The 144179-nt window shown below is 39.5% G+C and overlaps 1 protein-coding gene across 1 annotated transcript; it reads right to left on the minus strand.

The window, feature by feature from the left end:
- Nucleotides 1-19646: 19646 nt before the first annotated feature.
- Nucleotides 19647-105035, minus strand: DEUP1 (deuterosome assembly protein 1). The gene is made up of 16 exons (XM_047071966.1): nt 104993-105035; nt 95014-95146; nt 82288-82459; nt 80553-80648; nt 73176-73310; nt 69824-69937; nt 67595-67837; nt 61374-61519; nt 57989-58094; nt 55140-55190; nt 53375-53629; nt 50295-50381; nt 39628-39651; nt 35988-36184; nt 29749-29863; nt 19647-19823 (listed from the first exon to the last, which is right to left on the minus strand). Exons 1-16 carry the CDS (start codon nt 105033-105035, stop codon nt 19647-19649), a joined length of 2094 nt encoding a protein of 697 aa, XP_046927922.1.
- Nucleotides 105036-144179: the final 39144 nt, after the last annotated feature.

Genomic DNA, 144179 nt, shown 5'->3' on the forward strand with positions numbered 1-144179 from the left:
CTAGCTTACCGCTGACATGTATGTTTGCTACATGGAACTCAGAGAGCACATTTTCACCAAGTTCGAAACGTGCATATTTCTAGAAAGGTCTGCAGAGGTTACTGGTTCAATCTCCTATCTCTTCCTGCAGCACCCTCATAGATTCTGACTAAGTACCTAAGATTAGGAGAGCCTGCAACTGGAGAAGATGGGCCCCAAGTGTGGGTATTAATAAAACAAAACAAAAAGCAGGAGAAAAAGGATTTTGAAGCATATTCCACGTACAATTAAGGATATCTTACTCTTTCAAGTTAGGCTTGAGATTTTACCCCTTGCCTTCTAGTCTAACCACCTGCTCTAATGGGAAGCACTCATCTCAGCTATATCCAGCATGATAATTGGAGCCCATGTACACGAAGTAACCACGGGTTGGGGCATATGCCCACATCCCAGCTCTTGACTGTCTTAGAGTGATGACAGGCCCAGATGTCATGCTAACCCCACTTACTGCCACACAAGTCCCTGATGCATTGGCTCAGACTATGATTATTGGAATAAAGACCTCTGGTTGATGATGGTGAGCTGAGCACCTGCTCCCTCCTGATGGTAAAACGGTAAAAGAAAACAGAATTCCCAGGATGAACAGAAAGTGAGCTAAGAGCAGCAACATCTGGGAAGATGGAGAGCAAATGGACACGTGTAACTGGCTTAGCAGAACTGAGAAGGCTGAATTATAAGCTAGCAGTGGGAACACCTAAGAATCAACCCAGCTCGCACTGCAGGTCCCCCAAAAGCTCAGGAATTGATGTAACTAGGCTCTTCTGGAAGTAATTGTGAAAGTGGAGCTAGAAAGGACACTGGTTGAAAGTGAGTCTAAACTCATTAGGACCCCAGGTTCCTTCCCCAGCCCTGGTGGAAGGCAGGTGATTCTTAGAAGGCAAAACACATGATGTCTGGGCTGCACGCACCAGGTATAGCTGAAGGTCTTGTGCTACAAATATGGGGCTTAAGTGAGATACATGTCAAATGCTGAGATCCCAGCCTTTTTTCCACAACTGCAGAATGCAGCAAGGAGGATTATTAACCTTCAGGCAGAAAGGTAAAGCATGTCCTCCAGGAAATCTATTAGGCCCAGGAAAAAATACCTGGGCCCTAACAGTGTGGACTACCCAAAGAAATGATCTGTTTGGATTAGGCTCTGCAAAGTCTGGGATTAGTAAACTCCACCAAGCCTCAGAGCTTCTTAGTGCCCCACCCTTAAAGTCAGACAGCTAAGGATCACCATATATTTTATTATAACAGGCCAAACAAAGAAACAGTTAAAAAGCAATGCAAGGGAAACAAATCATACCGAATGATCAAATAATGACATTTGCATTGGATCAAAGTAGATTTCCTAATATGAATGTGAATACGGGTATTTTAAATATGGTTTAAAATTTTTCTGTGGGCTGCACAGCAGACAAGACTGTGACTGTAAATGGAAATACCGAGAAAGTTAAACCGAGCTCCCGTGATATAGTGAAAACCAGGATGTGGGGAAATCGGAGCAGTGTATAAGGAGATGAGGAGCTCGTGATGCTGATATGAAAGCAAGAACAGAGGCTTTTGAAGATTCCACATCCAGAGGAGGCCATGGACTCACTGCTTGTAACCCTTTCACATTAGGACTGGGAACAGACACGTCCCTCTAGAAAACCGCTACAGTAGTTATAAGAACTGATGCTTGAAAATGCATTTTAAGACCTCTGATTGTCCTTGGAGCTCTATACATTTTAGCATGTAAAACACCATTAAATGAACATATAGCATTTCCTGGTGTTTGCATTCAACTCCATAAACTACTACAGCCTGTGGGTCAAATCCAGCCTGCCATCTGTTTTTGAACAGATGGAGAGCTAAGAATAGCTACTTTTTTTTTTAAATTAAACTTTCTATTATAATTGTAGATTCAAATGCAGTTGTGAGAAATAGTACAGAGAGTTCTTTATGTACACTTTAGCGTTGCCCCAATATTACTGTAGTGCAATATCTTAGTACACCAGGATATTGACATTGGCGCAGTGAAGATACAGATCATCATGAGGATGCTCACGTTCTTTTATAGCCACACCCACTTCCCTTTTACCCGTGCTCCCTCCTTGTCCCAGGGCAGCCACTGATCTGGTCTCCACTTCTATCATTTTCTCATTTCAAGAATGTTTTGCTGTCTAACAAAATACAACCATTTTGGATTGACTTTTTTTTCACTCTGCATAATTCTCGAGAGGCCTCTAGGGTTTTTTATGCATCAGTTGGGTTTTTTTTTTTATTGCTGAGTGCTATTCTGTGGCTTGGATATACCACTATTTTCTTAGAGCTGTTTTTTAAAAAAAAAATTTTAACGTTTATTTATTTTTGAGAGAGACAGACAGAGCGTGAGTGGGGGAGGAGCAGAGCGAGAGGGAGACACAGAATCCAAAGCAGGGTCCAGGTTCTGAGCTGTCAGCACACAGCCCGACAAGGGGCTCGAACCCACGAACTGTGAGATCATGACCTGAGCCAAAGTTGGATGCTTAGCCAACTGAGCGACCCAGGTGCCCCTTCTTAGAGCTGTTTTTAATAGCATTTACTCACATTATTCATAGTGGCCCAGGTTTGTAGAAGATGTTTAAGACTGGCTAACAACTTAGTCTTATCTTGGATTTTCTTTTAAAATTGAGAATAGAACTAGTCATGAGTTAAAGAATATTTCAGGATGACATGTTGGGTATACACTCAAAAGCTACACTGATACCAATTCTATAAACAGCAAATGTGAGTGTAACTTTTTTAAGCTTATTAGTTCACATTTTGAAAAAGCACCCTCATTTGTTTTCGAGTACTGTAAATGGTTCTTGAGCGTCCACTGTGGGCATGATACACTCAGTCCAACTAGCTGGGGGCTTGGGAGTGAGCTGATGTGACCATCCAATGCGGAGTCTCATTTAGAGTTAAAAATCAAACTGCGTGACCCAAAAGTGACAGTCCCGGGCAGCATCCTTGGTTCCTCAGATAACACAATTCCCAAAGCTCTCATCATCCTGGTTATCCTCCTGGTTGGCTTTCACTTGCAACGGACCATTCTTTCAAGGAAGTTCACCAAAATTCTGAAAGTCACAGTTGGTACAGCACTGAGTGACAGTAGCTTTGGCGTTTGGTATTACAAAGTCACTTTCAGGAAAATATGTTCTCCATTCTGGGTCAAGGGGAGGTAAAATGGGAAGACTAAGACTCCCCAACGGTGTCTTGAGTTATGAGGTATCCAGATAAAGGTGCGTGTGCATGCTGCCTTTAGTTGGGCTCCAGGGTGCCCGGCTCAGCGCTGTCCCGGAAGTCCTTATGAAGAGCCGGTCTCGGGGGTGTGACGCCAGCTCCGGGATGATTTGCTGAAGATGGGCCCTGCATTAGTCATTTTCTTTTCTCTTCGTCCAGTTCTGCCAAGACTCGCTGGTAATTTTCTTCTCTCTCTGTCCAGGTCTGCCAAGATTCCAACTCTATTTTTGCTTTGAAAATCTTTTCCAGCTTCCAGAAGCTGCCTGCGTTCCTCGGCTTGTGGTCCCCTGTTCCGCCTTCCCAGCCAGCATCGTTGCATCTCTCTGATCCTTCTTCTGTGGTCATTTCTCTCACTGACCTTTGTTTTGTACCTATTTTTTTTTAATCATTCACCGGCGGAAGGACATCTGTGTTGTTTCCAGTTTGGGGCTATTATGAATAAAGCTGCTATGAACAGTCACGGAGAGGTTTGTGTGTGTGTGAACAGAAGTCGTCACTTCTCTGGGATCAATGCCAAGGAGTGCAATTGCTACATCGTATGGTAGCTGCCAAACTGTTTTCCAAAGTAGCAATACCACTTTACATTCCCACCAGCAGTGCGATCCGATTTCTCTGTGTTCTTGCCAGCGTTTCACGTCACTAGTTTTTAACTTTTAGCTATTCTGATAGAGGTGTAGTGATATCGTATTGTGGTTTTAATCTGAATTCCCTTAATGGCCAATAATGTTGAACATCGTTTTATGTGCTTTTTTTTTTTTGCAATCTGTGTATTCCCTTCGATGAAAGGTGTCTTCATGTCTTTTACCCATATTCTAATTGGATTGTTTTTTGCTGGTGAGTTTGGAGAAACTTTCAGACATTCTAGATGCTGGTTCCTTTTTATTTTTTTATTTTTATTTATTTTTTTTTCAATGTTTGTTTATTTTTGGGACAGAGAGAGACAGAGCATGAACGGGGGAGGGGCAGAGAGACAGGGAGACACAGAATCGGAAACAGGCTCCAGGCTCTGAGCCATCAGCCCAGAGCCCGACACGGGGCTCGAACTCCCGGACCGCGAGATCGTGACCTGGCTGAAGTCGGACGCTTAACCGACCGCGCCACCCAGGAGCCCCATCTGGTTCCTTTTTAGATATGTGGTTTGCAAATATTTTCTCCCAGTAGCTTTTTTTTTTTCATTCTCTTAACAGAGCCTTTAGCAGAGCAAATGTTTTTAATTTTGATGACTTCCAATTTATCAATTTTTCCTCTTATGGACTGTGCTTTTCCTTCATGTGTAACAACTCGGTAGCTCCCATAGTGTAGAAACTATGTTTTTGTCCTAAAAATTTTATAGATTTACATTCAAGTCCGTCATCTATTTTTGTATAATTTTATAATTTTCTAATTACTACAAAAAGTTAATTTTTGTACAAATTATGAGACTTACCTATCTCATGTCTTGCTTGCTTTCCCTATACATTAAGTCTTCAGATTGGGTAGACTGAATCTTCTTTATTCTTTTTCAAGATTACTTTAGTTATTCTAGTTCCTTTGCCTTTCCATATAAATTTTAGAATAATCCTGTCTATGTCTACCAAAAAAATCTTGCTGAAATTTTTATAGAGACTGGGTTAGGGGTGCCTGGGCGGCTCAGTCAGTTAAATATCTGCCTCTTGATTTTGGCTCCAGGGTCATGATCTCACAGTTCATGGGATTGAGCCCTGTGTCGAGCTCTGTGCTGAACATGGAGGCTGCGTGGGATTCTCTCTCTCCCTCTTTCTCTCTCCTCCTCTCCCCAGCTCTCTCTCACTCTGTCTCTCAAAATAAACAAATAAACTAAAAAAAAAAAAAAAAAAAAGGAATTAGGTTAAACCTGCGTATTGATTTTGGGAAAACTGAGATCCTTCCTATGAGTCTTCCGATCCATCATTATAAATCATTTATTTAAGTCTTTTTTCATTTTTTTTTCTCAGTGTTCCAACATACAAGTCCCGCATGAGTTTTGCTAGATTTACACCTACTTATTTCATTAATTAGAATGATTGTGAATGGTATTATATTTTTAACTTCAGTGTCCATGTGTTCGCTGCTGGTATATAGAAATATAATTGATTTCTGGATGTTTATATTGTCTCCTGCAAGCTTACTGACCTCACCTCTTATCATACGACTTCTTTTGTAGATTTCTTGGGACTTTCTACTAGACAGTCATGTCATCTGCAAATAGGGAAAGTTTTATTCTTCGTTTCTGATCTGGGTTCCTTTCTTTTTTGTTTTTTTTTCTTTTCCTTCACTTATCACACTGGCTAGAACTTAGAGCACTGTATTTGTAAAGTGGTGAGAATGGACATACTTCCCGTGTTTTGTTTTTTTTTTAATTTTTTTTTTAACGTTTATTTATTTTTGAGACAGAGAGAGACAGAGCATGAACGGGGGAGGGGCAGAGAGAGAGGGAGACACAGAATCGGAAGCAGGCTCCAGGCTCTGAGCCATTAGCCCAGAGCCCGACACGGGGCTCGAACTCACGGACTTCGAGATCGTGACCTGAGCTGAAATCGGATACTTAACCGACTGAGCCACCCAGGCGCCCCACGTGGTTCTTTTTTTTTTTTTTAAACGATTATTTATTTTTGAGACAGAGAGAGACAGAGCATGAACGGGCGAAGGTCAGAGAGAGAGGGAGACACAGAATCTGAAACAGGCTCCAGGCTCTGAGCTGTCAGCACAGAGCCCCACACAGGGCTCGAACTCACGGACCGCGAGATCATGACCTGAGCCGAAGTCGGCCGCTTAACCGACTGAGCCACCCAGGCGCCCCACTTCCTGTGGTTCTAATGTTAGGGAGAAAGAAAGCATTTTCACCTTCAAGTAAAATATCCATAGGTTTTTTGGTAAGTGTTCCTTATCAAGTTGAGGATGTTTCCTTCTGAGAGTTTTTTAATCATGGCAGGGTGTTTAATTTTCTCAAATTTTTCTTCATTAATTGATATGAACATGTGATTTTTCTTCTTTTAGTCTTCATCTGTCTTTAGGTAGATTACATTGATTCGTTTTTGAATATTGAAACAGCCTCGAATCCCTGAATAAATCTCACTTAATCATGGTGTATAATTCCTTTTATATATTACTGAATTTTCTTTGCTAATACTTTGTTAAGGATTTTTACATCCATCTTCATGAGAGATATTGGTCTGCATTGTTTTTGGTCTTTGTCAAGTTTTGGGATCATGGTAATATTGGCCTATGAAAAAAATTGGGAAGTCTTCTATTTTCTGGTAAAGATTGTGTAGAATTTGTGTTACTTCTTAATCAAACTTTTATTAGAGTTTTCTAGTGAAAACATGTGGGCCTGGTGATTTCTTTTTTGATAGTTTTAAAATTATGAATTCACTTTCATCAGTAGTTTTAGAATTATTCAAGTGATTAATTTGATAGTGGGTGGGTTGTGGTAATTTATGTTTTTCAAGGACTTAGTCCGTTTCAACTATGTTGTAAAATAAATATTTGCGTTCATAGCATTTATAACAGTGTCGTTCATAGCATTCCCTTATTATCCTTTTGATTTCTGCAGAGTCTGCAGTAATATCCCCTGTTTCATTCCTGATATTGGTAATTTGTGTCTTCTTACTTTTTTTTCCCTTTGTCAGCCTTGCTAGAGATTTGTGAATTTTATTGATTTTTTTTAAAAAAGAATCAGCTCTTTGTTTCACTGATTATTGTTTATTCTGCTTCCAATTTTATTGATTTATGCTGTTACATTTTTACTTCCTTCCTTCTGCCTATTTTGTGTTTATTTTGTTCTTTTTGTTCTAGACGCTCGAGAGAGGAGCTTAGATGACTGATTTGAGACTTTTTATCTCTTTTAATGTGTTCATTTAGTCTATACTATTCCCTCTTGTCATTGCTTTAGCTGTTTCCTACAAATTTTATGTTACACTTTGTTTCTACTCAGTTCAGTATATTTTTAAATTTCCCTGGAGACTTCCCCTTTGACCCACTGATTATTTAGAATGTTGTTTAGTTTTCAACTGTTTGGAGATTTTCCTGTTATTGATTTTTAGTTCTTTCTTTTCCTATTTTTGATTTTCTACTTTATTTCTGTTATTAACATCTAGTTTGGTTCCATTGTGGTGGTAGAATTTACTGTCTATTATTTTGTTTCTTTTAAATATGTTGAAGTTTATTTGATGACTCACAGTGTGGTATATACCTTGGCATATGTTCTGAGGGCAGTTTAAAAGAATGTGTATTCCACTGGTGCTGTGTGGAGAAATCTATATGTGTTAACTAAATTTTGCTGATTGGTGATATTATTGATTTTTTCTGTATTCCTGTTGATTTTCTGCCTAGTAGTTCAATCAATTGAATTTTCCAACTATAATTATGAATTTGTTTATTTCAACTTTTGTTCTGTCAGTTTTTGCTTTTATGTATTCTGCAGTTCTGTGGTTTGGTACACACACATTTAGGATCGCTTTCTCTTCTTGGTAGACTGACCTTTTAGAATAATATAATGTCCTCCTCTTTTCTGGTAATTTGCTTTGCTCTGAGGTCTATATTATGTGAGACTGATATAGCCACTCCTGCTTTCTTTTCACCAATGTTTGTATGATATATCTTTTCTGTCCTTTTACTTTCAACCTGCCTATGTCACTTATTTGAAATGCGTTTCTTATAAACAGCATATAGTTGGGTCATGCTTTTAATCTACTCTGCCATTTCCTGTTTTTTAATTGGTGCATTTAGAGCATTTATATTTAATGTAGTTATTGATGTGTCAGGGCCTAAGTCAAATATTTTATTTTTAATTTTGTTCTCTGTTTTTAATTTTTCTGTTTACTTTTTCCTGCCTTCCTCTGGGTTACTTGAATATTTCTAAGGAATTCTATTTTGATTTATCAAAGTGTTTTTGACTGTATCTTCTTGTATAGCTTTTTTTATTGGTTGTTCTAGGTTATATGATATATAAATAACTTATCACAATCTTCTAGTGTTATCATTTTACCAGTTCCAGTGATATGTAGTAATCTTATCTCCTTTATTTCCCTTTACCCTGCCCTATGTATGGAATAATTATCATAAATATATCTTCTACATACATTTAGAATTACATCATAAAGTGTAATAAATTTTCTTTAACCATCAAACATAATTTAGAAAACTTAAGAGGAGGACACTCTACTGTATTTAACCATATTTTATTCTCTCTCACGTTTTTTTTTCTTTCCTATTATTCCAAGATTCATCCCCCATCCATCCATCTATCCATCCATCCATCTATCCCTCCCTCCCTCCCTCCATCCATCCATCCAGTTAGTTGGTTAGTTAGTTAATAGAAATTCCTTAATTCTTCTAGGGTAGATCTAATGGTGACAAATTCTCTTAGTTTTCCTTCATTTGAGAATGTCTTGATTTTCTCTTCATTCCTGAAGGATATTTTCACTGGGTATAATATTCTGGGTTTATGGTTCTTTTGTTTCAGCATTTGAAAATAATATGTCATTTACTTCTTGTCTTCACATTTCTAATTAAATATCTGGTTTGATCAAAATTGTTTTCTCTTTATAGATAAGATGTTGTTTCTTTCTGCTTCCAATTTTCTTTGTTTTTAGTTTTTGGAAATTTCACTATATTGTGTTATAATGTGGATTTCCTTGGGTTTATACTGTTTGGAGTTTGCTCAGCTTTGGAGGGAATTTTGGGGCATTATTTCTAGGACTACTTTTTCAGCCCTGCCCTTTCTTCTCCTTTCGAGACTGCAGTAGTACATCTGGGTGGCCCAGTGGTTTAAGCATCTGACTCTTGATTTTGGCTCAGGATATTATCTCACAGTTGTGAGATTGAGCCTGATGTTAGGTTTTGTGCTGAGCATGGAGCCTGCTTGAGATTCTCTCTCTCCCTTTCTCTGTGCCCCTCCCCCTGTGTCTCTCTCAAAATAAATAAATACACATTTAAAAAAAGACCTCAGTGACACAAATGTGAGATCTTTTGTTACAGTTTTACACATTTCTGAGATTTTTTTTCTGGTGATTTTTTTTTCCATTCTATTTTCTTTCCGTTGTTCAGATTGGGTGATTTCTATTGTTCATTGATTGTTTCCTCTGTCTCTTCCATTCTATTTTCGACCCCATCCACCGAGTTTTTGTGTGATATTGTATTTTTCAGTTCTAAGATTTCGATTTGGTTTAACTTTAGATCTTCTGTTTCTTTGCTGAGACTTCCTATATTTTTATTTTTCCAAGCATGTTTCTAATTGCTTGCTGAGTCATTTTATGATGGCTACTTTAAATCTTTTCCAGGTAACTCTAAAATCTGTGTCAACTTGGTGTCCTCTATTGATTGTCTTTTTTTTTTTTTTTTTAATTTTTTTCAACGTTTATTTATTTTTGGGACAGAGAGAGACAGAGCATGAACGGGGGAGGGGCAGAGAGAGAGGGAGACACAGAATCGGAAACAGGCTCCAGGCTCCGAGCCATCAGCCCAGAGCCCGACGCGGGGCTCGAACTCACGGACCGCGAGATCGTGACCTGGCTGAAGTCGGACGCCTAACCGACTGCGCCACCCAGGTGCCCCTGATTGTCTTTTCTCATTCAGGTTGCGATCTTCCTGCTTCTTGATATGACAAGTGAGTTTTGAGTTAAACTTGTATATTGGGGCACTATATTATAAGACTCTGGATTTTATTTAAATTTTGTATCTTGGTAGGCCTGTTCTAATGACTTTTGAGCAGGGAAATGGGGTAAAGTATCATTATTGTCAGATGGTAGTGGAAATCCAGGTGTTGACTCGACCTCTGTTAATAACTGGGGAGAGGGCTTCCTCTTTACTGCTGAGTGGGTGAGGGTTCTGGCTCCCCAGTAGTCTTTTCTCACCCCCAGTAGTCTTTTGCTGATACTACCCTGGCTGGGAGGGGCAAGGGAGCCTCATTACTGCTGTTTACATGGACTCCAGTGACACTGTAGGGGAAGAGTGGCCTCATAACCACTGAGCCATGGTGAGTAAACTGACTCTCCATATTCTGCATTGATATCACTTACCAGAGAGGGATAGTATGGTTGCCTTGTTACTGCCTCTTGGGGGCTCTCCACATAGTCTCCACCTCCCTACTCAGCCTTCTCGGACACTCTGGAAGGGGGTTTGGGACAAGGCTGGAAATCTAGGCTGTTTACATTTGCTTGTGTGGGTGAGGGTGGGCCACAGTTTTTTCTGGGGTGTTTGGCTAAATGAGAGTTATTATTGTGTAGAAATTTTCTGCTTTGCTATGTTGCCCCTTTTCTTTTATTTAGAGCAGGCTTTGCTGGGGTTCTTTTTATCTGCATCCGTTGCCATTTCAAGATTGTCAGCTTTCTCAGCTCCAAGTTTGGGATATATGAGTGTATTAGTTTGCTAGGATATATATAACAACGTACTACAAACTGGGTGGCTTAAACAACATACCCCAAATTTGGGGCGCCTTATCCATCAAGCATAGTATCTTCAATGAAATAAATGCACGTTCTCCAAAATGAAGCAATTGTGCCTGGCCATTAAATCCTATATTTTCTTCAGTACTTATATTTTTCATATTCAAAATAGTGACATAACTATGTGTGTGTTTTCCAAGCTCTGAGATATTCTTGATTCATGTTTGTTTTTTTAAACAACTGTGTTAAGATATGGTTGACATACAGAGCGCTGTACATATTTAATGTATATAATTTGACAAATGTGGAGAAAGTATGCGTCCAGGAAACCATCACCACAATCTGTCATGAACATATTCTTTGTCGTCAAAGGATTCCTCCCACGTTATTTTTGTTGGTGATTATTTTCAGAGCTTCATGTGTGTGTATATGTGTATACACTGTATACATACACATATACATCCACCCACGTACATGTAGATACTCCCAAAATTCTTGGGTTCAACTCTTATTCATATAAAAACCTTTGGTTATAGATTAAACTTTGTATGTAGCAAACTTTGTATTTGAAGCCAAAGAGCTGTTTTAGTTCGGTTACTCATAATTTTATCCATCAACATCATTTGAGAATGACTCATCAAATAATTGATCTCCGTTAAGAGATATGTCTAGAACCGTAAATAGTTTGAGCTCAAACAGTACTGACTTTTGGAAGATTTTCCTCAAGCTGATGAAAATGAGGAATTTCAAAGCTGTAATGTTCTTGTTTTCAGAAATAAACAAACCCCAAACAAATCATACCCAAATGGGGAGAATGTTAGGATGGGCTCTTTTGGCTTTATCTTGTAGAATAATCTTAAAGCAGTTCACCATAAAACACATATTGACAAGATAAATGAAAAGCTTAACTCTTTATTTTGTGTGAAACACATGGAGCCAAATACATTTTGTCTCTGATGGGTTCTTCCACCTCATTTCTGTGTGAGGGTCCGGGGTTTAGGAAGTCACACAGAAGGTTCTTGTGACCTTGCAGAGGTCTTGGTTATCAGTTGTCAGCTGTCAGTGTCAAAACAAGTGTGGTTTCTTCTAATCACTTAGGTCCTTGGGCATTTTGTTTTTCCCTCCTTGGCAGGCAAGGGAGGAAAACGTTCTGTTTAAATTGTTCAGTGCTGCTTCTATCACTGGGTGCCTTCCCACCGGGAAACCCCTGTGAGCATCATGCTGGGACTCGTAAAGCAGTGATTCTCAGTGGGGCTTTAAAAGGAGGAGAACCGGGGCGCCTGGGTGGCGCAGTCGGTTAAGCGTCCGACTTCAGCCAGGTCACGATCTCGCGGTCCGTGAGTTCGAGCCCCGCGTCAGGCTCTGGGCTGACAGCTCGGAGCCTGGAGCCTGTTTCCGATTCTGTGTCTCCCTCTCTCTCTGCCCCTCCCCTGTTCATGCTCTGTCTCTCTCTGTCCCAAAAATAAATAAAAACGTTGAAAAAAAATTAAAAAAAAAATAAATAAAAGGAGGAGAACCATGGTCTGTGGGCAGCATCCATGTTGCCAGCAACTCGGACTCCAGGGAGGCACAGGGTTTTGAGAAAAGAAAGAGAGGGATTAGGGCATTCCCAAAAGAGGGCTGTTTTTAGTGGCATCTGTTGAGGTGGGGCTCACTTTAAGAAGGTCATGTCTGACTAGAGGCAGTGTGGCCTGGCAGAAGCAGTGTGGGCTTTGGAACCCCACAGACTGGCCATTTTCCAGATATCCGACCTTGAGATAAATCATTTGATCTTTTAAGTCTCCAAATAAAATGGGCCTGATTCTTACTTTGAGGGGTTCTTATAAAAATGAAATTGAATTTAAAAGTCACAGATCACCCACACTGACTCAAGAAGAAATAGAAAACCTGAATAGACCTATAGCAAGGAAAGGCACTGAATTGATAATTAAAATTTTCCCACAAAGAAAAGCCCAGGTTGGGATAGCTTCATTGCCGAATTCCACCAGACATTTGAAGAAATAATGCTAATCCTTTATGAGCTCTTCCGGAAAATGGAGTAGGGGAAAGTTCCCCGTTCAATCAAGGAGGCAATAATTTCTGTGTTACCAAGGCCAGACATAGATGTGACAAGAAAACTACAGAACATTATCCTTCATGCATATAGACACAAAAATCCTCAATAAAATATTAGGGAATTGAATCCAGCAACATATACAAAGGATTATAGTAGGATTTTTCTCAAGAATGCAATATCAGTTTATCCCAGAATATAAATTAATGTATTATACTATAGTAATAAAGGACAGAAACTACATGATCATTTCAATAGGGGCAGAAAAAGCATTTGACAAAATCTAACACCCAGTCATAAAAGCTCTCAACTAACTAGGAATAGGTGGGAACATCCTTAGTCTGATAACAAAGCATCTACAAAAACCCTATAGCTGACATCATACTTAATGGTGAAAGACTGAAAGCTTTCCCTTAAGATCAGGAACAAGGCAAAAATGATTGCTTTCGCTATTTCAATTTAACATTGTATTAGAGTTTCTAGCTAGCTCAATCAGGTAAGAAGAAGAAATAAACTGCACCCAGAGTGGAAAGGAAGAAGTAAAAACTATCTTTATCTAAAGATAATATGATCTTGTATGTAGACATCTTTAAGAAATTAAAAAAATTCTTATATGGAGAATAAATGAGCTCAGCAAGTTCACAGAATAAAAGTTGATCTTATTTCTGTAATTAGTTATGAACACTATATAGTGAAATTAAGAAAACAACCTCAATCATAATAGTATCAAATAAAATAAAATAGGAATAGATTTAGCAAAAACCTATAAGACTTCTACATTGACAAATCTACCACATTTCTAAGAGAAATTTTAAAATATCCAAATAAATGGGGAGATAGTTCATTTTTACTGATTGACTGGAAGACTCAGTATTATGAAGATGGTAATTCTCACCAAATTGAGATTCCGTATCCATCAGTTTGGAGAGAGTTGCCATCTTAATCCATATCAAAATCCCAGCAGCCCTCTTTTGGCAATTGAGAAGCTGACAAGCTAATCCTTAAACTTACTCGAAAGTACAAAGGGCCCAAAATAGCCAAAGCAATCTTGTAAGTTGGAGGATTTACACTTTTCGATGTCAAAACTTACTACAAAGCCACAATAATTAAGACTATATAGTACTGGCCTAAGGACAGACACACACAGATCAATGGACCAGGATTAAGAGTCCATAAATAAACCTTTATCTTTATCCACCATCTTTATCGTCAGTTGAGTTTTCAACAAAAGTACCAAGACAATTTGATGGGGGGAAGAATAATTTTTTCAACAAATGATGCTGGGACAATGGCATATCCACACGTGAAAAGATGAATCTAGACCCTTGCATCAGACAAAAACATTAACTCAGGGGTGCCTGGCTGGCTCAGTAGGAGGGGTGTATGAGTCTTGTCTCGGGGTCGTGGGTTCGAGCCCCATGATGAAGGTAGAGATTAAAACTTAAAAAAAAAAAACTCAAAATGGATCATAAACCTGATGTAAAACTTAAAATTAAAAAACTTTCAGAAGAAAATGTAGGAGAAAATATTTGTTATCTTGGGTTGGGCAAATGTTTCTCAGATATGAAGACGAGAACACAATCCATAAAAGAAAAAATCGATGAATTGTACTACCTCAAAATAAAAAAACATATGTGCTTTAAAAGATACCATGAAGAAAATGAAAAGATAAGCCACAGAGGGGGGGAAATATATCCAAATCACGTATCTGATAAAGAACTTTTGGCTAAACCATATTTTATATATATAAAAAATTTTGCATAATTATAAAATGGACAAAAGGTTTGAATAGACATTTCACCAAAAGACATGGTCAACAAGCACACAAAGAGATGACTCGACATGATCGTCATTAGGGAAATAAAACTGAAAACTAGCATGAAATAGCACTTCACACACTGGAAGAACTGTAATGAAAGAGACAGATAAGAACATGTATGGGAGGGGATATGGAGAACTAGAATCCTTACACATTGCCAGTGGAAATGGAAAATGGTACAGCTACAGAAGAAAACCTTTTCACAGTTTCTTTTGAAAGTTAAAAATGAATATACCATATGACTCAGAAATTCTACTCCCGGGAATCTACTCAACAGAAATGAAAACATGTCCACACACAGACTTGTATGTGAATGTTCATAACAGCTTTATTTAGAATAGCCCCAAACTGGAAACAACAAATGTCCATCAATGGGTGAAATGGATAAACAAAATATGGTTTATCCATACAACCAAATACTAGGCAGCAATAAAAAAAGAACAAAATACTGGTGCCTGCTAAAACATGAACCACAAAAACATACTAACTGAAAGAAGCCAGGTGCAAAAAACCCCCCATGTTATATGAATCCATTTACGTGCAACGTTCAGGTAAATGTCAGAGTGACTGCAAATGGGCATGGGAATCTTTTTGGGGTGATGGAAATTTTCTGAAATTGGGTCGTGGTAGTGATTGCACAACTTTATAAACCCAGTAAAATATCACTGAATTATACTCTTGGAAATGAGTTTTACGGTATGTAAATTATTGCTTAGTAAAACTGCTAACGATTAAATAAGTTTAATTTACATTGTAGCGCCCAGCACATGGTCCTCGATAAATGCTCAGATTGTGCTTTTGGAGGCTGTATTTTGTCTTCCGAGCTCACACCTGATGCCTCAGAGGGCGAGGATGGCAACAAGTGCTAACAGCTAGTGTTTCCGGAGTCCTTGCTATGTTCCAGACTCTAACGGTTTTCTATATATGGTCTCCTTCAGCTCTCACAACAATCCTTGGACACGGTAGTATTACGACTATTCACAGGGAAACGGAAGCTTTGCTGAGGTCACGGGGCCAAGGCGTGAAGAGTCATCTGTCTCCAATAGATCTAAGCTGTCCTGATGTATTGAGAACCTTTAAGACTTAAGAATTTCTAGTCCGGTTATGGGGCCAGCTTGGTGGCTCTGAGCACCTCCTTCATTCTAAGCCTTCCCTGTTTGAAACCTTGCTATTCTAGATGACCTGGCAGTTCTGCGATGTGAGGAGATTGTCGGCCACCATAACACTAATTGCCTGCCTGCCTCTGACTCATGTTTATCTTTGTTATAAGATTGTTGACCCCTACTGGGGTGCGTGGGGTGCTCCGTCTGTTAAGCGTCCGACTTCGGCTCAGGTCATGATCTCACAGTCCGTGAGTTCGAGCCCCACGTGGGGCTCTGTGCTAGCAGCTCAGAGCCTGGAGCCTGCTTCGGATTCTGTGTCTCTTTTCCTCTCTCTCTCTCTCTCTCTTTCTCCCCCTCCCCCACTCACGCTCTGTCTCTGTCTCTCAAAAATGAATAAACATTAAAAAAATTTTAAGACTGTGACCGCTCCTGACCCACGTTGGAGGATGGTGGCGAAGGGCAGTTTCTGAACACTGCCTGATTGACTTCTCTGACTCGTGTTGATATTTTGGCTCACCTCTGCCCCCAGAGTTCCCTGGAGGTCATGAAAACTTTTCCCCAGGCTTTTCCCTCAGTAGGCCCATGGCCCATTCATTGTCATCCCTGGGCCACAGTATATAGCCTCACTTTAGGAGGGAAGAACCTCCTATCAGTTTGGAATATTTTATCCTTTAGAATTTAGCACCTGGTGGTGCTCTAGGCTACAGGGTTGGAAGGGTTGGGCAGAGTTTCAGTTCAGTGGCTAATTGTGCTTTAAATCCTTGGGCCTTCTCACACTTTCTACCATATTGCTCACGTCCTAGGATTCTTAGGGTTTCGTTGGCTCTGACTATTAAGCACCACGGCTAATGTTCTATATTGGATTCCTATTAGATATTAGTTGAAACACAAAAGGTGTAGATACTCCGATGGTCCTATGTGAGGTTAAGTAGGAGTGAAAATCCCCCTCACATCCACCAGTGTTCAAACTTACAGTCTACGTACTCTTCCGCAGCCGACAATTTGATACCCCTAGTGATTTGTCATCGTTCCATAAACTGCCTCAAATTTGCTCTACTCATTGCCTTTGCTACATGTAGCCACCATGTCTGGATTCAACCGCCTTGATAGGCTTACCCACCATATCATATCACTGCTTACCCAATCTCTCCCATGATCAGGACCTGTGCTAGGAGCACAAGGGAGGCTAGGAAGCCTAATACTAATCCTCTCTTTTGGGATCTTTTAGAATCTTCTAGGGCCAATTGGAGATGGGAGGCACGTATACAAAGGGAAAAATTGATATGCACTGAGATAATGGGATGGGGAAGAGATAACCGCGTATCACTGTTGAAACTACAGTTGCTTCTAGATTGCTTGGGTCAGATTGACCATAGTTGAGGCATAGCAGGGACCTACCTAGAGAAACTCACCTCCAGGGAAGGCCTCTCTAATTAGGTGGTCTGAGACGCGTGGCTTTGGTTGCGCTCCCAGAGTGGGAGGAGAGAGTCAAGGCCTAGGTGGGGCTGCACCTCAGGATGCCGGTATTGGGGTGACCGCAAGCTCCACTCCAACAGAGGTGCTCCCCTGACAGATAATCAAGAGTTGTCCATCTTCTTAACTGAAAATTTGGGGTTATCTCCGACTTTCCAGCAGCCCGCCCTCCCTACCCCAGATTTGCTTCATTCGCAGACCATTTAATATGCTCCTGAATAACAGAAATAGGAGTATATATTTAAGCTGTTATGAAGCAAAAGTTAACTCAAGTCACACTCCTCTTTGAGCCAGCTTCCTGTGTTGGATGGCACCATCGGTCTTTCACCTGTTTCTTTCCTTCTCCTTCCATCCTATTTTAGCTGAATCATGGGCCAAAATGGCTCCTGTCGTAGGGAGGAGGCTATAATCCATAACATGGTTTCTGTGGGAAAATGTATTGTGTGCTAATACAGAGCATACCTGCCTCTCCTCCAATCCCTCCCATCCTGCCTGGGACAACTGCTCCATGAAATCCCTTTGGTCCCTGGAGGGTGGGAGAGACTGAGGAGGGAGGGTGAGCAGCAGGGAGCCGCACTCCTTCCCTCCTCTCAGCATGCAAACTGAGCGGCTTGCTTGCTTTTTATCTTGATTATATATATGTTGGGCTTTAGTGTTTGATTCCTTTTGAACAATGAATCCTGCTGTTAAGCAAAAAATACTGAAAACCACTGATTTAAGAAAGCTGGTATTAAGTGCAATGCTGAACTAGTGATTTAAAGGAAGTTTGCTTAGGGACTTGAAATTATAATCCAGAAGAACAAATTCACTGTTAGTCCTGGACATACTCCAAGTTCATGCTCTCTTGACTCTGCTAAGTTCTAAGAACACTGTAGCCTAGATCTTTATTTTCAGCCTGCAATTTGTAATCATGTCTCAACCCTGAAGGGAATGAAGTGGCATTCAGATTTGAGGGATTATAAAGATATGTGTGTTTAAGCTTTTGCGCCGTTTGCATTTGCATTACAGATACAAAGGTTTTAGAATTGTTTATGGAAGGCCCTTTTCCTGAACATACTTTTTCTTCCCATCTTCTAAAGAGAATACTGAAAAATATTCTATTTTCTTTGTGTCCAGGCTAGAAATTACTAAATAATGTTAAATCATCATAACTTTTATTTTCCTCATGTGGGTCTTTTTGGGTACACTAAAAGCTTTGCACCCCTCTGATGGTTTGTCATGAAACATGGCGTCTGTGGATACAGCATTGTTCGCTGTTTGCTTACGAAAGGTGACACTGGGAAGTAGGAAGAGTTGGAGCCAGTCATTGGAAGCTGGGTATTTCTGATTTTCTTGATTACCCTGATTCTAGTAAGTTTCTTAACAGCTCAAGTCCCAGGAACAAGGATACTAGCTTTGCTGATTTCACAGGCATGTTTTGAGTTGAAATGAACATTGCTACGTGAAGGCTTTGGCAAATATCAAGAGCTCTCCAAAACTACATGGTCCCGTCCCCTCAAGTGAATGGGGCTCTGCATTTTTTCACATGACACCTGTCATGACACCTGTCATCTAAAGACAACTTGACTTCCTCTTCGGGTACGCTGAGATTCAGTCTCTTAGAAGAGGAAACGAAAACTATAAAAGTTGTAGGACTTACCTTGCGTAACTTTATTGGGATTTCTCATAATCTTTATGTAAATGTCATTTTTTCAAGAAAGAAGAATGGATTATCATGCGTATGTATTTGTAACTTGAATTTTATTGCCCACTACCATGTTATCACTGTTGCATCGAAATTAGGCATTTAAGTTTTCATTCACAGAATTTCATATCGCTTTATTATATTAAAAACAGAGGTATTACAAGGAAGATTGTAACAGCAGCAATGTTTTAGATCTTCTTTGTCTTGTTCATTTCCGTGAAGTAAGTAGTACTAACAGGAAAGCATTAATCTCTGGCTGGTACATACATTTCAAATGTGTAAACAGCACGTTCCATGTCTTAATTGTGTTAAAACAGAGAGACATTACAAGGATGATTGTAGAACCGGTAAAGCTATTTCTACAAGAAATTTCGAACAGAAATTTAGGATGTTTATAGAGCTCAAAATAAGGTTTTTTCATTTGGAAAAATTCTTGAGTTTTCAAACCCAGTACAACTGAGCTGCCCTGGATATTTGAAATGCAGCATTTTCCCTTTCCCTCGTTTTGTGTTGTTACAGAGGAAATGGGTTTTCGGTATACATGATTCAAGTGGGGGAAAAAACTCCATATTTAATTCCAAAATATTCTTTAGACTGGAAAAAAAAAATCTCTTTTGGAGTAGTCATTTTTTTTAATAGTAACTCTATAGCCAAAGAATTTATTATGTTAATGCAGAAATACAAACAGCTTTCTCGAACAAAATACCTACTATTTTCTAGCTGCCTAACAGAAATGATTTACTCAAGAAAACAGAACAAAATTTCTCAGTTTCATTATCCAGCTTTGTAAATATTTTGCCAGAGCTTTTTTTTTTTTTTCCCCTTGGGGTGGGGGAAGCAAATAAAAGAGTTTAAAAGCTCAAATGTGTCTATTTTGTTTTAGCTTGGTGTATTTATTAAGAGTGAATTCTGTATGTTTTTGCAGTTCATCAATATGTGTATTGAGAAGTTTTTCAAATTCTTTTGCTCGCTTCTCTTCCTCCAGAAGGAAATGCTGTGCAGCCAAAGAGGCTGGGAAGACTATATCTGGGGGAGACTAAAGAGAGAAAGAAACGTTAGGTGAGGAACACAAAGCCTTTTAAACCTTCCTGTTTCCAGGCATGCCTCATCCCCGGCACGCTGTCAGACGGTACAGCTCTTAATGAAACAATCCAGGCTGAACCGTCCCTACTGGTATAACGCAGTGACTGCTCGTGCAATCCTCCACAAATGACAACATCACAGCACCCTTATATTCAAAAGCTCCAGAAATGAATATTACCGTGCCCAGCTGCAAATGCAGGGCCCACAAAATTCCCATGGAACTTGCCTCAAACACACTCAACTAATTTGTAAAGCCAAGGGTTTTCATCTGAAAACAAGCAACTCCAAAAAGCTAATGTTAAGATTACAGTAGGACGGGGGCAAAGAAAGCTTATATAGGGGGAAAAATTAAGGACTGGCTGAAAATGGGAGCTAATCGCTGTTTGGAGTTGGCCGGGTGAGGAGGACTGGCAGCACGATGCATCCTGGGTAAGAGTGGCTTCCTCCTGGGGAACGCCATGACGCGGGAAAGTATTTCGTTTGTCCACTGAGAAAGCGTCATGGTAAGCGCCCAGTTCCACACTTCACGGCAATATGGAAGTGCTCATTTAACTGCCTGTGACCTAAGTTCTTACTAATGCACGCGTGTGCACATGCACACACACACACACGTGTGTGCGTGCTTCATTCAAACTACTGTTTTAGGTTAATTTAAAAAATAAGTTGAGGACATCTGTACTTTAATTTTCTAGTTCTGGGGTCCCTGAACTCTTCTTCAACTTTTGTTTTATTGGAAGAATGGAGCTTTATATGGTGTTTCAAGAGTTGACGATCTGGATGCCGGTGAACCCTGCTCTAGGGGAATTGAGTTCGTAAGTCTGGCCTCTGACAAAGTGTATGGATCATGGCGGATGATAATGGAGTGCCGTAGAAACTCATCCAAGTAGTAGCGCCAGCTGTGTCTGTGGTGCCGAATAGAGTATCTCTACTTAGACTTAGGTACACGATATGCTGCTGTTGACTTGACAAATGCACTCTTTTAATACCCAATGAGGAGGAGGATCAGAAGTAGCTGGTGTCCACGTGGGACAGACAACAGTACACATTCATGTTCTTGCCCCAGTGTTATGTGTTATGTAAGGATGCTGTCACAATAAATTCTGAAGAAGCCTGGGCCGTCTGGACATTCCAAGGGCTATAAATTATAGGGCATAATGTAGTAACATTAACATCACGCTAAGATCTGATGAGCAGGAAGTGGCAAGTATGTCGAAGGCTTGGAAGGACACACTCCATCCAGAGAGTGAAAGATAAACCCCATAAATGGTTCATAGGCTTGACACTTAAAAAAAAATTTTTTTTAATATCCATTTATTGTTTTGAGAGCAAGAGAGAGCGGGAGAGGGGCAGAGAGAGGGAGACACAGAATCTGAAGCAGGCTCCAGGTTCTGAGCTGTCAGCACAGAGCCCAACATGGAGCTCGAACCCACACACTGTGAGGTCATGACCTGAGCCAAAATTGGATGCTTAACCGACTGAGCCACCCAGGAGCCCTGGGCTTGACACGTTTTTAGGTGTCCAGTTATATGGAGCATGGTAGGATATCTCTTAAGCACAAATTAATGCACCTTGCATTTCTTATCACTAAAGAAGCACAAAGCTTGGTAGGTCTCTTCAGGTTTTGGAAGCAGCATCTTCCACTCTTGGGTGGAATAATCTGACTCATTTACTGGGTGACACAGAAGGCTGTTTCTGTTTCATTTTGTGTTTGCGGTAGAGCCCAGAGCAAGAAAGGACACTGCAGTAGGTTGGGAATGGGGTACGAGCAGTCCTACCACCTGGGCAAAATGACTTGGAAGATCTCATACTAGAAGAATCTCTGATACAGAAAAAAAATTGCTTTGTGCAGCCTCTGCAAAGTTTCACGAGTCAAGTTGCATTGAAGACCCTTAAGATTTTGAAGCCAAGGCCATGCCATCTGGGGCAGAAAACCGTCTACTGTTGACAAAACAGTTCCTCTAATGCTACTGAGTTGAGACAGAGCATCTAAGAAGCGGGTATGATGACTTGATCTAGCCTCTGTCCTTGGCCACTCTGGTGGAAATTATGGACGGGCCCAACAGCATGGTCTCCCTTTCACCAAGGTTAATTTAGTGAACTGTTGCTTGTTGAATGTCTGATCTGCTTGCAATAGAGACTAGAGCTGAGTTCCTGACATGGCACCATCCCTCAAAGAGACCAACCAGCCTCTTGTTGGCAATTTGTTTACACCAGGTCCCTGACACCTTGGAAAGGGCAATGTTTCATCCTTACCAGCAGCACTGACATATACTGTATGGGTTTGCCTTTCCTGCCTGAAGGGCCTTGGCCTTGACCACTACCTGAAAGCTCGCAGAGAGACTGATTTACTGACGTGGGATCCTGATTAGTAGTAAAGGAACCTACCTTACAGCAGAGGAGTACGGCAGTGGGGGCATGACCATGGTATTCATTGGTCTTACCACATATAGCACCATCTAGAGGATGCTAGCCTGATAGGCTTCTTGAAGGCAGAACTGAGGCATCAGCTTGCAAATTTTAACTTGTGAGGATGGGGTACTATTCTTCAGGATATGGTATAGACTTTAAACCAATGGCCCTTATATGCTACTGTATTTCCAACAGGTAGAATACACGAATCTGGGAATGAAACGGAGGATGTAGGAATGGCTCCACTCTATCATTTCTGTTGACCCACTTGGAGAATTAGTACCTTCTGTCTTTGTATCTTTAGGCTCTGTTGATCTACAGGTCCCGGTCTCAGAGGGAGAAATGCCTCTACCAAGAGACCTGTAAGAGTCTCACTACACTTAAAGCACTAGCTGGCACCTAGCCACTTTGGGCTCCTCATGCTGGCAGTTCAGAGGCACAGAAAAGAGGTGCTATACTGGCAGGGGTACCTGGCCCTAATCATTACAAAGGCTACTACTGTATAATGGGGGCAGTGAAGAATATATTTTATGTTTAGGCGAGCCACTGAGGTTTCTTTGAATACTCTCATGCCCAGCTTTAACTGTAAATGGCAAACCACATCCGGATAAAGCCATGGGAACCAGGGGCTCACCCCACAAGGCAAGCTACCTGGCCAGCTGAGAGGGAGGGGAATCTAGAATGGGTGAGGGGATGGTGTCTATCAAGTCCTTGAGACCGGTTGTAGCATCAAGTTGTAGCAACCCTCCTCTTATAGGTTTTCCCAGAAATTATGACCAGTCAGAATCTTGGAGAAGACAGGTCTGAGTGGAATGAACAACAGGAGTTGAACACGGATCTGAGTGGTTCAAGAGGTGGACTATAGTGGATGCTGTTGGTGCCCTACTGGAATTTCCTTCACCAGGCTGGTGCATCTGTCCTCCAGCTGCTTTGGTTGTTGGTTCTCTGGAGACCTGCCCTCAGCTGAACCGGAGCCTTCTGCCTCATCTGGGAAGTTGTAATACCCCCCTCAGCCCATTCCCTTCTCCTCTAAGAGGCAATGACTGACTGACAGGGGGTACAAAATGCCAGACTTCTTGTCTCTGGGGGAACCAACTCTGTTGTGCAATTTGTGCCCCAAGTTCCTGGTGAGACCACGCCAATCTCCTCTCTAGCTGAGATCTTATCCTTGTTTAGCTTTTCTCCCTTCCCCTAGACTGCTTCCCTGACTCTCCTCCTGCCAAGAATAGTACCCTCAATAAATCACTTTCATAGGAATCTTCATCTCAGATTCTAGGAAACCTGATCTCAGATGACTTCCCAACTTCTGGCTTGAGTGATGATTGTGTGACATCAACGCCATTTATTGACAAACGAAAAACAGTAGAAGGAGCCCATTAAGGGTAAGGTCTTATTTATTTTGGATTCTCCAGATTCTAGCAGTTTCTAGCACAGAGTATATTTCAAACAAAATTTTGAATTAATATATGAATGAAGAAAATGCATTTGATCTTAAATAATGCTGAGTTAGAGGTGACTTGGGGCTCAGATTGTCATGCAGACAATGAGACATATCAATCCAGATCCCAAAAGGTTGGTTTGGATTAGAGATATTTCAAAGTTATAGATAATTAAAGCTGTGAGTCTGACTGAAATCATCCAAAACATGCAAATAAAAACAGCAGTTCAAAAATGGAATCTTGGGGGCGCCTGGGTGGCGCAGTCGGTTGAGCGTCCGACTTCGGCTCAGGTCATGATCTTACAGTTTGTGGGTTCGAGCCCTGCATCAGGCTCTGTGCTGACCGCTTGCTCAGAGCCTGGAGCCTGCTTCAGATTCTGTCTCCTTCTCTCTCTGCCCCTCCCCCGCTCACGCTTTGTCTCACTCTGTTTCTCAAAAAAAAAAAAAAAAAAAGGAATCTAGGAGAGTGCTTCATTTCAGGCACCCACTCCCATGGCTGTGTTCTTGACACTGTCATCAATGATAACTTCATTATTTACTAATCAAGATTTTCAGCAACCCACCCATTACCCTTCCACCTTATTTCGTCTCATATTCCTACTTTCTCACAGCATCCATTCCCTTCTGACTCTGCTTATATTCCAGATCCATCGTTGTAACCATTCCTCTGTTCTAGGTACTTGGTAAAACCCAAGCCTAAATAAAGTGCTGACGCATGCCTGCACCTGAGCAGCTGAATGCTGGGGTGGGTGGATGGAGGAGGAATTCTATTACTGCAGGGACTGCTTTTACTTACAGTTGAGGACCTCATGTGTCAAAGGTTAGTTAACACCATCTGCCCATTCTACTAGTATATTCATTTTCTCACTCATTACCGGGTGTCCTCGCCTCTTTCTCGGGAGGGAGCCCCTTCCTCTCTACACCCATTTGCACCATAGCCATATTTCAGGCCATACTCTGTTTCAGGGACTCTTACTCCTATCTGTACTGTGGATTCTATTCCTTCTTGTCTTCTCAGTGGCTGCTTCTGCAGATGAATCTCGTCACTCATGGGTCCCCCCTCTTCACCATCAAACTTTGCTCCTCTCCTTGAAGATCCCCACCAGACCACTAAGTATTGTGGTCTAAGGCCTGGTCTTGGGAGTTTCCCTATTTATACTCATCCAGTCCTATAGATTGAAATACCAGCCCTATGCTGATGATCCCCATATTTTACTTCTAGCGTTTCCTGGATCCGCTGTGTTATTCTGTGTCCACGCTGCCAAGCCAGCATCATCATCTCTTGCCCGGACTACTGAAAAGAGCCCGGAGATGGTTCTCCCCGCTTCTCCGTTTGGCCCTCTAGAATTTATTGCTTATTTGGCACTCAAAGGGTCTTTTCAAAGGTATTTTTGAAACGAAAGTCAAATTCCTTCCTATGGCCTACAGTCTCTCCACATATGGTCTTCCTCTGACTGCTTCTCTGGCCCCCCTTTCATTCCATTCTCTCTCTCCCCTTCTAGGCTCCAGACCCCACCCACGCCCCTTTTGGTTCTCAAACTTTACTACTCTTGTTTCTGCCTTGCAGATTTGCACTAGTGGTTCTCTCGGCCGGAAGCCCTCTTCCTCCAGGTCTTTAGATCTTTTTCTGTTAATTTAGGTCCCCCCTCAGCGTCCCCTCCTCATTCTCCTGGCCACTCAACTGACAGTAATTCCCCACACTGCCATCACTTCCTATCATATCACTGGCTTTTCTTTCCTCGTAGAATTTACCATTCTTTGATATTTTCTTACATATTCATTTGTTTCTAGTCATTAGTTGTCCCTTCCCTTTTTTGAGGTACAGGGCACATAAAATAAGACCATTTAAAAATGAACAATTTGGTTCATTTGGTTCTGACTTAGTACATTCGCAATGTTGTGCAACCACCATCTCTCTCTAGTTACAAAATATTTTCATCATCCTGAAAGGAACCTGAACCCATCAAGCCACTGATCCTCATTCCCTGCTCCCTGCACTGCTCGTGGAACCATCAGTCTGCACCCTGTTTCTATGATTTACCTGTTCTGAGCACTTCTCATAGGTGGAATAATACAATATATGACCTCTTGTGGCTAATTGCTTTCACTTAGCATAATATTTTGGAGGTTCACCTGCCGCAATATAGCATATATCAATACTTCACTCCTTTTTATGGCTACATAGTATTCCATCGTGTGTGTCTATAACACTATTTGTTTATTCATTCATCCATCGATGGGGTTCCTCTCTTTTTTTTCACTAGACTGTAGACTTGTCTGTCTCATCAAAGATGTGTTTAAAACAGAACCTTCCATATCCTGGGTGCTTGTAATACATGTTGATTTTACGAACGAACGATGACATCTAAGGACAGGCATAGGAGAGAGAAACTTGGAAGCAGACTGGGAAAAAGGAAACAGGCAGCAGGAAAAATCAGTGGAAAATAGTGTCATTGGCTTCAGATAGAAGCCAGAGGATATGAGTTTCAAGAAAAAATGATGAAGGAAGATGAGTTCTTAAAAGCATATTTAATTAACAACTAGAAGGTCGCTGGTGCTCTCGGTAGGGACACTACTGACATAGAAGTTAAAATGCAGAAGTTGACAGAAACCACTGGACTCAGAACAGTGGACTGGGCTATGTCTTTCAGACTCTGGGGCCCTGTCACAGATTAAATTCCCCACGCCCAGACCTAAAACAGTAGAGAATTTTCTTTCCTAGTGACTCTGGGGCTCATGAACATCCTCAAAGGAGTAATGTGGAATTTTAGAGACAGAAGGAAGGCCAGTGTCTATTAAGTTAATACAACAGATACTCTTGTATGCTTTTTACGTGCCTACGAGTACCACACACTATTTTAGGTGCTGGGGTTACAATGGTAAAACAAAGACAGAAAAAAAAAATCTCTGCTTTCATGGAGCTTAAATTCTAGGGGAGGGAGGCAAACAAACAAGCAGACATAAAATGTCTTACGGTGAAGTGCTATGAAAACAAACAAACAAACACAGGACAAGGGATCGAAGAGGGAGGGGCCGCCACAGGTTGGCTGCTCAGACATCTCGGATGAGGCGATATCTGAGCAGAGACTAACGATCCTAAAATGCTAAAATCATCTGATATTAGAACCATGGGGCATTTAGCAATTCATCATGTTTTGTTTTCCTTTTGCCTCACTGGAGTACATGCTTGCTTTGGAGTCCTTCAAGATCAAAAATTTGCGATACAGAATTGGCTAAGTCCCCTTAGTTCCTACAGCTAAAATGAGGAAGTTGATTTCGTTTACTTTGTTGGCATAGAATTTTATTCTTTTCAGATAACTTTGGCATTTTATGTTGAGATGAACACAAAAGAGCATTTCAAGGCTTTAGAGGTCTCTGACACTTCAAAAGTTAATGGTTTGAAGTCATCTCCTTCCGAAATAGCTTGACTCTGACTTCCAGTCTCTCCCAAAAGAAGGTGATGGATTCCAGAAAAGCAGTAAAGTACTCATGGGACACCCCATCCAGTTTAGACATTTTCTGTTGTCATTGTTTATAATTTGTATCCATTAGCATATCAGGGAGAGGCAGTGAAAATTACACAAATGTACTTTGAATACAAGTGAAAGTAATTGCCACCAGTACGACTTACTTTCGGAGGCAAATAGCTACTTTAAAAAACCCTGTGATTATTATGTTCAAGAAATTAAATCATAAAGTAGAAAATTTCAGCACAGAACTAGACACTAAGAGGATCAAATGAAAAGTCAAGAACCAAAAAATGTAAATCCTAAATTAACCTGCACGAGGCCACTCTCTCAAGACAGGGAGAGCTGGCTCTTTCACCTTCTGCATAGAAACCAACACAGATTGCCAAGGAAAATGAGGAAACAGAGGAATATGAGATGAAGAACGCTTTCCCTGTCTTATGAGGTCAGCGGCATCTGATATCAGCGCTTGACAAGGACAGCAAAGGAACACTACAGGCTAATTATTCTAGTGAACACAAAGCAAAAATTCTAAGCCAACGTGAGCAAACCAAATCCAGCTATCGAGTGGAGTTTATTCCGAGAATTCAGAGGTGGGTTAACAACCAAAAATCGAGAAATACATCACATTAGGCAAGCAAAAGAGAAAACTCACATGGTCATTTCTTTTTTTTTTTTCTTTTTTCTTTTTGGTAATGTCAAAAGAGGCAGAAAAAGTATTTGATAAAATTCCATATCAATTCATGGACAGAGTTAGCAATCTAGAAATAAGAGGGAATTTCCTTAATCTTTAAAAGAAATCTACAAAACATCTCTAGCAAATATCGTAAAGCTTTCCCTCTGCAGTAACTGAGGAGAGAAAGATGCGGGCTCTACCATGGCCACTACTCAACATTTCCTGGAGGTCTTAGTACAATAGATCAAGAAAACTAAACAAAAAAATAGAATCTACAGGACTGAAAGACATGTGCAAGTTCAACCGGCTATTTCCACGGGGGAAGGGATTGAGAATATTACCTTGCACCATAGGTAAAAGGTAATTCCAGGCGTAGATGTAAACACAAAAGGTAAAGAGCCAAAGGTTCTAGGAGGTAACATAGAATAATATTTTTATAACTTGGGACGAGAAAAGTTTTAAATAGCATACCAAAAAATGTTAACCATAAAGGAAAAGATTAATAAGTTTGGATGTATTAATATTAGGAACTTCTGGTTACCAAAAGATACCCTTAAGTGAAGAGTCAAGTTAAGAACAGGAGAAGATATCTGCGATATATATAATCAACAAAGGACTTAACTTCAGAACATGTAAAGAATTCATACAAATCGATGAGAATAAAGACAATCCAACAGAAAATTAGGCAAGGAAACTGAACAGGCACTTCACGAAGGAGAATATCAAAATGGCCAATAAATACATGAAAAAGTCCTCAACTCCATTAGTCACCAGACAAATAATTAAAACCACAATAGGAAGTTACTACACACTGACCAGGAAAGCTAAAATGAAAAAGACCAAATAATGCCAAGTGTTGGAAAGAATATGTAACAAGGACACTCATAGACTACTTATTGGGGCATTAACTGGCTCCAGCAGTTAGGAAAACTGCTCGGCACTACCTCCAAAAGCTGACCTTCTGCAGCTTATCCTATGACCTAGCAGCTCCACTCTTAGGAGTAAACGCAATAGAAACGTGTACCCATGTGTACCCAGAGACATATGCAAGAATGCTTTTAGCAGAGCTATTTCCAAGCAGGACATAACTCAAACATCTGTTGACAGTAGAATGGGTAGATTGTGGTGTCATTCTACGTAGCATTTATATACAATGGAATACTATAGAGAAACAAAAATGGATCAAGTACAGCCATATAAAACAATATGGGTGACGAATCTCAGAAATAATGCTGAGCAAAAGAAGCCAGACACAAAGGACACAGGTAATAGGATTCTACTTACGTAAAATCGACAAATGGCCACAACAAATATATGACGTTAGAAGTCAGGACAGTGGTTACCTTGGGGGCAAGTCGAAGGAGTGACTGGAAGGGGATGTGAGGGGTGCCTCTGGAGTGCTACCAATGTTCTGTTCTACCTGGGTAGTAGTTGCACTGATGTGCCCTTTGTGCTAATTCATCAAGCTGTCCAATTCTGATTTGTGCAAGCTTCTGTATGTATGTCAGAGTCAATAGAAAAGATTTTTTTAAACAGGCATAAAAGATCACTTGTAGCTCTTTAAAATATTCAGATCGTGGAGGGCTCGTGGGATGTTTAGGGATAAGTCCCAAGCACTCAAGATTTTCAAAAGCATCCCCCATAATTCTGGCCTGCACTAGAGGTGAGTAACCAGAGATTGAAATACTTCATGAAACATTACGGATCTCTTTTCCTTCTATAGAAAGGCAAGGCCAAAATGATGCACAGGCCCACCTTGGAGTCCTAGTCAAGAAGCAACAATTTTTTTTTTTCCCCAACAACTGAGTGTATATATACCAGTATATAGGTATCACTGTAAAAGTCATCAGTCCTTCAAGGAAAAAAATAACCACAACCAGCAACTCACCAGTGGGAACACTTCGTCATCGCTAACCAGGGGACTTGTCACTTCTCTGGTTTGAAATGGCAAAGGCGGCAGAGGAGGTGTCACACTTCTGTTGGGTTCCCGGTCTTGGCTAAGTCTAAAAGAGGAAGATGGTCGTCATCACCACCACCAAGGATACTGCTGGTTCATGTAGCTAAGCACTTACATTTCTCTGATGTCTCACAGAGGGGAGAGCATCACAAAAGTGTTGGGCTTATCTCAGGGTCTCTTTGAAAATAATTTTCCTGGTAAGTCATTTCTAATGGTTAATAATGGACAGAAAACTTTGTAATTGTTAAAAATATTCTTCTATCCTTATTGCCTCTGTTGCATCCTTTTCTATGTTACTTTCAAATCTCTTTGCCATTTAATTAAAAAACATGATACCCGTTTCAGAAAAATCTCAGAACAGCTAACAATGCTGCCCTCGAGAAGTCTAAATAATCCTCTTTTTGTATTCTGTAGTTCACTTAACCTTGCTGGCTTTCTTAACAGAATTATACTTCTTTTGTTTTGTTTTGTTTGATGTCAGAATAAGTCCTTGTACAATAATTCTAATTCCTATAGGGCTTAATAATTTGTAACGTATTTTTCAATTAATATCTTCTCCTTAGCTCTTCCACACTTAGTTGTATGACCTTGACCTTAAGCAGGTAACTAGATCTTTCTGTGACTTTAGTTTTTTCAATGATAAAAAATGAGTTGTTAGGAGACTTGCACTCCACAATTTGGGTGGAAGGTACAGTACAGAATTGGTTGTTTGTGCTAACATATAAAGTAGAAGATGAAACTGAATAAAAGACCAGTGAGATTTAAAATTTTCGTATGCTGACTAAACAAATGAATAATAAAACAAAAAACCAAACGAACTTGCCTTAAAATTTTACATAAAAAGATCCTATGGTATGAGCTGTTCAGAACTGAATAAATATCTTTCTGCACATTAATTCATGAAATTGGGGTTGAAATTTAATCAAAATCATCAAAGCCCAGGAAACATAAGAATCCCTTCACCTTAAACTTATTTATTCATTTTTACTGATTATTCAAATTCTCCATAGGTAATGATTTACCATTTTCAAAGCCTTCACATTTGAATTTTGCACGGTTCAAACAAATTTACATCATTGCTCTCTGTTCTTATCCAAAGACTATCTGTCTCCACAGACTGGTTTCTTATTATGTAAACATTTCAAAGCGATGCATACAAATAGCAATAAAAGTTAAGTGAGACATCTGTAAATTAGGACATAAAAAACAAACACAACGTGCTTTCCGTTTTTACTTATCTTGAAATATATCTTTTTTAAAATCCATTCTCCCAAACCATAATTACCATGGAAACAGAACAGCAAATTAAACTGAAATAACATGGTTTATGATGTGCACGTTAAGATGAAACATCCGCAATTCAGATAGAATTATAACAATTGCATAGTACATCTAGATGCATAGAATCTTCAGCTGAACCTTTTAATTTGAGGGAGGCTCCCATCTATACTTTAAAGCACAGTGGGACAAAAGAAGATAATTATGGAAGTGACTCAAGAAAGATATATCTCGTTGTAATCTCAATTATACAAAGATTTCAGGGAAAGTGTTATTTGTCCTAAATTATCTAAAGAATTCTCTCAATTATCCACTTGGCTTTGGACGTATCGATACAGTTTTATAGTGTTAATTACTAAAACTTACATACGAACATTCTTTTATTGTACGATCAATAAAATGCAGAGATTGAAAGGAAAGACTACATTAGGGAGTAAAGTACTTTTGCTTTAAATCATCTTTATAGCTGAAAAGTTCTTCTTCTAGAATGCAGCGATTCAAATACTTCCTAAACCACCTTGCAAGAAATGCTCAGTATATCATTTTAAAAGCTCCTCAGAATTATTTCGGATGGCTTTAAAAATTTTTTTTTTAACGTTTATTTATTTTTGGGACAGAGAGAGACAGAGCATGAACGGGGGAGGGGCAGAGAGAGAGGGAGACACAGAATCGGAAGCAGGCTCCAGGCTCCGAGCCATCAGCCCAGAGCCTGACGCGGGGCTCGAACTCACGGACCGCGAGATCGTGACCTGAGCTGAAGTCGGAGGCTTAACCGACTGAGCCACCCAGGCGCCCCTCGGATGGCTTTTAGTAGCCTCTCACGAGTTGGTCTGTCCAGTCAGCTTTCCCACAGGCCCTAGTCCAAGGCCTCTGCCTACTTCTGCCAGGAAAGCAGGCCTCAGTTGTTGTTGGGAACAGAACTCTGCCCACTTGAGACCTGGGTCCACTGTCTGCAATGTTCAGACGTGTCTAACTGTCCATCCCTTCCTGGCCTTCAGTTAGTTTTCCCCGGGCTATGGGATAACGTCCTCAGCATGGAATAGGATCCCTTCACAAACCGCTAATTTGCCTGCTTCCGCCTCACCTCCTAACGCTCCACATGATGCTCCCGGTTCTTTGAACAACTCATTATTTCCCGGCCCACAACTGCTCAGCCTGCTATGTTTTGTTTCTTCTTGAGTAACACCTTGGCGCAAAATTTTCTCAACTTGCTTTTTTGCTTCTAGATGACTGTTCGTTCTTTGACAAGGGATCCTGTGAGAGTGGTTATGACAAACCTACCGACTTTGTGATTTTCTTAGTATTAGAAACGTTTTATTTATGAACTGCCTTTGAAGCAATTTTAATGATTAATGTGAGGACTACTAAACTCTTTCCTGTACATGATGTAACCTTTAAGTATGTATCATATATAGAGAAGAAACTCCATTTATTACAAAATTGAGTTGTCATTAAAATTAGTCACATATTAATTGCTCTGGGTACCACTATTTCAAATTAGCTTTCATCCTTAAGCTACAAAACTCTGACTTTTAAAAACTTTTAAAATATTCAATACAGGGGCACCTGAGTGGCTCATTTGGCTAAGCATCCGGCTCTTGATTTCGGCTCAGGTCATGGTCACTCAGTTTGTGAGATCAAGCCTGTGTCAGCGGAGCCTGCTTGGGATTCTCTGTTTCCCTCTCTCTCCGCCCCTCCCCTGCTCGCGTGCTCTCTCTCAAAATAAATAAAAATTTTTTAATGTTTATTTTTGAGACAGAGAGAGACAGAGCATGAGCAGGGGAGGGGCAGAGAGAGAGAGGGAGACGCAGAGTCCAAAGCAGGCTCCAGTCTCCAAGCTGTCAGCACAGAGCCCGCTGCGGGGCTCGAACCCACGAACTGTGAGATCATGACCTGAGCCGAAGTCAGACACTCAACCGACTGAGCCACTCAGGTGCCCCCAAATAAATAAAATTTTTTAAAAAATGTTAAAAATTCAATACATCCTCACCAAATTAAATTGCATCTTATTCATAATTTCTTTAAGTGCTGAATAACTTTCTTATCGGAAAGCAAATCTGTTAGAATATCCCAAAATGCTTCACATTTTCAAGTGGATGAGCATGAAGAACTTCCTATTACTTCTAATAGGAATGAAAAACAACAACAAAAATTGGGTTACTTCCAAGCAGACAAAAGATTATTTAAAGATGTATTATGCAAATCTTCCTCAGCTAAAAGGAGGAAGTGCCTAAAAAATTGGCTTAAACATTTTGTGGAACATCATCTTCATATACGTTTGCCTAAAAGCTTTTTCCTTTCTAAAATAGTTTGATAAGACCTTGTGACATTAGCCAGCACTATGTAAATATGACTCAGTATTTTCCGATGATGTTTATGCCTAACAAATATATCTAGGCTTCACTGAGCTGTGCTGTGAGGGAAAGAAGGAACATTTCATTTTCACTTGCTAAAATTAATAGACATGTATTTTACAGCTCTCTGCTGCTGGGTTCAGGGTCCTTGCAACTCAACAACGCTTTCCCCATACTGGGTTCTACATGATAATAATTTATTCAGAACATTTGAAATGCAGTTTCTCTTAAAAATCAGGTCACTGGAGAACACTGAAATCAGGCAAGGCATTAAAACAAATTTAATGAAACTCTCAACAGATGAGGCTGGCAGGACACGCGGCTCTGCGGCACGAAGAGTAGTCCTGACTGCTTATTAAGATCATCTCCTGCTGAGCATTTTACCTCTTGTGTTGCTTTCTGCGTCCCCTACTGTCTTGTTTTTGTTAGGCACTTTTAACACATTCTGTACTGCCCAGCAAAGAAAAAAGGGGGCAACCCAAACAATAAAATTACTTTTTAAAAATAATAAAAGGCGGAAGAACTGTCTTCTAAATGACGGCACCTGGTACCTTCATCCAAGGCTTTCAAAGTTGTTCCCAACAAGCAAGAATAGGAAACAACGTTCTGCGCCTAATGGGTGCTCGATACAGACCAGTACTAACGTGCACAGGAAGGCCCTAACAGCTTTAGGGGCCTGCTTTTCTCTTACAATAAAAGAACCAAATGCGTGGGGTCGTGATTTGACCCACGGAGACATGAGTCTGTGGAGTAGGGAAGCATTTTGAAAAGGGTATGTTCTATATCAGAAAAAATATTTCTATACCACAATCAAGATGAGACCTCTTCTGGAGACAGGTTTTCAGTTATAGAGGCCGGAACACCCGGGCACGGGCACCACAGAACCGGCCCGTGGCTAGGCCTCAGCGGACTGTTACATCCGCCCCCACACCCTGTTTGTACTCTGCCACCTGCACCCAGACGGCACCACCCGCCCCCTGCCTCTCCCCCACCTCCCTGCATCCCCTCCCCCCACCGCCCCCTGCCAGCAACCCACCCCCAGTGCTTAGTTTCTAGGATAGCAGCCAGTCTGCCCTCATTTCCTTCCTGAACGTCTTGAAAAAAGGTTATTAATTGAGCAGTTTTGAATGGTTGCTATTTCTTGCATCGGATTAGGATACAGCCTCTAATACGTGCAGCGTTGAGGGGATGCAAGTAGGAGAGAGCTGCACTACGTCCACAAGAATGTTGAACAGACATATTTTTTGCTATGTCCCATGGATTTATGGATTTATCCCCCTTTATATGGGGCGTGCTTAGTTACAAAGATAGGCCGGCATCGCCCCTTCTCACAGGACTGTGGCTGAGGGAATGTCAGATTCAGCCATTTGTTTGGCCACCCAAAGCTACTTTTTGGCACTGTGAGTTGTTGCAGAAGTATTCATACTGTTATAAATGCTAACAATTTTATTAGTAGTAATAATATCAATAATGGCTGAAATTTGTGGAAATATATGTTTTATATGGAACTGTATTTTCTTCTGTAATTCTCACACACACAAAAACCCCTTATACTTATTATCTCTATTTATCAGATGGGAAATTGAGGCTTACAAAGTTTAAGTACGTTTCCCAAGGTTGTAAATATTATGTTATACGCAAACAGTAGGTAAGGTTTTCGTGCTAAGTGTGATGAGTTTTTGAGCAAAAGTTGGATCGAAGTTACGTCCTATCAATTCACCGTTTCTTGGCACCATGAAATGTTAACAAATCTGATGTTAAAGAAGTTCGGGGAATGTTGCATGCCACACCCCTTCCTGAAACTCACAATGCACAAGAGCTTGGTAATGACTCTAAGATATCCTGGAGAAAAGAAACTTGTTTATTTTGCTGAGAATTTCCCAGGTTTGGAAAAACAGTGGAAAGCCGCCAAGGACAGTTTTGATTCTGTAAGTATTTTATTAAAGTGGAATAAGTTAGTCTAATTTTATGGTTGACGTATGTACTTAAATTTTGAACTAAGGCACTTTAAAAGGGGATCCTGTGGAGAGCAGATACTAATTTTCCACATGCTTCTCTTCGCTCAGAGAAAACCTCTTACCCACCCTCCAATTCCTTTCCTACGAAGGGACCAACAGTTTGTCGCTACTGCTGGAGTTGTCAATATAAAGCGTATATTTTGAAAGTCAGAAGTGACCTATTTTCTATTCTGTTTGAACAATATACGTAACATATTAAAATCTAGTTTTTCTATTCTTATGACATAAAAAAATAAGATTACTTCTTTGTATACTTTGTGTGCCACATCGGCTTCTAGGAGGGTTTGAAGTAAGTAGAATTCACTGTAACGCTACCATTTCACTGTTGTATTTCGAAAGCTATTGACAGCACAGAATTTAATATAAAACAATATATCTATACTACTGTATTATCACTACAAAATAAAATGTTAACAATTGAAGAGAAAGTATATAAAAGTTCTCCGTTGAGTTGTTTAAAAATAAATGTCTCTATTAAATGTTTATACAGTTGTGTCCTTATACAATGGAGCTAACATACCTATCTTCATTTTTTTCCATTTTCATTTGGTTTTGATAGGTGTACCGTCCCATTTCTTCATAGGTATTTTGATTGGCCCATGCTGATTTGCCATTGGAGCGAAGTTTTGCAAGATCATTTCGGAGCCTTTCATTCTCGTGTTCCAGTTTGTTAATAGACGTATGCCTCGAATGTTCCCTGTTAGTGAAGTCCAAACTCTAGAGAATGAAAAAACCATCACTGAAAAAACTGTTCCTTATAAGGGAATGCGTATTTTCTGTGCACTTAGACATGGCTGTCGTAAGGCCCCTTCATCTGAGTCCGGGGACATGGCTCTACCTTTGTGTGCCTCCTGAAGCCCTCTCCTGCCCTCATCTCCTCACAACACGGACACTCAGTGACAGCTGCCACCGAACGCTTCACAACGAGAGCAATGCATCCACCACTGTCCGTGTTCACTTCTGCACTAGCGTTCTCTCTCTCTAGAACAGACTGGCTGGATTTAAGGGTTTTCGTGTCTACAGGGTATGCCTTCCAGCACTAATAACAGAACCAGAATTAATACACATTTCAATTTTGGAAGATTTTTTTGCTCTGATTACAATAATATATGTCATTATAGAAAATCACATATCGATTCCCCACTGTTGGGTGATGAATAATTATCTACTAAATCCATACAGACTGGAGTCTGATTCTGGACCATTTGAGAGCAAAGATCTAACAGTTGAAATTGTGGCAGTACTAGTCTTCAGGAATGCGGCTTCATGATGTAGTTTTACTATCTGGTACGCACCACCTAATCTTAATGTGTCCTAAGAAGGGGATATGAAACATGTTCAGATCACAAAATGAGCAGTTTACAAAGCAAGAACAAAGATTTCTGATGAGTTTTGAATTAAATGCTGTAAGAAATGTTATGGAGAGTCTACACTTTTCTTCTCACAGAGTTTAAAAAAACAGGACATAGTCTCACACAAAAACTCATGAAAATGCTTTAAATGACTACATGGTCCTTTCTAGTCCTGTGATTTAGATATCTGTGGGTCATGTAGTTGCTGATACAACAAGAGTTCTCTGTTGTCAGAGGGTAATATTTTAGCACAAAAAGTATGACATGGATAAAGTATCATCTTTGAAGCTCCGAATTTCTATGGTTATAAGCCCATAAAACTATAGATGAATATGTCTTAGAAATTTTATTTTGAAGTTTCTAAATGTAAGGTTTTGGCATGGAGGCCACTTCATGGACTAGGCATCCCATAAAGTCATTATTTTTATTTTTACTAACTGCATGTCTTATATTATTCACATAATATATATCATATTAGTATCAGGATTGATAAGTATAGAAATGTGTACATATTAGGTATTAAAAAGGTTTACCTATTTGTTTTAATTTTTGCTTTCAAAGGCCAAGCCTGCTTACTACATTTTCTGTTTACTGCCTAATGTGTTATAGAAGTTCATGAATCGTTAGAAAGGTAGGTCCCACTTTTGAAAGAAAATTCTTCAGGAGGCCAAATTGCCCCAGAACAACACAGAAAGGGTTATGTGTTTATACAGCTATTGACCAAGGTGCCCTTTGGAATAGAAGGATCATTAAAGGTATGTCTCTGCTTGTTAGGCCCTTGCCTTTTGTAGGTCTTCACGTTTGCTCATTGAGATACATCAGTGCAGATAAAAGAGTAATCTGTAGCATGCTTTCCAAGAGAAAGGATTGTTTATTCTAAAATTAGAGTAGATTTGGGCGCCTGGGTGGCTCGGTCGGTTAAACGTCCGACTTTGGCTCAGGTCATGAACTCACACTTTGTGGGTTTGAGCCCCGCATCGGGCTCTGTGCTGACAGCTTAGAGCCTAGAGCCTGCTTCAAATTCTGTGTCTCCCTCTCTCTCTGTTCCTCCGCTGCTCATGCTCTGTCTCTCTCTCTCCTTCAAAAATAAATAAATAAATAAATAAATAAATAAATAAATAAGTTAAAAAAATCTTTAAAATTAGAGTAGATTTATAATAAATATAAAGGAGGCCATCTCATAAAATTTTGCCCTTCCTAAGATAAGTATTCATATGAACAGCTCTGGTAGAGAAAGTTCATGAAGGATTGAAAGTTTTACTCTAAAAAAATCTATTCATCAAAATATGTAATTCTTGATGGTCTGCTGCTCGGTTATAATTTTATTCAAGCCTTTTCTATAAATTTAGATTTCGTCTGTGATTCTTTTTGGCCCAATGCTGGTTTAAAGTAATTAAGAATGATAGTAATAATTTTTTAAGACTCTATAATTTTCTAAATGCATCATAATTAAATAAGTGTTGTGAGCATGACCTGAAAAAATTACATAGGTAATGTATTTGCATAATTTACATTTAAAAGCATATTCCATTTTCCTTGACGACAACATTTTTGGGCTCTCTCATTTCATGTTTTTCTTAAAGGCTTTTCTAGTAATGTCAGGACCCACTAGATGGGTTATCGTGTGAAAATAGGCAGTGATTAAATTCTACCTCTGTATTGCTGATGGGTTATTTGATAGGCCTGTTAGCTAAAATTTTCTTCCCTCAAATTTTAGGGTTTTGTAGTTTTAATCCATTGCTTCATTCTCAAAATGGCAAAACTTCCTAGTACTTACTTACTCTGGCATGCCAGCATGAGGCCAGTTAAATTACTGCAGTGTCTGAAGAACAGTATTTTATGTTACACCTTTTCTTTTTTTTTTTTTTTAATTTTTTTTTTAACGTTTATTTTTGAGACAGAGAGAGACACAGCATGAACGGGGGAGGGGCAGAGAGAGAGGGAAACACAGAATCGGAAGCAGGCTCCAGGCTCTGAGCCATCAGCCCAGAACCCGACGCGGGGCTCGAACTCGCGGACCGCGAGATCGCGACCTGAGCCGAAGTCGGACGGCTTAACCGACTGAGCCACCCAGGCGCCCCACACCTTTTCTTTTAAATTCACGTATGTTCAACAATAATAGGCTAACAAAGTACTTCTACAGAAGGACAGGCTTTATCCATGTTTTTGGTTTATGGTTAGTATATTAATTTTTAATACATAAATGGATGTTTTAGATTGTTGTGAGGGTAGTAATTTTTTATGCTATTATTTTATTTGGCCAACTTCACGGATGGTGAAGGGCAGATGGGCAAATGAGTCTTAAAAATTACCACCAATTCTGAATTCTGATGAAATCTGATTTTACGGCACGTTTCTTAGATGCAGGAAAATTTAATAAATATACTCACGGGCCTAAATAAATATGGAATCACAAAAAAAACTGTCATGAAAAACTTGATTTCTCATTAGCTACCCAGGGAAATACAGGTAAACACCTCATACTTTTCTCTGAGTAACTAACTGTTTTTGCACAAATCCAAGGGAAACGTCTTTCTCAGAGCCACTTCTGTTACAGTTTTAAAAGCATCTCTCTGAGACCCGAGGAAGAGTTACCAACCAGGCGGGCAGCTCCTTCACAGACTCAGTGGAGGGAAAGGGAAGCTGCCATAGCTGGGAGCAGGGGACAGCTACTGACTGAGGGCAGGCCCCTACCACTGGGTGAGGGCCTTGTTTAAACTTTCTTTCCCTAAGTGTGATAAACAGGGCGCTTCACAGTTAGTCAAGTGGAAAAATTCCCAAAGTTCTAGTTATTTAGAAATGACCTACCTTAATGTCAGTGATTTCACTTGTCTGGAAAGGAAAAAGATAATTGTTATTCGAATATTATCCAAACACCACGTATTTTAGAAGCCCTAAAATAATGGTGTAAATAGTTTGTTTCTTACTGCCTGGGGTAAAAATTCAGCACCAATCCTTTAATTCCATGTTTATTTGTCCATTACAATTATTTCAGAAAGAATTAACTATCTAATTGTGGGATTTGAACACATAACAGATAGGAGTTTTCTTTAGTATGAAATCTTTAAACTAATGAGTGCTACATCAAGTGACATAATAGATTGTATACTTTTTAAAAAATTCTTTTTAACGTTTATTTATTTTTGAGAGAGAGAGAGAGAGAGAGAGAGTGAGCAGGGGTGGGCAGAGGGAGAGGGAGACACAGAATCTGAAGCAGGCTCCAGGCCCTGAGCTGTCAGCACAAAGCCCGACGCAGGGCTCGAACTCACAAACCACGAGATCATGACCTGAGCCGAAGTCAGATGCTTAAAACTGACTGAGCCACCTAGGCGCCCCAGATCATACACTCTTAAAGAACAAAGAATTATATTTGCTCTTTTTTTTTTTTTAAATTCAATAGGCACTTGAGATTTTTCTCTTTGGGGAGTGGCTTGACTATTTCAGTTATCAAAGTCAATTATAAATCTTCACATACAAAAAAAGAGAGAACAATGATAAAGTCAACTTTCTATATGAATTACAATTCAACATAAAGCATATGTGATTAAATACTATTTTGATAAGGCATCACACGGAAGGCCACACATCAATGGCACTCCATTTTATGATATCCATCCAATTAACCACTCTTTAAACAAACACATGTTGTATATATATGTGCTAAGTGCCACAGAGGTAATCAAGTACAAAAAAGTGACCCTGCTCTCATGGAAAATACAATAAAACCGAGTAGACTAAATTAACATGTATGAAAAAGTAGTGAATAATATAAAGTATAATTATATATTAAATTATGCTGCACCAAGTATAAACTCAAATGTTTCTGAATCAATGAATGGCAACTGAGATCATGCAGAAGGTGAGATAAAACAACACTCTGGCAATCTCTCATGATGTGAGCAATAATTCCCATGAAAGTTCACTCATGCCTCTTACACTACAGGTGAGACCCATAAATCCACAAGTATTCATCGAGCCCTATCCTATACCAAACCCTCTATGAAGAAGTATAAAATATAGTCCACTTCTCCCATCAAGAAGTCTACGACTGATGAGACAAAACATACATACACTAAACAGTTAAAAAAATAAAGGAAGACAATCCAAAACTCAGTGCTAAGGAAAAGCATTCAGGTGGAGGATATATAAAGGATTCATTCATTCATTCATTCATTCATTCATTTGCTCACTCACTCACTCATTCATTTGTTCATTCACTCATCTAACAAAATATTTTTTCACTGCCTCCTATGTTCAGGCACTGTACTAAGTGCTTGGATATAATGGTAAACTAGGACGGTAACTGCCCTCAATGGGCCTACTGGTAAGGGGATGGGAAGCTGACAAGAAACAGGTAATTTTAACCCTGTACTATGATGGGTGTTAAATAAAGGATGTTATGGTGGTTTCTAGGAGGGACACTTAGCAGAGCAGAGGAAAATCAAAGAAGATTTTGTATAGCATGTAAAATTTATGCTGAGTTATCTAAAACATTAACAGGGCATAACTATGTGAAGTGGGAAAAGGGGGTTTTTAGGTAGAAGGAAAGCATGTGCAAAAGCCCGGAAGCAAGAAAGAGCATGAGAAGTGACCATCACATACGCAGATGAGACTGAGACAGGTCTAGCTCTAGCAGAGGGTTTGTTGTAGGTCACTATAAGGGACACAACGTGGGAGAGCCAGATTAAGGAAGCCATGGAATATAAAGAGTTCTAACCTCCTATTGGAAATTGAGCACATGTTCTTGATAGGAAGAAGAACACAAGGAAAGGTTGTGTCTGGGATAAGAAGGGGAGAGCTTAGAAGCCACGAGGTAATCCAGAGGAGGTAACTTGGAGTGGTTGACGGACCTATCCTTTAAGGGAAAGCATGGAGCCAGAGGCGCAAGAGCCAACAGCAAAACTGGGGGAATGAGGAGAGGCAGGAACAGTAGGGGGAGGAGCCAATGAATAAAGCAGAAGAAACAGAGAGAACCATAGGATATTATAGCAGTATTATGCATTTGGAGTTATCCAAACCAACTTACAAGCTACATGATCTTGGGCAAGTTACTTAAAAACATAAAGATTCCATTCCTTTTTCTGTGAAATGATATCGTCATACCCAACCACCACATACTTGTTATAAGGATGGAGACACTATGTATGTAAAGCGTCCAGCAGATTATAAGGCATGGAGTAAATACCCAATACATTGCGGATCTTTGTTATTATACAGTTCTCCAATTTTCCCTGACTCTCCCTCATCTCTGGTCTTTGTACATTCTATTCTTTCAGCATGACTCTTTCCCACTAATCTGTATGGCTGACTGCTCCCCAGATGCCTTTTATTACTCCCACGACAGGGTTAAGTAATCCCTATCAGTGCCCCTGAATTCTGAGCTTTCCTATTACTCTTTAGCATAAGTATCCAGTTAATTGTCCGTATCTACTAATAATTGGTCTCCTTGTACTAATATGAAGTTTCCTAAATTCAAGGATCTAGTCTGACTTATTCACAATCTTGGCATACTGTCAGATACATAGTAGGTATTCAGTAAATATGTATGGAATGAATGGAAACATTCCGTAGTGATTGTGGCATGGTATAGATAGGGAACAGAACAAAGAGCTCAGAAAGTAACCCACACACATACGGTCAACTGATCTTTAATAAAAGCACCAAGGACACACAGTGGGGAAAGGATAGTGTCTTCAATAAATATTGGGAAAACTGGATATTCACATGCAAAAGAATGACACTGGACCTCTATTTTATACCACTCACAAAAAAAATAACTGGAAGTGGATTAAATACTTAAATATAAGACCTGCAACTGTAAAACTCCTAGAAGAAAACAGAGGGGAGACAGATATTTGATATTGGTTCCGGCAATGATTTGTTGTATTTGACACCAAAAAGCACAGGCAACAAAAGCAAGAATAGACAAGTGGCCCTATATAAAACTAAAAAAAAAGCTTATTGCACAGCAAAGGAAACAATCATAGAGTGAAGAGGCAACTTCATGGGAGAAAATATTTGTAAACCGTATATCTGATAAGGGTTTAATTTCCAAAATATATAAGAAACTCATACAACTCAGTAGCAAAACAAACAAAATAAAACCCACAAATAATGCAATTAAAAAATGTACAAAGGATCTGAATATACAGTTTTCCAAAGAAGACCCATAAGCAGCCAAGAATAAGAAGTTATGTGAAAAGGTGATCGACATCGCTAATCATCATGGAAACGCAAGTCAAAACCACAATGAGGCATCACCTCATACCTGGTAGGATAGCTATTAACAAAAAGGCAAACTATAACAAGTGTTGGTGAAGATGTGGAGGAAAGGGAACTCTTGTACACTGTTGGTGGGAATGTAATCTTGCACCATCATTATGGAAAACAGTATGGAAGTTCCTCAAAAAAACAACTACCATATGATCACCAATCCCACTTCTGGGTATATATCTAATGGAAATGAAATCAGTATTTAGAAGAACCATCTGCATTCCCATGTTATTGCAGCATTATTCACAATAGCCAAGGTATGGATGAGTGGATAGAGAAAATGTGTTATTTGTGTATATATACTTATATACATACACAATGGAATATTATTCAGCCATAAAAAAGAAGGAAATCCTGCCATCTGCATCAACATGGATGAAACCGGATGACATTATGCTAAGTGACATAAACCAGAGAAAGACAAATACTGCATTATCTCACTTAAACGTGGAATTAAAAAACAAAATCATATTGTAATAACTTTGTATGGTGACAGGTGGTAACTATACTTATCATGGTGAGCACTGCATAGTGTACAGAATTGCCAAGTCACTACGTTGCACACCGGAAACTAATATAACATTGGATGTCACCTATACTTCAATTAAAAAAAAAGCCAAATTCATAGAAGTAGACAGGAGGATGACAGTTGCCAGGGGCTGAGGGGTAGGGAAAAAGGCCAGATGTTGAGTCAAAGATGACTAGGTTCATTTATAAGATGACTAGGTTCTGGGGATCTACTATTCAGCATGATGACTATAGCTAATAATACTGTACTATACACCTAGAATTTGCTAAAAGGATAGATATTAAGCATTGTCACCACACGTACACACACACACACACACACACACACAACTATATGAAGATGTATGTGTTAATTAACTTGATTGTCATAATCATCTCACAATGTATACACACATGCAATCACATTGTACAATTTAAGTATATACGATTTTATTTGTCAATTACACCTTGATATACCTGGGAAAAAGGTTAAGTTTTAAGAAACTAAGTTGAAACTGGCTCATTGACTTGAAACACGAGTGCTAGTTTCCCTGTGGGACAAACATTTTCTAATATTCTCATGAGGAGCGAGGGAGCCTTGGAAGTTGTTGGCATCCTGTTGCATCTCCCTGTCCCATATTTATTTATTTTTTTAATATAATTTATTGTCAAATTGGCTTCCATACAACACCCAGTGCTCATCCCAACAGGTGCCCCTCAATGCCCATCACCCACTTTCCCCTCCCTCCCACCCCCCATCCACCCTCAGTTTGTTCTCTGTATTTAAGAGTCTCTTCCGGTTTGCCTCCCTCCCTCCCTCTCTGTAACTATTTTTTCCCCCATATTTATTTCTAACCCTTCACTCCTGAGCCAGGTGTGTGGGACTCCTGTCAGGGAGAGCTGGTGAGGAATCCTTCCCTCCCCAGAGCCAAGTAGGGCCACTTATCCTGGGCAGGTCTTGGCTGACAATTTTGCCTGGTCTCCCTGATCTCAGAGACCAAACCCACTCTACTCTGTGACTGTGAGAGTACGTTTGGGAAAAAACGTAAGAGAATATTTCATGGTAATTGATGGGATGCAGCAAAGTTATAGCCAAAAGAACACATACAGCTTTAAAAGGCTTCACAATCAAAAACATATAAAATTAAGAAATTCAGTGTTTATATTAAGAAATACAAAGAGCAACAAAATAAAACAAATTGGGAGGAGGAAATTGATAAAAGCTAAACATAATGAAATTAGAACAAATAGATGAAATAATAAATCCAAAAGCCAACACTTTTAAATACTAAAAAAATACATAATCCCCTTGTGTGCCAGGCTTTAAAAAAGAAGGACAGAGAGCTTAACTATACAAGCTTAGGAATAAGAAAGGAAACATGAACATAGACTATAGAAAAGACAAAAAGAATTATAGGATATTACTACCTTTGGTAACAAGGAAACAATTTGGATTGTGTAAAAATTTCCTAGAAAAATACAAATAATCAAAGCAACCTAAGAAGAAGTGAAATCTGAATATACCAAGTATGCTAAAAGAGAATGGAAATGTAATTGTAAATATACTTCACTGAAACTTCAATGTCCAGATGGTTTCACAGCTAAGCTCTTTTTAACCTTTAAAGAATGGATAATTCCAATATTATTTAGACTATTCTAGATAACTCATAAAGATGAATACTCCCAATTTTTGTTATAAAGCCAGCATAACTTTAAAACAAGTAGAAAGAACTGTGTATAAATCCCATTTATATACACAGGTCATAATTTCTATTTTTAAATGTTTATTTATTTATTTTGAGAGACAGCGAGAGCATGAGAGCAGGGAAGGGCAGAGATAGAAGGAAAGAGAGAATCGCAAGCAGGCTTTGCACTGTCAGCACAGAGCCCGACGTGGGGCTCGATTCCATAAACCGTGAGATCATGACCTGTGCCAAAACCAAGAGTCAGACACTTAACCAGTTGACTGAGCCACCCAGGCACCCCCACAGGTCATAATTTCCTAAATAAAATATTGTCACATAGAACCCAGGAATATGTTGAAATTGTTAGAGTATGACTGTTATGAGTTGAATTTTCTCTTCCCCTCCCCCCACAAAAGGTATGCTGAAATCCTAACTCCTATATCTCAGGATGTGGCCTTACTTGGAAAAAGGATCTTTACATAGGTAATAAAGTAAAGATGAGGTCACTAGGGTAGGACCTAATCCAACATGACAGGTATTCTACAAAAAGGGGAAATTTGGATACAGAGACAGACACCCATGGAGGGAAGACCACACGAAGAAACTGAAAGTTGGCCGTGAAGACAGAGACACAGGAAGGGCGCCATGTGAAGATAGGACGATGCATGTATAATCCAAGGATTGCCACAGATTGCTGGCAAATCACTAGAAGCTATAAAGAGATAAGGAAGAACCCTCCTCCACAGGTTTCAGAGGGAGTATGGTCCTGGTAACACCTTGATCTTGGACTTCTACTTCCAGAACTATATGACAATAAGTTTCTATTGTTTTAAGTCACCCAGTTTGTGGTACTTTGTTATGACAGGCCCAGCAAATGAATACAATGACCAAGAAGGTTCATTCCCCAAATTCAAAGATGGGTCAAGATCAGGAAATCTGTCAACCATACTCTATCATACATCAACAAATTATAGACAAAATCACATGATGTCATAAATGCTGAAAAGCTATTTGATAAAAGCTGGCAGCAAATCTTAAAAACTCTAAGTAAACTAGGAATAAAAAGATATAAGACCATAGCCCAAGAACAATAATTATTCTAAACAGTGAAACTCTAAAACAATTTCATCTAGAATCAGAAATTAGTTTTCTCAGCAATCACTCTTATTATTTAATATTCCCTTGAGGGTTTTAGCAAATGCAGTATGACAAAAATAACTGATATGAACAGTAGAAAAAAAGAGGTAAAACTATCTATTTTTGTTGAAATGATAGTATATCTCAAATATCCCTAAGAACCTCTAGTAAATGCCTACTAGAATTTAAAGACAATTTGGTTTTTTTACTATATTGGAAATAAGTTCTTAGATATGGAAAAAGGAAAATACTTCACTTACAACTGTGACAAGAATTATAAAATACCTGAGCATAATTTTAAAAGAAAGGCACAGAACCTAAAGAAAGAAAATTGTAAGGTCTTATTGAAGAGCATAAACTGAGATATGAAGAAATGGAAAACGATGTCATATCCTTGGATGAGAAAATTTACTATCATGAAAGTGCCAGTTCTTTCAAAGTAATATGTAAACTTATTTTGATTCCAAATAAAACCCAACAGGAAATTATCTGGAGAAACGGGATAAATTGACCTTAACCTTCATATAAAAATTTAAATTGGGTTCTTGTTTTATATCACATGTAAAATTGTAATTCAAATGGATTAAAAGCTTAGATGGAAAAAGACACAAATCTTTGAAGACATTCTAACAACGTATACTGTCTAGAAGTTGGAAAAACCTTGTTATTCTAGGAAGAAAATTCAGAAGCTGTAAACAAAAAGATACACGTTTTTGACAAATGAAGGTTTAAAACTTTGTGTATGGTAGGGGTGCCTAGGTGGCTCAGTCACTTAAGCGTCTGACTTCGGCTCAGGTCACGATCTCATGGCTTGTGGGTTCGAGCCCCGCGTCGGGCTCTGTGCTGACAGCTCAGAGCCTGGAACCTACTTTGGATTCTGAGTCTCCTTCTCTCTCTCAAAAATAAACAAACATTAAAACTTTGTGTATGGCAAAAAGATATCATAAATAAAATCACAAACAATAAATTAAGGAAATTGCTGTTATAAATTGACAAGAAAAAGACATCCCAACAGAAAAATGAGCAAAGAATATAATTCATAGTACATTGCCAATAACATACAAAAATATACTCACAGTATCCAGGGAAAGAGAAATTCAAGTACTACTGAGAAATCACTTTACACCCATCAGACTGCCAAAAATTTTAAAAAGCAGTAACACCTATTGCTGGTAAGGAGGAACATAAAAGGTATGCACATACAGAGATAGTAGAAATATGATTTGACAACAAATGTTTTAAAATTAAAACATACATATCCTTTTTTTAAAGTTTTTAAAATTTATTTTGAGGGAGGGGCGCCTGGGTGGCGCAGTTGGTTAAGCGTCCGACTTCAGCCAGGTCACGATCTCGCGGTCCGGGAGTTCGAGCCCCGCGTCGGGCTCTGGGCTGATGGCTCAGAGCCTGGAGCTTGTTTCCGATTCTGTGTCTCCCTCTCTCTTTGCCCTTCCCCCGTTCATGCTCTGTCTCTCTCTGTCCCAAAAATAAATAAACGTTGAAAAAAAATTTATTTTGAGGGAGAGAGAGAAAGAGAGAGGGTGTTTGCAGGGTTGGGGGGGCAGAGAGAGAGGAAGAGAGAATCCCAAACAGGTTCCGCTGTGCTTTCAGTGTGCATGCAGCCAGACACGGGGCTCCATCCCACAAGCCATGAGATCATGACCTGAGCCGAAATCAAGAGTCGGACGCTTAACCAACTGAGCCACCCAGACACCCCTAAAACATACATATTCTTTCAATCAGCAATTCTTTTCTTAGGAAGCTGTTCAAAAATGTATGTATGAAGATTTTTTTTACAGTATTGTTTATTTGTGCACAAATCTAGAAACAGAGTTGAATTAATGACGAATGAATTGATCCCGAAAAATAGTTGAATAAATTTTGATACATTCACATCATGGGATATTATGAAGCCATTATACAAAATGAAATAGACCTAAACTAGTTGATTTATAATGATTCGCAAAAGATATTGCTGAGCGGACAAAAACAAGATGGAGAAAAGTATGCATAATGTAATCCAATTTATAATAAATGTTAATATATGACTATATACGTGTATGTATAGATATTAGTTATATGACTATACACATGTATGTATACATAGTCACACGCACGCATACACATATATATGAATTAATATACATGAAAAGTACAAAACAATACATACTGAACAGTTAACATGTGTTATCTGGTGGAGGAGGTTATGAGGTGGGTAGGGAAACAGAGCAAAGGGGAGAAGCAAGAACAAAAGACTGCACTAAAATCACTAGTATGTAAGTTATGATTCAATTTACTAAAAATTATATATATTTTACGTGAGTATATATTGATTTTCCTAAGAAATTACAAAAAAAAGATGTTTTTCTACTATCTTATACAGATGTTGGTGATACAGAGTCAAAAAGCAATTTAGAATAATGTGTATATTATACACTCGTTTCTGTAAAGGGACACTTAACTCCTCCCTTCTATATGTGTGTGTGAGCAAGAAAAAGTGATAGAATGCTACATACTAGCTTGTTAGCACTGGATATCTCTGGATTCCAAATTGGGATTGGGGAAAGCAGTGGAATACTTAGCTTCTTCTTTATAGATCTTTATGTGTTTTATTTCTTGAAAAAGCCAAAAACAAATAAGTGAACAAAACCAAACGCCTATACAAACCAGGGTGAAGCAGGCTCAGTGTGGGCTGTGATGAGGCAGAATTCATACCTGAAAACATTTAGTTTAAAAAAAAAAAAACGACAAAACCACCACAAAGACCATTTTGTGAGAGGGGGAAAAAAAAGATTTTCATGAGGGCAGGACTCAGTTCAAATTTTTGTGTGTTGAGCGTTTATAGGAACAAACGCCAGACGTCACACAGATTTTATGTAACAGACTGGGAAACCATGTAACTTCACTTTGTATCCATCTATCCTTTGATTACACAATCTGTAAGCAGGGCCAAAGAAGACAGAGTGCTTGCAGAATGCCTCTAACTCTTTGATGTTAGGATACTTACTATTATGAGAACAAGTACCTACTATCACAGAAATCTAGAATCATGGAGAACCCCTAGTCTAACTTCCTTGTGTTCAGTCCAGGAGACTGAAGCCAGGTGAAGCAATCACCATACTCATCTTTTATCCTCTCGATTCCCCCAGTGGTGGAAAAATTATTTTATTTCAAAATTTTCTCTCCGAGCAAATAAATGTCAAACAAGTAACGACAGTATTTCATTAGTTCAATAAATAAAAGTTCTTATATTTACATATAAAAACCAACCTTCAACTGCTATATTAAGCAATGTAGAGCCGTTGGTTAAAATCACAAGGTCAATCCTCAATCATTCATTTCTTCATCCTTCCTTTCATTCAACCAACATTCATTGAACCCTACTATACCCCTGACATTGTGAGGTGCTGGTGGTACACACTTCAGTAAAATGTGGCCCCTGTTCACCACCCAGTGGGGAAGTGTCAGGCTACAAAACAAGCGCCACCAAAATATAAACCCAGTGTGGATGGCACAACTCATTCTCACTGGAGTTTTAGGGGCGGCTTCATCAAGGGTACGGTTGACACATGAGTCAGGCCATGAGGATTTCAGAGGCAACAGTGAGAGCAAAAAAAAAGCAAGGAAGTGGCATGTTTGAGGAAATGATCAGCCTGTAGCCCAATCCAAGAAAAGAACAGAGGAGAAAACTAGAAATTCAAATGTCCTAGCCTGAGGATAAAAGTAAGTTTAGTCCAAGTACAAGATAATTTGCTGCCCCCACTGCTGCCTGCCTGACGCATGGGACGTGCTTAGCAAATAATGTCTGGGCAAGTCCTGACCAAGTACGTAGTATCTCGGTTCAAGTTACTGAATAGTTTCAGCATTATTAATTACCATGTACTGTCCGGGGTCCAAATCTCCCATCATCCCTTTCAGGTGTGTGTTTTCAGTTCTGACAGCTTTGTATCTCATGTCTGAGACCTGGAAGGGGATCAGTAGGAAAAAGTGAGTGTAAAATTCATAATAAAAGCTCACAATTGTATTAAAATTAATTTTATTCGCATAAACATTTTCTAAGTGCAGTGAAGAGAAACGCTTCTTAGGCACGATCATTCCAAATCAGGTATTTGCATTCAGGTCTCTCTTTGGCAGCCCCACTTTACCCTCCTTTCCTGACCAGTGCTAAATTAAAAACAGATACTGACAATAATGATGTTCTTTCCCATACCAAAATTCTGTATCACTTCTATTTTCTATTGTATGCCAATTATTACCAGAAAAACCACTATTTAAAACATGCTCGAATAACACTGCCCATTGAATTCTTCACTACCTCATTTTTAACAATATGCAAATATGACTTTGATGTTTAATTTTGTTCTAATATTTCTGCCAAACGGCTCTCTTTTTGTGTGGCCGCTTCATTTTGTCTAATTTATTTATTTTTCCCTGATTTTTTTCTACTTAGCAGTACTCAGAAATAGTATCTGCTCTTTTATTTACATAGGCCTCATTTCTATATAAAACACTTCCCTTGAAAAGATTTACTTTTGTAGATTACAAACTATATTTTCCTTAACAAAAACCTAAAAATATCAAAAAACATAAAGGTGAAAATAAAAATCATCCATAACCAAAAGACAGTCTCTTCAGCAAATGGTGCCGGGAAAATTGGACGGCAACATGCAAGAAAATGAACCTGGACCACTTTCTTACACCAAACACAAAAATAAACTCAAAATAGATGAAAGACCTAAAACGTAAGAAAGGAAGCCATCAAAATCCTAAAGGAGAAAACAGGCAACAACCTCTCTGACCTTGGCCTCAGCAGCTTCTTACTTGACATGTCTCTGGAGGCAAGGGAAACAAAAGCAAAAATGAACTATTGGGACCTCATCAAAATAAAAAGCTTCTGTACGACAAAGGAAACAATCAGCAAAACTAAAAGGCAACCGATGGAATGGGAGAAGATATTTGCAATGACACGTCAGATAAAGGGTTAGTATCCAAAATCTATAAAGAACTTATCAAACTCAACATCCAAAAAACAAATACTCCCGTAAAGAAATGGGCAGAAGACAGGAATAGAAACTTTTCCAAAGAAGATATCCAGATGGCTACAGACACATGAAAAGACGCTCAACATCATTCATCATCAGGGAAATACAAATCAAAACCACAATGAGATACCACCTCACACCCGTCAAAATGGTTAAAATTAACAACTTAGGCGACAGATGTTGGTGAGGATGTGGCGAAAGAGGGACCCGTCTGCACTGCTGGTGGGAATGCAAACTGGTGCAGCCACTCTGGAAAACAGTGTGTGGTTCCTCAAAAACTTAAAAATAGAACTACCCTATGACCCAGCGATTGCACTACTAGGTATTTATCTAAAGGATACAGGAGTGCTGATTCAAAAGGGCACATGTAACCCAATGTTTATAGCAGCACTATCGCCAATAGCCAAATTACGGAAAGAGCCTAAATGTCCATTGACGAATGGACAAAAATATATACAATGGAATATTATTTGACCATCAAAAAGAATGAAATCTTGCCACTTGCAACAATGTGGATGGAACTAGAGTGTGTTATGCTAAGCAAAATAAGTCAGTCAGAGTCATATGATTTCACTCATATGTGGAATTTAAGAAACAAAACAGATGGACATAGGGGAAGGGAAGCAAAAACAAGATAAAAACAGGGAGATGAACCATGAAGAGACTCTTAAATACAGAGAACAAACTAAGGGTTGCTGGTGGGGTGTTGGGGCGGTGGGCTAAATGGGCAATGGGCATTAAGGAGGGCACTTGCTGAGATGAGCACTGGGTGTTATATGTAAGTGATGAATCACTAAATTCTATTCCTGAAATCATTATTACACTACATGTTAACTAAGTTGGATTAAATTTTAAAAATTTCATTTCAAAAAAAAATCATCCATAATCCAGTTACCTAGGTCACTGTTCACACCTGTAAAATATCTTTTCCTATCAGGTACAACCACTGCCACTATCCCATCTATGCTGTTTTCCTGTGTATTGTACAAGTTGATCAGTTGAAGGTTTATAATTGGACAAAGGCCAAATCTCTTCTTGTTTTTATGATACACAGGATTTAAATAACCATCTTATTTATGAAGTGACCCTTAAATGCCCAGAAAGTTATTGAATGGTGCACGCAAAGCCTCCTGATTTGGGATTTAAAAAAGCAGGTAAACCTTACACTTTTTAATCACCAATTTGATGATGAGTAAAGTGTTGAAGGAATTTCAAAAAAAAATGGAAGGAAGGAAGGAAGGAAATGGAAGGAGGGAAGACGTTGAAGTTCTTGTAGTATTTTAACAGTAGAACATTATAATTACAGTTTTTTTACCATGAACCATGCTGTGCGTTGAGTCAATGTTCAGTAAACATGGACTAATTTTCATGTTTCAACATCTATTTTTAAAAAACCACCAAATAAATATATAAAATGGGCGGGAGGGGTGCCTGGGTGGCTCAGTTGGTTTAGCGTCCAACTCTTGATTTCGGCTCAGGTCATGACCTTATGGACTGTGAGACTGAGCCCCGCATTGGCCCCTGAACTGACTCTCTGTCCCTCCCCCGCTCATGCACGCTCTCAAAATAAATAAATAAACTTAAAAAATATATATCTCATATACACATATATGTACATGGGGGTGGGAAGTATCCATGAAAGGCTGGAATAGAGGCCTTTTTTTAAGACAAAAATTCTAATGGGATATAGAAAACAAATTCAAGAATAAATCTTTGACTAGAGCATCCTGTGGGAGGCGATCAAAATACAGGTCACGAGAAAATGTTAGGACGGAATTTAATGCAATTATCTTGTGCTGTCACTTTTTCCCCGGTTCTTTTTTGATGACACTTTGCATTATTTCGCAAATGATGCTAGCCTCAGAAACAATAGCAAGAAATGCAACGGCTTATGAATCAATGATGAAGACTTACTATCAGAGCCGAGCAAGACAGTGACCTGGACAAGTGCTGTCCTGCCCGCTTGCATACCTGCTGTTTTGATAACATTTTTTCTTTTATTTCTAACTCCATTTTTAACTGTCTTTCCAGAAAGGCAGCTTTCTTCATGATAGTTGCTATAGTGATCTCCTTCTGATGAAGTTCCTCTGTTAGGTCCGAGATTTCATTCCTCATTCTTTCCTGCTCAGAACCATGGCACTCTTCCTCCTGATACAGTTGGCTTCTTATCTGCGGCAGATACATTCCAGCAAATATCAACAGATCTTTTTCTCTAGAAAGTGGCTTGAAGCTTTTGTTAGCCATGCTCAGCCTTCCCGTCCTCCCTTAAACCTTTGGCAGGCCCCACTTTACCCTCCTTTTCCAATCAAGGCTGAACGAAAAACAGATACTCACAATAAATGACTGATTTACTTGTCTCCTTTCAAATTCAAAATTCCATTTCTCACTTCTATTTTCTATTATATGCACATCACCACTTACCACTGATACTACTTTGACAACCACTTTGACAGGAAGGTGGAGAAAACATCAAGCACTGAACCTCCCGGCCTCACTGAGGTATAATTAGTATACAAAAACTGCATGTACTTATATACGATTTGGTGAATTTGGACATACATGCATGCTACTATCACCACAACAGATGTAATAATCATGCCCATTACCTCCAAAAGATTCCTTGTGTTCCTTTAAAAAATTTTTTTTCGTGGTAAGAACGCTTAACATGAGATCTACTCCTTTACAATTGTAAGTGCATAATATCTTACTGTCAGCTATAGGCCCTGCTCTATAACTTCACTCTATACCCATCACACAACCACTGCAGAATGTGTGACGGAAGAGGTCTGGACTCACTCCCCAGAGGTGGATGGACCAGGCATGTTTTTTAGGGAGAAAAAAACTGGCTTAGAACGGTTAGGTGCCTTGTTCAAGGTCATAAAGCTATTAACTGGCAGAGGCAGGACTAGAACCTAGGACTCTTGGTTTTAAATTCAGGGCTTTTTTTTTTTTTTTTTTTTTTTTTTTTTTACTACATTGTGGGTACTGTTTGTGACTGAATGCTATGTTTTTCAGAATCACGTTATAATAAATTTCAAACTTCATGTATCCATGAAAATGCATCACCTCCTGCCCTTAAGCCTGTGGAGGAGTCTCCTACTCTTAACCATAGTTAGGCCTTCCCTGTCAGCAACCTCTGGTTCACCTTGGGCTCCTCCCCACCCTGTCCCACCAAATACAGTCAGGCAGCAAATTCTGTCCCTTGCACTTCTAAATCTCTCCTCTGCTCTGCATTTCTACTATCACTGTCTTCGTCCAGCCTCTTACCACCTTTCTAGAAATCATTAACTGTGTCTAATTCTTGAGATCTGGAGATAAAGTACCCAATCGCCAGTCTCAAGATGATCGTGGTCCGTTGGGGGAGACAAAAATAAACAATCAACGTCAGGGGTATGTAGTGGAGGGATGCTTAACCCAACCTGGGGATGTCAGGATGGGCTTCTCGGAGGATGGGACATCAGACAAATACTGAAGGATGAATAGAAGCCAGACGGAAGGCAGGGGTGGAGAAGGGCTCCCAGGCAAAGAGTGAAGAGTAGGGGTGAGAGAGAATGCAGACACAGCGAAGCAAGAGGAGTCTGGAATGGCCGGGACTTGGCGTGTTGTGAGACATGAGGCTGGAGAGGTTGGTGGAGCCCATCCACAAAGAGATTTATATGAATTTCTCCAGGGCACTTACTTCTAAAACTGATTTTATTTTCATTTCATCTTTAAACATTTCAGGATATATCTGTAAAAGAATAAGGGCACTCTCTTTCTCTTTTTAAAAAATAGCCAGAATACCAATGTAATATCTTAAAAATATTAACAACTCCTCCATATCATCAAATATCCAGGCAGTATTCAAATTTACAAATGTGTCAGAAGCTCAATGTATGTTTTTCTGTTTGTTTATTTGAATTGTGATCTAAATATGTGGACTGGATCATGTCTTTCTTTTTGTGTGTGTTCTAAGTAGTCTGTATACATCATCTAAGCCATGCAAGAGTTCTCTGTTTTGCAGAATGAAGGAGTTAAGTATGTAACTTTTCACAGTCACATTCCTGGTGACAGGCAGTCTGATTCTAGGACTTTACTACCCATTGTGCCATGTAACCCATGGGCACAGGGCCCTAGAAGGTGGTTCACACATTGGAAAAAGCTAGCATGGGATGACCTAACATGGAAAGGACATGTGTTCAGAAGGCAAACTTGGCTTGTCCTTAGCTTTATACCACCAACCCCCCTGTGATTTCGTTCTCAATACTAACATTTTTAGAATTTCAGAGTTTGACATGACCTTAGGAATCACATGGTCCAACCCCATCATTGAATAGATGAGGGGGAAAAACAAAAAGGACTCACCAGGAAGGGAACTAACCGGGCTTGAGTTACCCAACTCTGAAGAGCAAAAGAAGGGACCAGGAGACAGAGGGTACAAATGTCCTCACCCTGAGGACAATGTTACAGGTCTCATTTTGTCTCCAATCTTCTCTCTCTGTTTTTTTTTTTTTTTTTCCTTACAATTTATTTGATGAAACAACAGGGCTGTTCTGGGGTTTGTCCCCGTTTGGATTTTGCTGATTACATCCCTGTTGTGTAGTTAACATGTTCTCTTAAGATGGAACTTTTAAAATGTGCAAACATGAATATCCCATTATGAGAAAGGAATAAACTATTTTTATTATTTTCACAGCGTTTAGATACTAAAACAACATGCTATACTGCAAAGCTTCCTGCCAAATGAGATTAATTTACCGAGCTCTAAATGACTTTTGGCTTTATTAAAAATGTCAATTTTATCACAAAACAAAAATAGTTCTACACTGAAAAACAGAGAAAGAAATAAGACACTTGCAGGATTCATAATACATGGCTCTTGTTGCTTTTATTACAAGAGAATGAAAATGCTCTCCACAAACACTTCCTGGGAGCTATAGCTATTTATACCCAATTCATTTGTTACCTTTTCTGCACAGCAGTGCATTATCTAGAGGTCTCCAAGAGCCCATGAAGAGAATTTGTGCCTAGCATTCTCTCCTTCCATGTCAAAACTGTGCAATGTCAGTAGATTCCTTATTACTCAAGGTTTTATTGAGTGTGGGAGGTTCAGAATGGTGTAACTATACTTTAGGTGGCTTTAATCAACCTTTGTATCATAATGCATTCACTGGGGACACGAGTAAAGAACAGTTTTTCAAAGTTATACTTTTAAATAGCAGTGAAATCAGTTTCATGGGAGTATGTGAAAAATATAAGGAAAATGACCGTTAATTCATAACACCTTTTCTACACTTAATAGCTACCTGACGGTCAACTCTTTGGGAGACAGGATTTGCCTTTCACATCATTGTAGTTCCTACAGAAATGAGCAGAATAGCGAGAGTCCTGCTAGATGCTCAATAAATGATTGTTGACTTTATACAAACAGCAACTGAATTTATGAACCTACACAATTATGGGAGACCTTCACCTTCATTCATTCTCCAAATACTTATTTTCACTTTTGTGTGCTGGGATAGATGATAATTCAAAGCCACGCTCAGGTGTTTCCAATTGTTTAGATCATATAATATTGAATATTTAGGTGTGATCCTCAAACCTAAAGACCAGAGACGTGGGTAGCAGCCATGATAAGCTTCATGGAAAGGAAGCCACCATTGGATTTTGCTAGGGAGAGAAGAGAATATGCTTTCTGTAGGCAGCTGGGAACCACAAGGTGTTCAAGGACAGCGCCCGGGCCTCATTCACCCTTGTATTCCCAGCTCCTGGCAGTCTACTTGGCACATGTTAGGTGCTCGGTGACAAAGGGCGGGTGTAACCAATACCAAGAGCAGCCTTCGCTTACTAGACGCTCCCTCTGAGCTAAGCGAGCCCTGTTCTAAGCACTTTACTTGCGAGTTTTAAACGGATTTTAACTTAAGGGAAGAGCGTGGACTCTGGAGTCAGACTGCCTGAGTTCCAATCTGACCTCTGCTGCCTAACAGCTGTGTAACATCGGGGGAAATCACCTAACTTCTCTGTGCCTTAGGGTCCTCAAATGAGAAAGGAAGATAATATTAGCACCTACCTTATAAAATGGTTGCGAGGAATACATGAATTGAGATTTGTTACGCCCTCAGAACAGCTCCCGGCACAGGTCAGTGCCAAGTAGAGGCTCTTATTAGCTCAGTTAATCCTCATCGCGATTTTATGAGGGAGGTGCTAATTATCCCAACCCCAAGCTAGAAATGCGGCCCCTGAGCAGCTTGCACCGGCAACTTCCCCAAGTTCATGCACCTAATATATATGGTTGCATGCCTGAGTCTGTGCTCTCATTCTTCTCGCCATAAGCCACCTGTCACGGGGCCACAAGGCCCTTCACGTTTTAGGCACGACGGTGACTGAAGGTTTGCATTTTTCACAGCGTCGCACAGAAGAATGTCAGAATTAGCAGGCTGGTAGGTTATTATCTTTGGGGGAACTATAGAAGGAAAAAAGAAGGGAATGAGAAGGAAGTGTTTTCCCCCTCTGTATTCAGAGGCTTCAGAAGCCCCTTATTTTCCATACCTTGTTCAACTCTTTTTCATGATTTGGCTGATCTAGGATCACTGAAAACAACTCTTTCCTTTTCCTTTCTGGTTCTTTAGTCGAAGGTGAGTAAGATGATTCATGTCTACAGATTAAAGTGAATAAAAATTAAACTTCGCTGAGTAAACTGTGGTGATTATATTGTTAATTTACACGATTGTAGGTTGCAGAAAGAGATTATTAGTTTATTGGAAAATTTTCAAGCTACAGAAATTGCAAATGCTAATACATTCAGATCCCATAAGTATTCACATATCTTAACTGAGTGCAAATGGTTTTAGTGACAAAAAATAAAAGGTAGCAATTAATATGGAATTTCAATTATATTTTGAAAATGGGCAGAATACTGGCTTTGCATATGTAGATAAGATTTTTATATAAGAGTGTTTTCTGTAGTAAAATGGCCTTGGAACCCCTTAAGAAAAGGAAACACATCTAACTTGCTTCTACATTGTGGAAAGGAACTATGTCAGGGGGAGTCCGAAGGGAGCAAGGACTCCATAAAAGGGATCCAATGTGACTAAATCTGACAGCCTGCCCAGAGAAAGTTCAAATACATCTCTTCTTTGGCTGCTTCATTTATAAAATGGAATTGCTAGCACATGTGGCTACCAGAGGGGAGAAGCAGAAACTGGTACAGAAAATACAATTTCCACAGGAAGTCTGGAGAAGTAGAAACAAGTTCCCTTCTACATCTGGGAAGCTGGTAAGTGAAAAATCACTAAAAATCACTTGCACTAGCCAGGCACGGAAAGTGGCATGCTTTCAATGGCTTGACTAATCTGGGAAAGTCTGGTGTTCTGAGGAACGTACCCACGTGTGGGTGAGTACAATTTCAGATTTCCAAAGAACTTCTTAAAAGGTTTCATCAATCAAAAACTTAAGCCACACAAACAAAACAAAATGACAGAGAAAGGAATGAATGTAAATATTGAAAAGGAATGACAGAGAAATAATGGATGTAAATATTGAAAATAAAGGGATCTTTAAAAGGTATAAATTAATAGTGATATCCCTGAGGTACTTGTATCTAGACTGGATTGCTTTTCTTCTGATAATCAAATACATATGTTAACTGTAGAAAACAGAGTATATCAGAGTATATACTGCTATTACGTTATCATTAGGGAAAAAGCATTGTTGGCGTTTTTGCGTATACTGATGGTCTTTTTTTCTAGGCATGTGTGTATAAATATATACATATCTATAAATATACCTATAAATATATAAATATATACATCTGCATATCTGCATAGGCATATAGATACTATTTCCGTACAATTAGAATGTACTGCACACATTTTTCAGTCCCTTCTGTTTCCTACTCAGTCATCTATTGTGAGCATTCTATCCAATATTCTCTTTAAACATTATTTCAGAATCAGTCTTAAATTCTTCTCATTTGCTATTATTTGAAAGGCATGAAAAATGAAATTTCCTATTTTTCAATTCTTCCTAAGCAATTTCAGGGAGTGGAATGATGATCTGAATGGGGGGGGGCGGGGGGAAACACCTCATCATGGTTGTGTAAATTTCACTGAGTGATCGGAACAAACATCAAACTTCAACGTGGACAAGTTCAAAGAAGAAAACAGTAATCATGCTAATATAAAATGCTAATATAAATAGATAAAGGAATTATCAGTTGTCGTGTAGAAAAGGAATGTTGGAATTATTTTTAATAACTCTCAGAACATATCAGCCCAAGGTGCTTCTGTAGCTCAAAAAAAGAAAAAGCTAACAAAATCTTGGCATTATTGAGAAAGGATCTGAAAATGAATAAAAGCATTCCTATGCTACTTCTATAAAACTATTGTGCATCTGCACTCAGAAGTCTGGGCTGCTTCACCTTAATACAACTGTAAAGAAGAAACAGAGTCCAAATAAAAGAAACCAAAACAATAAAGAGGCTGGAATCACATTCATATGAGAACAAACCAAAGGATTAGAAATTTTCAATGGGAAAGAGGAAGGCTAAGAAGACAGCCCAAAGTCTAAGATACAAGGGAAGCTGTGAAAAGTTAAATATCTATCTTTTCATCAAATCTCAGAATACTAGAACTGAGGAATACCCTCCAAATGAGAAAGATGAAAGATCAAAATAAATACCAACTTCAATAGAGAATGGCATTAGGCATGACAAAAGATTTGTATTGGCCAAATATGCAAATAAGTGCAAGATCTTAGATTAAATCCTATATTGAAGGAAAGTTGGCAATGTCTGGAATTCAGCATTGGCCTTGTGAGACAGCCCCACAGAAAGGACCTACCATGCTCTTACATAAAACCAGAGCTAGGCAGGGCGTGCAAGGTTTGCTTTTCTAGGACACCTCTTATGTTTTTAGGCATATGCATTCTTTGTGCAAAGACATTTCTCACCAACTCACCACACTGGAACAGTGCCTTGCATATTACATTTTTCCAATAGATTTCCTAATGACCGGTGATAATATATAACTTGCATGTGGAACATGCTATAATGTTGACTGGTAAATAGGCATCCTACCATCTTTGGTGAGACACATAATAGGTCATTTTTAGGAACCTTAATTTGCCATTTGCCATTTGCCATAGCATAGGGCTCAAAAATTTTTGAGCAGATCCCACAACTTTAACGAAATAATTACTGTCTTTGAAACAATGTTATCATCTTTCAAGAAAATATCCCTTACCATTTGGTTAGTCAATTTTTAAAGTCCTATCACTGGTCTTGCATGAGCCTTCAGATTTGAGAAGGATTCGAGTTCCAAGGAGAATGAGAACATCAATGAATAGAACAGTCAAACTTTCTACTCACAAGTGTAAATATTTAATAATCCTTAGCAATCCCATTTCCTTTGTGGCTATGGAATACACAATATCTACCTGATTTTAAAAGAGGAAAAAAAATCTGTTCTAACAAACTCTTAATGCAACTGACAAGGGAGAGTGCGTATGGAGACCAAAATAAATACAGCATTTACAAGTGAAAAAGTTAATAACAGGTTTATAGGCAATCAAGATAGAAACATCTGAAAATATGGAATAACTCTTATTTAGCAATATATACAAATATCAGCTCTATACTACTGCTTTTACAGTCTCCTGAGAAATACAAGTTCTGAGAAAATTTCTGATGTACTGCGATACAGAAGTATCCATACACCAGAATACAATACATTTTTCTAGGCAAGTTAAATACATTAATTTTGAAGGTGAAATAATCACTGATTTTATTTTTAATATCTAATATTATCCAATAAATAACAGCATGTAAATACAAAACAAAGAGACTTTTCATTCTAGTTTTAAATCTAAAGCTCTTAAAATCTTCAAACATCATGTCTTAAACAGTTTCTCTCAGGCTTCTGAATATAGACTATACCTTTTCTTATTTTCATGAGTGTTTTGGCACTCTCCTATTTTTAATAATTCCCTGTGCAGCTGTAATCGTTCCATTTCTATAATTCTCAAGAGATCATCACGTGACTGTAGCTCACTTTTCACTTCCGAGAGTCCTGCTTCCATGGCCTAAATAAAAACATCAAAAAAATGTTCAATGTTCGTATCTGGATACCATGATGTATAGTATATTTAAAAATATTTAACATCTATGAACCAGCTTAATTTCAAATAAACTGGTATTTAGTCCTTTTTTAGTCCTTTGCTGGCTCTGTCTTACAGAATTTCATTCCTTCATTCATTTATTCAACAAATATTTGCTGTGCCCTTATTATGTGCCCAACACTGAGGATACCAAGACTGTTCTCAGTGAGCTCACAGTCTAGTGATAAAGAAAAGACAAAGAATAATCAAATAATCACACAAATATGGTCACATTGTGTGCAAATTTGAGAGAAGCATAAAAGTAGGAATAAACGATTAATGTGTAAAATTTGGATTATGCAAATAATTACCAATTTAAACAAGACAATAACCAACAGAGTGAGTTGTAAACCATGGTCTATGGTTCCCCTATTGCCCAGTAGTAGTCCTACTTTATCTGGCAACTGGAGACACCAGCAATCCTGTGAGCCCACTGTCTTATTTTGTTGACAAGAGGCTTGAGCAAATTTAAAACCTGTTGGGAAGGGTCCAATCAGAAGAGAGGAGGATTAACAGTAATGGTGTGGGTTCTTGAGAAGTAGGTAGGGTAGGTCCCAAAGCACCAGGGGAAGAGTTGTGTAAAGCAAAAGGAAAGAAGGCAGGAAAATGGAATGTAGACCGGCATATGCATCTGGATATGGAGAGAGAAGACAGTGTCTCTCTGTTGGCTTCTATTTCCCTTGGGAGGTAAAAAAAAGGCAATGTCACTGGAAGGAGAAGGGGAGGTGGGGGCATGGGAGTGATTTTTAAGAGTGGAGAAGGTTTGAAATGGCCTGCAATGGGAATGGGAGAATTAGCTGAGTGGAGCAACAGAGTGGGATTCCTGCCATGTTGCGTGTTCATTTGAGATCTGTGACCCTGGCCTGTTGAGAGTGATTTTCTCCAGCAGTACTTGGCTGTTCTCTGGGGGCGAGGAATGGCAGAGTGCTTCCATATCGCTGGATTTCTTTTACTTGCTTCTACAGAGAAACTATTATTTATTAAGTGTACCTGACCTAGGTCATCAAGTCCATCGCCACTTTAGTAGATGAGGAAATTGAGGGCCATACTTGGTCCAAAGTTACATAGCTTACAAGCGGCAGATTTTGGAAAAGAAAAATCCAGGTCTTTTGTCTACTAGTCCAGTTGGAACATTCAAGATGCAAAAATAATTCGTTTCAAGCAAAATAAGTGACATAGACCTGTAGCTTGCTGGTAAAGACAGGGTTGGGTGTTATGAGGGCAGGAGGTTCCTCTGCTAATAAAGGCTGCAGAGAACACTACAGATATTTTTAAAAAATCATTTATTAATAATTTTTTGTATATATCATTAATAGATTTATTTGAATATAATCCACATCCCATAAAACTCACCCATTTAAAATGTACAATTCAGTGGGTTTTAGTATATTCACAAAGCTGGGTAAGCATCGCCACTAATTCCAGAACATTTTCATCACAACCAAAATAAACCCAATACCCTTTAGCAGTCACTTTCTATTTTTGCTCCCCATCACCCCTGGCAACCGCTATGGTATGTTCTGTCTCTACGGAATTACCTTTTCTGGACATTTCACACAAATGGGGTCATACAATACGTGGCCTTTGTGACTGGCTTCTCTCACTCAGCATAATGCTTTTATGGTTTATCCATGTTATGACATGTATCAGTATTTCATTCCTTTTTATTGACAAATAATATTTAATTGCATGAATATACTGCATTTTGTTTATTAATTCACCAGTTGATAGACATTTGATATTTCTTCTTCTTGGCTATTATGAATAATATGCTATAAAATTTCATGTACAAGCTTTTGTGTGGACATATGTTTTCTTATTCATTCTTACCCCCAAATTCACAGAGCCTAGAAATATCATTACGCAGACAGCATAGGATATATGAGTTTCCAGCTAAACTTTTTTTTTAACCTAAGCCTTAAATTTGTATTATTTTCTGGGAGACCTCAAGACCTGCGTTCAGTGAAGGACCTAATTGCAATACTTTGGCCGCAGAAGTTCCTGGCTGACCTGGAAATAAGAGTAAAAATGTATTCAAATGGATGATTTAATAAACTTGTTTGCATAAAGTCACTGCTTCAAACAGTGTGGATTTTTCAGATGAGGCTAAAATTTCAAAAAGGAACAAACAAAAGAAATGTGAAACAATAGATTAGCAAGTAGAAAAACAAATTAACTTGACGTGAATGTCATCCATGACTTTGCCCAATTGAAGTAGGCACCATCTGTGCTCCCTGCCTTGCAAATTTGCCTCCGGAGCAATCTAACTTGGAGCTGTGGGTAGACAGCTCGGTCTTCCTTCACTTGGGGCAGGGGAGCATAAAAGGGCTGTAACTCCAGGCCAATGAAATGCAAAGTCACCATGGGCTGGAGTTAGCTAAAAGTCTGTAAAATGTTTACTCTAATTAGAAAATAATACCTAGAAGAGTGATATTTGAAGATACTCCCTAACCCCCCTAGGGAAAGGGCTCCCTATCCCTAAGGAAAAAAAAAAGCTTTGCGATCTCGCTACACAGGTGAGAGAATTTATGTCAAAATTGAAACTCTTCATAATACAAATCAATAATAATGATTTGACACATTTTTCTAACATGAATGAATATGCAAAAGATTTTAATTATAATTGACAGCATTATGTAAATTGACTAGGAAAGTACAAGAAAAGAGGTTTTGTTGATATTGGTAAATTGAGAGTTGTTCTTTGATTTATGCAATATCCCTTTGAATTCAACATTAATAATACCAAGTTGACACAAAATTAGTGAATTTATTTAACTTAGATGTGGTTGGCATGCTTTTGCATAAAACTCAAATTATTTATTTGTCAATGTGGATGCAAATAATTGGGAAAATGATTCTTTGGTACTTGATTCAGTTACTAGAACACTCTCAAGTTTGTTTGGAACAGCTGAGGTATGTAAATCTGCTTTTTTAAAAAGTAAACTCAATCCTCCACGTGAGGCTCAAGCTAATGACCTCAAGATCAAGAGTCACATGCTCTACCGACTGAGGCAGCCAGGTGCCCCTGTAAATCTACTTTTTTAATTGTAAATTTTATGAAATCTAAACACAGATCAAATATTTCCAGTGACTACTTGGCTTCCAAATTGAGATGTGTTGTAAGTGTAAAATACACACCGGAGTTTGAAGACTTAGCATGAAAAGAAATGTAAAATATCTCATTATCTCAATAATTTTACGCTGATTATATGTTGCAATGATAATGCTTTAAATGGATGTTGAATGAATATAAATGAATTATTATTATGTTTTAATTTCACCCATTTCTTATGACTTCTTTTAATGTGGTTACTAGAAAAACTTAAATTCTATTTGTGGCTTGCATTCTATTTCCACTGGACATTGCTGCTCTAGTCCCATAATGACACATTGACAAATAAAAAAAGGTCAATTTTTTTGGCACAGATATTAGAAAAATGCAGGACAATTTCTTTTTGTCATTAACCTCCAATAGGAAATGTTGTACATTTTTAAAATGTGAGTGTAGTACAGCCTAGTAAATAATTCTATGCAACGGAATTAGTATGTATACTGACACATTTCAAAGTTGTGGAAAGACAAGTGAGAAAAAAATTCAGATGCATCTGGCATTAAAATATGCTGTAAACTAAACAGAATTTTATATACAATAAGTGACAATAATTCAAATTGAAATGGTTGCCTTTTTAAATTCATGTGCAAGATATGGAGCATTGTCATATGACAGTTTTGCAAAAAGAGAAGGGAAACTTCATTCTAAATATATGCACTGGTTAAGTGATTAGTTACCTCCAATTATTCCCATTTGGTAAAATATAAATTTTGCAAAACAAGTTTAAGGCCCATCTGTTTAGTTAGAACTTTGCCGAATGGTCTGAGAGAAGCAGTGATTTTTAAACCTTCAAATCAGCTACCAAATAGTAATTAATTGATCTCCTCTTATTTAGTGTTGCTTTAAAGAGAATGAAACACAGGTCAAATTTGGAAATAAAACAGGGAAAAAGCTAAATAAAAGCATTATTTTCAGCATTTTTTTCCCAAATGCATCAAAAATAAGTAGTGTTTTTTTGGGAGTAGAAATCTTATGTTAGCTATCTTGAAGTTTTTGAAACAAACTACTTCTCAAAGATCTTTTCATTAAAGCTGTAACATATTTTTTGTGTAAAAAATATTCCAGGATAATTCGGTTAGTTTTTTTTTTATGTTTTATGGGTTTTTTTATGTTTATGTTTTTTATGTTTTATGTACGCATATACAAGACATATTATATATTACAAAACAACTTGATTACTTAAATACAATTTGATACATTTTAATACATTCTTGTTTGTTCTCATTTCGTTATTTATTTATTTAAATTTTATTTTTTCCCCAAATATATCTTTTTATTTTTATTTTTTTAATTTACATCCAAATTAGTTACCAAATAGCGCGACAATAATTTCAGGAGTAGATTCCTTAAAGCCTCTTACCCATTAAGCCCATCCCCTCTCCTACAACCCCTCCAGTAACCCTCTGTTTGTTCTCCATATTTAAGTCTCATGTTTTGTCCCCCTCCCTGTTTTTATGTTATTTTTGCTTCCCTTCCCTTATGTTCATCTGTTCTGTGTCTTAAAAGTCCTCATATGAGTGAAGTCATATATTTGTCTTTCTCTGACTAATTTTGCTTAATGTAATACCTTCTAGTTCCATCCACGTAGTTGCAAATGGCAAGATTTCATTCTTTTTGATTGCCAAGTAGTTTTTTTTTAATAAATGTGGTTCTTGTATAAAATATAAAATGGAGATTATTAGTTTAAATTTAATAATGATCCTAGATCCAAGGATAATTAAATCTTTTTTTTTTTTTTGTGAACCAAAATCTGTAAAAATAATTTTGGCAAATTCTCTCATAGCAGTTGGTAAATAAATAAATATCATATTAAAATAAAAGAATTGATCCCATGTACAATGTGGCAGGATGGGGGAATGAGGAGTTTCCCCAAGACTAAAAAAATAACCCCTGGGAGTTTAAGTGGCAGAAGATCAGAAGTGGAAGTCTGCCCAGACAGTGACCTCCAAAGTATATCTTAGCATGAGAAAGGAACAAAGTGGGACTACAATGGGCCAGCTGACTTGGGAGAATTGGTAGAAAAGGCTGAATGCTTGTAGGTGGTAGATAAAACCATAGAATGTGTCAAGTAACTGGGATATCCATGAATAAGAAATATACAGTTAGTAAAGAAATTGGTAACGACCAATTTATGAATGCTGGATAACCTTAGTGATGCAGAAGAGCAAAAGAGAGAAAGAAAGAAAGAAAGAAAGAAAGAAAGAAAGAAAGAGAGGAAGGAAGGAAGGAAGGAAGGAAGGAAGGAAGGAAGGAAGGAAGGAAGGAAGGAGGAAAGAAAGAGAAAGAAAGACAAGATTGTTGGGTTAAGAAGAAAATTAATTCTTGGAAAAATCAGCAATCCCATCTGCCAATGTGGAGGTTACCTAAAAAACAAAACAAAACAAAACAAAACAAAACAAAACAAAACAAAACAAAACAAAACTCCAGGCTACTCTTTGGTAAATGATTATGGTAAAGTGAACAGTGATAGATCACAGGGAGGGCCTACATGCCTCTTATTGGAGTAATTAGATTGTTGAGACCTTACTAATTTCCTGTCTCCAACCCAGGATTCCTGCAAGGCAAAGGGGCACAGGGTCAGAGAGAGTAGTGGGGACACAGGGTGGCGTGAGGCTAAAGGGCCATGAGTGTTAGGCATAGAGGTCTGTAAGTGAGCGCTGTTATACTGTACTGGTAATGCATTATTATTATACTGCGGCAGAACCAAAGTTCATTCTGGTGGGGTAGGGTATTTAAGGGATTACTGAATTTACTCATCAAGTGAGAATTACTTAGAGGAAATATGAATTGAAGTTACACATGTAATAGAAAATTATGTAATCCATACACCTGTTGACTCATCATTTATACAACTCGTGGGCAAGATCAATTGAGAAATAAATAATCACCTGGCACTGTCTTTGGTACATTTTCAGTTCTTGCAAAAGCTTCTGATTTTCATCCTGTAACTTATTCCTGCTTAATGCTATTTCACTCACAGCTGATTTTAGTTTTTCAATAATGAACTCATCTCTTTCACTGGCTTCACAACTGTGATCCGGTTCGCACATCAGCTGAGGAACTTCTGAGCTGCCGTCTTCTATGCACTGTTTTTTACCATTCAGTTGAGTTTGGTAACTTTGTGCCTGTTTCTGAGAAAGTGAAGACAGTGTCGATTAAATGGAGAATATCATATTTAAGCTTACATGAATAAAATTCAAGAATGATAGAAAATATTTAGGAAAAATCTTTAAATATGTTTATAATGAAGTTTCACTCTTTGTAATTCAGTCTTGGGTTTTTTCCAAAACTTCAGTTTTGGATGACATTAAGAGAAAATACATTTGTATAACCTCAGAGTCAAGATGCAGAGTAGGGTAGGAAGCCTGGGGTAGGGAAGTCTTATTACGCAAGAAAGAATATTTACAAAACGAAAATTGTGGATGTCGTTACACAGTAGTTGAAAGTATCTATATGATGAAAAATAAAATAAACAATTAAACAAAAGCAGTTGGATTGTAGGAAAAAGCAGTCAACACAAGTAACAAGCGTTAATAACTCTTAAGATACAGAAACGTCTATACATCGATATGAAAAAGAGAAATAACACAAAAGGAAAATTGGCAAAGTTTGTAAATAGGCAATATGCAGAAAAGGAAATGAAAAAGGCTCAGAAGGATATGAAGAGGTGCTCAACCTTGTAAGTAGTCAGAGAAATGCAAAACAAATCAAGCCAATACTACTATCAGTCCGAGTTGGGAAAAAATAAAAAGACTGCTAACATTCCATGTTGGTGAAAGTATGGGTACTCCCATAGACTGCTCATGAATTGTACATTACTATAATCTTTTGGGAGGTAATATGCTAGTATTCATTTAAAAATCTGAATGAACATAATACACTGTGGCTCAAGAATAATTTCTAGGATTTTTAATCTAACAAAAGTACTAGCATTTAAAGATGTCTATCAGGGGATATTTGTTATAATATTATAATAGCAAAAAACTAGAAACAACCTGAATGTTCATCAGTAAGGAGATGATTGAAAGAATTATGGTATATCTACTATATACTATGATATATATATGGTAATGTAAACCATATACTATCAAATATTATGCAGAACTAAGTAATGACTTGAGAGAGTATCCATATGGAAAGATAATTATTATTAAGTAAAACCACAAAATTTTAAAAAGGAAAAATATATAATTTCTCCCAAATCCACATTTTATGTGTTTGTACAAACAAAAGAAAAAGTATGGAAAGAAAAACACCTATTAAGTGTTTGTATTAAACGGATAAGAACGGGGTAGAAGATGAAGCTATTAATTTTACATTATTTTGTATTGTTAAACTCAGAGAACATAATAAACATATAATTCAAGTAACTTAAAGAATGAAAAATAAGAAACAAAACCCACATCAAACAAAAACCATAGTTTCTCACTGGCTTTGATAAAAAATTCCAAATTCCTTAGATGAGACTTTAAGGCTTATTATAACCTGCATCCAACTCACCAGCCTTACCATCTCCTACCTTCCCCACCTTCCATACAGACTCCCAACCAGTTGGCTCATTTTCTATACCCAGAATTTGCCTTTTGCTCTCTTGCTTCGGTGATTTTGCTGTTATTTCCACCACCCCAAACATATTCTCAAAATACTGTACATCTTCTTCAAGGTCCAGCCCCAGTCTAACCCCTGCTGTAGGATATTTGCTCACTATCTCAGCCCCAATATCCCCCTTTCTCCTCTGAACTCTAAAAGGGTTTCCCATTCACTTGCTATAAATTATCTGTAAATATGTATGTGTGTTCTACCTCTAAGCTGTAAGATTCTTGAGGTCAGAGACCAAGCAATCTCAGACTTTCTAAGCGACTTGCCCATAGACATGCAAAAACATATGTTATTTAATGACATGATGACAATAGACACCTTAAAAAGTACCATCCTTTGAGACACGTGGACTAAATTCACCATTAAAAATGTTCATGCACTTGTGACTTTACCCAGTATTAGACCTGTTCTGGTTATTTTCCTGTGGTTGGCATTTCTCTCTGTAGTAAGATTATGAAAATAGCAATAGTTAACCTCTAATTTTTTTCTAAGTTAGAGGATAGTATTAGATAATGTACCTGAAATTGATTACACTTCTCAGATAATAATTTTTGTTGAGCATCTAAAGAAACCAGATGAGTCTGATACAGTATCTCTTGCTTGTCCCATTCTCTTGACTTTGCTCTAAATTCCTTTTAAAAAAGTGGAGGTACAAACATAAATTGAGGAGAATTATTCACTTAAAAGCACAATGAGTAAGGCTTCTTTCATTTGTACATTTTCATTCTAAAAAACTATACCCATTCTTTTTCCCCATTAGGAAAACAAAGAAACAAAAAAGTATTAAATCACTCATCTTGGATTTATTACTAGACATAGCTTCTAATTCTTGTCACCAAACCTGTATCCTCGGTTTTGGTTGTTTGTTTGTTTTTATGGGGTGGGGCTTAGACTGATTTAGTGACTTTGTCAAAATGTGGGCAAGGTTGATTTACACTGTTCTTACCTTTCAGATATACTAATATTTAGCATTACCCACCCAACAACCTCAATCTTGAAAATAAGTATTTCCCAGCATGCTTTAAGAGGAGGCGGGAGCATTAATCTTAGTTCTTTACAAGTTCTACAACAGGTAGAAATGAGCTCAAGAATAAGGCCAAATAAGCTAGAAATATGTGTCACAGACATATCAGCATGTGCTCATAACAGTCCTGGCTTTCTTGATCTTCTAGATGTATTGGTTTCAAGACTAGCAAGCCGGCACAATATATCCAGTAGTTATGGGACCACAGAGAGACCTAGAGAGCTTTATGAGGATTTTTGTAGAGATTGGAGGTGTCCTACCAGGTTCCAGAGGGTCTGTAGAACTTGCCTAAACCTCCAGAATAAGTTCTCCATGCTGAAAAAACTTTTCTGGGTCTTCAAGGTTGCGAGTAAGTCAAGGTCATTAAAATTAGAGTTTCTAGGGGAAGCTACATTATTATATATGTGTTTTTAATCCTTTACTAAATACTGGAAGATGGAACTAACATTTCTTTAGTGATTGTTATATGTCAGGGACTCTACAAACATTCACTTGTAAGATGACTTTAACTTTTTAGTACAAAAATTTTCATACTTGCATAAAAGTAGAGATTAAAAAAAAAACCTCCCATGTACCCTTCACCCAGTTTGACTACCATCAACCTGACCATCTTTATTTTGCCTCTCTCTCTCCACACTTTTTTGTTGAGTAGTTTAAGCCAACTTCCAGACCTCATGTGTTTTCACCCCTAAATGCTTCAGTGTGCATTTAAATATACATACACACACACACACATATACACACACACACACATATATATGTATATGTATGTGTGTGTGTGTGTGTGTTTCTCCCATAACCATAATGTCACCTATAAGGTATTTTTAACCCTATTTATTGGTGAAAAAAATGAAATCCCTGTGAGGCTAACAACTTGCCTAAAGGTCACAGGGCAAATAAATGCCAGTGCCAACTGAGCCAACCTGAGGAAGACATGAAACTAGCTTGACACAACATGCTCATTTCTTCAAGTTTTTGCTCAAGTAGTATGTTCATGGAACGTAAATGTTCACAGTTTAACACAAAGGATATGGCTTTGGGAATCAATCAGTCAAGAAGTCAAGAAGTGTTTTAAACTGTCATATTCTTCCACAACAACATGCTCTTTCTCTTACTAGACCAGTGAATAATATTTGTCCCAAAGGAAAAACATGCTTGGATGTAGACTAAAACTGGAACAGCCCATCTCTTACATATTAATTTTCATACGGCTCCAAGTAAAAACAGGTACATGAAATGTTTCCATAATTACACAGATTAAACTACCTACAGAGTGTGCTTAAAAACTTTTATATAAGTACAAACGTATCAGGTCATATTTTGCTACTAATTTCATCTATAAATTCATGAAATATATTTTATGTAAAAATTTGGTTCCCTAAATGTAAAAGTGTTCACACTAAGTACTTTATATTAATTTCAGGCCTTTTTTTTTTTTTTGTATGAACAATTTATATGAATGTGGTTCTCCCATAAAATCCCATAAAAAGTCAACCAGAAGGCTAACCAGTGACTTGATCTCTGCATTTTTAGGGAAAGCATATGTATTACAGGGCACATCTTTGGGCATCTTCTATGAAACCAGGATCTTTCTGAAGACAGTCTGGTCACACCACCGTCAGCAGGTGGTTACACATGGCGCAACTTCCTGTAGAGTCAATTTTACATCATGATGGTAGTAATTTTGTATTTAAAAAAAAAACCCGGTACATTATTCAGCAGAATGTAAAATCTACAGGAATTTAAAAGCTAAAACGCAAGCCTTCCAGCAAAGTTGTTGCAATAGGCTGGTTTTAGGGCTGTGATTTTAGATTTTTTTTTTCTTTTAAAGACATTTTGAAGGGAAAGTTTGAGAAGGATTGTTAATTGCAGAATAAAATGATGCAAATGAAACAGGACAATGATAATTAGACAAAGAGGAAGGAGATAAGAAGCATTAGACCAGGGAAAGGGGCAAAGCTGGGCTCAAATATGGGGAGTAAGAGAAAGGAACAGATCAAAGATTCTTGGGTATTCACCTGGGTGACTGGGGGGTACCAACCATTATCTACCAGTGAAGTGGAAGAAAGGGAGATCATTGGCTGGAGAAAAGGGTGGTGGTGCTGGGGTTTAGGGCTTGAGAATAAAGGAAGAAACAGAGTGGGCTAACTTGATAAGAGTCAACTTGAGGCCAATTAACACACAATAATGGAGGAGCACTAGGAACTAGGCTAAGGTTAGAGAAGAGGAATTTATGGTAGAACCTGTCTGTTACATGACCTCTAGCAGAAACCCTCAAGAGCATTAGGGAAGAAAAACAGCTGGTTGGTTTTTTTCCAAAGTTGGGAAGTTAAGGGGATAAAAATAAGTGCATTCATGACACAGTAAGCCATTTTAGGGACGGAGGGCTATTTTGCAGTGGCGCCACCTCTTTTAAGAAAAATACCCCTGAAACTTCGAGCACCGTTCTGAAAACTGTTATGAGGCTTCATTGGGATTTAAGTACCTAATAGTTAAATAGCCATTAAAAGATTTATTAGCTATTCCATTTAACTGACCCCAGGGATGTCCTTCAATTTCACTCAACATCTGCAGTTTCTTTGAACTCTTTTTTTTTTTTTTTTTTTTTGGCTCTCCAAAAATGCTGATCTGTATAAAAGATGCATAAATCAAAGTGATGTTTTAATTCGCTAAGTGCCTAGAGGGAAGGTGTGCTAAGAAAATATATTCAATGAGAAGCTGATTTGTAATGGTGTTTGTTACCACGGCCGTACATGCCATTGTGTACACCAGAGACAAACAGCCCACAACAACAGCAATCAATCCTTCCGATGCGTGAGGAAACTAAGGAAATACATACAGCTCACCTCTAATTTCTGGTTCAGATTGCTCAGTTCAAAGGGTATTTCTTCTCTGGGGTGCAGTAATTCTTTTCTCCGAACTTTACTTTGTTTCATCTGGTGTAGTCTCAGTTTCTCAAAGCTATTCGTCAGTTTGGAAAACTGTATATAATAGAAAATGCTCACGTTTTACCATTACTGGTGCTTCTAACTTGATTTCACTGGAGTTCTTTCTTGGGCACGTCTTTGAAAATTTAAGTCATGATTAGAAAATGCGGTAATGCTTGAATGTTCTGATTAGTGAAGACAGAACCAGTTATTAAAACTAATTATTGAAACTGAACACAATTCAGTTTTCATGTAAATCTGGGACCTGATGAACTGCACAGTTAAATGATTCACTTCATAAATGTTTTATTTAGTTCTGTTTTAATTTGTGTAGCAAAGCTCACAAATTTTAAAAACCAAGTTTTTTCTTTTACTTAGTGCCATCTTGTGTTGACAATTTTAATTTCAGTAGCCCCATGTATAAGATAACAAGTGTATACTTTATTCAAGAAAATTGAATACTTAATTTAAAAGATACAAACAGAACAAACTACTTATCGATGACAGTTTATATAAATTTAAGTATCAAATTGATATCATCTTTTTCGTACCAATAAGGAAGAAAAACTTAGACTCTGTACTATTTTTTCTGTTTCTTGTTATACCTTCAAATAATAGATTAAAAGCAGCCTGCTCCATAAAGTGAAGAAATTTCTATATAACTGTTTATAAGAGTTTTTTGGTTTTGTTTTAAATTTTGAAACAATTAAAGATTCACAGGAAGCTGCAAAGATTTTGAAGAGAGGTTCTGGGTTCTTCCAATATCGACATCTTGTTGAACTATGGTACAATAGTAAACCCAGGAAACTGACATTGGTACAATATATGTGTATAGTTTTAAGCCATCTTATCACACGGGTAGGTTTGTGTGACCACAACTTTGATCGAGATACAGAACCATTCCATCAGCACAAAGACCTTCCTGCCTTTTTAGTGACGCTCGTCTTCCCACTCTTAACCCTTTGGCAAGCACTAATTTGTTTCTGTCTCTAGAATTTTGTCATTTGAGAATGTTATAAAATGGAATCGAACAGTATATGACATTTTGAGATTGGCTTTTTTCAGTCAGCATAATGCCTTGGAGATACACGTGTGTATCAATAGTTCATGCCTTTTTATTGCTCAGTGTTATTCCATGCTATGGATGGAACTAGCATTTGCTGGACCATTTACATATTGAGACATTTTGGATGTTTCCAGTTGTGGGATGTCACAAATAAAGCTAGGAACAATTGTGTCTACTTTACCTGATATTAATATAGTCACATTTGCTTTCTTTTTCTTTCTCACATAATTTTTTAAATTGAGATATCATGCACCTACCATAAAGTTCACCCTTTAAAATATAAAATTAATTGGTTTTTAGTATATTTACAAAGTTGTACAACCATCATATTGCTAATGTGAGGGTATTTTTTATTACCTCAAAAAGAAACCCCATAATATTAGAATGATTACACATTTCCTCCTGTCCCCAGTCCCTGGAAACTACTAACCTACTTTCTGTTTCTTTATATTTGCCTATTCTGATCATTGCATATTAATGGAATCACACGTTATGTGGCCTTTTGTGCCTGGCTTCTTTCCCTTAGCATAATGCTTTCAACGTTCATCAAGGTTGTAACATGGACCAATACTTCATTTATTTTATGGCTGAATAGTATTCCATTGCATGGATGTGCCACATTTCACTTATCCATTCATCTACTGAAGGACATTTAGGTTCTTTCTACTTTTTGTATATTACAAAGAATGCTGCTGTGAACATTTGGGTACAAGTTTTTGTGTGGATATATATATTTATTTCTCTTGGGTATACAACCAGGAGTAGAACTGTTGGATCATATGGAAACTCTGGGTTTAACTTTTTAAGGCACTGCCAAACTGTTTTTCCAAAGTGACTGTGCCATTTTCCGTTACGACTGGCAATGTATGGGGTTCTAATTTCTCTATATCCTTGCTGACACTTGTTATTGTCCCTCTTTTTGATTATAGCTATTCTCGTCAGTGCAAATAGGTATCTCATGAGTTGATCTGCATTTCCTTAATGACTCATGATATTGAGCATTTTTTCATGTGATTATTGGCACTTGTATACCTTCTTTGGAAAGATGTCTATTCATCAATAGACATATCTTTGCCCATTTTAAAATCATGTCATTTACTTTTTATTATTGACTAGTATGAGTTATTTTTTAGTTCTGGGTACTAGTCCCTTATCAGATATATGATTTGTAAATATTTTCTTCCACTTTGTGAGTCATCTTTTCACTTTCTTGAAGGCATCCTTTAAAGGACAAAGGTTTTTTTAATTTTGGTGAAGTCAAATTCATCTAACTTTTCTTGTACTCTTGGTGCCAAATCTAAGAAACCATTGCCTAATCCAAAGTCATGAAGATCTACTCCTATTTTTTTTCTAAGAGTTTTATAGATTTAGTTTTTACATTTAGGTCTTTGATCCATTTTGAGCTAACTTTTGTCTATATCTAGGTCTTACTTAGTTCTTTTACATGTGGGTATTCAGTTGTCCCTTTACTGTTTGTTGAAGAGACTATTCTTTCTCCACTGAATTATCTTGGCACTGTTTCTGCTTTCTTTTGATTAATATTTGCATGGTATTTTTTTCTACCATTTTACTTTCAACTGACCTATATAGGTATATCTGAAGTCAGTTTCTGGAGCAGGACATATAGTTGGGTTATACTTTCTTAATTTACTCTGTCAATCTCCATCTTCTAACTGATGTATTTAGGCAATTTCCATTTAATGTAATTATGATCTATCAGAGTTTAAGCCTTACTTTTTTGTTGTTGGTGGTTTTTTTCCTTCTGTTTTCCAGTTTTTTGGTTTCTCTATTTTAGCCTTTCTGTCTTCTTCAGGGTTATCTGAGAATTATTTAGAATTCCATTTTGGTTTATCTATAGTGTTTTTGAATGCATCTGTTGAATAGTTTTCTCAGTTGTTGCTCTAGGTATTATATTTACATAACTCACTACAGTCTACTGGCGTCAACATTTTACCAGCCCAAATGAGATGCAGAAGTCTTACTTTTCTTTATGTCCCTTTGACCTGACCCATTTAGAGCATTATTCTCTTAAGTATTTCCTCAACATACATTAAGAACCACATTAGACACTGTTATAATTTTGGCTTTAGCTGCCAAACAATTTAGAAAACTCAAGAGAAGAAAAGTAGTATGTTTACCCATTTCTTAATTCTTCCCATTGGTTTTTCTTCTTTCCTAATATCTCAAGATGCTTTCCTCATCATTTCCTTACTGCTAAATGAACTTTCTTTCGCCATTCTTTGGAGGTACGTTTACTGTGACAAATTCTCATAGTTGTCCTTCATTCAAGAAGGACTTGATTTTCCTTTCATTCCTAAGGATATTTTCTCTGGACATAGAATTCTGGGTTGACATTTATGTTGCTTCAGCAACTGAAAAATATTCCACCTTCCTCTGGCCTCCATGGTTTCTGATGAGACTTGATTCGTCCCTGTAGGTAAGGTGTTATTTCTCTCTTGCTGCTTCCGAGATTTTTTTCTTTGTCTTTTAGTTTTCAGAACTTTGCCTATGATGTGTCTTGGTGTAGATTTCTTTGTGTTCATCCTGTTTGAGTTTCATCCAGATTCTTGAATCTGTAGGTTTACATATTTTGCCAAGTTTTCAGCCATTACTTCCTTGAATACTTTTTCAATCCTGCCCTCTTCTCCTTCTGGGACTCTGATGGCACAAATTTCCAATCTTTTGTTATAGTACTACATGTCCCTAAGTTTCTTTTTTTTTTTTTTTAGTCTATTTTCTCTCTGTTTTTCAGATCCAGTAATTTCTATTCTGCTATCTTCAAGTGCACTGACTATTTCCTCCATCCTCTCCATTCTACTTTTGAGCCCATCCATTGAAATTTTTTAGTTTGGTTATTGTATTTTTCAGAGACAAAATTTCTTTCTTTTTTTTTTTTTTCAACGTTTATTTATTTTTGGGACAGAGAGAGACAGAGCATGAACGGGGGAGGGGCAGAGAGAGAGGGAGACACAGAATTGGAAACAGGCTCCAGGCTCTGAGCCATCAGCCCAGAGCCTGACGCGGGGCTCGAACTCACGGACCGCGAGATCGTGACCTGGCTGAAGTCGGACGCTTAACCGACTGCGCCACCCAGGCGCCCCTGAGAGACAAAATTTCTAACTGGTTATTCTTTACAGTTTTTCTTTGCTAAAACTTTCATTTGTTTCAAGTATGTTTGTAATTGCCCTCTGAGGAACTTTTATAACGGCTTCTTTAAAATCCTTGTCAGATAATTCTAACATCTGTATTAACTCAGTGTTGGCTTCTCTTGGTTGTCTTTTTTCATTCAAGTTGAGATCTTTCTGGTTCTAGGTGTGATGGGTGATTTTTTTTTATTGAAACTTGGACATTTTGGGTATTGTGTTATGAGACACTAGATTTTCTTTAGGGACTGTATTTCAGCCATCCTTTTCTGACGGCATTCTGGCAGGGAAAGTGGGACACTGCCTCGTCACTGCCTTGGGTGGTGGGAGTCTAGATCTTGGCCTCAGCTGGTAACCTGAGGGAGGCATTCCTTACCACTGCTGAGTGGGAGTGGGAGTTGAGGATCCCCACTAGTCTTCACTGTACCACCCTGACTAGAGGGGCACAGGTGCCTTGTTACTGCTTCTCACATGGCCTTCACTGAAACTGTAGTGAGGGTGAGCGGCCTCATTACCACTGAGAGGCAGTGAATATCCTGCCTCCTAATTAGGCTTTCCTTGATATCCCCAGGGGGGAGTTCCTCATCACCATCAAATGGGCATACTAGTCCAGACTCTCCACATGGCCTCCACTAACACCATGGGTTGGGGAGGGCCTTGTTAACACCTAGTGGTGACAAAAGTCCTGGCTCTCCACTCAAGTCTTCTCTAATACCACCCAGGCTGGGGAGCTGGGGATACCTCCTTAAAGGCTGGTGAGGGTAGAATCCAAGGCTGTCTACTCAGTCTGTGCTAGTGGGGTGGTTTGGAGCTGAAGTCTTTTTCTGTGGTGTTGGGCTGGAGTAGAGCAGTTATTATCTAGAAGTGTGTAATCTTGGTAGGCTGCCTTTCCCAGGTCTGCTGTAGAGAGCAGATATTCCTTGGGATTCTTTTTATCTGTCTGTGCCCCTTGTAGTGTCTGGGTTGTCAGCGTCTCTGTCACCCAGACTGGGATACAAGGGGCAAAAAGAAATCCCAGGGAACTCACCACTATGTTGCTCTTTGGGTACCGACGTCCTAGTTGGCCTGCCTCTTTTCTCCACTTCTCAGAATCTTATGTGATTTTATAAATAATGTCCAGACTTTCTAGTTTTATTTAGCAGGGTCTAAAAGAATCAACTCCACCTTTCCAGAAGTGAAAATCTCAAATATATACACAATTTAACCATAGTTTCATTATGGTTAGAAGGAAAAGAAAATAACCTCTTTTTAAAAAGGAAGCAATTTCTATGAGAAAGTTTTGGCAGAGTTGACTTATTCAAGGAACAGTGTGGTAAAGTATATCTTTAAAATAGTTTAGTAAAATGCAATTGTAAATAAACCAGGAATATCAAAGAAGAAATCAGAGTGAGCTAGCAGCAACCACATCATGTTTGCCACGAGATACCGTCTTCTGGTTAAAAAAATGACATATTACTAGCCATTATGCAAACCGATTTAAGTACATAGTACTTTCCTTTTTCTCTCTTTTTCCCTTCCCTCTTTCCTTCTCTTTTGCTCTTCTTCCCTAATGCTCTTCTTAACTTTCTTTTAACATGAGAAGAAAAGAGAAGCATTAAACTGCAGTGGAGCAGATGGCTGCTCTCTCAACAACAATGTAGTGTTTCCAAAATGTATTCTCTGAGACACCTGTTTTCGGTGTTTACACTGTAAGACTGTACTATAGTAAAGTAGGTTTTAGCTTGAAAAATAAAAAGCGTTCCATGGTCAAATACGTTTTGAAAAATGATGGATGAAAAAGTCTAAATGGGTTTGTTGAATATGCACTGTGAATGTCCAAGAGCAGAGAGGAAGTAAACAGCATTTCCTAAACTCTCATACTAGCATTCCACAGAACAAATTTTTGTGAAACCGCCATAGGGATATTTGTTGGTTAGCCAGCAGCCAAGTCATAGAATAAAACTGCAAAGCATCAAATAGGAAGGAGTCATATGTTAAATAACTGCTCAGCACCTGTAAGCAAGTCTCAAAACTTTTTAATAACAGATGTGAAAAAACTCAGACATTAAAGATTTGGTAAGCAGTGACTGAACCAACTAAATATAATTTAGAGATATATTCACTTGTATCTCAATTACTGTATTTTTTTCAAACTTATTTTAGATCGTGGACTCTCCATTTATATTAAACTATAGTGATTTAATATATATATATATATATTGCTATTTTAAAGCTTTATCTTTATACAAAAAAGAAGGTTGGTTGATTGCTTAGAGTCTTAGCAAGGAAAAACCATTTAGTTTCATAATTCAAGCTACCATCTAGTGGCCACTATGTAAATTGCAGGCAAAATGTCTAGACTTTGGAGCTAGTCTAAGATTATAGTGTACTTATTAAATGGCATCATGTTTCATATTCCAGTCTTAATGGCTGATGACCTCCATAAGAAGCTATGTAATAAAGAATTAACTACTTTAGGCTCATTTGATTATATTATCACTTATGAAATCTTTGCACTTCAAAAATTTCTTAATCAAACAGTATTTCCCACTGATTCATTTAAAGCAAGACATGGCATCTACCAGACCTGAGATGACAGGTGATTACTGCCCTATGTTTTCTGTGCTAAGGGAGAGAAGACTTTTTGCTTGCCTTCACAGTGAGGTGACACAGGGATAAATAAGAAAGAAATTAGCATCCCAATGCAGAAGACCTATCATTTATGCAACAGTTCCACCACTAGCAAGTTATAAAGACCAGTTTTATCCTTTCAATTATCTATTTCATAATAGCAAAATTATTCTTTTCTTCACATAGCTAATTATTATCATATCATAGAAAGGTATCAGTCTTGCACTATGCTAACAGTTAAAGGGATAAAGGGCTGAGAGTCCAATAAAAAAGGCAATCTAATAAAACAATGAAAGACAGGGTCGAACATATAACCTGTAGTTAAAATATAAGAATTATACTTGTATTAAAAATAGTCCATTTAAATAAAATTATTACAACTTATAAAAAAGTAACTAATGTAATTTTATATGTTAAAACATATATCAAAATGTGTTAAATTATTATATGATATTAAATTACAATAGTTTTCCTTACTTGAGCTTTCAGGGTTTGTAGTTGTCCTTCGTAATTCTGAGTCATTGCTAAGTTACATTTTTCCAGACTGTCCAATTTCTGTCTAAGTAACCCCACCTGCATCAAGAAAAACATTTAATTTTGATTCTTCTAAATTTTGCCTGACAAAAATCAGAAAATGTGCAAAAAAGGAGTACAATTTAAATAAAACTGCTGTGCCAAAACCAGAGTAAATATTTGTACCACAGTTCTTAAAATAGCTATTAATAATTAAAGTCACAAAACCAAACATTGCTAGCACTATTCCGTTGGGCACACATTTGGACAGTACAGTATGGATGTTTGACAAAAGATCCTTATCACCATCACACTTTAAGGTTTAGAATTTACTTTGCATTATCTTTTCAGGAGGGAGGCTATGTCATCATTCTCAGGCAGAACCTCGACGGATACACCTCAGCTTTTATTTTTGTCTCCACTGCCTTCAGTGAGCTCTGCTTTGGTGGGACCATGGAGCAATGATCACATTTTTATAAGAAAGAAAGGAATAATATCTAAGAGGAGTCCTTAGAGGTTTGGCTGACAGAAATTGTCTGCTTAAAAAGCAGGTGAGGCACCTGCTGTGATGACACGTCGGTGTCATCACAGATATGAAAGTAAGAAAACAGTCCCTTGCATATTCCAGGTCTGATGGCCGGCCTCTACTACGGAGGGAAACCAGGTGCCAATAACTAAGTTAACTGTGCCAAACAAGAACTCCGTTAACTATGTGAAAAACTAAGTTCTTTTTTTTTCTTTTTTTTTAACGTTTATTCATTTTTGAGAGATGGAGGGAGACAGAGCGTGAGTGGGGGAGGGGCAGAGAGAGAGGGAGACAGAATCCGAAGCAGGCTCCAGGCTCTGAGCTGTCAGCACAGAGCCGGATGCAGGGCTCAAACCCAAAACCGTGAGATTGTCACCTGAGCTGAAGTCGGATGCCTAACCGTCTGAGCCACCCAGGCGCCCCTAAAAACTAAGTTCTATTGAGAGGCCAATAAAGGTAGAGAAATGCCTGATGAACAAGTTGACTGATGATGTTTTAGTATAGGATTAATGTAAACACCTTCTCTTATGCCTCACCCAAAAGAAAAATTCACAGACACAAAAGTCCACATTAGGTAAAGTGTATGGTTTTCCTGAACTCCTCCAGAAGCCCCAGAGCACTCAGATACTCTACAACCACCAACAGGACTGTAAGCAGCCTTACAGGGGCTGGGAAGCACCCCTCTTAAGAGGGTGCCCAGATATACACATACACCCCCTTCACCAAACACTTTTCTCCCTTGTCCTGCAATCGTGTCTTGGCATTTCACTTCTCTCAGGAAATATTCTTCTAGTAGATTAGAAAAGGCTCTTGAACTCGGCCATGTCCAAAGACACAGTTTGGACAACTACTTTGTTTCTACAGCTGCAAAAGCACTGACATCTTGCTCGCAAATGATATTTATTTCACATATATACTGAATGTCTATTTACTTTTCTAGACGGCACTGACATTTTATGTTTGTCTGCATCAGCAAATTTGGATGGGTTTAGGTTCTGATTGTCACTTATTTGATAGAACACATTCAGCATGCTATGACAGAATTGTTAGCAATAAATGCTACTGCTGATGCCTGATAAAAAGGATACATAATGAAAAACATATTCTGAGGGAATAAATATTACTTATAACAGTCTGAGGAATTAACATGTTATTAACACATATATTCAGTACCTCTTGACCTTTCTGATCCAAACAAGTTTGTGCATTTGCCAACTCTTGATCCCGAAGATCTAATCGTGTCTCCAAAGCCCGCATTTTCCTTTCCCAGTCCAATTTTTTGTTGCTTACCATGATGTCAATTTGTTCCATTAATTCCTGAAGTTCAGCCTCACAAGGAGAAGCTCTGGCAATTGTCAAAAAGTAAAGCACATTTTAAAAGAGTGAAATGTGAGGACGGGAAAAATTATTCCATTGCTCTGAACAGCTTGATCAATTATTTCTTCAAATTGTTCAATTATTTAAACAGGAAGAAGTCTGAAAGCTGGGGATAAATTTTATATTAAAACTGAAAGCTAATTTCAGTGAATATACAGTACATTTTTTAAAATGACATTTTCTAAAGTATAGGTGCTGTCATAATATAATGCAATACATTGCTAAAGTGACTGCTTGTATTTTCTTCTTAGTGTAGGTGGTAGTGTATGGGTCTCCCAGAGCCAAAAGTTTTGACATAGACAAGGGAGTCCTAAAGTGGAAACACATCATGTGGATTATGTCAGAAACAAGGTCGCAATAAAGAAAGTTAGCTAAAAAAATAAAATTAAATAAAATTTTTAGAGTGGGCTGATTCGATGGCAAATTCTAATTACGAAAAATGGCTCAGTGCTCTTACATGTAAATACGCAGGTACCTATGTCTATCATAACTTGAGTAAATTTGATGCAGGCAAAGTGGGACTTCAGTCGTGCCTGTCAAGGATTAGAAGGGCAACCCCAGGCTAGGTAGGACCAGATTCAAGGATACTAACTGAGCTACAGAGTTACTCCTCCAGGAGGGGAACTTGGCGTGATCTGGCTGGTATCCCTTGGGAAGGAATCTGATCAGGCAGGTGCGGGCAGAGTAATGGAAGTCTTTAGATAATGGTGATATTATTAGTCAGATGCGGGGCAATATCTTGGGTCTTAGAGGGTCTATTTATATTTGAAACAAAACTGCTGGTGAGAGCTAGATTTATGGAGATGCCTATTGTGCTTCTAGGGTAGGGTTCTCCTTCAAAGGAGCTGACCATTCCACAGGGACCTGGCATAAGTCCAGTTAGTCAGACTGGACAAGCCTCAGGTTTCAGCCTAAGGAACACACAAATGTCCAGATTAGAAAGCAAGTTATTTCAGGATCCATTCAATGGTGGTGATGGGGCCTCTACTACATTTGTGTAGGCGTGAGGAAGGCAGGAGGGAAAGGCAGGTGAAGAATAATATTTTCTCCATTCGGTTTCACCAGGTCAGAATTTCAGAGGTGATTAAGGATCATTTAGCATTTTGAAAAACCTCAGGCCCGGAGAGGTCAAGGTCACACATCAATTAGTAGAGGAGCCAGATCTAGCTCCTAGGCAGCTGTCTCCCATCGTAAGCTCCCTTCTGTGCACCACACAGCAAAAGACATGATGCACTGAATAAGAACTTGCTTGAAACATACAGCATAAATTAGTTCCATTGCATTAGGGTCAGAAACAGGTATTAGAACCCAAAGAACTCAGAATTTCCAGAGTCACTTTCTTTTTTTTTTTTTATATATATGAAATTTATTGACAAATTGGTTTCCATACAACACCCAGTGCTCATCCCAAAAGGTGCCCTCCTCAATACCCATCACCCACCCTCCCCTCCCTCCCACCCCCCATCAACCCTCAGTTTGTTCTCAGTTTTTAACAGTCTCTTATGCTTTGGCTCTCTCCCACTCTAACCTCTTTTTTTTTTTTCCTTCCCCTCCCCCATGGGTTCCTGTTAAGTTTCTCAGGATCCACATAAGAGTGAAACCATATGGTATCTGTCTTTCTCTGTATGGCTTATTTCACTTAGCATTACACTCTCCAGTTCCACCCACGTTGCTACAAAAGGCCATATTTCATTTTTTCTCATTGCCACATAGTATTCCATTGTGTATATAAACCACAATTTCTTTATCCATTCATCAGTTGATGGACATTTCGGCTCTTTCCATAATTTGGCTATTGTTGAGAGTGCTGCTATGAACATTGGGGTACAAGTGCCCCTATGCGTCAGTACTCCTGTATCCCTTGGATAAATTCCTAGCAGTGCTATTGCTGGGTCATAGGGTAGGTCTATTTTTAATTTTCTGAGGAACCTCCACACTGCTTTCCAGAGCGGCTGCACCAATTTGCATTCCCACCAACAGTGCAAGAGGGTTCCCGTTTCTCCACATCCTCTCCAGCATCTATAGTCTCCTGATTTGTTCATTTTAGCCACTCTGACTGGCGTGAGGTGATACCTGAGTGTGGTTTTGATTTGTATTTCCCTGATAAGGAGCGACGCTGAACATCTTTTCATGTGCCTGTTGGCCATCTGGATGTCTTCTTTAGAGAAGTGTCTATTCATGTTTTCTGCCCATTTCTTCACTGGGTTATTTGTTTTTCGGGTGTGGAGTTTGGTGAGCTCTTTATAGATTTTAGATACTAGCCCTTTGTCCGATATGTCATTTGCAAATATCTTTTCCCATTCCGTTGGTTGCCTTTTAGTTTTGTTGGTTGTTTCCTTTGCTGTGCAGAAGCTTTTTATCTTCATAATGTCCCAGTAATTCACTTTTGCTTTTAATTCCCTTGCCTTTGGGGATGTGTCGAGTAAGAGATTGCTACGGCTGAGGTCAGAGAGGTCTTTTCCTGCTTTCTCCTCTAAGGTTCTGATGGTTTCCTGTCTCACATTTAGGTCCTTTATCCATTTTGAGTTTATTTTTTGTAAATGGTGTGAGAAAGTGGTCTAGTTTCAACCTTCTGCATGTTGCTGTCCAGTTCTCCCAGCACCATTTGTTAAAGAGGCTGTCTTTTTTCCATTGGATGTTCTTTCCTGCTTTGTCAAAGATGAGTTGGCCATACGTTTGTGGGTCTAGTTCTGGGGTTTCTATTATATTCCATTGGTCTGTGTGTCTGTTTTTGTGCCAATACCATGCTGTCTTGATGATTACAGCTTTGTAGTAGAGGCTAAACTCTGGGATTGTGATGCCTCCTGCTTTGGTCTTCTTCTTCAAAATTCCTTTGGCTATTCGGGGCCTTTTGTGGTTCCATATGAATTTTAGGATTGCTTGTTCTAGTTTTGAGAAGAATGCTGGTGCAATTTTGATTGGGATTGCATTGAATGTGTAGATAGCTTTGGGTAGTATTGACATTTTGACAATATTTATTTTTCCAATCCATGAGCAGGGAATGTCTTTCCATTTCTTTAAATCTTCTTCAATTTCCTTCATAAGCTTTCTATAGTTTTCAGCATACAGATCCTTTACATCTTTGGTTAGATTTATTCCTAGGTATTTTATGCTTCTTGGTGCAATTGTGAATGGGATCAGTTTCTTTATTTGTCTTTCTGTTGCTTCATTGTTAGTGTATAAGAAGGCAACTGATTTCTGTACATTGATTTTGTATCCTGCAACTTTGCTGAATTCATGTATCAGTTCTAGCAGACTTTTGGTGGAGTCTATCGGATTTTCCATGTATACTATCATGTCATCTGCAAAAAGCGAAAGCTTGACTTCATCTTTGCCAATTTTGATGCCTTTGATTTCCTTTTGTTGTCTGATTGCTGATGCTAGAACTTCCAGCACTATGTTAAACAACAGCGGTGAGAGTGGGCATCCCTGTCATGTTCCTGATCTCAGGGAAAAAGCTCTCAGTTTTTCCCCATTGAGGATGATGTTAGCTGTGGGCTTTTCATAAATGGCTTTTATGATCTTTCAGTATGTTCCTTCTATCCCGACTTTCTCAAGGGTTTTTATTAAGAAAGGGTGCTGGATTTTGTCAAAGGCCTTTTCTGCATCGATTGACAGGATCATATGGTTCTTCTCTTTTTTTTTTGTTAATGTGATGTATCACGTTGATTGATTTGCGAATGTTGAACCAGCCCTGCAGCCCAGGAATGAATCCCACTTGATCATGGTGAATAATTCTTTTTATATGCTGTTGAATTCGATTTGCTAGTATCTTATTGAGAATTTTTGCATCCATATTCATCAGGGATATTGGCCTGTAGTTCTCTTTTTTTACTGGGTCTCTGGTTTAGGAATCAAAGTAATACTGGCTTCATAGAATGAGTCTGGAAGTTTTCCTTCCCTTTCTATTTCTTGGAATAGCTTGAGAAGGATAGGTATTATCTCTGCTTTAAATGTCTGGTAGAACTCCCCTGGGAAGCCATCTGGTCCTGGACTCTTATTTGTTGGGAGATTTTTGATAACCGATTCAATTTCTTCGCTGGTTATGGGTCTGTTCAAGCTTTCTATTTCCTCCTGATTGAGTTTTGGAAGAGTGTGGGTGTTCAGGAATTTGTCCATTTCTTCCAGGTTGTCCAATTTGTTGGCATATAATTTTTCATAGTATTCCCTGATAATTGTTTGTATCTCTGAGGGATTGGTTGTAATAATTCCATTTTCATTCATGATTTTACCTATTTGGGTCATCTCCCTCTTCTTTTTGAGAAGCCTGGCTAGAGGTTTGTCAATTTTGTTTATTTTTTCAAAAAACCAACTCTTGGTTTCGTTGATCTGCTCTACAGTTTTTTTAGATTCTATATTGTTTATTTCTGCTCTGATCTTTATTATTTCTCTTCTTCTGCTGGGTTTAGGCTGCCTTTGCTGTTCTGCTTCTATTTCCTTTAGGTGTGCTGTTAGATTTTGTATTTGGGATTTTTCTTGTTTCTTGAGATAGGCCTGGATTGCAATGTATTTTCCTCTCAGGACTGCCTTCGCTGCGTCCCAAAGTGTTTGGATTGTCGTATTTTCATTTTCGTTTGTTTCCATATATTTTTTGATTTCTTCTCTAATTGCCTGGTTGACCCACTCATTCGTTAGTAGGGTGTTCTTTAATCTCCATGCTTTTGGAGGTTTTCCAGACTTTTTCCTGTGGTTGATTTCAAGCTTCATAGCATTGTGGTCTGAAAGTATGCATGGTATAATTTCAATTCTTGTAAACTTATGAAGGGCTGTTTTGTGACCCAGTATATGATCTATCTTGGAGAATGTTCCATGTGCACTCGAGAAGAAAGTATATTCTGTTGCTTTGGGATGCAGAGTTCTAAATAGATCTGTCAAGTCCATCTGATCCAATGTCTCATTCAGGGCCCTTGTTTCTTTATTGACCATGTGTCTAGATGATCTATCCATTTCTGTAAGTGGGGTGTTAAAGTCCCCAGCAATTACCACATTCTTATCAATAAGCTTGCTTATGTTTATGAGTAATTGTTTTATATATTTGGGGGCTCCGGTATTCGGCACATAGACATTTATAATTGTTAGCTCTTCCTGATGGATAGACCCTGTAACTATTATATAATGTCCTTCTTCATCTCTTGTTACAGCCTTTAATTTAAAGTCTAGTTTGTCTGATATAAGTATGGCTACTCCAGCTTTCTTTTGGCTTCCAGTAGCATGATAAATAGTTCTCCATCCCCTCACTCTGAATCTAAAGGTGTCCTCAGGTCTAAAATGAGTCTCTTGTAGACAGCAAATAGATGGGTCTTGTTTTTTTATCCATTCTGATACCCTATGTCTTTTGGTTGGCGCATTTAATCCATTTACATTCAGTGTTATTATAGAAAGATACGGGTTTAGAGTCATTGTGATGTCTGTATGTTTTATGCTTGTAGTGATGTCTCTGGTACTTTGTCTCACAGGGTCCCCCTTAGGATCTCTTGTAGGGCTGGTTTAGTGGTGACAAATTCCTTCAGTTTTTGTTTGTTTGGGAAGACCTTTATCTCTCCTTCTATTCTAAATGACAGACTTGCTGGATAAAGGATTCTCGGCTGCATATTTTTGCTGTCTAGCACCCTGAAAATCTCGTGCCAATTCTTTCTGGCCTGCCAAGTTTCAAAAGAGAGATCAGTCACGAGTCTTATAGGTCTCCCTTTATATGTGAGGGCACGTTTACCCCTTGCTGCTTTCAGAATTTTCTCTTTATCCTTGTATTTTGCCAGTTTCACTATGATATGTCGTGCAGAAGATCGATTCAAGTTACGTCTGAAGGGAGTTCTCTGTGCCTCTTGGATTTCAATGCCTTTTTCCTTCCCCAGTTCAGGGAAGTTCTCAGCTATGATTTCTTCAAGTACCCCTTCAGCACCTTTCCCTCTCTCTTCCTCCTCTGGGATACCAATTATGCATATATTATTTCTTTTTAGTGTATCACTTAGTTCTCTAATTTTCCCCTCATACTCCTGGATTTTTTTATCTCTCTTTTTCTCAGCTTCCTCTTTTTCCATAACTTTATCTTCTAGTTCACCTATTCTCTCCTCTGCCTCTTCCATCCGAGCCGTGGTGTTTTGCATTTTGTTTTGCATTTCCTTTAAAGCGTTTTTCAGCTCCTCGTGACTGTTCCTTAGTCCCTTGATCTCTGTAGCAAGAGATTCTCTGCTGTCCTGTATACTGTTTTCCAGCCCAGCGATTAATTTTATGACTATTATTCTAAATTCACTTTCTGTTATATTATTTAAATCCTTTTTGATCAGCTCATTAGCTGTTGTTATTTCCTGGAGATTCTTCTGAGGGGAATTCTTCCGCTTGGTCATTTTGGATAGTCCCTGGTGTGGTGAGGGCCTGCAGGGCACTTCCCCTGTGCTGTGGTGTATAACTGGAGTTGGTGGGCGGGGCCGCAGTCAGTCCTGATGTCTGCCCCCAGCCCACCGCTGGGGCCACAGTCAGACTGGTGTGTGCCTTCTCTTCCCCTCTCCTAGGGGCGGGATTCACTGTGGGGTGGCGTGGCCCGTCTGGGCTACTTGCACACTGCCAGGCTTGTGATGCTGGGGATCTGGCATATTAGCTGGGGTGGGAAGGCAAGGTGCACGGCGGCAAGGGGGGCAGGCTTAGCTCGCTTCTCCTTAGGTGATCCACTTCAGGAGGGGCCCTGTGGCAGCCGGAGGGAGTCAGATCTGCTGCCGGAGGTTTGGCTCCGCAGAAGCACAGAGTTGGGTGTTTGCGCGGAGCGAGCAAGTTCCCTGGCAGGAACCGGTTCCCTTTGGGATTTTGGCTGGGGGATGGGCGGGGGAGACGGCGCTGGCGAGTGCCTTTGTTCCCAGCCAAACTGAACTCTGTCGTCCGGGGGCTCCGCAGCTCACCCTCCCTTTGTCCTCCAGCCTTCCCGCTTTCCGAGCAGAGCTGTTAACTTATGACCTCCCAGACGCTAAGTCGCGCTTGCTGTCGGAACACAGTCCGTCAGGCCCCTCCGCTTTTGCAAGCCGGACTCGGGGGCTCTGCTTGGCTGGCGAGCCGCCCCTCCGCCCCGGCTCCCTCCCGCCAGTCCCTGGAGCGCGCACCGCCTCGCCGCCCTTCCTACCCTCTTCCGTGGGCTTCTCGTCTGCACTTGGGTCCGGTGACTCCGTTCTGCTAATCCTCTGGCGGTTTTCTGGGTTATTTAGGCAGGTGTAGGTGGAATCTAAGTGATCAGCAGGACGCGCGGTGAGCCCAGCGTCCTCCTACGCCGCCATCTTCCTCAAGCTCCTTCCACCTCCTCACTTCTTTTCCAGAGTCACTTTCTAAAATGCCCAGTCAGCCTGAACATGGGATATTCCTGTGATTGGTTTATTCAACAGCAGACTCACCAGTTCTGTCATCAGAGAGCTTTTAAGTACAAAGTGCAATTCTACAGTCTTCTGGCATTCCTGGACGAAAGCCCAAAGCCTTTCCCATTTTTACTTAAAACCTAAAACAAACCTGAGGAAAGGAAGTACTAACTCCTCTATAAATAAGTTGATGGAATTTTAATTGGAGTTATGATGTGGGGGAAAAACAACAGAACGAAAAGAATAGTTTTCACACCGTTTTCTTTTCATAACAACATGTATCACCCTTTATTGTAAACACATTGTTTTTTTCTGCTATCGTGAGCTCTGAACGCAAAAGGACTGTATCAGCCCTTCTCATCACCATCTTCCTGGAGCTCAGCACAGCACTCCAGCATATAGCAGATACTCAATAAATTTTTGAAAAATGAACAAGTGAGCTCTTCTCTTCACTATCTCCTTGACAGGTAGGACTGCACCACGTGGACGGAATTGAAATACAGGCCGAAAGTAGTGACATCAGTATTATTAAATAAATGAGTGAATGGTTTCTTTCCTGATTATGACTACGCTGTGCAAAAATGAGGATATTAGACTCAAGGTGAAGGGAGTTTTACAAGTCATCTTGTCCAACCAGTGTTTGTATACCTTTCACAGTCTTAATAGCATCATCTATGATGCCCCACTGGTCAGATTCAGGAGGTTTAGAACAGCGTCCAAGATTCTGCATCACTAACAAAGATATCAAGTGACTCTGGCGCACACCAGGGTTTGTGATCTGTTTCACAATATCGCTGCCAACAGGTCATCCAGCCTAGGTCTGAATGCTTCCTTTACCAGGAAACCACTGTCTGAGATTGCATCTAGACAGCGATGAGTTTCTTAAAGTTCTTTCTTATACTGAAGAGCTTTTTCATCCACTTATTCTAATTTGATCCACCGGGACCATGCACAACAAATGCCTTTTCAACACAGTAGACTAAGAGTATTTAATACAGTTATCAATATGTCAAATACAGCTATCAGTGTACCTCTGGCTTCTGCCAAGTTTTCTCAGCGTTCAAGAGTAGATACTGAACATTCAGACAGAGAATGGCTGGAACCTACGCTAACAGACTCTCACCCACAACCTCTACAGCAATACTCCTAGAATTGTCAGGATGTGGTCAATGGCTGAGAGCTGCCTTAATTTTTTCCCCTACTTCCAACTCAGGACCAACGAGAGAAAACCAAACACGCTCCTCAAACCAATCACATAGGTTTCTACTAATCCTGCCTCCCGCTTCTACTAATCCTGCCTCCAGTTTCCCTGTGCCAACAGCCCCCATCGAAGACAGCATACCTGAAGCCTTCTCTTTTGTTCACTGTGAAGCTTTCCCACCTCGCCTTCGATGGCGATCACTGCCAGATGCAAGTGATGGCTGCTGACGCCTTTGCTAGATCAAGCTTTCAATAAGTAGGCTTCATTTGTTCTCATTTGGGTGTCTTTGTTTATTTCCACAAGTATCTTTATTTCCTTCAATTTCTCATAGAGATTTCTTTTTTTTTCCCACCACTCACTATCTAGTGTACTGCCTAGCAAATACTAGACACTTAACATACATTTGTTGAATGAATGAAAAAGTGAATGACTATGGTAAGATTTTCATAATTTGGTGGCTCTCCTTCACAATCCTCATGGCTCTCCACTGAACAAGTTCCTGTGTTGACTTCCTCCTTGAAATATACCGTTCAGAACATTAACTTAATCCCCCAGGTATGGTCTAATCAGTTTAGAGGGGGACTCTCACATCCTTTGTTTTAGGTGCCATCTATACTTTTATTCAAGCAGATGAGGATCACCTTAGCTTTGAATCTGGGAGGGGGAAGGGCAAAGCAGTGATATTATACCATGTCAAGGTGAGCTTGTTTGTTTGTTTTTGTTTTTTCCCAAACATCTTTTTTCATGCATGCTAAAAATAAAGCCACTATCTTGTGCTTGTTTCATTTTTGGGGGGTGCTCCAAGAGCAGGGCTTTATATGTATCCTTATTAAATTTCAATGTGAGAGTTTCAGCCTCTCAATGTAGATTGCTTTCACTGGTCCTTTTTTTTTAAAAAAACTGAAAGAGAGAGAGGGGGTAGAGAGAGAGCGCACATGCATGCGAGCAGAGGAGAGGGGCTGAGGAAGAGAGAAAATCTTAAGCAGGGTACATGCTCAGTGCAGAGACTGGCGCGGGGCTCGATCCCACAACCCTGGCTGGGATCATGACCTGAGCTGGAATCAAGAATCGCTCAACTCACTAAGCCACCCAGGCACCCCTAGCCCTGGTTCTTTAATGAAGCAAACATTCATTCAGCGACTGCTGCCCACTGTGCGAGGAACTGGGAAGACAGAGACACGAAACCAACTGCCTGTGCAGAGATACTTACAAGACAGGCACAATAAGAGACTGATGAATACATGGAGCTCTTCTGGGACTAGAAAGGAGGGGTACTGAATACAGATTTGGCCAGGATGGGTTACCACAGAAGCCTTCGTAAAAGGGCTTACGGGATCCTGTTTCTGACAGAAAATATATTCACTTTACCTCCCTGCTTTGTGTCAGCTGCGGATTTGAGAAGCATTACTTGTTTTACATATAAATGTTTTTTTCATACAAGTGACTGTAAAATATCATGAAAGACAGGATGGAGGACAGAGCTCTATGGCATTCTACTACATTCTGAAGTCCTTCAGGGTGACAGGGATCCGTTGATTATTTCCTTTCTTATAATCAGTTTCTAACCCACTTAATTAACCTTACAATTTTTTTCTCCCTCTCCCCATAAAAATGTCATGAAAAGCCCTGTAAAATATCATGGCAAAGTCCAAATAAAATTCTATCAATATGCTTGCAGACGCACCAGCATATGAGCCCTGTGAGCCAAGGCTGACCTAGTCTGCAGCGGTCAGGGCGTGTCCGTGCGGAGTCCTGGTGACCCCCGCTTCTTCCGGATGCTCGCAGGCCACCCACGACTCCTTCCAGAGTACTACCGAAGATCCAGTCACACTCAGGCTTACGCTAAACCCAGCTTGCTGTCAAATTTAATATTCTCTTTTGAAATTCAATTGTCTCATCTTCCAGGATGTCTTCCTTTCTTCAGGTTTTCAGAGATAATTAAGAGCAGTTGAGCTGTCTCACCAGCATCAATATTTGCTCCTAAATCTAGAGAACTTTAAAATAAAATACAAAAGGCTTAGTTTAGCCTTCTTCACAGAGCTGAGCACTAACATTATTTATATTTTCATTTCTTCCTTTAGTCAAATGCTGACTGATGCTATGCTAATTGCTTTCCTGTTCTTGCTCTTCACGGATCCTTACAACATCCCATAAAGTAGGACTTATTATTCCTATTTTAGAAAAGTTGAATGAGGCACTAAAAAAGAAAAAAATACTCCAAGTCTTCTAGCTTTGGAGACTGGGTGGATTGTAACTGATACACTACTTGAGACATACAAACCCCGACCCTTACTGTCGGGTTTATCCTTGGGAGCAATTCACGAGAGAAGGATTCTGGGGTCAGAACAGAAGTCTTTTTGTTGTTGTTGTTGTTTTTAATGTTCATTTATTTCTGAGAGAGAGAGAGAGAAAAGGAGAGAGTGGGGGAGGGGCAGAGAGAGGGAGACAGAGGATTCGAAGCGGGCTCTGCACTGAGAGTGGAGAGCCCCGATGCCGGGCTCAAACTCATGAACTGTGAAATCATGACCTGAGCTGAGGTCAGATGCTTACCCGACTGAGCCACCTAGGTGCCCAGAGGACAGAAGTCTTAAGCCAGTAGGAAGGGGGCACGCTGAGACTCGCAGGGTGGCAAAACAGTCTGAGGAGCCTAGAGTCAAAATATCAGGATGTCAAATTTAAAGACGAAGAAAGCAAAATAGAAAGCTGATGATATAAATGGAGGTAGTAGTGGCCGGCGTGTTGGAGGGGACAGGGGAAGGGAACGTGGAGAGGCATGCAGAGTAAAAAGAGCTGGAGTAACATACATGCCCATCAGATACAATTCACCCAGTCTCCACGGACATGTATGTTACTCCGAAGTCCTTTCACATATAGGCTTACATGCTGGTTCTTACAAGAGCAGACCTTTATCAGATGGCCGTGGTTGTGGTAGGGTCCCCACCCTAAGGAAAGAAAAAAAAAACAAAAAAACCTCAAGGCAACCTGGCTATGCACATACGTGACAACATCCCTATGACCTTGTAACATGGGACCACTTAATCAGACTGCATGTTTGTGTGTTACCATATATGGGAGACGAAGAAGTAAAAAGTATATAAAAAATGAGGTCATGTGGCATTCAGGGCTCAGTTCTTTGGGTACGAACCCAATGGAGGGGTGCCAGCAGGAATAAAGTTGCTTCCTGGAAAGAAAAGCCTCGGTGTCATGACTCTCTGTGTGAGAATCCTGCTACACGGTGACCATATGATCAATTATGCAAACTAGGACAATTCTGAAAGTGAAAGGGGCACTAATGATAATTATGCCAGGACAATAGGTATAAAGCAGTGATTATTCTGGGCAAACTGGGATGCAGCGTCAGCCTACCCCTCATCAAACTGGAAAATAAAAATGGATAAACAAGTCTACAAAAAAAAAGTGAGTTCGGGCACCTGGGTGGCTTGGTTGGTTAAGTGTCTGACTTCGGCTCAGGTCATGATCTCACAGCTTGTGAGTTCGAGCCCCGCATCGGGCTCTGTGCTGACAGCTCAGAGCCTGGAGCCTGCTTCAGATTCTGTGTCTCCCTCTCTCTTTTCCTCCCCTAATTGTACTCTGTCTCTCTCTCTCTTTCTCTCAATAGTAAATAAACATTTTTTAAAAAAGTGAGTTCATTTTGGGACATAGATAGCAGAATAGAAATGGATCTTCAGCTTGAGAGAGAGAAGGGCAGGCTTAAAAAATAAATATGGAAGTCATCATGAAAGAAGGGGAGGGAATGAGGAAAGGAAGCATAGATAGAAGAGAAAAAGGAGACTACGGAATAGTCTAAGGAAATGCGTTTTCAAAAGGTTGACGAGCAATATGAGCAATCATACTGGGTCTTAACTTTTCCAAAATATTGTAATGAAACACATTCTAAAATGTAGTAATGTATTATTTGTCTTACTTATATTGCTATATATTTGGTGATACCAGTATAATTTAACTTTTCTGTGGTGGCTCACAGACCTCTTCTTATTCCACACGTCAAATACCGCACCACACCAGAAACTTAAATAGTATGGAATGGGAGAGCTCCCAGAAGTCCCAGAATCCACTTCCATAGACATGTCTGAGATGTCTGCCTGCTCGATTGTTCCTCCTAAAACAGTAAAGTGAAAGGCTTCTACTTTATGACTCCTAGATCAGAATTTCACAGTTGCCCTTGTTCAAAATTAGTTACTAAATTATAGCTAAAAATAGCTCTTCTCAAGCACTTTTCTTGTTGTCCAAAAAATGCTATTTGCCATCATCCTTAGCGTGTGCTGACTTAGCAGTGTTACAATGCCTATTTTTACTGCACATTTGAGATGGTGGCTCATATTCGGTGCATTCTTCTCCCTCATCTGCAATAAGCTTAATGTTGATATGTAGAGGAGGTATAAATCCCACTATTCCTAAAAAGCATGCTTAGAAGTACTTTTAAAGGCCTCCATCATACTCATCAAAGACATTCAGAGAAATAAAATGTGCAATGTGATAGCTTCCAACTCCCTATCAATGTTTCATCAGAATTCGAGGTATATACAAACTTTAAATCTCATATTTTTACATTCTAAAAAGAGTGGAGGATCTTCTAAACACATGTATTACAGATAAATTTTTTCTTGAAACTTTTTGTATAATGACTATTCTATTCTATTCTATTTTGTATAGTGACTATTACCTGTATTACAGATAAATTTTTTCTTGAAAGTTTTTGTATAATGACTATTCTATTCTAGTTTTAAATAGAAAAGGGATTAAATAACTATCCTCACACATACTAACACGGCAGTCTTTCCCCAGATAGACCTTTTAGCAAGAGGGAATTTTAATTGTCCTAGAGATTGGCTTACAGAATCCAAACTAATGCATATGTAGCTTATTATGAATTATGCCATGGTTCTGTGTGTTAATATGAAATAATATTGGGATTTACCCCAGGTCTACTTCACTTTGCTTCTTCTGCAGATAAACTAGAAACTAGAAATTGTCAAATTTGATTACTCTGGAAAAGATTATGTACGGCTGGGGATAAAGGGTGGAGGGAGAATAATGGGGGTAGAGTCTGGGCCATTCAGAAGACAAGAGAATCAATCAAATTAAAAAGAATTTTCAATGCGCAAAAAGACTACTTTACTACAATTTATTAAACTACCAAAATATTGACTTATAGAATTTTTTTTTTACAAATTATAATTAAAACTGTATTAAACTAAGAAACTGGGAAGTACGGTTGTGTTTAGGAATTAATATATCTCAGAGGGAAAGAACACTTTAAAGGTTAAAAAAGATGCACACATAGAGTACTGCTTTAAAGGGTTTTTCTGAGTTAGACGTGAGAAGCTATACTTTAATATCCATCTGTCTTGGTTCTTTGAAAATACGACTTTCATGGCAGATTTAAAAAATCGGCAGATCATGCAGCAGATTTTTAGGAAGGATTTGATAAGATTCCATGAACGAGATGAATGGCTAAGATATAAGTCACAGAATAAAAACTAAATGATTTAGTAGAGAAAAATGAGGCTTTCGGTTGAAGACGGATGAACATAAACATTTTGTTCCCTTCCCAAATTCTACTAAAATAAAGCAAAGGCATATTTTTAAGCTACGAGCACAAAAATAATGGGAGCTAGCAGTAGAGAAAAAGCCAGGAAGCAACCCAGCTAGGTAGAGGGTAAATGCTGGTGGCCCAACTTCCACCCTCTAAGTAGGAGAATTTAAAAGAGCGTTCTCTAGAATCTGATCAGCCTGAGACAGGCACGGAAAGAGACAAGTCCGATGACAAGTAGAGAAGCCCCGTCAACAAGCCCCGCCCACGTCCAGCGGAGCTTCTGGTCAGCTTCCACTCCGCCATCTTACACAGGAACGAGCAGTCAGGGATCACGGACATTTGAGAAAAGCACTTCAACCAACTTGCTCAAATACAAACAGAAAGTGATTTTTTGAAGAAAATTTGGCAGAAAAGAAGAAAACTTCAAAAAGTAATAGTTAAGACGCTAGAGTTATTAACTCCGGAAGAAAACAAAATGTGATGCAGGGAAGGAAGCATCATCCCAGTATGCTATGGCTCAAAGGCGAAGAGCGTTTACAAAGACATAACTAAGCCAACAGAATATTGATCCAACCAAAATTATGGTGCATTGAGAGAATGATGGAAGAAAGAGAAGTGTGTGTGTGTGAGAAAGAGAGAGAGAGAGAGAGAGAGAGACCGTGGGCATATACGTGTATGCAACCATGTGTGTGGTGGGGATGAGGTAGTGGAGGCAGGAAAAATAACCACTGTGGATGTCAATAGAGGCAATAAAAATAATGTAATCGGTGCTGAAAGAAAAGAGAAAAGTCAAGAAATTCCTCCAGGACATAGAGCACAATGGACAACAATGGAAATTATGAGAGCAAAGAAAGATATAATCCTTCTAGGAGATGAGAATGAAACAAGACAGTGGAGAATTACTAATCAAAGAAATAGAAGAAAATGTCACTGAGTTGAAAAGATTTGAATCTTTAGTGTAAAAATGTTCACCAAATACAGTGAAGGGTTATTGCAGAAGATTCCATACCTAGAAAGTTAATCCAGTAAATTTGTAAATTCCAAGGATAAAAAGAAATCCTATAGGGGCACATGGGTGGCTCAGTTGGTTAAGTGTCTGACTCTTGATTTCTGCTCAGGTCATGATGTCAGGGTTAGTGAGTTTGAGCCCTGCATCAGGCTCTGCACTGACAGTGTGGAGCCCGTTTGGGAGTGTGTCTCTCTCTACCTCTCCCCCACTTACTATCTCTCTCTCAAAATAAATTTTAAAAAAACTTAAAAAAATACTATATAAAAAAAGGAATTCTATAGACTTTCACACACACACAACATGGGGGGAAAAAAAAGGAAGAAAGGACAGACCTGAAAGACTGGCATTGGATTTTCCCTCTGCAATACTCAGTGCTTCCAGACAAAGAGCAATGTTACAGAGTTCCTGTATAAGAGTATAAGTAAGACATCTGAACGTATAACAAGTTAAGAAGTATATCACCCATGTTCATTTTTATGAAAAGATTACCTAAGGAAGCACTTCGGTCAAATTAAAATGAATTCAAAATTTTTTAAAAATTAAGAACAGGGATGGGTGCCTGGGTGGCTCAGATGGTTAAGCATCTGTGCCGGGCTCTATGCTGACAGCTCAGAGCCTGGAGCCTGCTTCAGATTCTGTGTCTCCCTCTGTCTCTGCCCCTTCCCCGCTTACACTGTCTCTTTCTCTCAAAAATAAACATTAAAAATAGTTTTAAAAATTAAGAACAGGGAAGATTTTGCATACAAACAACAGTAATAAGCAATGCAAACTTACAGCCATTAATAAAGGATTCTAAAATAACAGTGGAATAAAATAATAATTAACATTATCCTATATGTAATAATTTATATATAAATTAATAGCGACCAGGAACTAGAAATCCAGATAACTTTTTGGAGGTGAGATAAAGGAATGGGGAAGCACAGGCGCTACTAAAGATTAAGTCTTAAAAGAGAAAAAAGGATGGGGGAAGTCAAAGATACAGTTAAAATTCAAGATGCCAAAAGAGAAACCCAAATTTACAATGTTTGTAGAAAGTGTTCATTGAAAACTTATAAAAAGGATGTAAAACTTTTAACAGAAAATGAGGAAAAAGAAAACTAGCTCAGAGTAGCAAATGTGGGGAAATCAAAATGGGTCAAACGTTAGCATATTAATGATCATAAAATCCTCTTTTTAATGGCAAAGACTCTCCAACTGAGGTATTTTTTAAATCTAACCGTATGCTGTTTACAAGAGACACAATATTAAAAAAATGAAAACAAGGAAATGAGATAATAGAAAATATATATCGGTGTCTATTTCTGATTTCTGGCACAGAGCTCCTAAAACCCTTTCATTTCCTAAGTGATAAGAGTGCTAGGAGCATGTTTTGTTCTGATATTTAATCTTTGACCCTGGTTTCTGAGACAGGGATTCCGAAACCTTTGTAATTTCTTGCGTGATAGGAGTACCTTTTGTTCTAATGAGGAAATTTTGTGTGGGCTCCCAGAATGAGAGCTGGTCACTGGAAAGACTCAGCCATGGTTGGAAGCCTGGAATTTTCATCCCACCTTCCATGATCTTGAGAAGGGAGAAGGGCTGCAAATGGAGGTAATGATCCATTATGCTTACATGATGAAGCACCATAAAAATTCCAAAAGTATGGGATCCAGAGATCGTCTGGGTTGGTAACACAGGAAGTGCTGGGAGGGCAACACACCTGGGCATGGAAGCCCAGCACCCCTTCCCACGTAGCTTGCCCTATGCCTCTCTTCCATTTGGCTGTTCATCTGATAAACGTGTTTATCCTTTATCCTGGTAAACGTGTTTCCTTGAGTTCTGCGAGCCGCTCCAGCAAATGCATTGCACCCAAGGTGGAGGTCGTTGGAATCCCCCATAGGAGTATCTACTGCCAGTTGGTCAGAAGCACAGGTGACAACCTGGGCTTGTTACTGGCATCTGAAGTGGGAGGAGGAGCAGTCATGTGGTACTGAGCCTTTAACCTGTGTGACTGCATGCTATCTCCAGGTAGATAGTGTCAGAATTGAGCTAAATTGTAGGACACCCAGCTGGTGTCACAGACAATTGCTTGGTGCAGGAAAAACCTCCATGCATTTGGTGACAAGGGCATCAGAAGTGAAGGGTTCTCTATGAAGGTAAAGGAGGCACACAGGGAAGAAAAACGTAGTAGGCAAGAACTGGGTTTCTCCCACACAGAAAGGAAAAGACGGAGTTTCTTCTATTACAAAGGGGATGAACAAGGATATTACAGACTAAAATAAATTAAAAACAGAACAGAGATGGCAATATCAATATCAGGCAAAGTAGAATTTAAAACAACAACAAAACACGTTAACTTATATTTGTGAGATATTTTATAAAGCTAAATCATATAATATATCAAGATATAACATCCATGAACCTCAATACATTAAGCAGCAGAACACTGACATATGTAAAACAAAAACTGTTTGAACTATAAGAATTGGACAAAACCACAATCATGGTGAAGATCTTCCATAAAATTTGATAGATCAAATAAACAAAAAGCAAGGTAAAAATGGATTTGAAAAACATAATTTAAATATTATTAGATCTTATTAGAGGTCTGATGACTTATGCATAACTTTGCAAACCTTTTTACTTAACCAATACAGAATATACATTTGTTTTCAAATGTCCAAAGGACATTTATAGTAGCTGATCATGCAAGGGACTATAGGAACACTCTTAATGAAACTGAAATATCACATAGGCCATAGTCTGTGACCATGGTGGTAGGGAGATTAGAAAGGAATAGTAATAAAAATATAATTAACCCCTCCTTCACAACTTTCATGTCTTCACTATCTCAAATTAGTCAAACAGAAATCAAAGCTGCGGGGCGTCTGGGTGGCTCAGTCGGTTAAGCATCCGACTTCGGCTCAGGTCATGATCTCGCGGTCTGTGAGTTCAAGCCCCGCGTCGGGCTCTGTGCTGACAGCTCAGAGCCTGGAGCCTGTTTCAGATTCTGTGTCTCCCTTTCTTTCTGGCCCTCCCCCATTCATGCTCTGTCTCTCTCTGTCTCAAAAATAAATAAACGTTAAAAAAAATTAAAAAAAAAAAAAAAAGAAATCAAAGCTGAAATCACAGGCAATTTATTTAGAAACTGAGAGTGGAAACACTAATAGGATTGGCCCCACAGCAGAGCTGCGCTCAGGAGAAACTTGAGCTTGAAAGGCTTTTATTACTTAAAGAAATCATAAAATTCAGAAATCATAAAAATAAGCGAACCACATTTTTTTAACTAAAAAAATCCAGAGAACAAAAGAAGTAAAATAAATCCAAGAAGGACAAGTTAACAAGAGTAGAAATTAATAAGGAAGCTGAAACAAAGCAAACTGTAGACATGGTTCTCTTAAGCAGGCCAATACAAACAGATCATTTGCTCATTTATAATTATGTTCTGGGCACACACTCTAAAAACAAAAAGGACAAACTCAAACATGGCTGTTTTGATTAGAAGGAGTTTAGGTTGATTATGATGGCACAAATACAAACACCTATAACTGGGGGGAAATCATGGATTTAAAATGAAAACCAAACCCTGTTGTAACCCAGCTGTTGGAGAATAATTCACCCAACAAATATTCTGTGTAAAAACGCCCACCTTATGCCTTCACACTTTCTGTTCCTGCTGTCTGGAACTCTCTTTGCCCAATATCATCTTTGCTCAAATGTCACCTTAGCAGGGAATGCTGGTTTGACCATCCCGTTCATCTTCTCATCCTTAGCCAGCTTTATTTTTCTTCACATCACCATAGAAAACATGTTAATGACTCTCACTGACCCTTGGAGGAGTGGTCTCTGTTTTGTTCACTGCTCTTTTCCTGGTGCTTACAACAATCAATGGCTCATAGGAGACTCTAGATATGTATTGTTAAATGAACGTTGCACCACAAAACATTGCCGTATGTAGGTGACATGGTTTGATAAGCTCTGTAACATGCCCCTGATGAAGTTTTACTGTCTTTATGATCTAGATTTTTACATATTTCTCAACAGCATGAGGGACAGAAGCAAAGTCAACCTGACGCTTCATGCTTTGTAGGCCATGGTAGACAATGTCTGGTCCCATGTCTGCGGGGATCAGTAGGGTACTTGCTCATGGAAACTTCTAGTAATTCTCATTCACTTCTGGGGCGGGGGGCAAGGGGAGAATTTGGTCTATACTCTAGCCTACACTCTAATACACTTGCAATCACATTGTACAAGTGCTATAGCTCCCTACTAAATTCTAAGTTGTTTAAGGTCTGTTTCTTAATGATCTTTGTATGAACCAGAAGACTTAGTGTTGTGCTTGCCACACATTCAATATTCCACACTTTCCCCCCAAAAGAATGAATGAAGAGAAATAGCAGTCTCCATGGCCTCCGATCTGGCACCCAACCTTAGGTCTGAGACCTTCAATCTGCACCTAGGCCCTCAGTGCCATCATCACATCAGGGACCTAACACCTGCTCAATCCAGAATCCTAACCTGGCTCTGCTTACAGATACTCTCACTGCCCCCATTTCCAATGTAGCAAAGGATGCCGGGATTAGAACCAGACATATCTGAATTCAAATCCTACCTTCTCCACTAACCAGCTGCATATTCTGGGGCAAGCTGCTGCTTTATTTCTCTTTCTTTCTACCTTTCTGAGCTCAGAAATGTGGCCGCGGCTGCTAACTGTCCACCAATATCCACTCTTCTTCCTTTTCTCACCTAAGCTTTAGCTGGCCATAGAGCTGCTCAGTTAGAGATCACACTTCCCAACCTTCCTTTTAGCTAGCTGTAGCTCTGGCCAGTGGGAAATGACGAGAAATGAGGCCTGCTCTTTCGGGGGCACATTCCGAAAAGGAACCAAATTCTCCCCTTGCCCTTCCCCCTTCCCTCTGGCAGGAGCACAGTGGTGGGAGTTGAAGCAATCATTTTGGGTCCAGAGATGAAAAATCACCTAGTGAGGATGGCAGAGCTGCCCTACCAGTCCTGGTCTGCTTATCCCTAAACCTATTCATGAGACAGAAATAAACTTCAGCCTTATTTCAACCACTGCATTTTGGGGCCTCTTCATTGCAAGACCTCAGCCTATACTCTAATACACTCAATTTTCTTAGATGTAAAATGAGAACAATGCCTAACGGGGCTGTTGTAAGGAGAAGTATAGAGTAGGATTTACAAAACTGACAGCTGTAACTACTTGGACTTGTGCAGCCCTCCTTTAGCCTGATGTCAAAGTCATGGTCAGCGCAGAATAGCCACCTGGGTGGTATGACTAGTGCAAGTCAGTCACAGTCCAGATTAGGCACTCCAGTACCACTCCCCTTCACTGGCCCCTCTCCTGTCCCCCAGCTCTGGAGTCAGCCAGTGGCCGGGTGACTAATGAAACAATAGGAAGAGATACCTTTGTGGTGCAGGTGGCACAGAAGGGGTGGGGACAGATATTTGTGAAAGGGAATTTAATTATTTACAATGGTGAGTGCTGTACAAATTCTATTCTTGATCGCTTCATGAGACTTTGGTAAAATATCCAGTTCTTACTGTTGTTTGAGGAGACAAATCCGGTTTTTTACAACGTTATTAACTTTTTAATTCCAGTACACTTTACAGCGATATAATAGTTTCAGGTGTACAATGTGGTGATTCAACAATTCTACATTACATTACTCAGTGCTCACAATGATTAGTGGACTCTTAATCCCCTTTACCTATTTGGCCATCTCCCCACCCACGTGCCCTCTGGTAACCACCAGTTTGTTCTCTATACTTAAGAGTCTGTAGGAGCCATGGGGCACCTGGGTGGCTCAGTCAGTTAAGCGTCCGACTTCGGTTCAGGTCACGATCTCACAGTTTGTGAGTTCGAGCCCCGCGTCGGGCTCTGTGCTGACAGCTCAGAACCTGGAGCTTGCTTCAGATTCTGTGCCTGCCCTTCCCATGCTCATGCTCTCTCTCTCAATAATAAATAAACGTTTAAAAAAAAAAAAGAGTCTGTAGGAGCCAGATCTGTTTTGAGGCTAAGGGTTGAGTTCGGCCTTAAGGGCAAGTGTGGAGGGAAGCCTGGGACACTCAATGCAGCAAGATAGGGGCAGTATGGGTGGGAGCCACGGCCCTGTGGAAACCCAAGAGCACAAGAGGCCTGCGTGGGCACCCATCATCCCAAAACACTGTAAAAACTCACTAAATGTGGGGAAATGGTGATTTTTGAGTCCAGATCCATAGTCAAAATTGGAAAGATTCATACCATAGGTTCTTAATTAGAATCACTTGAGTTTCCCTCCATCCTCCTCACCAAAAGTAATTGGTACATCCTTCTATTAATACCAAATTTCAAAATTCATGTACCATCAGGGAGTTTGGGGCATAGTTAAGTACCAACTTAACAAACAGATAATTTTCAGCACTTACCCCATTGTATTATTGGCTTGGTTCTCCATGTCAAGAAACTGCTGCTTCTGGTTGATGTTTCTTGGTTTTTAATCTGTTAGGGGGAAAAAAATGACCTAGCTTTCTAAAATGCTTACATTTATTAACCTATAGAACAAGAAGACTCTGCTGTTGGCAAACCATGCAGCGTGAGCTTTTCGCAGTGTAGTAGCTCTTGGTTCTACAAAATGTGGAAATTTTCCCCCTTTTTATATCCCCCCATGCATTTATGACATTGCCTAAGTGATGAGTTGAAATATGTGGCATTGACCGTAAGGAGCATTCATTCACTATTTACTGAGCAACATCTTGGCACCAGCTACTGTGCAAAGTGCTTATCACTTTAAGAGGAGAGGAGTCAAACAATACCCATTGTGGAGGTGTTACAGCTAAATGTTCTCAAATTTTCCTTTCTTGTCTCCTAAAAGTTTGCCTTCGAGTAAATTCTTTCTTTGGCCCTTTCTGGGTTTTGTTAGAATGAATATACCAGAAGATTTAGGACAAAAAGGCTAAGAGTTGCCTAAAAATATAAATCTTATAATTCCTCAATGGCTTTGTGGGCACCTGCTTACCCTGTTAGTACTTGCCTAAATTAAAAAAAAAAAAAAAATTTCCCCCAGCAACAAAGTTTTATTTAAAAAATAAGACATGAGGAGAATTGGACAAAGTGTTGAAAAGAACTTCAACTCCTCTGACTCACTGAATTAAAGTCAATTAAGTAGCATTGAGATGGTAGAAAGACGAGGAAGACCCCGGGGCTCAGGTCACTTCCAAATTAAAGGAATTGAAGAGAGGCTCTGGGATTGTGTGTGGAGCAGAGGGGCCAGGGGCAGGGATGGGGAAGGAAAACTGGACCAGAACGGACAGATAAACTGATTGTGCAGGTTCTTCCAATCACTCACTTTAGCGTCAGGGAAACTGAGGCACAGACAAGCTAGGCGACCCGCCCAAGACCACACAGCTAGAATCCACACCTGCCTGTTCAGGGAGGTTCAGCTCTGGGTTCTGCAACACCATCCCGACAGCCCAGACTCTCCCCGCCAGCGCGCACCCCCGCCAGACCGAGCACGGTTCACGCCCAGCCCCCCGCGAAGCAGCCGGCCAGTAGGGGTCCCCGGTGCCCCTGGGGCCGGCCCGGCAGAGCGGCGACGGCGAGGGTCGGGGTGGACACCGGGTCCTGGAGGCCGGAGCGGGTTACCTGCGCTGTGCCGCGCTCTCCCGCGAGGTCTGAGGCCCCTGGAGCGGGAACGCCGGGGTCACCGCCCACCGGGCCCGCCCCGAGGGGCCCCGCCGCCCGCCGCTCGCCACCCGCCGCCGCGCTCCCGCCGTCCGGGTCCGCTCGCCCCGCGGCCGCCGAGGCCGTTAGGGCCTCTCCCTCCCCGCCAGCAGCCGGCCCTCCGCGCCGCCACTGGTTGCCATGGGGACGCGGCCGGAACAAGCCGCCGCCGCGGAGGGGTAGGGGGATGGGCTCGGCAGCGGCGGGGCCGGGAGTGGGGGAGTGGGGGGGTGGGGCGGTGGGGCCCGGGTCCTCGCTGGCCCGCAGTTACGGGTCCAGTGTGTGCTCCCTAGACCGAAGGCTCCTCAGGACCGCATTCTGGGTCCTTTCCCCTTCGGGGCTGTCGCTGCCTAGCCCAGGGTCCCAAACCCGACAGGGGTCTGAGAAATATTGTTGAACTGACGGACGAAGGGAAAGAGTATATATACACAGCTGAGGGGAGAGGAAGTTTCTGCGTCCGGGTTTCTTAAATGCCCCTGGCCCTCCTTCCTCTTACCTACATTTGAAATGGTATCAAAAAATGGAATAGATTTGGGGTAAAGAGAACTGCCTTTCTCTTCGCCAGCTGCGAAGAGCTGGGGTTTTTAAAACTGCATTGCTGAGTGCCCGGCTCCTCTAATCGTCCTATCAGCAACCGTACCTGCCTTTCCCATAAGGCGCACTGGGTTCTTAGCACAACTCTGCGAGTTAGGCGGAGCAGACAGGATTGCCTCCCTTTTTAGGGAGGAGGAAATAGCTCCTAAGCCAGGGAAGGTGGACGGCACCGAGTGACTGATTCCAAATTCTTTTCTTTTTTCACTAAATTCCAAGAATAATTGATGATAGAACTCTGTCTCGTAGCTCTGATTTCAAAGAAATAACAGGAAAGAATATATGCATACATACATGTACACACATGTGTATATTCTATAGATGCTTTGAATAATATTTTTCAGCACTTGAATTTATTTGGAAAATATTTTTGCATCAATTTTAGGAGCAGGAGCCTTTTTCAAAAATCCAGTTGATTAACATCTAATTCTAAAGTCTTTTCTTTACACTCCACTTTCATAACATTAACATGAATTTGTTACTTAAAATGACTAGCAATTTAACGTTGACCCTAATTCCTCCACCCAGGTTCCATTTGAATTTCAAAAAAAACATTTACTATTTCTTGACAAATTGAGTTTCACAGATGAATTGTGTAAAATAACTTAGGTTATTAGTTCTAATATGTGTTTCATAGCTGTCATTATGATTGAATGAAGACAGTGACCGTTTCGTCTTAACTTGAAACTTTCCATTATTCTGAAAACCTTCAGTCATATTCTTAGTTCTTGTCGAAACTCAATGGGTCAGTGTATTTATTCTGACCCAAAGAAGGGAAAATGGAACTAGGAACAAAATTTCATGAAGTTTCAGGATGCCCAATATCACTCACACTGAGTAGTGCTTTACCATTGGTAAGTGCTTTCATGTTGGTTATTTCCTTTAGATGCTCAGAAGTACCATGTGACATGTGTGTAACAGGTGTTATTAGGGCTCCTTTTAGCAGATTACCTTAGAATCATGGATATGTCCAAGGTGATACATCCAGTTCAAGTGTGGCTAAGATAATGAACCTAGATTGTCTTATGCCAAATTCAGTGCTTCTCAAACTCTGTCCAAAAGTTAAGGTTGAGTAGGTTTCTTGAGCGGTCGGAATCTTGCATAGGTAACTGTAGATACGTCTAAAGCCACATTTTCACAAGAAAGAATAGGTGTGGGCAGGGCTTGCAAAGCATAAATGTGTGAGAATTCACATACTGTGATGGAGTTTAAGACAATTTAAATATAGAACAGAAACACTCTGAGGGGCGGCTGGGTGGCTCAGTTGGTTAGGCGTTTGACTCTTGGTTGCGACTCAGGTCATGATCTCAGGATTCGTGGGTTCAATCCCCTTTGCACTGCACTGACAGCACAGGGCCTACTTGAGATTCTCTGTTTCCCTGTCTCTCTGCCCCTCCTCTGCTTGTGCTCTCTCTCTCTCTCAAAAATAAATAAAAATTAAAAAAAAAAACAGTCCATTCAATTTAATAGGAATAAAGGTTTTCATTTCAGGGTGCAAATTAAGGCTTAAAATACAAAGACCTACCTTCCCACCACCTCACCCCCAACACTTTGCAGAAGTAACTGCAGATTGCAATTTACCTGAAATGTACCTATTATTATATCTTTCCAGATGAAATTGTTTTGAAAAGGATGAGGAGAGCATCCTGAGTCTAAAGGAGGAGAAGTTCCTGAGTCTAAAGGAGTGGAAGAGTGTGACCAGAGTGCTGGTATGAGATGGCAAGAGAGCTCAACCCTGAAAGAGAGTTAGAGGACACAGCAGGGTCAGAATAAGATATAAAATATAACCAGAAATGGTCAAAAGAGAATATAGAAGACATGTATGTCTGAGGAATGAGAATGACCCATGGAGGAGAAGCTAATGGATCAATTATATACAATAGACAATAATCATAGCCATAGATTGAACCTGAAAAATGGAAAAACTGTAATTAACAAAATAGTTTTCATGGCAAAACTTAAAATGGCAGCACAGAAAATAAACACGCACTTTAGCGTATGCAAGGTTGTATAAATTAGCCTAATGTCTGTCCTTTTAACAAGGGAAGTATTTATTTTTTTATCTTCTTCAAAAGAAGGTTCGGGGCACCTGGATGACTCAGTCAGTTGAGCATCCAACTTCACTCTGGTCCTGATATTGCAGTTCATGAGTTTGAGCCTTGTGTTAGGCTCTATGGTGACAGCTCAGAGCCTGGAGCCTGCTTCGGATTCTGTATCTCCCTCTCCCTCTGCCCCTGCTCACACTCTGTTTCTCTCTCTCTGTCTTTCTCAAAAATAAATCAACATTAAAAAAATTTTTAAAAGAAGGTTCAAAAATTACATATTTTTGTAATAAAAAGCTAAGTTTATATTATCCAGGAAAATATTTTAGAAGAAAGTTTATAATCAAACCTAAGTCTATATTATCCTTGGAAAATATTTTAGAAGAAATTTTATAATCAAATCAAATAATCATAGAACTGGAAGAAACCATATAGGTCCCCCCAGTCCAACCCTTTTATTTTACATAAAGAAACTCAGACCCAAAGCGATAAAATGATTTGACTACTTTCATTGCTAGTTAATGACAAAAATAGAGATTAGAACCCAAGTGTTTTTTTCTTATTATATCACGCTACTTCCAAAAACAGAAAGGAGCTAAGGAATTTTCTAGAGATACTTAAAAAAATATCCTAGTTGAGAAAATAACTATTCAGGAAGAGGAAATTCAGTCTTTAGAACCAAGATCACCCTCTGGACAACACCGTCCAGTGGAAATATAATGCAAACCACTTACGTAATTTTAAAAATTGTAGTAGCCAAATTAAAAACACAGGTGAAGTTAATTTTAATCATATATTTATTCAACTCAATATATCCAGAGTACCATTTCAACATTTAGTTACTAAAAAAATTACTGAGATGTTGTACATTCTTTTTTACCATACGAAGTGTTGAAAACTTGGTGTTTATGCTTACAGCCCAACCCGTTCGTAGAGCTGTACTCGAGTGTTCGATTGCCACACATGACTGGTGGCTACCATACTGGACAGCACAGTCCCAAAATACAGGTGACTGGTCAATGTGCCAAAGCCCTTCATTGAGTGTAAAGGGTCATGCAGTGTGAGAGAGTCTAAATCATTCGCATGTGATTTGAGAGGGACTATGGAAGTCTCCTCCTATCAAAATCCTCATTGATTTTCTCTGGGTTGGAAGAGGGATCGGACGTCTCAAGGGAAGCGTGTAGCTCAGACACTTAGCCAGGCAGGGAGAGGCCTTTCAGCGCGTTACAGTTCACAGTGCTAGCCATTCTCTAGCCCTAGCGAGGGCTGCTCCCCCGAAGAGAATTCAGACTAAATGGGAGGGCCTTACCTCTTAGTTTCGGCTCTCTGGGGGGCCCAGGTGCCAAAGGAATGTGTCTTCCTGATCCTGATGGGAGTTCTAAACAGCAGGTCTCACTGTAGAACGCAAAACCAATTTTTTTTTGGAAAATGCCAATCATATTTTTTTCTTGTACTTTGCTTTCTTATAGTAGACCCTTAGTGTTTTGGCACTATGGTTTCGAAAAGTTAAGGGGAACTGAAGATTTTGTACAGTTTTGAGCTAAAGTTTTATAGAGGAGACAGCTTATTCCCTGGGCTCAGGCATGGCAGGGGCAATGTTGAAGTGAAGGGTCCCCAGTGGGGAAAACAAATTTGCAGCCAGGGGTCAACTCTTTCCAGAAGCTCATCTCTGTTGAAGCTTTTCAAGTCCCGAGCTAATATGATAGTGAGAAATTATTGGGTCAAAGTCTAGGAAAGGGCAAGAACTTAGAGAAGTCGGCCAGGCACTCAATGCTGCTTTTGCCTGGAGGGCATCTGATGCTCTGGAAGGAGTAACTACAAAACTGAGCAGCAGTTTTATTGGTCTTAGGAAGCACAGGGGACAAAAGACAAAACCTGGGCGCTCTCCACGTAGGGAGTTCTACCTTAAACTGGAACCCCACAGGCTTTGCCCTCAGGAAAATGGTCAAGTGGAAATAAATGAGTACCCTCATTGACTTGCAGCCCAGCTTTGGATCACCTGGGTAATTCGGGGCACCCTCAATCTCTGAGCATGGGTGAGGCATTATTGGACTGGTAGATCAAGAGACATTGAGGGGACACCTGGGTGGCTCAGGTCATGATCTCGCGGTTTATGGGTTCGAGCCCTGTGATGGTCTCTGTGCTGACAGCTCAAAGCCTGGAGCCTGCTTCAGTTTCTGTGTCCCTCTCTCTCTACCCCTCCCCTGCTTGTGCTCTGTCTCCCTCTCTGTCTCTCAAAAGTAAATAAATGTTAAAAAAAAAAAAAAAAAAAGAAAGAAAGAAAGACACATGGAGGAAGCAAGCAAAAATTTTCTTTGGTTAAGATTAAAATCATTCTAGGCCTCAAATTATTCCCAAGAATAATTTCTCAAATCAAATGACCGGAACATACCTAAATGTAATCCAGGGCCAGGAAACAAGATACCATCAGGGAAAAACAATAGAAACTACAGACCACAGAAACAGAACCACAGAAGCCTTAGATACTGGAATCAGACAAAAATTATAAAACTATGAATAGCATGTTTAAAGAAACAAATGACAAAATTGAAGAAATCTTTAGGGAGAAGTAAGTATAAAAACTGACTTGACATATGTGAAAAGGAACCAAATAGAAATTAAAAAAAAAAATTACTAACAACCAAAATTAAGAACATAACAGATGTGTGTAATAGTAGTTTGACACAGCGACAAAGAGAATTTGTGAACTAGACAATAGATCAGAAGAAAGTTTTCAGATAGTAGAGAGAAAACAAAATAATGAAAAATATTTTAAGATGAAAGTTTACAAGTTTAGCACTTTAATATAATTACTTGTTGTTGAAAATAAGATAGATTATATACATGAACACATCTAGTACATGCCCTAGCATAGAGTGGGTATTGTTTAATTTGAAATAAAATAAATTTAATTTGGTTAATTTGCAAATCATCTTTGTCACTTTTCATAATTTTATAATTACCTTTTCTGTGTCAAATGTTCAAGGTTCTCTTAATTTTTAAACATATTAATCATAGTCATTTTTTATTTTGTGTTTTATGATTCCAATCTCAAAATTTTCAAGATCTATTACTGCTAGTTCTTACCATGTTGTCTTAGTTTTGTGTGTATGTTTTATGACTTTTGACTATGAGATAATTTGGGGGGAGGAATTTATTTCTGAGACATCTTTGAAACCACATTGAGGTTAAATTCTTCCAGAGAGGATTTACATCTGCTTTTGGAGGTTCCTTGGGGCATACTCAATCCCGAACCACTCTACATTAAATCCTTCACAGGAGACTTTTCACACAACACGGGTAATATGAATGAATGAAAAATAAATGTAGGGACAACTTATGATACAAATTTCCAGAGAAAGAATTTCCTTTCACCCAGGCCAAAGTCAAGATGGGTATGTTTTCTGCTGTTCCATTTTTGTGACTTAAAAAAAAAAACAAACCTTGGGACACCTGGGTGGCTCAGTTGGATGAGCATCCAACTCTTGATTTTGGCTCTGGTCATGATCCCAGGGTCGTGGGATCATGCCCCCTGTCAGGCTCTGCACTGAGTATGGAGCCTGCCTAAGATTCTTTCTTTTCTTACTTTTCTTTCTTTCTTTCTTTCTTTCTTTCTTTCTTTCTTTCTTTCTTTCTTTCTTCTGTTCTTTCCTTCTCTCTCTATTTCTCTAAAATAAAAAAATATGTACAAAAATAAGCCTTTTATTTTATTTATTTATTTTATTTTAGGAGTTTTAGATTTACAGAGAAATTGTGAAGATAATAGTGAAGATAATATAGTTTCCACATACCCCACATCCAGTAGACCTTATTATTAACATCGTACATTAGTATGGTCCATTTGTTATAATTAATAAACCAATACAGATATAATACTATTAAATAAAGTCCATATTTTACTCATATTTCCTTAGTTTTTACCTAATTTTTTCTGTTGCAGGGCCCCATCCAGGATAACACATTTAGTTATCATGTCTCCTTGAGCATCTCTTGGCTGTGACGGTTTCTAAGAATTTCCTTGTTTTCGATGATCTTGACAGTTTTGAGAAGTGGTGGTTAGGTATTTTGTGGAATGTCCCTTGAATGAAATTTGTCTAGTGTTTTCCTACTGATTAGACTGGGGTTATAGGTTTGGTGGAGGAAGATCAAAGAAACAAACCGTCATTTTCAGCACACTATATTGAGAGTACCTGCTATCAACATGATTTATGTTGATGTTGATCTTGGTCCCCTGGTGTTCGTTAGTTCTCGCCACTGTAAAGTTACTCCCTCCACCCTTTGCATCCTGTACTCTTTTTTTTTTTAATTTTTTTTAACGTTTATTTATTTTTGAGACAGAGAGAGACAGAGCGTGAACGGGGGAGGGTCAGAGAGAGGGAGACACAGAATCTGAAACAGGCTCCAGGCTCCGAGCTGTCAGAACGGAGCCAGAGGCGGGGCTGAACTCACGGACCGCGAGATCATGACCTGGGGCTCGAACTCACGGACCGGGAGATCATGTCCTGAGCCGAAGTCGGCCGCTTAAACGACTGAGCCACCCAGGCACCCCTACATCCTGTACTCTTTAGAAGAAAGTCATTATGTGCAGCTGACACTTAAGGAATAGGGAATCTACTCCATCACCTCCTTAAGGGTAGAATATTTATAAAAATTATTTGAAATTCTTTTGCACAGATTTGTCTCATCTCTTCCATTTATTTATATCATCATGAACTTGTGGATATTTATTGTATATTTTGACTTATAATCCAAAACGACTTTATTTTGTTTCTCAAATTATTCTAGATTTGGCCATTGGGAGTTCTTTCAGCTAATTTCTATGTTCCTTTGACACATACCTTCAGTAGTGTGGGGTTTAGTTTAGTTTTGTATTTTGAGAGCACCTCATTGCTTTCTGGCATTACACGATGCTCCAGGCTCATTCTGTATATGTATATTTTCTGCTTCTGTGCTAGAATCTGCTATTTCTCCAAGGATCTATGTTGCCTTTTATTTAAAGTGCAATTAGAAACCGAGATACAAGCAATGGGTATGTTCATTGCTACTCGAGTGTCATTGATTCTAAGCTGACAAAGCAAGGACATATTTATGTCTATACTAACCCATGTATATATAAATATCTATCACTATTTCTATATGTAACCATTCATATCTTTATTAGGCTAAACATGAGTCCCCACTATATAAACCAAAGAACACAATATAGCCATTTATAAAATAAGACAATAGGGCTTTAAAATATACTCAGAACACAGAAATTCATATTAGGAAACTCAATTATTGTTATTGTGCTGTTATTTAATTTTACCAAAATGACTTCTATGAATTGATAATTACTTTCTGTGTATCTCTGAGTGTCATGTGTTCTGGTTATCCTATAAACAATTGTTAACGCGCAGCTGGCTGAATAAAATTGAGTTAGAGATACATGAAAAAGTACTTCAAACAAATATTAATGAATAAACCTGTCATCACTGTGAGGGTATGCAGCCCCTGTATTAGAGAGATACCAGTGTTTTATCCATTTTAGTGTCACCCTTCAATGATCACGTGGAACAACACACAGGTTGAAGAAAAATGACTCCCGGAACCCTCGTTGCTTAGGTACTTTGTGTCGCGAGACTCCTCATCGCGTTGCCATCATTATGCCTCTTTTTGTTGCAGGTAGAAAACACGTTAGCCCGGTTGCTGTTGCTACTGAATACGAGTGGTTATGCCCATAATAAAACATCATTTTAGGAGGTATCTGAGTTCAACATTGAGGGAACGTGAGTTTGCCATTTTCAATCAGGAAGAAAAAAAAAACCCAAACATTTCCTTCTCCCTTTTTTCCCCAGACTAAAATTATGAAGCCTCTTAGATATGTCCAGAAAAAGAATCCGAGAAGTATGTAGCGTGAATCTAGTTCATATTTCTCTCACATACAGTGCCATTTCCTTTCCCCATGGTTTCATTCTACGGCACTGTAATTCCATACGAGGCTTGTTAGAAACAACTTTTGACAATTTAGGGGAGTTATCTTTTCTAAAAATTAAATTCACATTATTGTGATGGAACATTTTGGAGTGTACCTGAACAGTATACTCCCCTTCCGTCTGCGGTGACCTCAACAACCAGAAACCCAAATTACCTCTGAAAGTTTGTAAATTGCTTTGTAAAGAAGGCATCAATCTCATTATCATAGTGCTGTGTTGAAATTCATTATGCAGTCTTATTTCTGAACAGACTGGGGGAGTTTTCTCAGCTTGACATAAATCCTTGGATGGTAGTGACTGATGATCACTGAAAGGAAGCCACATTTTCTTTTTTTCTCTTTTCATAGTTAAGTGTTTCAATTGCATTTCCTCACTTTAACTGGGTGTAAGTCACTTACCCATTGATGGCTGAATTAAGTTTGCAAACCATGAAGGAAAAAAAAATGTTCATTCTTCTGAGCGGGGAATCAACAGCAGTAAGCAGTTGCCCTCTGGGCAAGAAAAATATAATTTCAGTGTTCATTACTTAAAATTGTGCAATATTTTTCTCTTCTTGAACCCTCCTTTTTCTTTGAACGTATGATATGTGAAAACAACTATATAAATGTTTATTTCCTAGAAAGTCAGCTGAGCATCATAGAGAGAATGTGGGCTTTGAATTCATATGGATAAGAGTCTGCATCTCAGCTCTACCACTTAATTTATTTGCCCTCATTGTGTATTAGTTTCCTCATTCCTACAGTAGGAAATAATAATAGAGGGATGTAGAAATGTTAAATTAGATCAGTTATGTATATAATGAACTTGTCACATTGTAGGTGCTTAATAATAGCTGCAGTTAGCACCATTATTGTTGTTAACTAGTGTTAGTATTTGTTACATAGCTATTCTGCTGTATTTAAAACATTTAGAAAGGAAAAGTATATGGCCACTTTTAGAAACAGGTTAGCCTGGAGTGCCTGGGTAGCTCAGTTGGTTAAGTGTCTCTTTTGGCTCAGGTCATGATCTTGCGGTTCGGGAGTCTGAGCTCTGCCTTGGGCTCCATGCTGACAGTGCAGAGCCTGCTTGGGATTCTGTCGCTCTCCTTCTCTCTCTGCCCTGCCTACACCTTCTTTATCTCAAAATAAATGAGCTTAAAAATTTTTTTTAAAAAGAAAAAAAACAACAAAAAGATTGACCTGAGCAGGTTGTAAAATAAAGAGCTTTGTCAGAGAATACTTGAATGATAATCAAATAGTGATATAGGGGAAGGGAAAGGCTAACTAAAATAATTGGTTGCTAAGGTATTTTTTCCCCAATTAAAAGTCAATCCCATGGGGTTAAATGAAGACTTTCTGCATATCTGAATTTCAATTATTCCATTATTCATCCATTCAGAAACTGCCCATTTATGCCATGTGAAAGGCACTGTGGAAGAAGAAGGATCCAGGAAGAGAAAAGTGCAAAGAAAACTTCATCTGAAATAAGCAAGGTGTTTTTTCAAGCCATAAAAACAAAAAGAAGCTCACCCTCAGCAAAAGTTAAGGAATATAAATTAAAAAAATATACTTCCTCTCATAGGATTGAGAAAAATTAGAAAGACTAATAACATTTAAAATTAGCAAAGATATAGAGACACTCTCATCTGCTGCTTGGGAGAGTGTAAATTGTTACAATTATTTGGGGGAGAAAATTTGACAATATCTATATCAATTTAAAATGGGCATAGCCAGAGATTCCCATTTTAAGAATTTATCCTACAGAAATAATACCTTGAGAACATAAAGATATATATGCAAAGAGGCTTGTTGCAGCATTGTTTATATTTGCAAAAAAAGAAGGAGGGAGGACAATATATTTCTTTACATATTTCTGGGTAATAAATTACCACCCCCCCAGATTAGCAGTTCAAAACAACAAATACTTATTGTCTCAGAGTTTTTGAGGGTGGTGAATTGGTAGTGGCTTAGCTGGATGGTTCTAACTCAGGGTCGATCATGAGAGTACAGTCAAGATGTTCGCCGGGAGTGCAGTCTTTGAATGCTTGACTGGGACTGGGGAATCTGCTTCCAACATGGCTCCCCAACATGTCTGTTGGTAGAGGACCACAGTCCCTCTCCACATGGACCACTCGAACCTCTCCCTAGAGCTACTTGAGCATTCTGAGTGACATGGCAGCTTGCTTCTCCCAGAATGAGTGATCTAAGACAGAGCAAGAATGAAGCTGGCTTCTATGACCTAGCGTTAGAATTTGCTCACTATCATTTCTGCAGTATTCTACAATATCAATATTCTACCAGTGCTCTAATATTCCAAGTCATCAAGTCCAGTCTAAGCTCAAGAGAAAGTGATTTTGTCTCCACTTTTTGGAGGGAAGAGTCTTGAGTGATTTGGGGACATATTTTAAAACTACTCCAACTTGTTCTCTGGCCACAAATTAAAATTATTTTCACATAGAAAACATACTCATCCCAGGGCACCTGGGTGGCTCACTCGGTTGAGTTTCTAACTCTTGGTTTCGGCTCAGGTCATGGTCCCAGGGATGTGGGATCAATCTCTGTGTCAGGTTCATCATTGAGCATGGAACCTGTTTAAGATTCTAGATCTCTCCTTCCTCTGCCCCTCTCCCCTGATTGTTCTTGCTGTCTCTCAAATAATTGATTGATTGATTAATTGATTGATTGATTGATTAAATAAAATAAAATAAAATATACTCATCCCTTCCAAATTTACTCCCCTTCACCCCCAAGTCTCAACCCATTACAGTATCAGCTTCAGAAAGATATCATGTTAATTTGGTCCAGGTATGGCTGAAGCTTCCCAGGTGTCATTCCTTAAGTGCAGCTCCTTGAGTACACTTCCTCTGATCTCAGGCACTGTGGACTAAAGAGACAAGGTATCTGCTCACATACACCCTCAATGTACATTATGTAGGATGGACAAAGGATAAGCACTGTAGACATTCCTGTTCAAAAAGAAGGAAAATGGGAGGCCCAAAGCAATCATTGCTCTAAGCCACATGTTAAAAGTGTCTTGATTCAAATTCAATCTTACTCCTGCCCGGGAATGAGCCTCTGTGGCTCTTGGCTCCACAACCTGGGTTCTTTTTTTTTTTTAATTTTTTTTTCAACGTTTATTTATTTTTGGGACAGAGAGAGACAGAGCATGAACGGGGGAGGGGCAGAGAGAGAGGGAGACACAGAATCGGAAACAGGCTCCAGGCTCTGAGCCATCAGCCCAGAGCCCGACGCGGGGCTCGAACTCACGGACGGCGAGATCGTGACCTGGCTGAAGTCGGAGGCTTAACCGACTGCGCCACCCAGGCGCCCCTGCAACCTGGGTTCTTGATGACCTCTTTGGATTAATCCTTCCTTTTCCTTACAAGGTAGACTGTATTGGAGCTATGTAATTTTCTCAGTAAAATTTTGGAGTTCCAAATGCTTCTTTTCATTGTGTACTATCTCTGTCTCTTTCAGTCTGAGCTGGTAGTATTTCTGTAATTATAATTATTTTTTAGAAAACTGTTGGCCTCCTATGAATTGTATTGAGGTTCCCTTCATTCAACAAAAGCCACACCCACAAATCTCTTCAAGGTAAATTCTCTCTACCTTGGGCTTCCACTGAACTATGGGAGAACAACATCCCTAAGCATCTTTAAAGCTCTGTTGTTTGAACAGTTTTCTGAGGCGCCATCTTAGTTCGATCTTTCTGTGGTCATAAACAAGGTATTCTATAGCTATCCCTCAGCCTCATCTCTAGACCATGTTTTTCCTGGAAGTGGCCTTGATTTGATCTTTGATGGGAAGCCATTTATTAATTTTAGCTTGGTTTGCCATTTGGAAGCATTGGGCATCTCCAAAACCATCCAGTCTAGCTTTGTCATGTGTAATAATCCTTTCTTTAGTTTCTCTCTTTGTTCTCACATTTTATTGTAAACAGCAAGAAGAAACCAGGTGACACCTACAGCACTTTACCTGAAAATCTCTCTAGCTACACTACCCAGTTCATTAGGTACATTTTCTACTTTCCAGATTACTACAGGGAACAGTATACTAAGTTTTCTGCCATTACATAACAAGGATCCCCTTTTCTCCAGTTTCCATAAAGCTTTTGTTCACTTTCCTTTGAGGCTTCACCCACAGCCTCCCAATGGCAATCAGGCCTCTAGTAATAGTTTCATTAGGCTTTTACTAACACTCTTCCTCAAAGCCCTGACAGCCTTTTCTCACTGCCCAGTTCCAAAGCCACTTCCACATGTTTAGGTTTTAACATGACAGCACCCAAATTCCAGGTACCAAAACTGTATCAGTTATCTACTGCTGTGTAACAAGTTACTTCAAAACATAGAAGCTTATAACAACCATGTAGTATCTCATAGTTTCTGTCGGTCAGGAATCAGAAAGCAAGATAACTGGGTGGTTTTGATTCAGGGTGTCTCCTGACATTACAGTCAAGATGTCAGTCAGGGCTGCATTCTTTGGTAAAAGGCGAAAGATTTATGCAATCTGAAGAGAAACCAGAGCATTGGGCTGCATTCTTTGGAAGGCTTGACTGGGGCTGGCAGATCCACTACCAAGATGGCTCACTCAATTGGATATTGGCAGAGGGCCACACTTCCTCACTGGCTATTGGCAGAAGGCCTTAGTTTCCTGCCACATGGGCCTTTCTTTAGGGCTGCTTGAGTGTCCTGGTGACACAGAACTGGCTTCTCCTTAAATGAGTGGTCTGAGAGAGAGTGCAAAGGGGAAGCTGCAATGCCTTTTACGATCTAGTCTCAGACATCACGTAGTGTCACTTCGGCCATATTCTGTTCATTAGAAGTTAGTCACAAAGCCCACACTCAGAAGAGGGGAATTATGCTACACCTTTTGGAGAGGAGTATCAAGAATTAGTAGACTTATTTTATTTATGAATGTATCCTAAAACTACCTCAATACCCATTCAAAATAATGAGGTATATAAAAAATATTAACTTAGAAAAATGTTGTCAATATACCAATAAGTAAAAAAGTGTGGGGAACAAGCTTAGGAATTCCCTGAGCTTGCACCCATGGGTTAACAAGGCCTACAGGAATAGGAAATCTCAGGATGAAAGCATCCAAAATTAGGTAAGTAAGATTAGGTATTCAGGGTGGAAACGTCCCCAACTTAGTACTATAGCAGAAAGCTACTTTCACAGGAAGGAATGACCAAAACAGGTAAACAGGTAAACAGGACTTTAGACCACAGCAGGGCAAAGTTTCCAGGAGCAGAGATAATTAGCAAAAGAAAGGTAACTTGTTGACCCTGAGGTAGCATGTTCTGTCTTTCTTGTCCCCTAGGCAAGTTTAGATAAACAGAGGTGGCACCTCATGCCTGCCTTAAACAACCATCTGCCCAGTGTCAGGATTTTATTTTGTATTGACCCAAACCCCGAACACCAGATATCTTCGAAACCCCCTTTCCCTCACGCCCATGAGTTGATGTTCATGGTTTCATTGTCTCTTTTTGCACATCTATCACACTCGTAAGTCTTCTGATCCTAATAAAAACGGAGCAAGGACCCTTACTTGGGGCTCTTGTCTTCTCCTGGACATTACCCTCTCTTGCATTTTAATTCTGCATCCACTCTCTTGCTGGACAAGAGAGAACTCCAGACCCAGAGTCTATGACAAAAAAGAACAGAGCAAGTTTAATAGTGGTATGTATAGCATGATCCTATACTTTGGGGGAAACAAATCTAAACTTGCATATGTAAGTATAAACCTAAAAATTCCTAGAAGCCTACAGACCAAAATGTTGACAGTGCTTACAAAGATATGGTAGATACTTGCAAATGAGCCTAGTGGGACTGAAAAAAAGTGAATTTTACATATTACTTTGAAAAAGGAACAGCAATTTTTTTTTTTACTTTGTGGTTTTTGATGTTTTTTGAAACTTGTTGCTTATATAATTACATAATTGCATAACAGGGAGAGACTTAATATTTAGCTATTAACATTGAATTGAGATTGAAAGAGAAAGGAGTTGAGGCCCCACCCAAGTCTCAAGATAATGATTAAATATCCAAGAGGAAAACCAGTTCATTCCTACTGAAGATCTGATTTGTTAAAAGTTGATAAAAGCGAACGTGTAAATTGTGAAAAAAATAATTTCAATTCTGCTTGTTGTACTATATGGTAAATGTTGACAAGATTTCAAAAAAAATATGTAACAAAGGATTTCTTTGTTTTTAATTTTATTAAATGTATATTTGTTTTTGAGAGAGAAAGAGAGAGTGTGTGAGAGGGGGAGGGGCAGAGAGAGAAGGAGACAGAGAATCAAAAGCAGGCTCCTCACTGTCAGCACAGAGTCTGACGTGGGGCTTGAATTCACGAACCTTGAGATCATGACCTGAGTGGAAACCAAGAGTCAGATGCTTAACCAACTTGAGCAGAAACCAAGAATGAGATGCTTAACCAACTGGGCCACCCAGGGGCTCCTAGCAAAGGATTTCTAATTAACACAGAAATGTGGAAGATTGGAACATACTTTACCTATTCTTCCTTTCTACAACTCCACAATGTTGTAGGATTACAGACACACACACACACACACACACACACTCACACACGTGGTGAGAGAGAAGAAGAGGGGAGAAGGAGATACATACAGAGTTGGAGAGAGAGGAGGAGGAGAGAGAGCACAGGGACAATAGGAAAGAAGACAGCGGTATAATTTTAGCAGCTGGATGATTGATTAATGGATAAATGGGGACCAACTCCACAGACCACAGGAAGCTGAAATCTAAGTCCACTAGGGCTAAATCTAAGAAGCATATCAACCCATGCCAAGGATTTAAAAAAAAAATGCTCAGGAACTGACTCTGACAAGTACTTCAGAATATAGGAGAACAGGTAGGGAAGAAAACAAGAGGGTTGGTTGAAAATCCACACAGGATGTAGATGGTAACCCAGGTCCTTTCCCCAGCTGGACAACTGCCTCTTCATGAAGCTGGCAGAAAATCCAAGGTTTATTCTCTGGAGATGTCAAACCAGAGGTCTCTGGACTTAGGGCATTCAGCAGAAAGAATGAAGGCTACCATACCAAACACAGAACTGAATGAAAGCCTCTTTTCTAAACATCCTCTTCCATGGCTCAGCTCTTAGGATGCTAGCAGCCACATTTAAGGACAGGATATTAGAGGAGTCCTCTTGGAGGAAAGTGATCAGCTGAAGAGAAAAATGAGGAAAAAAATAAAATGTTGACACTTGGGAGTCCCTGTGTTCTTCTCAATTATCCTTCAGCGAAGCCCAGTCTTTAAGAAGCCCTACTCTGTCTCACACTATTAAGGCCTCTTTCTTAAATAGGAGCCAAAATAAGAATGATGAGAGATTTGAGGGAGGGCAACTTTTAACATCAGAGAGACCAAAATAAATAGAAAAGGTAACACAGACAAAAGAAACAACATAAGAAGCAGAAGAAAAACAAACAGTAATTCTCTTCAGGGAAATAAGAAAAAACATTACACACACACACACACACACACACACACACACACAGATTATAAAAAGAGAACACGTAGAAAACAAAATAGATCACCTAGAAATTTTAAAATACTATACCAGAAATTCAGAAATTACAATTCTGAAATAAAAATTTAGAATGCCCTCATGACAGGTATAGAGAAACCTATCAAATGAAAAAAAAAGAGAAATAATTATTAATTTCAGGGAAATGTTTACGTGGATAGAATCGTGTAAACTCAAATACTGATCTATCAAAACAATATTATATGTTTATATATATGGGTGGATGAAAGAGAAGTCTGTGTCTGGGGAAGTTATGATTATCTTCAACAGTGAGGATAGCCCAGGTAATATGTAAAACATAAAATTAGGGGTTCCTGGGCAGCTCAGTCTGTTAAGCAACTGACCTGGCTTCTGCTGAGGTCATGATCTCACAGTTTCATGGGTTCAAGCCCCACATCAGGCTCCGGGCCGACAGCGCGGAGCCTGCTTGGGGTTTTCTGTCTCCCTTTCTCTCTGCACCTTCCCCACTTGTGCTGTCTCTGTCGCTCTCAAAAGAAATGAATAAACTTTAATAAAATAAAATACAAATTTAAAAAACAGTATAATCAACTCGTTCATTAGAAAGCTATGGTAGATATTTGTCATTTCTTGGGCCGTCCAGCTCCTTTTGAATGACATCTTACTATCTTTGGGAAATTTATTGTCATTTGAGCCCTGTATCCCGAAAATGAACCCCAAATTCTGTTCCAGTGTCCTTGGCGGCTGGCACAGCTATATGTGACCTGGCCTCCACTACCAGGCTCGCTCCCATGAGAGTCTGACTTGGAAGTGGACACCTCGAGGAAGGGGCCCCATGTGGAAACCATTTGGCTGGTGAGGGCATGGCAGAATCATGCAGCTCTGGAGGGCGGCCACAAGGTTGTATTTCAGAGCGGCACCTGCACCAGTGGGGCAAGCAGTGTTGAACATTTTCTTTTCTTAGGGCAGCCTGTCACATGCCTTTAACCATTGTTCCTAGAAGCTTGGCACCCCCATGAGCTACCCAACTGACTGAGTCAGTCTGTCCTCTGTGAGTAACAACCCTGGGAACTGCAGAGGCAGAGAAGAAAAGCTCAAGAACTTGAAATGGTTGCCTTCTGGAGTGGCAAATCAAGAGTGGGAAGAGGTGGGCCAGGAGACTATTGTTTTTTATTATAAGCCTTTGTTTTCCTGTTGGGCTTTCTAACAATGACTATTACAATTTCTAACCATGTACATGGGTGAGTTTGATAAGCATTAAAATTGAAACAACAAGAAAGAAAACAGACAATAAGAACTATCTTTTGGAGAGTGTAAATGCGCTACACAATGTTACCTCTCGCTTGTTAGTCTGTGGGAGACGTTACTTGTTGATAACAGCTCTGTTTCCCTCCAGGGTCTGGAAACAGACTCACAAACCTTCCCGATATCTGTTTCTAGGTATAATGAAGCTGGGTCTTCGGATGAAAACTATTTGCCACTCTTGGCCTAAGAGGAAATACTCAATCTCAGGACTTGCATTCCTGATCTTAAGTGAAAACAAGACCAGAATATGTTTTATGGTGTACTAAATTAGAACGTATATCTTGGTATACCTAATTCTGACAAATAACCTTAATTAAGAGATGTATGTCACCACTATAGAACTCTATTATTCCAGTGAAATTGCTACAGTTGAAAAAAACCCATTTAGGTTTCTGACCATGAACATGAAGATAAACTTGGAAACTTTACAGCACTATGATTAATAGAATTTTATTACTTCAGAGTTTTCAGGGTGGTGCAAATCTCCTCACTAGCAATACTGGCATAACACTATAGAAGAAAAAAATGTTTCTTCAAGTCAACATGTAGTTAATTCACATTTGGAGATAAGAATACCGTGACAACATGACAATTTAATGAATTTTGAACAGCTTTAGAAAGGGGATTATTAAAAGAAAAAGAAAAGAAGTGTTTTGTGGTAGAAAAACAGCACACCAGAATTATCTGGACAATTTTTAACAGTCATTTGCAAGGACTTATTTTTCCCTTCTTTTATCATAATTTCCTTCCTTCCTCCCTCCCTCCCTTCCTTCCTTCCTTCCTCTCTTTCTTTAATTTCATTTTTACTACTACAGCGGTTGTATTATTTGCCTATGATGAAAATGAGATTCTGTACAAGATTCAAGAAGCATACTTAAATCCATCATTAAAAATCTCCTGGCATTTTTCAGTGGCACCTTTATATTACTTGGAATTTGGCTGTATTTGCTTTACCTTTATATTAATCACATGGCTAGTATGCCAGGGCAAACTTGAATTCTGTGGCCAACAAAGTCTCAGAGGAGGTTGTATCTCTGAAGAGGAGGACCTAATGGTGCATGGTAAATGAGATATGGAATAATATGCATAATGGTTTAATGTTACCTAATCCCCAGAATCTGCCAAACCAGTGGAGTGATTTGGGGCAAGGCACTTAACTTCCGAATCATTTGTCTCATCTGTGAAATGCATGATTGGGTTTAATGATCTCTAGGGTGATTCCCTGCACACAAATCCCTTAGTGGTGACATCCATGGTTTACATCTTTAGGATTCCTGTGGATGAGCATTTAAACATAGCTTTCAATGTTTATGTAGTTATGTAGGTAGGGTAGTCTGTATTGTCTTAGGGAAACAAAAAAGCATGACCAGTATTAAGAACAATGCTAAGACTGACTTATTTCACTTAGCACAGTACCCTATAGGTCAATCTATGTTGTCTCAAATAACACAATCTTATCTTTTTTATGGCTGTGTAATATTACACACACACACACACACACACACACACACACACACCATATTTTCCTCATCCATTCATCTATTGCTGGATGCTTAGGTTGCTTCCATGTCTAGACTATTGTAAATAATGCTGCAATGAACAGCCATAAACAGGGATGCATATATCTTTTTGAATTAGTGTTTTTGTATGTCTCTGGGTAAATACCCAGTAGTAGAATTATTTACTGAATCATATGGTATTTCTATTTTTAATTTTTTGAGGAACCTCCATACTGTTTTCCGTAGTGGCTTTACCAATTTACGTTCCCACCAACGATGCATGAGGGTTCCTTTTTCTCCACATCCTCACCAACACTTGTTATTTCTTGTCATTTTGATTTTAGCCATTCTGACTTATGATGATATCTCATTATGGTTTTGAATCATTAAGTTATACACCTGAAACTAGTGTAACATTGTGTGTCAACTGTGCTCAAATTAGAAAAAAAATAGTTACTAGGGGCACCGAGGTGGCTTAGTTGGTTAAGCATCCAGCTTTTGACTTCGGCTTGGGTCATGATCTCACAGTTTGCGGGTTTGAGCCCCATATCAGGTTCTGTGCTGGCAATGTGGAGGCTGCTTGGGATTCTCTCTTTCCCTTTCTCTCTGTCCCTCCCCTGCTCGTGTGCTTTGTCTCTCTCTACAAATAAATAAATAAATTAAAAAGTAAAAAAAAAAAAATGAAAAGATACTAAATTAAAACAAAATAAATGAAAAAGAACACGAAGACAAGTATAGTGTAGGTACATAGGGATTCATTTGGGTAGTTTAAGGTTGGTATGATTATGTTTAATTGGGAAAAAGGTATTAAAAAGCTGAGCATCATTTAGAAAATAGCTCTGCGTGGACTACCTGTGTAACGAATAAAGTTCCCCCCCCAAAAGGAAACAATAAAACCCCTGAAGGCACAAAGTGACCTATATATGTTTTTATTTGTTTGTTTATGGACAATGTATAAAAAGGAATAACATACTTCTGTGGTAAGGAGACTTATCTTGTTTAGGTTGGATATAGGTGGCAATTCAGATCATAATCTTAGGCCCATCTCACAAATTTAGACAAATTAATTATTTTTCTTTTTTTTCTGGTTCATCAGTTAAGTTTTGTTTTGTATTGTTTCTTGTTTTGCTTTTTGTTTTTTATTTTGGAGAGAGAGACAGGAAGCATAACCTGGAGAGAGAGGCAGGGGGAGAGAGAGAAAGAATCCCAGGCAGGCTCCACGGATTGAGCATGGAACCCATCATGGGGCTCGGTTCCACAACCCTGGGATCATGACCTGAGCTGAAATTAAGAGTTGGTTGCTCAACCGACTGAGAAACACAGGTGCCCCCATCAATTAAATTTTGGAGTCTTAATGATTACTTTTTAGTACTGTATAAAAGAACATAATTCAGCAGAATGGTTAGGGCACAAAGACTCTAGAGTCAGACAGAACTGGATTTGAATCCCAGCTCCATGACCTACTTCCTGTGTATCCTTGGGAAGATAAAATTCTCTGTGCTCAGTTTCCTCATCTGTGAGAAGAGATCATGCAGTGATAGCAGTCTTCCCTTCTTTTGCCTTCTTAGCAGTTTTTCACCTTCTTTTGGAACTCCTCTTTTTTGTAGGGACCCTCATTCCATGTGGTTAGTTCATGTAGAGGCTGAACCCATTCTGTCCTATCCACATGGCTGGGTATAACTTGAACCTGGCTAACCACATTACCCTTCTCCCTAACCAATAGCAACTTCAGGGATAAGCAGATGACCCAAAGCAGCCAATCAGACAATTGTCTGAGATTTCACCTCCAGAGATGTAGGGCAGATGCTCCCTTGCTGTTTGGGTTGCTAATGGCACAATACAAGTTTGGGTCTGTTGATGTCCACCATAATAGCTGTATGAAGAGAAACTTCCAGAGACACAGAGGTAGGGATAAGGATGGGATATAGAGGCCATCATCAGATCTTGGCAGGCTTCATGTGACCAGTCAAGGGTACTAGACAGGTAAGAAATGGCTCCCAGGGGCACAACAGTAATGTGGATGGTAGGGCACAGGGCGGAAGACAGACGGCATGAAGGGCAGGTGTGGAAGAAATGGAAGAAAGGGCCAGGGCACTTTCATCAGTTGGTATTCAATTTGCCTGCACACACGACAGCAGAAAAACCAATGCCTTGGGCAAGATCGCGGTTTACTTCTCTCTTACATAACATACCCTGAAGATAGGCAGCCAGAGACTGGTGAGGATCCCTGGCTTTCGGAGCACAAGTCTCCTTCCAGGTCACTCACTATATAGATCTCATTGATATTTGCACAAGATGGCTGTGGAGCTCAAGCCATTGAGTTGGTGTTCCAGGCAGCAGGTTGATGGAAGGAGTCTAAGGAGGGTTCTTTTATGTCTTGTTGTCTAAAATGCAGTCATTTGTTCACACCTAGCTGCAAGGAAGATTGGAAACTGTGTCTTTTGGTGGGCAGCAATGTGTAATGTGTCTAGCTAAAACCCAGCATTATATTACCAAAGAGGAGATACACTGGATATTGAGAAGAAATTAGCAGTCCTGGACGCACTGCTGGAGAGACAAAGCAGCAGGGCAGGGATGAGCTGAGGACAAAGCTGTCTGTCATTGCTCAAAGGGAGGAAGCGAGAACAACTTGACATGTACAGGCAACAACAATCACAAAGACAAGACCACACTCACGCATCCAATTGCGTATTTTCTGTGTTGCATGAAGATCTGTGTGCATATACAGATGTGCACATGCACACACATACGCTTATGCACACACACCGCACAATGGATCATAAATACTGTACTACAGTTCTAAAGAGTTAGGTCACAGAGATCAATAATAATACATATGAAGCAGCCCTGTCAGTTCTAAAGTTCAGATGACTCAGCTTTCTCTTTAATAATTATAAAACCAGAAACATCCTTATAAATATTTTTATTTTATTTTTATTTTTTTAAGTTTGTTGATTTATTTTGGGAAAGAGAGACTGAGCACGGGGGTGGGGTGGGGGGAGAGGGGCAGACAGAGAGGGGGGGGAGAGAGAGAGAGAGAGAGAGAGAGAGAGAGAATCCGAAGCAGGCTCCGCAAGGAGCCCTGTGTGGGGCTCAAACCCACAAATATGTGACATCGTGACCTGGGCAAAAATCAAGAGTTGGATGCTTAACCGACTGAGGCCCCCCAGGCGCCCCTCCTTATAAATATTTTTAAACATGAACTCCTGAGCTATGCTCCCACAAAAGTTTTTAAGCTCAGGGGAACTCTGAATATTCTATGATGCCAAAGGATGTTTGGAGATTTGGGAATTTTTTAAGAGCTAAGATTTAAGTGTTTTGAGGTGATAGTCAAGCTAAGTATAGCCATTAAATCACTGTTTTGGACACTGTGTGGATCTGTCAGTCAGAGACTGGTTTTCAGATGCCCAGGAGAACAGGTCATTAAAATAAATATTCCAGGGGGTTTTAGCATCAGCAAAGAACAAACTTATGGAATCTATGACACTGTTAGATTTCCATCTGTTGCAGAAGCCCCTGACGATACATGTGGGGCTATCCAGGCACTATTTCAAAATGATGTGAGTTGTAGTGACTGTTAATCATCTGCGGACTCACTGTGCAAGGGGGACACACGCCAGGTGCAGTACAGCAGATGCAGTTCCCAATTTACCAGGATCATGTCACAATTCATTTACATTATGGCAGTCTGGTGTTCAAAATCTGCTCGAACCTAGACAAACATATGCTGAATGACTGCTAGGTAAGCGTGTTTCTCAGGGTAATATATTATACCTAGCAGGTTGCTGGGTAAATTAACGTATTCCTGATCTGCAAGAATCATTTGGAATTGTCTCTGGACATCTATGTCAAAACCTTAAAGTGCTAGAGGATCCACGAGGTTGAAACTCACAGGCTTGCCAGGATCACGACGGAGCATTCCACATTTGATGCTAATATATTGTAAAGTATGTGCTAATGAATTACAAATGGTGTCACACAGTCTGCGCACGTTGTCATATTAATTCAAGATTTCAGAATTTCAAAATACACTTTCAATATGACTCAAGTGTATAAATATTAAGGAGGCATTAACCTTTATCACAATGATTTTTCTTATGTTAAAAAGATCAAAATTTAACATAACAGGGCACCCAATTGGACTTTGCTGTAAAGTGGTTGATGAGAAGAACAGGATCTGTCCCAAAATTATTCATGTAAAAACTACGAAACGTTTCATTTACATTTCTTTGGGAATAGTAGGAGTGGGGATGAGAGCTGGGGGAGGAGGAATATTCTGAGTAGTGAGAAAAAAGTAAATCGAAGGATGTCAGTTCTTTAATTAACATGCTGTTTGTCATCTTCTAGCCCGGAGAATAACAAAACCCTGCAGGCACCAAATAAAATGAGCCTTAGAGACGTTTCTCATCCTAGGCAACCTACAGAGTTTGTGTCAATTTAGAGTCACTGATGCAAACACTTTGTTCAAATACCTCATTTGTGTTCTAGCTGCATGGCATCGGCAAGAATGTTTTCAAGGTCAAATGGATATTTTGATAAGTCAGACTGTGGGATTCCACGAACCAGCCTCCTCAAGGCTGATCAAGGACTTGGGCGAAGCAAATTGGAGCTTAAACTCGAGTCTTCAGACCAGTGATATCTTACACAGCTATCACTTGCCTTCCCAAAAAAAGAAAAAAAAAAAAGCACTTTCTCTCTGGCAGGATTTGCAACTGAAGTCAATCAGTTCCAGCCTCAGGGAAGCCCAGACCAGAAGAAAATAAAATAGTAAAATGACTTATTTTTGCCTTACCTTGTCAGAATCTTCAATTTGGAAGCAAAGGTTTGGGGCAGCTTCATGACCACTGCGACATTCCCGGTATCATTAGGGCAGCAATCACATCGAACTTGCTTAGGGCCATGTCCCCATTTTCTGGTCCAGTGCCTGCACATAGAAAGGGTTCTCAGTAAATATTTGTTGGACAAAAAATAAATATCAAGAGTCACATACTTAAAACTACCTCTTCAAATTAACTTAGAAAACATCCCCAGGACTATTAAGCAGTAATCAAAATCTTGTATTTTATTACGCCCCATGTCCCAGAAACTTCTTAAGGGACTTGTGAATTTCTAAAATGCTAAGTTTCATTTTTTTAAAAAAGAATCTCTGCTTGTGTTTCTGGACTTCTATGCAGACAAATAATTGAGGTATTTATCAACCCTGGACAGTAGAAAATGAGTCCAAATTGTAGGAACTTCAGTATTAAAACAAAGAAGATGGACTCTGTGGGGGAATAATATAAATTGTGGGACATTTTATGTTGGACGGAAAAAATTGTGTGTCGTTTTAAATTGTGATTACATAAACAAGTCTAATGGTGTACCACTTCATGGAAGAATAATACATTTTACCCAACATTTTCATCTCCTCCATTTGGAAGGAAGTCCCTTCATGAAACTAACCTACACGGTAACCACTAGGGGGCACCATTAGTGCGATCATAGCACTGGGAGGGGTCTCTGTTTTCTATCATACTGGGTAATACTGTGGTTTGGGCACCTTAAGTTGAACTCTGATTGGAGTTCCCATGGATTTATTTGGGAAAGAGTGGGGAGAGTGAGTGATGGTAGGTACTGCCATCACCAATCAAATCGGTTTCATTCTTTCCCAGTTTATAATTCCAAAGGATATGTCAAGTCATTTGCTGCAGCACCTCCTAAATTTTAAGTGTTTAATACTTAACTCAATTTGTAAACGGTTGCTTTGGCACTGACTGCTACTTATTGCCCAAAATGTTATATAAATGAGCCAAAGATGGTCTGTGGGTATTGACCCCTAGGTTGTTTATTACTTCTCTGTAGACTGAGATCAGTTCAAAAACTTACTTGCATCCCATCAAAATTTTACACATCCAGTTATTTAAAAAAATAGCCCAGACAAGCAGATTTTTAACCATTTAGAGCCTCAACTGCTTTGCATACCTGGTGAAATCTGACCCCCACATCTGCTGGCCATTGATAAGGTAGAACCTTCTGGTTGTAAGTTGCTATGGCCCTTCGGAGGTCTCTGACCCAAAGACGTATCACCTGGTCACATAAGGCCCCTCTCCCATCCTCTCCTTCCCTGGGAGTCCCCTTGCCCTCCTCCCCTTCTGGATGGTTGCCTCCCCACTGTAACCTCCGGACGTTCTCCTGCAGTGAGGGACTTCTCTTCTTGTGCAGCCCCGTCCAAGCACTGTCCATGTGAGGACACAACAAGAAGACACTGTCTATGAACCAGGCAGCGGGCTCTTACCAGACACCAAATCTTCCCGTGCCCCGATCTTGGACTTCTTTTTTTTTTTTTTTTTAATTTTCTTTTCAACGTTTATTTATTTATTTTTGGGACAGAGAGAGACAGAGCATGAACGGGCGAGGGGCAGAGAGAGAGGGAGACACAGAATCGGAAACAGGCTCCAGGCTCTGAGCCATCAGCCCAGAGCCTGACGCGGGGCTCGAACTCACGGACGGCGAGATCGTGACCTGGCTGAAGTCGGACGCTTAACCGACTGCGCCACCCAGGCGCCCCCCGATCTTGGACTTCTTAGACTTCAGTACTGCGAGAAATAAACGTTTGTGGTTTAAGCCACCCACCTATGGCATTTTTGTTACAGCAGACGATGGTCACCATAGAACAGACTAAGGCAACAGTCATCATAGAAAAACGATCACAGCCATGTCTTGGAGAAGTGGGAGCATGAGGGATCCCCGAGGAACAGCGAACAGTCCGGTTGATTGAAATCATACAATACATCCAGGCAAAGATTGAGAGAAAAGTTTGAAAAGTGTGTTTGGGTCACATTTAGAAGGCTCTTGAACACCTGGGCCCCGAATGCTATCGATTTTGGTTGACAATGGGGGGGTCCCTGAAGGCTCTCGAGTGAGACAGCGATGCTATGGGAGTTGTGTGCCTGTAAGATTTATCTGGAAATAGCGTGAGGTCTGGGCTGAAGAAAGGAAAGACAGGAGATTAAAAAGATACCACTTCAGGGGCTTTGCAGTAATCCAGCAAGATAATGAAAGTCTGAACGAAAGTCGTGGAAGGGAAGATGCCAGAGACATTCAGAGGATATTGATCATTTCTCCAACCACAATACAGACGATGCCAACCTAAGTATCTCATTCCTGTCTATTTTTATCATTGATGCTATAGGTAGCTAGAAGCAAAGTGGCCTTGATTATAGCATCATCATACTTCTTCACACAGAACACATCAAAATACTCACACAGAGATCCTGAGCTTCCCAGAAATACACAGCATGCATAGGGGATTTACCACACTGATAGAATTAAACACTCGAATAGAATAAAAACAAAACGGTTAACTAAAGAGCCTTTATTGGCTGGAAACAGCTACTTCCCCTAAAGACACTTATTTAATTAAGAATGAAGTTCGTAAGTTCATGTGTTGATTTGGTATCTTTCTATAAAATAGATTTGCATTTTTTTCCAAAATACCCATTAGTCTCATAAGGTAATAAGTTAAAAATTTCATTGAAAAGGAAATAAGCATACTGGACTTTTTCAATGTATGTGAAGCAATTCTCTTGAATTAATAGTAATTGCCCAGGTGCTGCTAAAAGCGCCCCGGTAACTGCAACATTAAAACTGCAGTCATGGGGCGCCTGGGTGGCCCAGTTGGTTAAGCGTCGGATTTCAGCTCAGGTCATGATCTCACGGTTCGTGAGTTCGAGCCCCGCATTGGCTCTGTGCTGACAGCTTGGAGTCTGGAGCCTGCTTCAGATTCTGTGTCTCCCTCCCTCTCTGCCCCTCCCCTGCTCACACTCTGTCTCTCAAAAATGAATAAACATTTTTTAAAAATGCAGTCACAAAGAGAATGGTTTCAAAAATTACTTTAAAAAGCTTTGCCTATAAGGGGCGCCTGGGTGGTGGCTCAGTCGGTTAAGCATCCGACTTCGGCTCAGGTCATGATCTCGCGGTCCATGGGTTCAAGCCCCGCGTCGGGCTCTGTGCTGACAGCTCAGAGCCTGGAGCCTGTTTCAGATTCTGTGTCTCCCTCTTTCTCTGACCCTCCCCTGTTCATGCTCTCTCTGTCTCAAAAATAAATACATGTTAAAAAAAATTTTTTTTAAAAAGCTTTGCCTATAGTCTCAGTGGGGTGTTTTATTTTTAAATTAAAAAATTTTTAATATTTATTTATTTTTGAGAGAGAGACAGACCGAGCACGAGCAGGGGAGGGGCAGAGAGAGAGGGAGACACAGAATCTGAAGCAGGTTCCAGGCTCTGAGCTGTCAGCACAGAGCCTGATGTGGGGCTTGAACTCACAAGTTGTGAATTCATGACCTGAGCCAAAGTCAGACGCTTAACCCACTGAGCCACCCAGGCACTCCTCAGTGGGATGTTTTGTCTCTTTGGAATTCCTTTACCTTTTCCCCTTCTACCCAAATTTAGAGGAGCCCTTTGGTTCCCGGAAAATGACTTCTACCCCTCGTTCTAAGGAAGAAACAAATGACTATACTATGCCAGTTAATGTTCCCCATCAACCCATGTTTCCATTTGTTTTCCGTCTCCAAATGTTTTCAACTACCAAATGTTTTCCATTTTCAAATATTTCCACAGTGAGTGGTTCAAGACTTATAACCTGATGTAGGGAATTTATAGATGATCACTATCTTTTGCTTGCTAATAACAGAAACTCTGACTCCAATCGGCTAAAATAATAAGGACCCTTATTGTCTCTTACAGCAAGAAGTTTAAAGGTAGAGCAATCCAAGCCATGCATTCTCAGGGCTCCAGGTCTCAGCTTTGCTTCCTCAATGGCTGGGTATTGTTCTTAGGATGTTTTTCTCATGACAAGAAGGCTGCCAGCAACCGCTAGGATGACACCCTTCCCAGGTGAAATAGAGACGAAAGCATCTTGCCCTGTGATATAACAGGGGACTAATTCAGTATATATATTCATGCTGAACCACTAATAGACCAGGAGAATATTTTTCTAGTTGGCTTAGGGCTGGTTGGAATCCACACAAGGAGCTAAAAATGGGATGGATATCATTCAAAAGAAGGTTTTCTGAGGAAGGAAGAAGTTAGAGGTGGGGAGGCATAAATGCTGGTGCAAAAAGATGTTGAAATGCATGTGTCCACTGAAGTGATCAGCGAGATGTAAAACAGATAAATCTGTAGAAATGTCAAAGTAAGTGGCAGTGATGTCCGGGAACTGATGAGGTGAATCACTCCTACCGAGGACTTAAAATGGTAGAGGGTGGAGATTAAAAGAGGGTTTGGTGGGAAGGATTTGGAAGAAAGATGCTGGTGTGCTGTGAATCTTGAGCACCCCATCCTAAGGGGAAAGGGAGTGAATGTTTCCCGTGGCAGGGATGTGGGCCCTAAGTGTGAACTCGAGTCAGTGGGAGAACCGTTTTTCGATCTTTACTGTTAGGGACATTGAAGGGACGATGAGACTTCAGCAGTCAAGTTTAGAGAGCATTTAAAATGTTGAATTCACACTGTATTTGCCTTCTAAAGTGACACTTGAACTTTGTAATAGTTAAGAGAGACCCCCAAATCATGGGCTCTCCAGGAGTATTCATCCTGGAAACTTGGCCATGATCTGCATGAGCACAAGGAGTATACCGTGCCTTGTCTTTCAATAACCAGGACGCGAGTAAGTAACCAGACGCTGGGAGCTCTGCTACAGCTGACTCAAACAACAAAAACAAAACAAAACAAAAAAACCCAAAACAAAACAACAACAACAAAAGAAACGAAGACCAAAAAAACAAAAAACAAAAAACCAACCCAAAACAAAACAACAACGACAAAAACACACATGCTTTGGCAACTATGCTTGCCAAACGTGCACTCTTGTGCGTGAAGTTCGCTTCCTCCTTGAATCTGGCCTGGGGCCGTCTGCCTGATGGAATCTATGGGGTCTGGGTGTGTAGTCTCAGCTCCCCAGGCTCAAGCATGTAGCAGGCACCGTCCTTTCAGGAGTTGGCGTGGAATCGAGCAAGCCAGCGCCCAATGTCTGCCACCGTCCCTATACCACACACCTGGCAGTTTATATCCTGAGTAGATTCACTCCATAAATGTGTTTATTCCAGAGATAGGATTCATAAAAAATCGATTCATGGCCTCACCAAACATTGAAATCCAACTACTCAGTTATCTCCCAGGAGTGAGATCCCTCTGTCTCCTGCTAAGTGGCCATTTTCCCCCCGGCCACCTCCCCTTTCTTTAAGCAATGAAGCTTCTCCCAGAGGTCTCGCCCTCACCAGAGCCTGTTCATATCTTACTCAAACTTTGGGGTCTCCCTCCAGTGCTGCCTCCCCAAGGAGCCTTTCTGTAGCTTTCCTCTGAGTTCCCTCTCTCTGCAATCTCTAGCATTTCCTGTCCAGAATGCTATTTTTACATGGAACTGTATAAGCGTTGGCTTTGTTTGCTAATTTCTTCCTTCATCCATTCAACCAATGTCTAAGGAGCCCGTACAAGGAGGTATGCTGGGTGCCAGGTGGTAAACAAGACAGTTGTCCCTGTCTTTCTAAAGCTTACAGACGAGGATGGAGGAGACAAACAGTAAACAGAAACAAACATGTGAATATAGAATCACAGATTGCAATAAGAGCTGTGAGAGAAAATGTCAGCTATAAAATATCATATGTGTTGAAAGAGTAAGTCAGGGGTCTGTCTTAAATGGGGTGGTCGGAGAAGGTGCTTCTGAAGAAGTAAAAACTAAAACAGGAAGTAAAGTAGGGGTGAGCCAGGTGAACAGTGGGAAGAAAAACATTGCAGGCAGAAGGGATCATATGTTTAAAGGCCTGGAGTCAGGAAAGAGATCAAAGCATTTCAGCAACTGAGAGGACAGTATGTTTGGGACATGTGGCAGGGGGCAGGTGAGACACGGTTAGAAATATAGGCAGATTGCATGGGGCCTTCCGGGTTGGATTAACAACTTTGGGTTTAAAGGTAAGGATATTGGAAGATTTTTGGAAGGATTTATAGCACAGCAGTACTATGACCCAATTAATGTTTTAAAAGAATGCCCTAGTTCCTCAATGGAAAATGGATTGCAGAAGAGCAAGGGTAGAAGAAAAGAAACCAGCTAGGGAGCAATTACAAAAGCCCAGACCAGAAGTCACTGTGGTCGGCCCACTACTGGTGGTTTCAGGGGAGATGGAAAGAATGGCTTGTAATTGAGATCATAAGCTTTGTGTCTTTTGCGCATGCCGGGCATCTTGCTTGGTAAAAACCTATAGCTGTGCTCAGTAAGTAAATATAATGAATCAATACGGTAATTAGTTAATTAATTACAGGCCGTTTTAATCTTTTAAAAAGAGGAGCTGATCTGTATTGTTAACCAGATCAAACATTTCACAGCAGCTGAGAAAGCAATTAGAAAGACACATAGTCAATCTGGTTTGTTTGCTAAGAAGACAGACTTGTTGCCTGTCCGGCCACATTAACAACTAAATAAAACAGACTGCATGGTTATCCAGAGTTATGTTTAGTCACCGCACCAGTCTAAGAGAAAATCAATTCTATTTAGGTCAGTTTAATTGTTCATTAGGTAGAGCTTTGAGTGCACAACCTAGAGTATTATAATACACAGCAGTGGTTCCCAAATATTTTTTAATTTCATAAAACAATATTTTTTTCCAAAATGGTGGGAACTGCTTAATAATACTGACACCTTTTAGATTGTCAAGAATGAATATTAAAACAAACACCCAACTATTCTCACAGGGTTTCTTAGCTGCAAGCAACAGAAACTAATCCTGCTGCTTTCAAGAAGAAAGAATTTATGGTGAGGATTTTGTGTGGCTCACAGAACGGCCAGCAGGGCTGGAGGCTTTGGGCCAAGCCAACAAGAACACCGCCCAGACCTCTGATACAATAAACACACCACTGCCAGTGCCTTTAAACAGTAGATGCTGTAGGTTAACTGCTCATGTCAGCAATGGGGCCGCTGGATGTCTCCACTGACACACGGCCCTTGGAACCAGGTATACTTTACCACTGCCGCCATTCATCCCCAGAGTGGATCCTGGGGAAATTTGGGAAGGAATTTCCTTGCCTGGGCAGTCCTTGCCTCTTCCTAACGCTGGTTTCAAAGTCAAAGTCTGGGGTGAATTTATCATCAGTGGAGCCTAGCTCAGGGGCTCATGTCCTCCCTGCAAGGTAGGTGGGAAAGTGAGCTTCTAGGTTTGGAGGAAGTCTGTGCTTCCCATAAAGATTTATGAAGTGCAGAATTTCCCAAACATAAGAAGAGAGTTTAGATATTGGGATCCTGAAAAAGAGCGACAACTACTATCGATTATGATGGGGATCAGTTCAGAATAGAGAAAAAAAGTATTTTTTTTTTTTTGAGAGAGAGAAGGTGCAAGTGAGCGAGGAGTAGAGAGAGACAGGGCAGAGCGGAGGAGAGAATCTCATGAGGGGCAGAGAGAAAGAGAGAGGGGGAGAGAGAAGCGGGGCTCACCCGAAGCAGGGCTTCAGCTCACCTTGAGCTCACTGGATGTGGGACCCAAACTCATGAACTGTGAGATCATGACCTGAGCTCAAGTCAGATGATTAAGACTGAGCCATCCAGGTGCCCCAGAAAGAAAACATTTAGTACCAAACTATGAAAGGGGGCAAGTTGTAGTATATTGGACGGTCTATTAACGGAATATAGTGTTGTTGTTTTTTTTAAACAGAAAAGTCACCGTATTGTCTTTACTGCTTTCGTTTCTGTATTCATGGTGAAACGCTGCCTTGTGACAGCTTGGTTCCCAGAACTGCTCTGGGAACCCATGTGTGAAGAGGACTTGGGGTTTGGAGAAGCAGGTGTGGTCTTTGCGTTTCAGCTCTACGACTCGACTCTCGGCAATTGTACAATCACAGGCAAATTCAATCTGAGATTTAAGGTCATCCTTTGTGAAACGGAGGCCGTAATTCCTAACTCAGAGTTGTTGGGTGAATGAAATGAGATAAGGAATGTAAATGTTGAGCAGGAAGCCTAGAACGTAGGAGCCAGGGGGAGGTCCTCCTCTTCTGTTCTTACCATGTGGTTCTGTAATGGCATCTGCATTCTGCACTAGAACATTGAGTGTTAGCCTTTCTCAGGCATGAACTGAGCTGCTGATGTTTACTGTTGAATCAGTTCACCTGATTGGTGCTGATGTCTGGCACCTAGCACAAGGCCTGCCTACACCCTAAGTGTGTAACTGTGCACTGGCTGCTTGCCAAAGGAACAAGTAACTCTTACTTAAACGATTACTAATTATATGAAGTAATAAGGTTAAGCACATGGCATCACCCTTGGCAGAGTAGTTATTCAATAGAAATGTCAGTTTTCAGCTTCCATTTGTAGTAATAGTCAACTAGGTAACTAGGTTATTTGAGCCAACCCTCCTTATTTAATTTTGAGAGAGAGAGAGAGAGAGAGAGGAGAGAGAGAAAGATATCATGAAGCAGGCTCCAGGCTCCGAGCTGTCAGCACAGAGCCTGATGTTCAGACTCGCGAACTGCGAGATCATGACCTGAGCAGAAGTCGGACTCTTAACTGACTGAGCTACACAGGTGCTCTCTAGAATTTTTTTTAATGTGGTAAAATACATATAAAATATACCACCTTACCCATTTTTTTAATGTGAGAAAGGGAGAGATCGAACGTGGGGGAGAGGGGCAGAAGGAGAGGGAGGGAGAATCTTTTTTCTTTTCTTTTTTTTTTTTTAGAGGGAGAGAGAATCTTAAGCAGGCTCCGTGCTCACTGTGCAACCAAATGAGGGGCTCGATCCCACAACCCTGGGATCATGACCTGAGCTGAAATCAAGAGTCAGATGCTCAACCAACTGAACCACCCAGGTGCCCCTATTGCCCCAAGTTTGCAATAACATTGAGAGGAAGGTACAGAGCTTTCTCATAAATCCTGTCCACACACATACACAGTCTCTCCCATCATCAACATCACTAACCAGACTGGTACGTTTTTTGCTAAGGATGAATCTACATTGACACATCATAATCACCCAAAGTCCATAGTTTACTTTGGGGTTCATGCTTGTGTTGTATACTCTATGGGTTTGGACAAATGTATAAGGACATATTCCATCATTATATCATACAGGGTATTTTCAGCATCCTAAAAATCCTCTGTGCTCTGCCTATATATCTCTACTTCCCCATCCCTGGCAACCACTGATCTTTTTACTGTCTCCATAATTTTACCTTTTCTGGAATAGCATGCAGTTGAAATCGTACAGTATGTGGCCTTCCTAAATTCACTAAGAAATATGAAATTCACTAAATTTCACTAAGAAATATGCAATTACGGTTCCTCCTTGTCTTTTTATGGCTTGACAGATCATTTCTTTTTAGTACTGAATAATATCCCAATACCTGGAAGTACCAGGTTAGCCATTCATCTGCCGAAGGACATTCCGAGTGTCAGCAATTATGAATAATGTCGCCATAAACATCCGTTGCACATTTTTGTGCAGATAGAAGTTTTCAATACCTTCGGGTAAATACCCATGGAACATGATTGCTGTATTGTATGTTTATTTTTGTAAGAAATCTCCAAATAATCTTCCAAATTGGCATGGCATTCCCACCAGCAAAGAATACAAGATCCTGTTGCCCCACATCCTTGTCAGCATTTAGTGTTGTCAGTGTTCTGGATTCAGGCTCCAGGCTCTGAGCCGTCAGCACAGAGCCGGATGCGGGGCTCGAACTCACGAACCGTGAGATCATGACCTGAGCCGAAGTCAGATGCTTAACCAACTGAGCCACTCAGGTGCCCCTCTCACTGTTTTAATTTGCATTTCCTTGATGACATATGGGGAGCATCTTTTCATACGCCTATTTGCCATTTGTATATGGTCTTTGGTGGGGTGTCTCTTAAGCTGTGTTCAAGGGACTAGGCAAGCCTAGGGTCCTTCTCCATCTCAGCTCCTCCTCTTCTCTGACAGACTTATTTCACCTAGTGTTATACTCTCCAGCTCCATCCGTGCCATTGCAAATGGCAAGACTTCACTCTTTTTTTTTTTTTATGGCTGAATAGTATCCATTGTGTGTGTGTGTGTGTGTGTGTGTGTACCCCTTCTTCTTTATCCATTCATCAGTCCACAGACACTTGGGCTGCTTCCACAGTTTGGCTATTGTAGATAAGGCTGCTATAAACATGGGGTGCAAGTATCCCTTTGAATTAGTCTTTATATTCTTTGGATAAATATCTAGCAGGGCAATTACTGGCTCATAGGGTAGTTCTGCTTTTGACTTTTTGAGAAACTTTGTACTGTTTTCCAGAGTAGCTTGCACCAGTTTACATTCCCACCCTTGGGGCAAAGGTGAAATAGTTATGATTCTGGCCTCAGAGGTAGATTTACTATGAAGTTAGTGAAACTTAAGCTTTAAGGCCTCTCATTGATATCAACCTTTTCTAAGGCCCAGGAAAGGCCTTAGAAATGTAGAAATGTTTCAGTTTGAAAATAAAGTAAGGTTCCTACATTCCTAAAAACAAACACTAAAAAACAAAAACAAAAAAACCCCACAGGTTGTTCTGTAGCCTTAGCCATCAAACTGGTTTTAAACCTCTGTTTAGTACATCAAGGACAACTTGTCTCATTGAACATCCTTTTATTATTCTTTAGTTTTTTAGAGAGAGAAAAAGAGAGAGAGCAGGGGGAGGGGCAGAGGGAGAGACAGAGAGAGAGAGAGAGAGAGAGAGAGAGAGAGAGAGAAAGAGAATCTTAAGCAGGTTCCATGCCCAGTGCAGAGCACACAGGGCTCGGTCTCAGGACCCTGAGATCATGACCTGAGTCCATCAAGAGTCGGTCGTTTAACCAATTGAGTCCTCGGGTGCCCCTCAGTGAATACCCTTTTGAAAGTCAGCCAGTTACTCCTGAAAATCAGTTAGAGACTCACTCCAATGAACAGCCTCTGAATGTTAACCAGTCAACAAGAGTCTCACCCAGTCACGGCTTCTACAGATGCCATCAATTCATTTGTCCCCTGAGAATCATCAATACTAGAACTCTACCCTTACCCAAACCCTATGTAAATCAGCAGTTCGCTCCACTCAGAGAGGCTGTGCCTGACTATAGTAAGTAAGGCATTTAGCTGTGTGTGTGTGTGTGCATGTGTGTGCATGCGTGCGTGCACATGTGCCCCTTCTTTCAAATATTGAATGGTGGTTTCGTCCTTTGATAAAGTGATCACATGTTTTGGTAAAATTTGCAAAAGTAAGGTATATTAACTATGAGCAGAAAAGATTGCTGGCTCAGCCCTACTCCTCTTCCGTCAAATCTCCTCTTGTGTTGAGGCCTTGAGGGCCATGTTGTTGATGCAGCCTAAAGCTCTAGCAGTACCCAAACACTAGGGATGCACGCACACAGATTCACATGTTTCTTGTGACTTTTACATTTTATGCATCTCAACATTCAATATTTTAAAACAGCAAATTTTGAGCAACTATGCCAGCAGGATGATAGAAAGTTAGCAAAATATGTTTCGCGATTAATAACCTGAAAACCTAGAACACTGTTATCTAGGAGAACAATCTTTTAAGAATGAGGGTAAAATAAGAATATTTGCAAACAAAAACATAGAGTTGGCCACCAGCATAAGAAAGAATGAAGACTAGATACAGTGAAAAAATGGGCATATGTAAAGAATACTGACTGCATAGAACTATAATAATACTGCCTAGTGAGAATTTTGTAATGAACTAACACATGCTGCAATGATAATAAACAAATTGGGGTGTTGAGATATGGTGTTCTAAAGTCCTTGGACTATCTAGGACGTAAATAAGGGTAGCAATTTACTTTAGCCCTTGATAAGTACATATGCTACAGTCTGTAAGGTAGTTCCATCCCAAAGAACTTTCTGAGATAATGAAAGTGTTCCATTATGCGGTCCAACATAGATGGCTACTGCCACTAGATGCATAGAGTTTTAGAGTACGAGGAATGTAGCTTGTGTAACTAAGGAACTGAGTTTTTTGTTTTATTTAACTTTAATTCATTAAAATATAAACAGGCACACTTGAAGTAGTGATTACTGGATTAGAGGACACAGTTGTAGGTTAACCATGAACAGAATAAAACAAACTGTGTAAGCTGAAAATTCCTAGGAGAAAAATGAAATAATAAAAATATTCTGTCAATGAACAAAAAGTAAGAAAGAAAGGAGAGAAAAAAATGAATAAAGAATGCACACGACATGAAAAAGAATATTTTAAAATCCAGGGACACCTATGTGGCTCAGTTGGTTAAGCCTCTGGCTCTTGATTTCAGGTCTTGATTTTGGCTCAGTCATGATCCCAGGGTGGTGGGATCAATCCTCTTGTCGGGCTCCATGCTGAATGTGGAACCTGCTTAAGATTCTTGCTCTCCCTCTCCCTCTGCCTCTCTTCCCTGCTCACACTCTCTCTAAAAAAATTTTAAAATATATTTAAAACTCAAGTATATCAGTCATTGTATTAACTATAAATGGACAAAAGGATTCAGTTACAAGGCAAAATATTCAGGTGAGTTTTTTTATATGTTGTTTTAAGGGGATACATCTAAAACTTATGGGTACAGAACATCTGAAGATAAAAGGTTTTGAAAATATACTCTTTGTAGATTACCTACCAAAGGAAGCTAGTACAGCCAGGTTAATATCAGAAAAAAAATTATGGCAAAACATCTACTGAAGATAGAGGATGATTTCATAGTGATAAAAGTATTCACTTTCAATCATAATAGAAATTATAAATTTATGTACACCGATCAACACATCCAAAAAAGCAAACAAGCAAGCTAAAATTGGAGCACTGCAAAGAGAAATACACAAAACTACAATCATAGTAGACAAGTTTAATTCACTTGTCTCAGTAAATAAGCAAATAAACCAACAAATGGAGAAAGCAAGAGTGCAGAGTATTTGTAGAATACAATGAGCAAACTAGGTTTAATCAAATTGTATAGGACACTGAAAAATGCTGTGGATAATAAATGATCATGTAGATATTTCTATGAAGAACTTCATACCTATAAATTTAAAAATTTAGAAAAAAAATAGCAATTCCTAGAAAAATTATGTTACCAAACCTACTCAAAAAGGAATAATGTAAAAAACCTGAATTTCAATGTCAGATCAAACATTTTCCACAAAGGAAATTGCTGACCTGGATGGCTTCATTGGTGAATTCTACCAAACATTCAAAGAAAAAATAAATCCAATCTCACCCGAGGTTGAAATTTTTGAAAAACTACACTCTCCTATGCTTTCATGAGCTTAGCAAAGCTTTGAAACCAAAACCTGACAAGGAGAGTATGAGAAAAGAAAATTACAAGCCAATTTGCTCATGAAGTTGGACATAAACAAAAATAAAGAAATCATATAATGGATAATACACTATTACCAAATTGGTTTATGTTAGGGATAGAAGACTGGTTTATAGAATACCAATTTAATAATAGAATATCAGTTCATATGATCATCTGTTCAATAGTTGCAGAAAAGCATATTTTCTAATTATGTCTAAACTATTAGTAAGTTTATATCATTTGTGAATTTTATCCCCCAAACTTCTGCGATTAAAAGAGAATTTCATTCTGGCAGAGAATATTCTGATAAATAATATCCCCCCGCCCAATCTCAAGTAAACATCGGGCCTAATAGTCATACCTAATATAATTTAAAAAAAACCTTTCCTTTGACTCAAGAGAACAACAAATGTTGGCAAGGATGTGGAGAAAAAAGAAACCACATGCGCTGTTGGTGGGAATGCAAACTGGTGCAGCCACTGAGGAAAACAGTATGGAGATTCCTCAAAAGATTAAAAATAGAACTACCCTATGAGGCAGTAGGCTACAGGTATTTCCCCAAAGAATATGAAAACACTAATTCGAAGGTATATAAACCCCTATGCTTATAGTTAGTGCTTTTAGTAGCATTACTTATAGTACCTAAGATATGGAAGAAGGCCAAGTGTCCATTGATAGATGAATAGATAAAGAAGATATGATATATACTCAACCATAGAAGGGAATGAAATCTTGGCCATTTGCAACAACATGGATGAATCTAAAGAGTATTATTCTAAGTGAAATAAGTCAGTCAGGGAAAGACAAATAGCATACGATCTCACTCATATGTGGAATTTAAGAAACAAAATGATTGAGCAAAAGTAAAAAGGAGAGAGGGGGGCAAAACAAGAAACAGACATTTTATTTTATTTTATTTTATTTTATTTTATTTTATTTTATTTCATTTCATTTTATTTTATTTTATTTTATTTTATTTTATTTTATTTTATTTTATTTTGCAGGAATAAAATTTAGCAATTCATTACTTACATAAAACACCCAGTGATCATCCTAACAAGTGCCCTCCTTAATGCCCCTCACCCATTTAGCCCACCCCGTCACCCAACACCCCACCAGCAACCCTCAGTTTGTTCTCTGCATTTAAGAGTCTCTTGTGGTTTGTTTCCCTCTCTGGTTTTACATTATTTTTGCTTCCCTTCCCTTATGTTCATCTATTTTGGATCTTAAATTCCACATATGAGTGAAGTCATATGATATTTGTCTTTCTCTGACTGACTTAGTTCACTTAGCATAATAATGTAGTTCATCCACGTTATTGCAAATGGCAAGATTTCATTCTTTAAAACATTTTTTTAATGCTTATTTATTTTTGAGAGAGAGAGAGACAGAGTGCAAGCAGGGGAGGGGCAGAGAGAGAGGGAGACATAGAATCTGAAGCAGGCTCCAGGATTTGAGCTGTCAGAACAGCACAGAGCCCGACACAGGGTTCAAATTCAGAAACCATGAAATATCATGACCTGGGCCAAAGTCAGACACTTAACCGACTGAGGCACCCAGGTGCCCCAAGATTTCATTCTTTTTGATCGCCGAGTAACATTCCATTTTATATATATATACCACATATCCTTTATCTATTCATCAGTCGATGGACATTTGGGGTCCTTCCATACTTTGGCTATTGTTGATAGTGCTGCTATAAACATTGGGG

The sequence above is a fragment of the Lynx rufus genome, unplaced genomic scaffold (assembly GCF_022079265.1).
Source record: "Lynx rufus isolate CCGP_SWC_20201006 ecotype Redwood Valley unplaced genomic scaffold, mLynRuf1.p SCAF_9, whole genome shotgun sequence".
Classification (NCBI taxonomy): domain Eukaryota; kingdom Metazoa; phylum Chordata; class Mammalia; order Carnivora; family Felidae; genus Lynx; species Lynx rufus.

Bases quoted from the DNA above. Each gene is read 5' to 3' on its own strand.
- DEUP1 (XM_047071966.1), bottom strand. From the start codon at position 105,035: ATGGTGTTGCAGAACCCAGAGCTGAACCTCCCTGAACAGGCAG. The intron at 39,652-50,294 runs GTAATTAATAAT...TTTCCTTTCCAG, and splicing joins TGGACCCCGGACAGTACATG to ACAAGTGAAATCACTGACAT. The intron at 19,824-29,748 runs GTGAGTTGCTGG...TTCTCTCTTTAG, and splicing joins ATGACGAAGTGTTCCCACTG to TCTCCCCCAGATATAGTCTT.